The sequence below is a fragment of the Nilaparvata lugens genome, chromosome 4 (assembly GCF_014356525.2).
Source record: "Nilaparvata lugens isolate BPH chromosome 4, ASM1435652v1, whole genome shotgun sequence".
Lineage (NCBI taxonomy): Eukaryota > Metazoa > Arthropoda > Insecta > Hemiptera > Delphacidae > Nilaparvata > Nilaparvata lugens.
Window position 1 is genome coordinate 1,651,104 of NC_052507.1, and position 144,179 is coordinate 1,795,282.

Below are 144,179 nucleotides of genomic sequence, written 5' to 3' on the forward strand. Positions count from 1 at the left end.
CGGAATAAAAAGCAAAAAAATGTCTTCAAATTTGAATTGAAACATGTGTGTGATCATTAATGATCATTAATGATCTTCATCTGATCTAATGTAAATAAATTATAATGAGTTTACACCAGAGTTTAAAACAACACTTTTCAACATAAGTTAATAACATTTTCTTTTGGCTGTTAGTTTTGTTATCAAAAAAAGTTAATAACTTTGTCACGTGTTTTGGCTGCAGCTGTAGTTATTAGGGAACAGCTGTAGTTGTAGGGTAGGGATGCTGGGCGAGGGGGTTGCGGGGAAGATAGTAACCTGTTATTAACAAAAGTTACCGACTCTCGATGGATAACATAAATCTTGTTAATAACAAGGAATTTTCTGTTGAAAACACGAGTTATCAACTTTTTTCAAGAGAATTTTTTGTCGATTCAGTCAAGTTGACAACTTTTATAGCTCATGTTATATTATAACATGAGTTATTAATAAAAAGTATGTTATAATATAAAATGAGTTATAAAAGTTGTCAACTTGACTGAATCGACAAAAAATTATCAACTCCGGTGTAAATGCAACTCAACATGATGTTATTAACTTTTGTAATTAACATCAGTTGATAACAAGAATGTTAAAAACGCGTGTTATTAACTCCGGTGTAAACGCAGCTTAAGGCTGGTCACACACCGAATAGTCAAGACAAGACTAGTCACGTTTAGTCACAATACTTCACATTGCTGCATATGACGCAACACACACTGATTAGTCATTGCAATTAGACATGACTCCATAAGCAACTATGTGAAGTATTGTGACTAAACGTGACTAATCTTCTCTTGACTAATCGATGTGTGACCAGCCTAAGGATGGGCGTACACCGGATAGTCAAGACAAGACTAGTCACAAGTCAAGACAACGTTTAGTCACGTTTAGTCACAATCAGTGTGAGTTGCGTCATAAGCAACAATGTGAAGTATTGTGACTAAACGTGTCTGATCCAGTCTTTATTGACTAAATGATGTTCGCCTGGCCTTAGTGGATATGTTCATCATGGATGTCCTACCGTTAGCGACCAGCCTAAGGGTCAAGCCACATAAAGCGTTTTATCAGGCGTTCTCAGACTAGTTGGCAGGGCAGCAAGCTCTCTGATTGATTGATTAGGTTGGCGTTCGGAAATCAGCTGATAATCAGCCAATCGGACAGCTTCCTAATCTGCCGACTCGCCCGAAAAAAACGCTTTGTATGGCTTGACCCTAAGTATTGGTAATGAGCCTGATAATTTCTTCATAAATAATAATTTCTTACGTAAAATATTGAAAAAGCTTGATATTATATTAACTATTCAAAGATGGCCAATACATCACTACAATTTGATAGATACTTTTCTTACAATAAGGGCCGGTGTTTCCGAGCTCGGGATTTAGCTAAGTTCTAGACTTTAAACAGCTGGAGTCAGAAGATTGGCTTTCCAAAACGGGGCGTGGTCGCAGTATTCATGACAGTAGTCGCAGTTTTTATTGTCTCATTTCTATAATTGGAAATGTTTTATCTTGACAAAATTAAACATTCCTAAATAATTCAAAATAGCTGAAACTTTACACTATTTCCTCTATATTTAAATTTGTGTTCAATTTTCTAGTTTTTCGAAATTTAATTCAAACGTGACAATGACTACGACTACGCCCCGTTTCGGAAAGCCAATTTTCTGACTCCAGCTGTTTAAAGTCTAGAACTTGGCCAAATCCCGAGCTCGGAAACCGGCCCTATGTATGGCTTGACCCTAACTATTGGTAATGAGTTTGACAATTTCTTCATAAATAATAATTTCTTGCTTAACATCGTGTTAAAACTTGATACATTTTGATTAACTTTTGTAATTTATTTATTTGCCAAATAATTTTACAGACATAAATCTACAAGATTCACGAAATAATAAAGTTAACAAAAGTACAAAATTTTAGAAGTATACAGTACAATAATAAAATTAACAATATTATAAGTAAATAAATTTATATAAAAAGGCACTACTGGCATAAGTGGAACTTGTTCGCCAGCAGTGAGTGCGATTAAAAAATACAAATATTATAATATTAAAGATGTTATATATTAAGATGTTAGATATTATAATATTAAAGAACTAATTTAAAGATGGCCTATACATCACTACAATTTGATGGATACTTTTCTTACAATAAAACTTCAAAATAATACCAGAAAAAAAATAAAAATAAATTCGTATGGCTTTTGTTGGTGGGGAGTTCCCTTTCGGGAATGTTCCACCGCCTGAATATATAATTTAAGCCGTCAATGGGCCTTACGACTGTCATACTTCAGCCGGGACCGACAATTTAACGTGCCCATCCGATAATACCAGATATACTGTTATACCAGAAATACCAGAATACCAGAAATACCAATAATACCAGAAATGCTGTTGTATTGAGTGAGTTTTAATAGTATTGAGCCTTTTTGGACAATTATACTAGACTAGCCGGTATGCTAGTCTACAAAATGAAATCAAACATTTATATGTAAATTTCATTGTACATATAGTGGGTATTCTTATTAATTATGTAAATAATTCAGTATGGAGTTATTTGAAGCAATATTTATTCGAATTGAGCCTGTGAGGACGATTTTTTAGAAGTTTCTGAGGGAGTCGGAGACTTTTGTAAGTCGGTTAGTGAGACCGGTCCAGAGTCCAAGCTGGTTGACTCCAGCCGACGTCCTATGATGCCAAGATTCCCCGTTTCGTAGATCTGTCTTGTCAGTTCGTCCTCAGATACTGACACTGAGCTGTAAAATGATTTAACGAAAATTATCCATCAATATTCCTCTGAAAGTTAACTATAGTCCGAGGGATATTACTTTTCAGAAGAAGAGGAGAAACCAGTTTCTTCTTACACAGTTTGTAGGATGTACAGAGTGATTGTATAGTGGAGTAAGCATGCCTATAATTGCTGACACAAAAGTAGGCTGAATGCTGTTAGGTAGTGCCAGTCATTAGTCTATTAAAGAGCATCGGGCCTCTCTGTCTTAGAGAGAGAGTCCGTGTGAAAAGTAATATCTCTCGGACTATAATATATACTCGTACATTGGAGTACAATAGATGTATAGCAAGGTCTAACCAAAGGTACCTCTTAATTCATCTGTAGCAAATGATATTAATTTTCTAATAAATTTGCTACAGTAAGGTCCAAGTTATAATGGCTGTGGATAAACATAGGAGAACAGCGATGCCGATTATCTGCCTTGCCTGCCACTGTCCTCTATAAAGGAAAGCTGATACCGGTAGAGGAAAGTTAATTGACCGAGCAAAGTGAGGTCCAAGATTCAAGTCGACGGTTTGGCATTTCTCTTAATGTTTAAATGTTTTTATGTTGCGCATTTACGGCGAAACGTGGTAATAGATTTTCATGAAATTTGACAGGTATGTTCCTTTTTAAATTGCGCGTCGACGTATATACAAGGTTTTTGGAAATTTTGCATTTCAGGGATAATGTAAAAGGAAAAAGGAGCCTCCTTCATACGCCAATATTACCGTAAAAATCAGACTATAGAATTATTCTTCATAAATCAGCTGTCTAATGGACTATAATACTACCCGTTCAAAAACATCGAACATATTGAAGATGTATCTTTCCATCAACGTTAGTAGACAGTTGACTATTTATAATACTACCCGTTCAAAAACATCGAACATCTTGAAAATGTATCTTTCCATCAACGTTGTAGACAGTTGCAGCCAGACCTGATAAAAGCGCTCACACTCACATTCCGGGACGACACGTCACGGTACGATAGGACAGAAAGCTCTATATTTATTTAGAATTTTTTCTAGACATTTTAAATTGATAAATTATTTATTAATTTTTGAGAAAACATAACAAGTCAATGTAACTTACTGAGCGCGAGGTCTACTGTTCACAGAACTACTAGTTAATAAAGTGGAATTGACAATAAAATATGCGTTTCAATGATGAAGATGCAATAAGAGCGTATACCATTATTTTTCACATTAAATGAAAAATAATAATATTAGTACACCTCACTCCGGCTCATGCCTAAGGGTGCGTATTTTATTTTGCACTTTCCTATTATTTTTCAGTTGATGGCTATTTCATTTTTATCAAATGAAGTTATTTCTGTAATCATACATCAGGTTATTATGTAAACAAAAAATTATTTTATGTATTGATGTGCAAAATAAATAAATTTTGAATTGAATTGGATAATAAAAAAAAAAACAATTGAATGGTTTTATAGCCGAACCATGTTGTGAATAATGAAAAATATAGATGTATGTTGAGAAAGTGTACTTTGATCTTTAAATTTTCATTTATATACGACATAATATTCATCAGCTGTTCTTAGTGAGAATTTGAGTGTATTTTTGGCTTCAAAATTCATAAAATAACTTAATACAATGTGCAGTGATAATTAAGTGTAATATTTAAATATAATTTGGTGTTTTAATTTTTCTAAATTTAAAATTTGCATCTCATATTTATTTTTGGACGAAAGTTGAGCTTGAACTTCTCACAGAAGAAACATAACCTATTTTTTGGACATGTAATCAAAATTTGGGAATGGAATAGTTTTGGGCCAAGCCTGTTGTTCCTTCCCAATCATATTTATATGATTTGTTATTGTATCCATGAATAAATAAATAAAACATTATATTGAAGCATTAGAGTACCATAATTGTAAGGGTACTGAGATTTTTATTTTTATTTCTATTTTTATTACAAGTAGCCCTATACAGAAAAGAGATACCATAATTATTGTACTTACAAAATAGACGGTTCCATGCCAGAAAGACGGGCAGAGAAAGGCATGGCAGCTTTGTTGAACATGCCAAGCAAAGCGGACAACAGAGTCTGACGTTTACTAAGATTAAATGCCTCGTCATCTGTCGGTGATTGTTCAACCTACAAACATAGATCAAGATATTTGTTCAACCTAAAAACACATAGGTCAAGATATTTATTCAACCTAAAAACATATAGATCAAGATATTTGTTCAACTTGAAAACATATATTTAGAAATATATTATTGATATGATTATACAGGCATGAGCCTAAATTATGTTTGTTCAACCTAACGAAATTTATCAAGATATTTGTTTAACCTAAAGAAATTTATCAAGATATTTGTTCAACCTAAAAACATAGATTAAGAAATAGAAATATATTATTGATTTGGATAATATTATTGATTTGGATATACAGAGTGAGCATAGATTATTGAAACCATATCATAGGTTTTAGAAAACAACAAATAGTAGTATCACGCTTATTTTTGTGGCAAACATTGGTGTAGTTTCTATAATCTGTGATGACCTTCATAGAACACAGTCGGCTCATTGGTGTGGGGTGACAGGGCATCAGGAGGAAGCCATGTGCGTTCTGCGGTTCCACAAAAGCAGATAATCGGTTATTACCGTTCAAAGACGTTTCAGTTTATGGCCGTGAAAAATAAGTTGTGTGCAAGGATGTTATGTAATATTGATGAACTGAAACGAAGAATTGAAGCTGTGATTCAGGACTTCACTCCAGATCGACAATCTATGGCGTGGAATTGAATATCGTTTAGAAATTTTATGAGCAACCAACAGTGCTTATATAAATTTTTCGAGCTTGTCATGTGTTATAGATAAAACTTTTTACTTTCCTTGTCCTATTACCATAAGTAAGGAAAGTATTGCTTTCCGAAAAAAATTAAGGTACCCCAATTTGTAAATTTCTATACGTTTCAAGGCCTACTGAGTCCAAAAAAGTGGTTTTTGGGTATTGGTCTGTATGTGTGTGTGTGTGTATGAGTGTATAAGTGTGTCTGTGTACACGATATCTCATCTCCCAATTAACGGAATGACTGAAATTTGGAACTTAAGGTCCTTACAATATAAGGATCCGACACGAACAATTTCAATCAAATGCAATTCAAGATGGCGGCTAAAATGGCGAAAATGTTGTCAAAAACCGGAGTTTTCGCGATTTTCTCGAAAACGGCTCTAACGATTATGATCAAATTTATACCCGAAATAGTCATTGACTAGCTCTATCAACTGCCTAAAGTCCCATATCTGTAAAAATGTCAGGAGCTCCAATTTGCATCTATGCAAATTTTGATTTTAGATTCCCAATTATTAGGCTTCAGATAAAATTAAAACAAAAAATTCCAAGTGGAGAAGATTAAGCATGAAAATCTCTACAATTAATGTTCAGTAACATTATCACCTAAAATTTAAAATAAGCTCGAAATTCGAGAAAATGTTATTATTTCAATTGCAAACTGTTGGCAACTGTTGATTCTATTAAATCATTCACTATGAAGAGATAGCAGACCTCGTGTGTCTCCAGCGTTATTGTCCTGTCACCAGCTGGCTCAGATCTTTGAATAGTAGACTTGAGAAATGCGCGTGAACACTAGCGTCAGGTGATCAATTTTCATAACGGCAAGGAAAGTTGTGTGAGTGCGCCACACCAGATTTTTGGTAAATAAATTTGAATTGAAATGTGTCTTTGCAAGTATGGTCAGAAAACTATTATTATACACTTTATACAAAGATAATGTTATTATTCACTTAATAATGTTATTAAACACTTGAACACAAAGATTGTTTTATTCCATGGTACGGTACTTACAATAATAGCTTCCATGACAGCTTTAGAAGCCGACCTCAAGATACCGTGCAAGCGATCAGATTCCAATATGGCGTCCTCTAATTTCTTGTTATACGTCACTTGATCATTTTCTATCTCCCTCAGCTTCTCCGCTGTTTTATCTGACTTCTCTTTCTCTTCCTCCATCAATTGCTGGAAAAGTGAAGTTTTACAATTGGAAGTATTTGTAATATTCATTCAATTTTAAAATACCCATTATAATATAGAGTGAGTTGTATCACAGAATACAGCAGTAGTTTTATATTGTATTATAGTAGTTTTCTCTGGTCATATGTATGGGAACCCTTCAATAAGTTGGAGACTGTTGTAGATTTAAATACTTTAACTGAGGGTGTAATCACATACGTGCCAGTGCAAGCTTGGTCATCACCAATCATGCAGATGAGAAACAAAATGTGGAAAGAGCAATAGGAACACTCACACTGAACGCTTGCACTTGCTCGTTGCAGCTACAGACAAGTCAAAACGTGTTCAAATTTTGTTTTCCTACAGTTACGTTGAAAAGTGGCCATTGCTGCACTGATTACAGAACGCAAAGAATCACTTTTCCGCTCTAGTGCGGGAAAAATTTTTCTGCACTCCAGATTTGCAACATGGCAACGCAAAATACTTAGTAGGTTATATGGAGCAACAGTGCAGCAAAATCAAAATGAAGTTGGTAACAGTGACTGCTGTGGCTGCTATAGTGAGCAGAGGTGCAACGAAGCACAACGCGCTAATTATTAGTATTAGATATTATAACCAAGGACAACATTTTTATTCAATTTGACAATAAATTAAGGTTTTTATCAATAATAGAATTACACAGAAAAACATTTGATGCATTTCAGGCAATTTTACCCATAATTACCCACTTTTCATATTCAATGGTAACTGTAGGAAAAACTTAATGTGAAATACGTGCGCAAAGTTCCTCTGCTGCACTCAACAAACCATTCCGCCCTCGCCTACGGCTCGGGCGTAAACGTTTCTTTCGGTGCAGCAAACTGTCACTTTGCGCACTAGTTGCACAAATAACTATTTTCGGCTCATGCATTATCTGACGACTTGCACTTGCACATATTTACACGCATCCAATGTGATCACACTCCAAGTTCAGTTTAATTTTTGTCACACAACACTACAAAAATCAAGCAAAGCTTGGTAGTATATGACACGTCCAAAAAATTTAGTACAGTACTCAAATAGTATATTTCGCACCTAGAGCAGAAAATGAGATTTTTCCGGCTCGAAATCGGTTTTCAAGTTCGAGGCCATAGGCCAAGGACTAGAAAAGATTGAGAGCCGGAAAAACATTTTTGCCCATGGTGCGAACAATATTTTTCGCCACACTACAGGTATTGCTGACAAAATAAATAAAGAATACTCGTTATTGTACCTATCTCTAGATTTTAGTGGTAGAAGATTTGCAGTCAGGATTTCAGATTCTTTTACAATTTCACTTGGAATATCACGGGTGTCGTCATCTTCAAGCATTTTTGAAAATTCGGAATGTGCTAATCAACAATAAATAATTGAATAAAAACGGTTGCGAAGCAAATGCTGAATTAGTTTGATTCGAACTGAAATAATGGTGACTTCAGATGAAGAAAGTTGACACTCGCCCGATCTAGCGGATGACTTATTAACTATGGACTTCCATGTTAGCGGCTGGAAAGATTACTCTTTCCGGCCTAGGCCGGAAAGAAACCTGTTTCTTACGTCAGACGAGAGTCGTCTGCAAACAAGGTCTTTCAGATCTAGGGACTGGAAAACAGCTGCTTTCTGTGCAGTGTGGCGAAAAAGTAATTAGTTTACAAAGTTAATTTCTATTCTATTGTATAGCCTACTGTTGTGTGCAGAAATAAAACTTTATTTCATTCTATATTCTATTATAATATTACTTCAAAGTATACATATCATAAAAATATACTATTCACTGAAAAGCCTTATTGAGGCGGATTATAATACTAAAAATATGTTACATTTCATTACCTACCTATTATATTCAATAGGTATATATTGTATATAAATATTTAATAAAAAATATAATTCAATAATAGAATAGAATCTTATATAATAAAATTATTTTTATAAAATATACGGCAATCAATTTCATTTCATTAAATACAATAAATCTAAAGTACGTAGTGAATTTTTCCAAAATAAGGTTTAAGTTTACCTGTGTTTCTTGTAGCTGAGTTTCCAGTGACTCACACCTTTTTTGGAATTCCATCATTTTCTGGTGTTTTGATTCCAATTCTTCATATTGGTTAGTCATTTTCTCAATTACCTGTAAGGATATTTTCGAAAATCAAGATTTATTCCAAAAATAATAACCAATACACCAACTATACTTTAAAACGTTTCAATTTATTCATTCAAAATACAATTTCAATAGAACAATATAGACCAGAGCTTAATTTGTGCCGGAACGCACCGGAACGGCGTTCCGGTACCTCCCAGGGCGACCGGAACGTACCGTAACGTAGTTGCAGGTTCTGGCAATTTAAAGTATTTTTTTTCTTACCATTTAATTTGATCAAATCTGTATTTGTTTCACGTTAAACCTAATTAAAAATAAAAATAATTGAAAACAGACTTGAAACTAGGTTTTAAGGCTAAATTTAGAGAATTTTTCCGGGGGTGGACCCCCGGACCCCCTTCCACTGGGGGGGTATTCGGGCCCCGGTAGTCGGGCCAGCCAGAGCACCTCAAAATTTACAAATTAAGCACTGGTTAAGACATTTATTTTGAAATCTCTCTTTAGTGAGGTCCACGTTATAATGGCAGTGGAGAGAGATAGGAGAACATCGTTGCCGGTCATCTGTCTTGTCGATGCCTTCTATAGACGGTAGCTGATACAGGTTTATTGATGTAATATATTAACTGTTCATTCTCGTTTAGAATAATCAATTATATTTTTCAATAATTTCATAATGAATTTTCATAACTAAGATGAAATATTTTGTTGATTAATTATGAATTTTACATTGTTAGAAGACGATCTGGCAACAGAGCAAAGCGAGAAAGAGATAGCGCTATCCGCTTTCTTGAAAGATAGACAAGGATAGCTATACCATTGTCAATCAAACACTGCCATTATAACGTGGACCTCACTATAGCAATTAGCTATTCGCAGGATATTGAAAAAATAATACATTCTAATTTACTAGGCTGCAATTTATATTACTAAGAATATTTAGTGCAAAAAATGACTAAAAACGTCTAAATCATTTATCGTATCTTGAACATTATTCCAACTTCAACAACATAAATATTTTTAATTTTTCATCACTCACCTTTTCTTGTATTTTATTCTTCTTCAGGATTATTAGTTTCTCTTCTTTTTGCAATTCAATTTCCAGACGCATTATCTTGTCTTTGTCTTTCAATGCTGTGACATCATCAGTCAAATTACGCCATGATTCCATCAGAGCAGCTAACTGAAATCACATTTTATTTCAAGTTCGAAAATATTTCAAGTTTCAACACCAGAATGACGACTTGTAGACTTTATTGATTATTGTGAAAGATATGAAATATTTACTCACATGCGATTCGAATGCGTGGTCCAGTTATGAGTAAATATTTTATGTTTTTCATAATTAATATAGGGTATACACAGCTAGATGGAAATTCGATGAGCGCTTCTATACAAAAATTATCTGTTCACGGGCTGACAAATAATTTTTTCCTACAGTTACCTTGAGAAGTGGCCATTGCTGCACTGATTACAGAACGCAAAGAATCACTTTTCTGCTCTAGTGCGGGAATAGTTATTTGTGCAACTAGTGCGCAAAGTGACAGTTTGCTGCACCAAAAGAAACGTTTATGCCCGAGCCGTAGGCGAGGGTGGAATGGTTTCTTGAGTGCAGCAAACGATCTTTGCGCACGTATTTCACATCAAATTTCTCCTACAGTTACCATTGAATATGAAAAGTGGGTAATTATGGGTAAAATTCCCTGAAATCCATCAAATGTTTTTCTGTGTAATTTTATTATTAATAAAAACCTTAATTTATTTAAAATTGAATTATAATGATTAGTAATTCAATTGAAAATTTATGTGACTGCTTGAAGGCGGTTTATGTTATGTAAGCATTGAAATGACTATAATCAAGGCACATAATGGCAAGGCAACGCTGTTCTCCGCTGCCATTATAACGTGGGCCTCACTATGAGTGCAGTTACCAACTTAATTTTGATTTTGCTACACTGGTGCTCCATTAACCTACTAACTATTTTGCATTGTCATGCTGCAAATCTGGAGTACACAAAGTACTCACTTTGCGCACTAGTGCGGAAAAGTGATTCTTTGCGGCCTGCAATCAGTGCACAAATAGTCACTTTTCAAGGTATCTGTAGGAAAATAATTTTTCCCTACAGTTACCTTGAAAAGTGGCCATTGCTGCACTGATTATACAGAACGCAAAGAATCACTTTTCCGCTCTAGTGCGGAAAAAATTTTTCCTGCACTCCAGATTTGCAACATGGCAATGCAAAATAGTTAGTAGGTTATATGGAGCACCAGTACAGCAAAATCAAAATTAAGTTGGTAACAGTGACTGTGGGTCTAGCACGTTATAAGAGTCTTGAGGTGGAGGACTGTGGTGGATGACAGCAGTTGACAGCACACAGCCGCCATTCAAACACACATACTACATTCTATTTTATTTATTAATAATAAAATTACACAGATATACATTTGATGCATTTCAGGCAATTTTACCCATAATTACCCACTTTTCATATTCAATGGTAACTGTATGAAAAATTTAATGTGAAATACGTGCGCAAAGTTCGTTTGCTGCACTCAAGAAACCATCATTCCGCACTCGCCTACGGCTCGTGCGTAAACGTTTCTTTTGGTGCAGCAAACTGTCACTTTGCGCACTAGTTGCACAAATAACTATATTTACACTGTATGAAGTGCTGTCATAATAATAATAATAAAATGAAACAATATTATGATAATGTCATACTTTGAATTATCATAATATTATGATAAGTCAAATGGCTCTGTCAAAATGTAAAACATAGAAAAAAATAGTTATTGGGTTCAAGTACCCTACACAGAAAATCAATCTCCATATTTTCAAATGTCAACCTCCAGGTCACTCAGCCACTCTATAGCTTCTCTGGTAAGAGTGAGGAGGCCCACAACTCCTGTTGGAAATCTGTACATTGGACACTCAATGTACTGTTTCCCTGTTGCTGTTTCCCTGTTGTCAATATTTGCAGTAGCAAAAGTCTTTGGGGTGATTTACAGCATTTAATTAGGATTCTCGTTCAATAATAATTATTGATTGATCAGCATTTGGATAAATGCAATTTCCATCAACATTATTTGCTATGTGATACCTTTTTATGCTATATTTTCTCAATTTTTGCAACTAAATCTTGATTTTTTTTAAATTTTCACCTCATTATTAACAGCCACATTCTCTCGGATGACTCTTTGAGTTGTGGCCGCTATTCGCATCTGTGTGGCGTTCTGGAAGTCAAGAGAAAGTTGCAGTAGTTTGCTTTCCATGTCCTTCTTCAATCTGAAACACAAACAGAATATATATAATGAGGAATGTTCTTATGATTGAATTTTGTTAAGGAATGAAAAATTTGATTTGATTTGATTAAATTTTCTCCCTGGAGACTCTTTAAAGAGTATAGGAAATCGCCAAGGACTATTTGTCAAAAAAATAAAGGAATACATATAAACATATATTATATACATCACATTCCACAATGTACATTGCAATTTAATCCTCCCAAAAGCCTCATTCTCCATCCATAAATTCTTGAATACTGTAGTAAACCCCGTTTGCTAAATATTTTCTCAATAGCTTTTTGAAAATATCCTTATTCTCATTTTCTCTCAAAGCTGACGGCAGTTTACTCATAAATGTCATACCCATATAAGAAGGCTTATTTTCATACTGAGCTGTCCTGTGGTATTGTGCAGAAAATTTACTCTTATTTCTAGTGTCATAATTATGTATGTCACAGTTTCTTATAAATTTTTTATCTCTTATATACATGATCACTTCGAAAATGTACAGTGCAGGCACAGTGAGTAGTCCTAGATCTTTAAAATACTCTCTGCAGGACTCTAATGGCTTAAGACCTTTAATCGCTCTCACAGCTCTCTTTTGCATTCTAAAGATTCTATCTAAATTTTTGAGACTGGAGCCCCCCCAAACCAATATTGCATACCGAATATGTGACATTATGAGGGCATGATATACTGTACATGTTAAGATAGTGTTCCCAGTACTTAATCTTGAAATCTGCCTGAGTGCAAACACTCCAGATGATATTTTACAGCACAAATGATCAATATAGTTATCCCAAGACAAGTTCTGGTCCAGCAAGACACCTAGAAATTTCACAGACAGAGGTTGTTCAACATTCACTCCATTTATTTGAACGTTTATCTCTTCAAGATCTCTATAATTATTTCTATGTTTGAACTGCAAGAACTGCGTTTTAGTTTCGTTCACTTTGAGGTAAGCATCACATTAAGGAATCATTTTCAATTGATTAAACACCGTAATATTCATTTATACATTAATAATAATAATATCGAGTGACCTGGCTGGCTCAGGTCTGGTATCAGAATTTTCAGGTCGCAACTGATCAATTTCAGGGCCTCTGACATTACCTAACGACTGCTTTTTAGGCAGCCGGGACCGATGGCTTAACGTGTCCATTTGTACATTGATAGATACAATATCATTCTCAATTATGGATGATTGGGAAGGGAACAACAGCCTTAAAGCCTGTAATAATAATATATACTCACAATCTATGAAAACTTTGTATAGTGAGGTCCATGTTTTAATGACAGCAGTGGATATAGATAGGAGAACAGCGTTGCCTATTCTCTGCCTTGCCACTGCCTTCTGGAGAGGATAGCTGATACCGGTGTATCTGATATAATATCAACCTTTCATTCTTGTTTTAAATAACCAATTATATTTTATTCTTTAAGAGAATATATTGTTTTATGATCAAATAACTTCTACATTGTTAAAAACAATCGGGCAACGATGCGGATTTGGAAAATATGCCTACTACGGTAGTGCTATTTGCTTTTTCGAATGACATACAATTGTTTCCTACTGCATCAGTTAAAGGAATGATAATTATTCTCTACATTGGATATCTCCATTCTCAATTTTCATATAAATATTGGAAACTACTCACTCTATCACCATATTTGTCATATTTTTCTCAAAATTAGGGAACCAGTTTTAGGTTTATCCTGTTGATTCTCTCCGAACCATTATTAATTTGATTTTGTGATTGTGTAATGAAATAAATCAATACATAAGTTTTCAGTTTGTAGAGTTTAGAAGTTTACCCTTGCGAAGCATGGGTTACCTGGTAGTCAACACTTACTCATTTATAAAATAGCATCATATTAAGTTTCTAATATATCTTCCAATGAAGATGATGTGAAGCAGCGAAACAATTTAATTTTTGTTTTTAATCTGTTATATTAAAAACTTTTCAAAAAACAGGTACAATTATGTTATGTTATGAATAAAAAAATAAGTATCCCTGAATACATACATTTTAAGAAGATACTTACTCATCTTTGGCTATTATGAATTTGCGTTCCACTTCGTAGAGAGTCTGTTTGTGGCGTTTCTCTTGCTCTTCCATGGCTTCTTCCTGAGTGAGAAATTTGTTCATCAGTTCCTCTCTCTGACTCCGGAACTCTTCCAGCGAATTCAACTTGCCATCTGAAATTTAATTGTTTTATCAAGTATTTTCTGAAATTCCCCTCATATTATTCCCTGGTATTATCCTATACTATTAAACGAGCAATTTAATAGCGAGATTAAATAACGATATTCTCCTGCTACAAAAAAAAGCCGTGCGAATAATCACGGAATCACCTTATTTAGAACACTGTAGGCCTTTATTCATAAATAATAAAATTCTGACAGTAATAAATCAGTACATATATTCTGTTTTGTTATACACTAAGGAGAATCTGCATCGTTATCAATTAAGAAATACTGTTCACTCTGTTAATACCAGAAACAATATAGACAGATCTATATTCAATACCAAAGATTGTCTAAATCTTTAAACAGTTTTGAAGCAGTTGGGCAAAAGGTGTATAATAAGTTACCGCTACACCTCCAACAAACACCCCTAAAACTGTTCAAATTAAAGGTGCACGATTGGCTGGCAAAAAATCCTTTTTATAAATTAAGTGAATTTTACGAGAGCAGAATCAGTATACCTTAATTCTTATTGTTAGCACGTATGAACTAGCTGCCAAATTTTGTAATATTGTCTTTGTTATTTGTAATATTTGGAAAAGTAATCTAAATAGCAATGTAATAGTAACAATGTGTCTCTTAATGTGTGACTGTCTATATAATGTTCTATTTGTGTGACTTTGTCTTGTGCTTTTTTGGCTGGCTGACAATAAAATTGAATTTATTTATTTATGTTTATATGTTTGTATTTCACCGGATCTAGAAAACGGCTCTAATGATTTTCAAGAAATTCAGAACATAGTAGGTTTATAATATAAAAATTCGATTGCACTAGGTCTCATTCCTGGGGAAACTCGCTGAAGGACATTAAAAAGATAATTATTATTCATCCTTGGAAAATCAGCTGATAATAATTATTTCGTCGTATGTTGATGATGGAAGTGAGTGAGCGAGTTCATGTGTGTGGGACTGTGTCAAAATTATGACTCAGCTGTTGAACTTTTGTAATCATTCAATCAGGTACTTGATGCCGTTTGCAAAACAGCCGTGTTATTTTCAATCCTGATTAATTCCGGTAGAACCATCTTTTTGAAATGGTCTTCTCTGATTTGGTTCACGTGAAATTAATCAGGATTAAAATGTAACCGGCTTTTGTGGAACCGGGTCTTTGTGAGGGAATTTTTGCATTCCTCTGGGAATTAATCTCAATTTACTATTATTAGATAGAACATTTCTGTATGAACTATGAATATTATTATAATTTCTTCTTTCGTAATACATTTTTTATGCTTTTGTACTCCAGAGCGAAGATCGGTACCCCACAGTATTTAGAAGAAAACGGTAGAGGCCACAAAATGTGTGCGCAGTGGCCAGCCAGCTAGATTGCGTCATCGCCACCAACCGAGGTTTTTTTAACATCTATTGGCAATTTATGAAACTTATTTGTTAGTAACAAATGATTGGATATAAAATGACGTCAGCTACACCGGACATTCAGCACAAACATGCGCGTGACACCTACCGTCTTCTTCCATATACCGTGGGTACCCGATATTCGCAATAATTTGAACATTGTATTCAGATATATAAGTCAATAACGATGATAAATTTTCATCTTTATTATCTAATAATAAAGATATTACTTATATTTCTAGTAATTATTGTATGAATCAATAAATAATAATAGAATTATCATGACCAATCATCATGAAAAGTTATACATAATTATGTAGGATTAGAAAAGATATCATATTGATTCATTATTGATTCATTATTGATTCATACAACAAGTACCGTACATCATCAAAAAATGATAAAGAGAGAAAAAATAAGGTAACCTTGTGCTATTCCTCTCCTAAATTTAGATAAGGTTACACGTAGTCTGAAATAGGTTAAGTGCCGGTTGCACAAAAGCCGGTTAAATTTTAATCGTGATTAATTCCACGAGAACCAATTAGAGAAGCTGTCTTTTCGAAAAGCCTTTTCCGATTGGTTCTGGTGAAACTAATCACGGTTAAAATTTAACCGACTTTTGTGCAACCGGGCCTTAGTCTTGTAATTGTTCACTTCCCAAAATATATAAATTATACTGTGTTTTTAATTTATCGATGATAACTTATTACCGTGTTATTGAATTGTGGGGAGTATGCAGTACAAATCATTAGATTTTTTACTATTTTCATTGTGCATGAATATTTCAAAAATCAAGAATCAAATTGAAAAATATTTTCAAAGCTACACTCACTCAAAAGTTTGATTTCTGATGTCAACTGTTCATGCATTGTCTTGAAATCGTTCTCCATATTTCTGATTCTCTCCAGGAACATGGCTTTTTCAGTATCTCGGGCCTGAAATAAATTAGGAATCAATATTTTTAGGAATCAATATTGATCTATTTAAGACAAGATTTTAAACATCATAAGTTACAGGTCTTAATACCTACCTATAGTGGGGTCCACGTTATAATGGTATTGCTATCCTTGTCTATCATTCAACAAAGCAGATAGCGCTATCTCTTTCTCGCTTTGCTCTGTTGCCAGATCATCTTGCAATGATAGTCATTGATATTCATTAAATGTAGAATAAATGAAACAAAAATAAATAAATGAATAACATTTAATTGCCATGGTACAATCAAGTTATAAGCAACCTCAATAGTCAGTACATATCACAGAGTAGTCATAAAACAAACAATAAACATGCAGTAAATTAATTGACCGAGCGAAGTGAGACGTGAGAAGTCGACGGTTTGGCATTTCTCTTAATGTTTGAATGTTTATATGTTGCGCATTTACGGGGAAACGCGGTAATAGATTTTCATGAAATTTGACAGATATGTTCTTTTTTAATTACGCGTCGACGTATATACAAGGTTTTTGGAAAATTTGCATTTCAAGGATAATAATATAAAAGGAAAAAGGAGCCTCCTTCATACGCCAATATTAGAGTAATAATCATACTATAGAATTATTCATCATAAATCAGCTGACAAGTGATTACACAGATGTGTGGAGAAGCCAGTCTATTGCTATAAGGTCTACAGTTTAATCAGGTACTTGTGGATGAGAATACTGCGTGAGGTCTACTGTTCACAGAACTACTAGTACATGAATTAATAGGATCCAATATATTTTGGAGTTCAATTGTTGGTAAATACACTTGAGCAATAATATGGCCTTAAAACTATCCAGTCATGTAATTCTTTCTTAAACTTATTCGCATTTACATTATTTTCAATTTCCGCTGGCAGGTGCTGATTATAAAGTCTAAGCCCAAAAGTGAGATATACATTGATTTACATAGATAGCCTTTGATAGGGGATATCCAGATGTTCTCTACTTCTAGTGTTGTGCGTGTGAATATTACCTCGTTTCTTCCAATTATCCATATTTTGTCGGACATAGTGCCGGTTGCACAACAGCCGGTTAATTTTTAACCGTGATTAATTTCACGAGAACCAATCAGAGAAGGCCTTCTTGATAAGACGGCTTCTCTGATTGGTTCTCGTGGAACTAATCACGGTTAAAATTTAACCGGCTGTTGTGCAACCGGCACATAGAGTATGACCATAGAGAAACGATAGCGTAAGTAGATATCCCATGGTATAGGGAATTTATGTCGCAACTTTTACTGTTATCCCAAGCCGATAGTTCACGTTGTTCTTTCCTATGCAGCTGTATGATGCTGGTAGTCTCTCAAATTCTGCCGTTCATACACTATCATCCCAACAAAACAGTAAAAATTGACAATAATCGACAGTAATCGGCTTGAGATAACAGTAAAAGTGGCGACATGAACGCCCTATACCATGGGATACCTACTTACGCTATTGTTTCTCTATGGTATTAGTTTCTGTTTATCTGTCGACTCTTAACTCTAGTAGTTTCTTTTCTCTCATTTGTTAACATATTTAATTTTGCTATATAGTTTCTTTGGTTTTTCAAACCTCTTGTTCTTCTTCATTTGCTTAGCTGTTTTTCACTTTTTTGTAATTTCTTGTTTTACACGTTTAGTCAGCATTTGATTAACATTGGTAGTTATCCTTGTCTGTCATTAGGCAAACAAACAGCTCTATCCTTTTCTAGATTTCTCCAGATTATTTTTTGAAAATGTAGAAATATAATTATTTAATTATGAATATTCGTTATTAAATCATTGAAAAATATTCATTTCCTTGATTAATTAAATATAATTGATTAGTTTCATAAATCAGCTGACAAGTGATTACACAGATGTGTGGAGAAGCCAGTCTATTGCTATAAGGTCTACAGTTTAATCAGGTACTTGTGGATGAGAATACTGCGTGAGGTCTACTGTTCACAGAACTACTAGTACATGAATTAATAGGATCCAATATATTTTGGAGTTCAATTGTTGGTAAATACACTTGAGCAATAATATGGCCTTAAAACTATCCAGTCATGTAATTCTTTCTTAAACTTATTCGCATTTACATTATTTTCAATTTCCGCTGGCAGGTGCTGATTATAAAGTCTAAGCCCTAAAGTGAGATATACATCCATTGACTTAGATAGCCTTTGATAGGGGATATCCAGATGTTCTCTACTTCTAGTGTTGTGCGTGTGAATATTACCTCGTTTCTTCCAATTATCCATATTTTGTCGGACATAGTGCCGGTTGCACAACAGCCGGTTAATTTTTAACCGTGATTAATTTCACGAGAACCAATCAGAGAAGGCCTTCTTGATAAGACGGCTTCTCTGATTGGTTCTCGTGGAACTAATCACGGTTAAAATTTAACCGGCTGTTGTGCAACCGGCACATAGAGTATGACCATAGAGAAACGATAGCATAAGTAGATATCCCATGGTATAGGGAATTTATGTCGCAACTTTTACTGTTATCCCAAGCCGATAGTTCACGTTGTTCTTTCCTATGCAGCTGTATGATGCTGGTAGTCTCTCAAATTCTGCCGTTCATACACTATCATCCCAACAAAACAGTAAAAATTGACAATAATCGACAGTAATCGGCTTGAGATAACAGTAAAAATGGCGACATGAACGCCCTATACCATGGGATACCTACTTACGCTATTGTTTCTCTATGGTATTAGTTTCTGTTTATCTGTCGACTCTTAACTCTAGTAGTTTCTTTTCTCTCATTTGTTAACATATTTAATTTTGCTATATAGTTTCTTTGGTTTTTCAAACCTCTTGTTCTTCTTCATTTGCTTAGCTGTTTTCACTTTTTTGTAATTTCTTGTTTGTATTTTCCTTAGGCTCTATACCATGGGATATCTACTTATGCTATCGTTTCTCTATGATATTACCTCGTCTCTTCCAACTACCATATTTTGTCCGACATAGAGTATGGCATTGAATATGTTTAGATTTATATACGGTATATTATAGATTTAAAGATAGAATGAATGATTAGTTAAGAAAATTAATATTTCATCTTAATTATGAAATCATTGAAAAATATAATTTCTTGCCTAACAAAGTACAATTGATTATTTTAAGCGAGAATGAACAGTTAATATTACATCAATAAACGTCTATCAGCTACCGTCTATAGGAGGCGTTGACAAGACAAAGGATCGGCAACGTTGTTATCCTATCTTTCTCCACTGCCTCACTATCTTTCTTTCTCACTTTTTTCTATCTCTCTTAACGTGGACCTCACTATAGTATAGTCTCATACCCCCTAATAATGAGTATTTTCATAAAATGACGCCGCGCTTAATGAGTTTAAGTGGGCTATGACGTTTGGAGCTCCTCGTCAATTTGCAAGCTCTTATAACGTGGAACTCTCTATAGCAAGATCAATACAGTGCTTAGGTCAGCATTTGCTAAGGAGTTAGGTACAAAAATTATAACTCCTGACATTATAATTTGTAGGCATATTTAAAAAAAGGGGAAATTTTGAGACAAATTTTGTTGAAAAACTGACCTGTTGAAGAGCCGTAAGCCTCTCTTGTAGTTCACCGATTTCATCAGCTTTCTCTTGAAGTGTTCGTTTGAGATAGGCGATGATATCGGAGGAGTCCTCTTCAAGTTTCTGTAGCGCCCTCTTTGTCTCCTCATATTCCTCTTCCACTTCTGTACAATGTGCTTTTAGTCTAGAAATGTGGGAAAGCAGAGATATTTTAATTCAAAAAAAATCTATAATCTGAAAAACTGTATTTCTATTTTTAGATAGGCAATGATATTCTTTATTGATTGATACAATAAGTATATCATCAAAATGATAGGGAGAGAAAAAAATAAGGTAACCTTGTGCTATTCCTCTCCCAAATTCAGATAAGGTTATACATAGTCCGAAATAGGTTAAGTCTTGTAGTTGTTCACTACACAAAATTTTTAGTCCTTAATTATTTTCACAAAGTATCTGACCAATCTTCTTCAAGTTCTTCAGTGCCCTATTTGTATCTCCATATTCCTGTTTTCTTTTATTTCAGTTCAAATACCTGTATTTTAATACTTAATATGTTATTTCTTTTTCAGGAGTAAGTTTGAGTTTCTTTTCACGTTTTAAAATGTTCAATTATTATTAATAGAGTATTTTTCAGTTATTAGTGATGATTTAGTGAAGTATTCTTATTAAATTCGGTTTTCAACTTTTCTAAATTCTAAATTCCTAGTTTATAAATATTTTGGACTCAAAATTGGACAAAAATCGTGAAATGTAAACATAACCTATTTTTGGACAATTTCTATCCAAATTTGGGAAAGGATCAGTTTTGGGCTTTAAGCCTGTTGTTCCTTTCCCAATTATTCATAGTCGAGAATGATAGTGTATGTTTCAATGTATAAATAAATACATGTGCAGGCTTATTAGCATAGAGAAAATATAGCATAAGAAGATATCCTATGGTATAGGTTGTTCATATTCTAAATTTGAAGCCGAGTGTTTGTTAAATCAAGCCGATTACTGTCGTTTATTACTGGATGTTTTGTTGGGAGTGTAAGAGTGTAAGAACGGCACAGTAGGAGAGACTACCAGCGTCACATAGCTTCACCAGAAACAACTACTGGAACTATTGGCTTGAGTTAACATTAAAAATTGAAACATAAACGCCCTATACCATGGGATATCTTCTTATGCTTTAATCGGTTTTTCTATGGTATTTGTCCCAAGCCGTAGCCTATTAAAGCAAAAAATATATTGCTTCAATATTAAATTGTGAACTATTATCTTGATAGGCTACATAATGCGTATAAATTTCAATAAAAATGAATAATATTGTGAATAGTACTGTGTAGAATATTTTTTTAACAAATTTTGGATGAATTACCATACCTTTCTAATTTTTGTGTTAAATCACGATTTTGAGCTTCATAAAACTCTTTATCTACTTCCTCTATACGTAGTTTTTCTGTACCTCTTCTTTCACTATTTCGACTCATTTCTAAATATTATTAATATTTATCTACAAAATGTAGAATTATACAATAAAATCTGAAGCTTATACTGCAAATTTTTTAAACTTTGCTCTCAGATATGTCAACAACGTTCAATATGTTTACTTGACATGAATGTAGAAATTAGTATATAGCAAGGTACCTAGAATACTAGATAATCTAGTAACATTGGTATATAGTATGTTTTTCTATAAGAATAGAGTATTGATTATACTAAACATAAGTTCCCAGTTTTAGTAATAAAGAACTTTGAGATGTTTCACAAATATGTAAATTTAATTTTGAATCAATGCATCTGCTCAATGTCAAACTTTTTATTGCTTATTTCTTGTATGACCACATGTTTTCTACTGTGGTGAGAATATGATATTTTTCATTTGTGTGATATGCAATGCCATCTCGAAAGAAGTTTTTGTTCTTGTTTTATCGTGAATTCTTTGACTGTGGAGAATGAGCCGTTTGCACAGTATCAGTTTAAACTAAATTTCATTTTAAACTGAATTAAATCCATATCAAGTCTCGTTCGTTATAATGTGGTTCATTTTTAGTTCAAGCCACCAGCTGATTAAATTTAGTTTAAGCTTTGACTGTGCAAACAGCCCTAAGTATGAGGATGTGAGCTGCTTTTACGCCAAAGTTATTAACAAAATGTTTTTCCGTCGTTATAGATTCTATTAGATTGAATATAAATTATCATACACATGATGATCATATGTGTTTTTCAAGTTCCGTTCAATCTAATAGAATCTATAAGGACGGAAAAATAAACATTTTGTTGATAATTTTGCTAATAAATCAACTGAACTGGGAGTAAAATATAATACATATTATAGTAAACATACACAAGAAAAATGGAATAATATTGTTCATTTACAATAATAATACTTTATTAATAAAACAGAACTGCTGTATTGATATCAACCCTACCAAAACATAAAAAATCGTGTTGTATTTAAATGAACTTAATTTTTGAGAAAAAAACTATTTACTCAGTCTTTGAACAGTTTTCAACATCTGATGATACTGAAAAGATAGGTTTAAGCCGCATTTACACCAAATTTATTAACAAAATGTTAATAACTTAATCCTTATAGATTTTATTAGATTGAACATAGCTTACCATACACATGATGATCATAATGTGTTTGTCAAGTTTTGATCAATCTAATAAAATCTATAAGGATTAAGCTATTAACATTTTGTTGATAATTTTGCTAATAAATCAACTGAACTGGGAGTGAAATATAATACATATTATAGTAAACATACACAAGAAAAATGGAATAATATTGTTCATTTACAATAATAATACTTTATTAATAAAACAGAACTGCTGTATTGATATCAACCCTACCAAAACATAAAAAATCGTGTTGTATTTAAATGAACTTAATTTTTGAGAAAAAAACTATTTACTCAGTCTTTGAACAGTTTTCAACATCTGATGATACTGAAAAGATAGGTTTAAGCCGCATTTACACCAAATTTATTAACAAAATGTTTTTCCGTCGTTATAGATTCTATTAGATTGAACATAACTTATCATACACATGATGAACATATGTGTTTGTCAAGTTTTGGTCAATCTAATAGAATCTATAAGGATTAAGCTATTAACATTTTGTTGATAATTTTGCTAATAAATCAACTGAACTGGGAGTGAAATATAATACATATTATAGTAAACATACACAAGAAAAATGGAATAATATTGTTCATTTACAATAATAATACTTTATTAATAAAACAGAACTGCTGTATTGATATCAACCCTACCAAAACATAAAAAATCGTGTTGTATTTAAATGAACTTAATTTTTGAGAAAAAAACTATTTACTCAGTCTTTGAACAGTTTTCAACATCTGATGATACTGAAAAGATAGGTTTAAGCCGCATTTACACCAAATTTATTAACAAAATGTTTTTCCGTCGTTATAGATTCTATTAGATTGAACATAGCTTACCATACACATGATGATCATAATGTGTTTGTCAAGTTTTGGTCAATCTAATAGAATCTATAAGGATTAAGCTATTAACATTTTGTTGATAATTTTGCTAATAAATCAACTGAACTGGGAGTAAAATATAATACATATTATAGTAAACATACACAAGAAAAATGGAATAATATTGTTCATTTACAATAATAATACTTTATTAATAAAACAGAACTGCTGTATTGATATCAACCCTACCAAAACATAAAAAATCGTGTTGTATTTAAATGAACTTAATTTTTGAGAAAAAAACTATTTACTCAGTCTTTGAACAGTTTTCAACATCTAATGATACTGAAAAGATAGGTTTAAGCCGCATTTACACCAAATTTATTAACAAAATGTTAATAACTTAATCCTTATAGATTTTATTAGATTGAACATAGCTTACCATACACATGATGATCATAATGTGTTTGTCAAGTTTTGATCAATCTAATAGAATCTATAAGGATTAAGCTATTAACATTTTGTTGATAATTTTGCTAATAAATCAACTGAACTGGGAGTGAAATATAATACATATTATAGTAAACATACACAAGAAAAATGGAATAATATTGTTCATTTACAATAATAATACTTTATTAATAAAACAGAACTGCTGTATTGATATCAACCCTACCAAAACATAAAAAATCGTGTTGTATTTAAATGAACTTAATTTTTGAGAAAAAAACTATTTACTCAGTCTTTGAACAGTTTTCAACATCTGATGATACTGAAAAGATAGGTTTAAGCCGCATTTACACCAAATTTATTAACAAAATGTTACAGTAATAACTTCATCCTTATAGATTCTATTAGATCGAATATAAATTATCATACACATGATGATCATAATGTGTTTGTCAAGTTCCGTTCAATCTAATAGAATCTATAAGGATTAAGCTATTAACATTTTGTTGATAACTTTGGTGCAAAAGTAGCTTAATGATGTCCAAATATGGTTATGTAAACACTTTTCTGTGAATTGAGAGTATAAATTATTAAGATGAATACTTTAATGATATTTAATCATAATGCTAAAATTTCAACAAGAAACAGTTCATTGACAGATATTATTCGAAGAATGCACTCATTGGATAGTAATTAAAACAAGCTACTTTTAAATTGGCCTGAATAAATAATTATGCTCTCATTCCCTCATTTGAGTGATTAAATTGATAATATCTTTACTAAATGTAAACCCAAATTCTTGCTATTAAAATCACAGTATCTAATCAAATTATTATTATTAAATATCCATACTTTATCAGTTTTATTCTAGGCTCGAGTTGATGAAATTGATTACAATATTTTCCTATTAGGCTCAATGAGCCTTCAAATTGACTCACTAGAAGATAATCCTCTTATAAACATAGACGTATTTTATATTAGATGAGTAATTTTCAAGGAAAATTATACGACGGTATTGTAAAATGTACAATTTCTGAATTTAAATAAATTTGAATAATCAGGGTTTTATGATAATAACTGTAACCGTATGAACAACAATGATTAAGGTAAATGTTGATCTACAGATAAAACTACCTGCACGGTTGTTAGGGTGATAAAAGCTTTGTTTGTTTCCGTGGTAACACTTCAGTGAGATTGTTGCTGAGTATTGCCAAAAATACTCCATTATTACATTACTTTGTAATATTATAATACTATCAAATACATGCTCATACCTATTTAACTTATTTCATGAAAGGGAATATCTGTGATTTTTCCTCCAGGAAGATCTGTGGCTCTAAATTGGAGTTCTGCTAGAGTTGTCTGACTTTAATAAGATGCACAAGATCTGTCAACGATAAAATTCAGCTTATTCTCTTTTAATTCGTTTGAAACAGGTTTTTTCTATTTCTTACACAATTTTTGTAAATATAATTTGATATATCAATATTGATCAATCAATAACAAACAGAATTCATCTATTAAACTTATGTAGGCTATAGACTACATTATTCAATTATATTTATTATAATCTAATTAAGAAATCAATTGAGGTTTATTCAAAAGTATAAGGTTGCCGGTAAAATCCATAATAATCAATGAAAGATTGTACAAATTATTGCGCACGTTTTAAAATTTCCCGGCATGCAAGTAAAGGTTTCTAAAACTGCCGACATTCAGCGCTAGTAGATTCTATGGAGTCAGCTGTTGGGATTTTGCTTGTTTGATCAGCTGACTGCCAACGGCGTAATGTAAATAGAATTTTGTCAACAGAACAGCAAGATAATCCTTTTTTTTTGTGATATGACGAAAAAAGTAAAGTGTCTTCAATTGTGTGATATGTTTATGCTAATTATTATCAGTTCATTAGTGCGATTACGCTCAAAACAGAACAATTTTGAAGTGTTTTCTTTAGTTTCATAACTGAAAAGTTTGTTTGTTCTTGCCCGACTATGATGAGTATTTTCCAACGTATTTGTGGAACATGTGCTTTTAATTATTGTTTTCTATTACATAACTGAAATTTAAAGTGGTACTGCTATGGACAATATTTTAGATGCACATTACTTTTTATTGCCAAGTCAAGGGAATATTTACACACTCTCCAAGATAACACAAACAAATGGTGTAAATAAAGTACTGTTTTCGTCTCTCAAAAGAAAACTTTTCTTGCTGGAATATCATGATCATTTGGACGGTTGTCTAAAACCTGTCATAAAAGAAATTTTATTTACGTATATACCAAGTAAGTTGTCTGAACACATGGATTCATTTTTGAATGATAGATAAGTTATAAACGGTTTTTAACTATAATCTAAATGATGTAGCTTATCTGCAATTCAAATATATTCATCAATTTCTTGATAATTGATTTTCAAATGTATGGTATTGAAGAAATATATAATTTTAAAAATGGCTATCATTGTTGCTAATTAGTTGCCTGTTATTGCAATGAATGTAACAAATTTAGTGAATAAAGTTACAATTAATAATTTTGAATCAGATTTATAGTGATAAATTTCAACAACTCGTTTTGACCAACTGACCACAGATTTAAAAATAAAATAAATAAATCACATCAAGTTTTGGTACTAATTTAATTGTATGCGAGTTTGAGCTTGCTATAGTTGCCAATCCAGTTTGAAAGAGAAGATATTTACATATATTATGAATAAAAATATTTATGAATGTTGATTCAACCTTGAAATGCGTACGGTAACAGACAAGTTGATCCAAGGTAAAATATTCAAGTGAACTTTCAACAACAGGCAAAACTATTTAAAAGTACTGAAATTATTTTTAAAAGAAAATCCATCTTGTTTATTGCTATTTTACAAGTGTAATTTTTATTCAAAAAATATTATTATTCTGTTTCAGATGGTGCCGAGATAATATCTTTAGATGTCTTCAACAAATCTACTGTCTGTGATGATTTTTTTATAGGAATTACCATTATCAAGGTGAGAAACTAAGTGCCGGTTGCACAAAAGCCGGTTAAATCTTAACCGTGATTAATTATGCAAGAACCAATCAGAGAAGCCGTCTTATCAAAAAGGCCTTATCTGATTGGTTCTCGTGAAATTAATCACAGCTTTTGTAGAACCGGGCCTAATATTATTTTTGTAAAAATTTCAGAAGCTTCGCCTCATTTATGCAAAGTTTGATTTTAGATTCCCAATTATCAGGCTTGAGATACAATTCAAACAAAAAATTTCAAGTGGGAAAGATTGAGCGTGAAAATCTCTACAATTGATGATTAGTAACATTTTCACCTAAAATGAAAATAAGCTCGAAATTCGAGAAAATGTGATTATTTAATATTGCAAACTGTTGGCAACTGTTTATTCTATTAGATCACTAGCCGTCAGGCTCCGCCCCCTGGACCCCCGACTGGATCGTATTAGAATGAGATCAGCAGGCTCGCTTCGCTCGCCTGCATTTTTCATTTGAGCATTTTTATCATATGTTAGGACAATCCAGTCGGGGGTCCAGACTAAACGTCTGGCTAAACGGATATGGCGAGCGAAGCGAGCCTGACGGCTAGTAATATAATATTTCCAGGATTGAAGTAGCAGTGCCCAATCAATTTTTCCGCGATAAATGCATTTAAATCTTCAACTTGGTGCCAACCTAACAAAGTCAACTCAACTTAATGCCAACCTGACCAAATTATTAATTTAGTTGCCAGTTAATTACTTTTTCAGTTATATCTAATTTAGCCTATTATCATTCTTCGCATAAATCAAATTTGTATTCTCTATACTTTGTTCCAGCCAAACCCCGACCACAATAATGAAACATATTTGAATATATATTCGGAACAAGACTTGGATGTGAACCCAGAACTGAACATTGAAAGCATTGCACAAAATTGCCTTTCAATCGATTTAAACTTTGTACCATATCAACTTTACCATACACAAATTCTTCGACAGTTTGACGATGCGGAGCCCAGGAGAGAGGTGAGGAATTCTTTATTCTTTATTGATTGTTTCATACAACAAGTGCATCATCAAAATGATTGATTGATTGATTGAGTACTTTATTTATGTAGATTACAATATATACTGTCTTATACACTTATATACAATAGCTTACAATACAGCAAAATTATAGATGAATTTACATGATATAGACTAAGAATGATAGGGAGAGAAAAAATAAGGTAACCTTGTGCTATTCCTCTCCCAAATTTAGATAAGGTTACACATTGCCCGAATTAGGTTAAGTCTTGTTAAATTAAATCAAATGATTTTTTTTGGCCCTTCAAAATTATTTCTCAAATATGTAAATATTTCCTATTTTAGTGATAATAATGTGAAATTTATCTTCTATGTTTGGTTTTGAAGCATCTAAATTTAAAAATCTACTATGTGAAAATGATAAGAACCAAGAATTTTGTGAAGTAAACAAAATTCTTGGTTCTTATCATTTTCACATAGTAGATTTTTAAATTTAGATGCTTCAAAACCAAACATAGAAGATGAATATCACATTATTATAACTAAAATAGGAAATATTTACATATTTAAGAAATAATTTTGAAGGGCCAAAAAACATTTTGATTTAATTTTTTAGAACTGTTCCACGTTCATCGAAGGCTGGCCTTCACGTTATGATTATCTAAAGAGGTTCAGTGAACTCCTACAATGAGGCTCACCTTATAATGGCTGTGGAGAAAGATAGGAGAACACTGTTTCCGATACTCTGTCTTGTCAGTGCCTTCTATAGACGGTAGCTGATACCGGTATATCTGATGTAATGTTACCTATTCATATTCTTTATTGATTCATACAACAAGTGATTCAAAAATGATAGGAAGAGAAAAAATTAGGTAACCTTGTGCTATTCCTCTCCCAAATTTAGATAAGGTTACACATAGTCCGAATAAAATAGATACTCAGGAAGTGAAAGTGCAAATTTTTAGTGAGAAGACATGAAGAACCCAATACATAACCTATAAACTTGAGTGTTGATAGGATATGACATTGGGTAATACGGCAAGGCAGAACATCCGAAAGGATCTCTCTGCCAATAAAAGCCATATAAATAAATAAATGAATAAAATAGTCCGACATTGGTTGTCTTCGTTCTTGTTTAAAGTAATCAATTATATTTGTCAAGAGAATATGTTTTTCAATAATAAATTTTCGCCACACTGCACAGAAAGCAGCTGTTTTTCAGTCCCTACGTAGATCTGAAAGACATTGTTTGCAGACGACTCTCGTCTGACGTCATAACAGGTTTCTTTCCGGCCTAGGCCGGATAGAGTACCCTTACCAGCCGCTAACATGGAACTAAGAAAGGTGATCAAAAAACGTTTCATTATTTTTGTTCATTATTCAATAATTGAAACATTTATAATAATATCATCTTATTGTCATTTGAAAGAATAAAAAAGTATAAACTCAACCTCCCACATAATTGAACATCATATTTTAGGTTATTTAGACAAATCAGAATAAAAAATAAAAATGCTAGGACAATTTCCTGATATTCAGATTACCTCAGATTTGCTAGAGCTATCACCTTCCACTTCTGCTTTCGGAAGTGCTTAGTAAACAACTATTCTGATATAGCCTATATATTGTTTATTTTTGGGTGTGGCGAAAAATAGCGTTCGCACCATGGGAAAAATGTTTTTCCGGCTCTTAATCTTTTCTAAACTTTCTTTTGAAAACCGATTTCGAGCCGGAAAAATCTCATTTTCTGCTCTAGGTGCGAATTATACTATTCCTTTTGATATCAAATATGATGTTAATTATATTCCTTTATTGTTGAGAAACGATCTGGAAATGTTGTGGATCTAGAAAAGGATAGCGTCATCTGCTTTGTGGAATGATAGACAAGGATAGTAACATCAATCTTAATCAAATACTGCCATCATAACGTGGACCTCTTTATATCTGTGCTGATCTGAAAGGATGGATGTTTTTACAACTCACACTTACGCGACTCAAGTCGAGAAGAGACTGCGACTCCATTCTCTTATTTCAGACTGCGACTCTAGTCTCTTACTTCTCGACGCAGCATGTGTTTTCAAATGGTGACACTCAGACCAGTTGATTCTTAGTCTCCACGACCTCGCGACTGTGAGACTGAGTCGAGCGTCGACTTGAGTTGCGTAGTACTGTGCATTTATAATAGCTTAAACGTGAGGTTATGGTTTATGAAAGTGATGTTTTATCATTTTAGATAAGACAATAAGAATTAGATAGTGATGTTTTATCATTATAGATAAGATAATAAGAATTAGATTAGACAATATATATTCATAATAATTATTATAAAATTTGTTACATGAGCAGAAGTGACAAATTCTATTTCATAATTTTAATAATGTGAGGTTAGAAATGGAGTAGCATGGAACTGAAGTAGTGACAATCAGCAAGGAAGTCGTAAGGTCGAGAGACTGGAGTATCCTCGACTGGAGTCGTACGATTCGAGTCGAGGTAGTGTGAGTTGAGCCTTAAGCTGGGTACACATACTCGTGCTTCCAACCCGCACCGAGCACGCTCCTCCCTCGTACCGCCCGCGTACCACCATCGAACCACAGTCGCTCCTCCCACGCACCCATCATGAACGTTACGGAAGATGTTAGATCTTCTCGCGTTCCCCGGTCGAACCACTGTTGCTCCCGGTCGATCATCAATCGCTCTGCTGGAGTGACGTTCGGTTGCGGAGCAGAGCGAAAGTCTGTACGCACCTATACACATACAGATCTTTCGCTGGCACGACACTAAAGGACAGAAACTTTCTGATTGGCTGATCGAATTCAGCGTATCGACAATCAGTGAGAGAGCTTTCTGTAGATGAATAATTGACCGAACGTAGTGATGTCTATGTTCCAACTCGATTTGCTTTTGTCTGTCTGTATGTAACGCAATTGCGGCCAAACGCGTTGATAGAATTCTATGAGATTTGGCAGGAATATTCCTTTTTCAACTGTGCGTCGATGTATACACTAGGTTTTTGAAATTTTGCATTTTCAGAATAATATGAAATGAAAAGGAACTCCTCCATACTCTGATATCACTATATATATCATCTACTTTGAAGATAGGATCAATCAGACTATAGAATTATTCATAATCAATCAGCTGACAAGTGGATTATTCACTGCATGCATTACACAGCCGTGTCTATTTCTATAAGGTAGGGTTTCAATATTTTCTATGATGCGTGCCCATCAGTATCAATATTCTCCCTTTTGAATCACAAATGTAATAGGTGATTGAAAATAAAATGAAAATGATTAAATAAACTGAATAAAGCTTATTCAGAAATTATAATATTCTTGATTGAAAAAATTAATTTCCTATGGATACAAATATTCAAACCTGAACTGAGTTTATTAACATAAGTGAATTTTGATCTTGGAGAAAACAAATAACAGGTTTTAAGAGTAAATTATGATTCAACTGTGAATTGTTATTCAACTGAATCAACTAGAACAGGTGACATCAGATACTTGTGAGGTCTACTGTTCACAGAACTACTAGTTATTATTAAACGACTTTTTTTGTTTTTTAATTAATCAATTAAATGCTGTAAATCACCCCGAAGACTTCTGCTACTGCAAATATTGACAACAGGGTAACAGCTAGATGGAAGCTCGATGAGCGCTATTATACAAAAATTATTTGTCAGCCTGGGAATCGAACCCAGTACCTCCTAATTGCCGGTCAGGAATGCTTACCCTTACACCAAACTGACAATCGCTGGATAGCAGCGCTCATTTTATACAAAGCCTTAGCGGCCAGCCAGACTACAGATTGGCTTTTGAGGGATACTGGGTTCGGTTCCCGGGCTGACGAATAATTTTTACATAGTAGCGATCTTCGAGTTTTCATCTAGCTGTTTACCATGTTGTCAATATTTGCAGTAGCAGAAGTCTTCGGGGGTAATTCACAGCATTTAATTGGGATTTCGTTTAATAATAATTATGATAGTTATTATTCATCAGCTGGTGTATTCATGATCTTAGTAAACAAAGGCCGTGTGCAGATATGCTACTCTGTTTAAACGGAGAAATGTCAGCTGTTCGTTTAAACCCCGTATGAAACACATTATGATAAATGCAACCATATCTACAAGTAAACGAGGTTTATCGTTAAACCATAGAAAAAGATAGCATGAGAAGATATCCCATGGTATAGGGCGTTATGTTCCAAGTTTCACTGTCAACTCAATCCGACAGTCTTAGGCCCGGTTGCACAAAAGCCGGTTAAATTTAACTGTGATTAATTTCACGAGAACCAATCATAGAAGGCATTTTTGTAAAGACTACTTCTATTATTGGTCCTTGTGGTTTTAATCACAGTTACAATTTAACCGGCTTTTGTGCAACCGAATCTTAGTGACTACCCTGTGATTGTGAACAGTTACATGTCCAGAATCAAATCAAAATCAAATCAAATAATTTTTATTTTGCATCAAACAAATACAACATATTATTATAGTACAAGTCCTTCTCTTGAGTATAATAACATACTGTAATTTAAAACTAAAATATATATCTAATAAGAGAGAATCACTGATGGTGTGAGTGATTCGTGTCCCGACCCCACAGCACGGAGCATCTTTTCAGCTGCCCCTCGAAGCCGACACTATTGACAGCCGCCAGCCTCTGGACCGACCCCTGTGGGGTGGCCCACTTCCTGGGCCTTGAGACGGAGGAGTGAAACAACAGGGTTCTTCAAGTTGCTACAACAACAGTCTTAATGATGACTTTTTACTTGACAGACCTACGACTTTTTCGTGATGCTTTGTGACGCTGTCAGTCTCTCATTCTGTGCCGTTCTTACACTCTCACCCAGCCAAAACTACAATAATAGACAGTAGTCGGCAATAACCAGCTTGAGTTAACAAAAAACGGCTTTAAATTTGGAACATAAACGACCTATACCATGGGATATATTTTCTCTATGCTATATGATAATTAGAATTATTCAATTTTGTTGTTTAAGGTTGATTGATAGTGAAGACTATAATGACGTTTTTATAATGGCAGTGTTTGATTAGCAATGGTATTGCTATCCTTGTCTATCATTCAACAGAGCGGATAGCGCTATCCCTTTATCGCTTTGCTCTGTTGCCAGATCGTCTTTTAACAATGTAGAATTAATAATTAATCAATAAAATATGTCTCTTATTTATGAAAATTCATTATAAAATTATTTAAAAATATAATTCCTTGCTTGAGAAAATATAATTGATTATTTAAACTAGAATGAACAGTTAACATTACATTAATAAACCTGTATCAGCTACCGTCTATAAAAGGCATTGACAAGATAGAGGATCGGCAACGTTGATCTACTATCTTTTTTTCACTGCCATTATAACGTGGATCTCACTATAGTTGTCATGCATCACAACGTTTCTGCAATTCATTTCAACCGACGTCTTCAATTTTCCGACACCATTCACACACTACCTCATCTCTCTAACGTCGCCTGCACGACGGCACTTTGTTTTTGAAAATCTGGAAAAAATTAAATGTTTATGCATTTTAAACTCCTTTTTCACATTCAATGTTTGTTCTATAGACTTCAAATTCATAGCAACTTGTAGCGCTGTTCTTGATGAATAAAGTTGATGCTTAAACTTCTTTTATAGACACAATAATAGCCGCTGGTTTGTGTATCTTTAAAGCACGGTTTTACGCCTGCTATGTTCGGGCAGCAAGTGAATAGTACAGCTGGAGCGATCTAGCGGAATTAGTTTGTCCCTAAAGCTAAGCGCTCGACGTTAATCAGTTGAGTAGTTAAGACGTGATGATGCGTCATTCGTGAATTTCCTATCCCGTACGTGTATAAACCAATTCTTTCATTTATTATAATATAGATTATCAATTTTATTCCAGGAGAATCACAGCATTCGGCTGTGAATGTGGCCATATGCAGATAAGTGTGGTTGACACAGTTCAAAGCACAATACTTTCCTCCCACGTCACTCAGTTCGAAGGCTCAGTGTCCAGGGTTCAGCTGTTCAACCTCTGCAATTATGTCAACTTACCAGCGTTGGATTTGATCTCAGGTGAGACACCACATTAAACATACAGTAAGGGCCGTTTGTACAGTGAAAGCTTGAACTGAATTCAATCAGCTGTTGGCTTCAACTCAAAATGAATCACATTATAACAAATTATACTTGATATAGATTTAATCCAGTTTAATATGAAATTTAGTTTAAACTGGCACTTTGCAAACGGCACTTAGAGTCGGTTTCCGAGCTCGGGATCTATAAGTTCTGGACTTACAGAGTTCAGGACTGAAATAAGCTCTCGTGTTTAAATCAACTTTCTGAGTCACGGGTTTATGTTCTAAACTCCGGGGTCTATTGAGTTCTCGACTAATTTTTGAGTCCAGGACTTTAAGGCAGTAAACATGAGGGAAATTCTCAATATTTTGCTGTTGTATTGTAAGCATTAGGCCTATAGCAAAACAGCTGATTGCAGCGGGATAATTCAAATGCTCTCCAAACTGTTTTGTGACAATATTATTTTGTGAAAATACGTTTCGATTTCTTTGTATTGTGTTGATCTATAAATTCAAAGCAAAGCAAAACCTAACCTTTTGAATTATGAATAAAAAATAAGCATTTCATTTCACGTTATGCTATTATTTATCATTGATCCTTGCCATTGATTTTGGAATAAAAAATTTAGTATGTTTTGAAAAAAAACTGGAATAATAATTTATTATTGTTATATTATTATGTTGAATATGGCATTGGTTAATAATATTCACATTGGGAGATGTGATGATGGCCATTCCATGCAATCCTTGTATTATTTCCTTGAACATTTCTAGGTTATGTCATACAGTCGTAAAATAAGGTTAGTTTTTTACGCATAATATTATGAAGAACTTTATACGAAAATAAACTTGCAAACTATAAATTATGGATTTAGATGGACTAATTTAAATAATTTAGGTATTCCATGACATTTATTTGTCCTTTCATTTACTCCCAAAACAATAACTGAATTGTGTTTGGCAAGTTAAGTCTAGAACTTGAATTTAAGCCCTACCACAGTCGAGGGTTTAAAACCACGCTGTTTTAAGTTCTGGACTTGACGATTTTTGATAATCCCTCGACTGGGAAAGAAGCGAGAATCTAATTCAAGTCCTGGACTTATAAGCCCTTCACTCAGAAAGCAAAATTATAAACTCCAGGGTCTAACGTGATCTCTAAACTTCAGGGTCTATTTGAGTCCTCGACTACGTTAACGCTCTGACTCGGAAAGCCAATTTTCTGACGCCAGAGTTTAAAGCCGGTTAAAGTCTAGAACTTAGCTAAATCCCGAGCTCGGTAACTGACCCATAATCATCGCAAGCCGCCCATAAACTGCTCGTGCATTGCACATCCTGCCATTTTTACTTTCCTTGCCCTATTACCATAGGTAAGGTAAGTATTGATTTCCGAAAAAAACTAAGGTATGTAAATTTGTAAATTTCTATACGTTCCGAGGTCCCCTGAGTCCAAAATATTTGAGTATTTGTCTGTATGTGTGTGTGTGTGTGTGTGTGTGTGTGTGTGTGTGTGTGTGTGTGTGTGTGTGTGTGTGTGTGTGTATGTGTGTATGTCTGTGAACACGATAACTCCATTCCTAATTAACCGATTGACTTGAAATTTTAAACTTAAGGTCCTTATACCATGAGGACCCGACAATAAGAAATTCAATAAAATTCAATTTAAGATGGCGGAAAAAATGGCGGATAATTACTAAAAAACCATGTTTTTCACGTTTTTCTCGAAAATGGCTCTAACGATTTTCTTCAAATTTATACCATGGATAGCTATTTATGAGCCCTATCAACTGGCATAAGTCTCATTTCAGGGAAAATTTCAGGAGCTCCGTAATATTCTTAAGAAAAATGGCGGATAATGACTAAAAAACCATGTTTTTCACGGTTTTCTCGAAAACGGCTCTAACGATTTTCTTCAAATTTATACCATGGATAGCTATACATAAGCCCTATCAACTGGCATGAGTCTCATTTCTGGGAAAATTTCAGGAGCTCCGTAATATTCTTCAAAAAAATGGCGGATAATGACTAAAAAGCCATGTTTTTCACGGTTTTCTCGTAAACGGCTCTAACGATTTTCTTCAAATTTATACCATGGATAGCTATTTATAAGCCCTATCAACTGACATGAGTCTCATTTCTGAGAAAATTGCAGGAGCTCCGTAATATTCTTGAGAAAAATGACAGTTACTAAAAACCATGTTTTTCACGATTTTCTCAAAAACGGCTCTAACGATTTTTTTCAAATCCATACCCTGTATAGTTATTTATCAGCTCTATCAACTGACATGAGTCTTTTTCCTGGGGTACTAATGGGGGGTCCACCCAATCCTTGAGAAATGGACTTTGTAACCTCCTTCTCATGCATGAGATAGGTAGGTACACGGTTTTTACTTTTTCTTCTTCCATATACCGTGGGTAGGTAGAGCAGTTTATAAAAAGAACACAGTCATAGTCAAGATATTTCATCTGTAGAACAGCTGTTTTGACGAATTTCAAGAAAATCATCGAATTTCACAATTTACATAAAGGAAAAGGTACTCTGAAAACAATTGTATATACACATAATTATACAGTAGTCTGATCGTAGTTGCAAATATGTTGCCGTCAATCGTAATTATGTTATTCCCCTAAATTATTCTCGTTTGATAATGAGGCTTATAGTTCAATGAACAAGGAAAGTTGTGTGAGTGTACCACACCAGATTTTTTGTATTGGCACGACTAGCTTAGCATGGCACGCAGAGCGTCATACACTGCAAATTCAGTTGGCTCCGTGCCGTACTAGAAGTCGGTTGTGAAAGTGATATTTTTTTGGCCTGGCGTGACGGAAATCAAACCTTTCCGGATTGCCATCGTGCCGTGCAATGCAGGACGTGCTTAGCACGACATTCCTCACACATTGGCACGATCCTTCCTTCTTTGGCATGACATGCAATGCTGGACCAGTGTATAGCGGCCCTTAAACCTTCCTATAGATTCGATTTATAACATGAACTCATTACAGTCTCTTAGCCTGTTGTTTAATGCAATACTACAGTGATATCCACGTTATAATGGCAGTGGAGAAAGATAGCAGAGCGTTGCTGATTTTCTGCCTTGCTACTGCCTTCTATAGAGGATAACTGATACCGGTATATCTGATGTAATATTAACTGTTCATTCTCGCTTAAAATAATCAATTATATTTTTTTAGGCAAGAAATTATATTTTGAAATAATTTCATAATTAAGATGAAATATTTTCTTAATTCCATTTTCTTAATCTCCTCCATTCTATTTATAAATCTATAATATATAAATCTATACATCTTCAATGTCATACTCTATGTCGGACAAAATATGAAAGTTGGAAGAAACGAGGTAATATCATAGAGAAACGATAACATAAGTAGATATCCCATGGTATAGGGAATTTATATCGGTATATCTGATGTATTATTGACTGTTCATTGTTTTTTAAACTAACCAATTATATTTTATTTATCAAGGAAATGAATATTTTTCAATGATTTAATAACGAATATTCATAATTAAATAATTATATTTCTACATTTTCCAAAAATAATCTGGAGAAAGCTAGAAAAGGATAGAGCTGTTTGTTTGCCTAATGACAGACAAGGATAACTACCAATGTTAATCAAATAATGACTATAAGGAGGGCCTCACTATATGACAGGGTGATGGTTATCACCATCCTCACTAACATAGACAATAAATTAAATAAATGATGGATTCAATGGCATAAGTAATGGGCCCGTTATGTGTACTGTAAGCACGATATGGAACAGCGGGAGAAGCATCCACCAAATATGTAAGCACGATGTGCCTACACCAAATATGAAAGGGGAAAAAACTATGATAACAATAAAAGAACAGAATAACTAGAACTTTAATTGATGAATCTCTAACATATATACATTTGAACAAAACAAGATTAATTTGATTATAAAACAATATTTGATATGAATTAATGGGGGAAAACACTCGCTTGCTGCTAATGATGATTCAATGTTTGTGGCTATGAAAATTTAAGAACAAATGATTCAGTAGTCACCTACCTTTTTGAAATAGCTTCCCACTTTGGCATCCACTGGTATTTCGCGACTTTAGTATTTTAAAAAAAGAACAAATATTAACTGAACCAATGAATAGGCTCAGAAACTGTCTCCCTTAACAATACAATTATTTTTATACTGCCCGATCTGTGACAGAATAATTGTACTATTAAACGAACCGAAATCTAGCCTTTTTCACTGGATCAGCCGGACTTAACTTTCAGTCCTATCGAACGAGCTCACACACTGACTCTCACACTCACCAAAAGTAAAATTTTGGGTATTAAATATAACTCAGTCAATGCCAAACATGAAAGCCATTTCATATACATATTTTTATCAGTCGCACAAGCGGTACGTTTGTTATTAAAAACAAAAGAGAAGCTACATTAATTTTGACAACAAATGAAATAAACAATCTTTCTGTCGATGACAAAGATTGTTCAAAGACAAAAACACTGTTCATTAAACTTTTTCAATTTAAAACTCTAAAATCCTGATCAATATGAGATAAATATATTATCTATATATATAAAAGCGAAACGGCACTCACTCACTGACTGACTGACTGACTGACTGACTCACTCACTCACTCACTCACTCACTCACTCACTCACTCACTCACTCGCATAACTAAAAATCTACCGGACCAAAAACGTTCAAATTTGGTAGGTATGTTCAGTTGGCCCTTTAGAGGCGCACTAAGAAATCTTTTGGCAATATTTTAACTCTAAGGGTTGTTTTTAAGGGTTTAAAGTTCGTCCCATATGACCAGGTGACAGTACATAGAATGTGGTAAATTGTCCGATTCACAATTTACCAGGTAAAAAGTTCCGCGACCCATGGGAAGAATTTTGACAGATTCTGTACCAGAAACCAGTTCCAAGTTCCAAGTTCCTGCCCCACAGTCGAAGCGTGGTAAATTGTTCCAGTTCCAACTATCCGAGTGCTTCTCTGCAGCTGCGCATGCGCTGATAGCTTGTTTACCAATAGGATAGCCATAGAATACATAACCAACAAAATTATGTTAGATAACAATTCGTTAAATGAATTTTTCTCTATAGAAAATTTGGGAGTATACCTTCAGTAATGGAATGAAAGAAATGCACACTTTTCTAGACGGTAAGTTTGTAAACAGCCTTTCTCCATTCACGCAGCTAGTAAACGACTCATTTTGGTGTAGATCAACTTTATAAGTGCGCGCCAAAAGCTTGAACCAACGATTTTAAAATGGCGTTCCATGGGAACATTTTGCACTAGTCACGTGATGGAACAATTCACGATTGGAACAGGAACAATTTACGATTGGAACTGGAACAATTTACGATTGGAACTGGAACAATTTACGATTGGAACTGGAACAATTTACGATTGGAACAGGAACAATTTACGATTGGAACTGGAACAATTTACGATTGGAACTGGAACAATTTACGATTGGAACTGGAACAATTTACGATTGGAACTGGAACAATTTACGATTGGAACTGGGACAATTTACTTACACAGAACGTACACAATATAGAAAGCTTCTTACTTGTTAAGAAGAATACTTGTCAATACATTCTGGCTTTAGTCTTGACTTAGTCTTCTTATCAAATACTTCACGGGTCAAATTTTATAAATGATCTTGATTGTCTGAATGATGATGAATGATTGTTTGTTCAATTTTCAAATTTAGGTGTTATATTTTTTAAATGATATAAATTGTTTGAATTATTTTGAATATAATTTTTGTATTGCTTCAACGATTTTATATGTTACAGATAAACATAGAAAACAGGAGACCAAAGATGAAATGGCAATTAATGTAGTGGTTACCAGCACACTCCAGCTCTCTGCAGTGTTCATGTAATTATTTATTTGGAATTCAAATTTATTTATTGCTCGAAGAGAATTCATACTATTACTAATTATTTAATGTCAAGTCTTGGAATCTAAAAAGCTTTCCAACACACTGTCATCTCAGTGCTTTCTAAATAGTCTAATGTCTAGAGTAACAGCTAGAGTCTAGAAATATTGTCTTGAGAGGACTTCAGAATTATGCCGTTGAAGGTCTTGAAAATTATTCTTAAGACTGTGCAAAGGCTAAAAATAAACTATCTAACTTAATGGTGATATTTTTCAAAGTTTTTCGATTTGTATATCATCAAGCTATCAAAATTAAAAAGTTTTCTTGGGAAAACATTTTTTCCCCGATCATTACTTTTTGAGATATGTGCGCCTAAAGTTTAAAATTTTTGGACAGAACATTTCAAATTCGGTAAGAAATAAGGCCATGAGATTTAGAGGGTAGATTATTTATGGTATTGCTGATCTAGTAAAATAAAAATTTTCTGAAAATATCAATTTTTGATAAAGTTTTTCGATTTAACCATAAATAACTCATCTAAAAGTTATTTTTGGTGATTTTTAGTAAATCGAATAACTGTATTAAAAATTGATATTTTCAGAAAAATTTTCTTTTACTAGATCAACAATACCATAAAGAATCTACCCTCTAAATCTCATGGACTTATCTCTTACCGAATCTGAAATGTTCTGTCATGTAATGACCGGAAAAAAATGCTTTCCTGAGAAAACTTTTTAATTTTGATATCTTGATGATAAACGAATCGAAAAACTTTGAAAAATATCACTAGTAGAAAGTTTATTTTTAGCCTTTGCAGAGCCTTAAACCTAGCGCCGCAGTGCAGGATGGTTTCTCACAGCTTGGCGTTGTTGTCATTTGAGATGGGTGTCTGGCTTGGAAGTGTTTCGGCCGCATTGCAGGATGACTGTTAACGGTTGCCGGAAGATCAACAGCTGGATTTTTTCCGTTATTTTTCGTGATAGAGAAATTCTGATTGCAGATTCGTTCTCAGCGACCCCAAGTTTAGCCTAAAGGCTCAAAATGTCAACAATGTTTTTAAATAATTAAAAATCATCATGAAAAGTCATTAATATGGTAGTAAACCACGTTTCTGGGAACTTTTACTGGTGACTGGAGTTATTATTGACACACAAAAATCAAAATAATCGTGAGAAAGAAAACTGCTGATGAACGCGAATAAGACCGCCACTCCATTGTTCTATTGTCTCGGCTGCTTGGCTGAGCCTGGCTGGAGGGATCAAATAACCGACTGGTTTGATCTTTCGTCTGTCCGCTAGGCGGAACTACGCCGACATTGCTGGGTGGAAGATGTTACTGCGGCCGCTCGCATTCCCACCAACGCTGCTATTATTTGCTGTCTCAGCGCCTAGTCCGATTCAGCCAAGCAACCAGCCTGCACTGCGGAGCTAGGTTAAGATACGCTCAAAATCAGCGTTTTCTCAGCTTTATCAAGAGCAAATGAACAGAAAATGTTCAAATTTGGTACATGCAGGGTGCGACAACGAAACTTCCTTTTTTAAAAGTGAATAAAACTCTCTGTATGGATCAGAAAGTTTAGATTTAATTTATGTAATGTAGACACATATAAAAAGTTTTGTTTCAATTTGTTTTGAATATGAAATCAGGTAGGTGACGCCCCCATTCTCCATACACTGAATAAACCGATTTCTGGTGTTTGTCATGACTCCTTCCAGCATTACAGGCGTTATGTTGGCAATTTCTTCCCTGATAAAAAAGGAAGAAATACCTTATTATTCTTTTTTGAAACTTTTATTTGTAAAAATTTGGGAAAATACAGTTTTGGGCTATGCCTGTTGTCTTCTCCCAATCATAGTATATTCATTATAATTATGATTCGTAATTGTCAATGACATAAATAAAAAATAAAATAAATAAATAAAATATTGGTCTCCAAATCTTGCAGGGTCCTTGGAAGGTCATATGAACAAGGAATTTCAAAAAACCCCCATAGACAAAAATCACAAGGGTTAAAATCGGGCTACTCTAAATCGCTCCTAATTGAGATGAGGCGTCCTAGAAAGTGTTCCCTCAAATGAAGTCACGTTCAGAAAGCTCCTGCACAGTTGCCATCTTGTATGGATGGAAATGAAGATTATCATGAAGAATTCGTCTCGCAGAACGATCGGAAAGTCCAAGAGCAGACGCATGTTTGCGCGCTGAACGCTGTGGTGATCATAACATTGATACTCTCACTGCCTCAATGTTCTCAGGTGACCTAATGGGCCGAGGGACTCCAGTTCTTCGTCTTGTCGCACTTGCAGTTTGTCTAAACGTAGTGACCCATGTAACAATTGATTTCCGGTCTGGGACAATAGCCAAAGGGGCTAAATCAAAGCGATATTAAAATGCGCGCTGGGTTGGGATCTCAGAAAATCTACTCGAAAAGTGAGTCTCAACGGCAAATTCACGCTTCTCATTGTTCCAATACATGATGGCGACTGAACATGTCGGGAAGAAAACTTTATGATCTGAACTCTCTAACGAGACCAAATTTGCTCTACTACGACATCAGCTGACTGAATGGCGATCACTTTAAAAAAGGAAGTTTCGCTGCCGCACCCGGTATTTTCAGCTAGGTTCTAGAAATGTTATGTTAGAAGGGCTACAAAATTTTCCCGAAGATACGACCAAAATCGACGTTTTCCTGCGTGGTCTCAGTCAACTGGTGATTGAATCGATCTTGAAAAATTGTATTTGATGGGAGGAAGCAAGCTCAGATGAAGAATGCAGGCGAGCGAAGCGAGTCTGCTGTTCTCATCTGTGGATGATTCAGCCGGAGGTCCAGACGGATAAGGCGCGTGAAGCGAGTCTGCCGGCTAGTATACATATGATGACCTAGTTGGCCGAAACCGGTCGTGTAAAGTTCAAAAATGAAAGATAGTGAGGTTCACGTTATAATGGCAGTGGAGAAAGATAGGAGAAAAACGTTGCCGATCCTCTGTCTTGTCAATGCCTTCTATAGACGGTAGTTGGTACAGGATTATTGATGTAATATTAACTGCTCATTCTCATTTAAAATAATCAATTATATTTTCTCAAGCAAGAAATTATATTTTTCAAATATTAATATCCAATAATTAATAAATCAAATAAATAATAATCAAACATTAATAAATGTTTTATAATATTAAACATTCCATAAAATGTTTCTTTTTTCTTTATTATATTTTTTCTATTTTCGACTGAATCTCAAGCCACTAATTATAGCCGACTGATTACTCGTTGCCATCGCTCAAACTACTTAGTTTTGCTGGTAACGCCAATGATAATATTATAATCGATTTTTAAATGGAAAATATTTTAATTTTAAGTTTTTGTAATGTATTGTATATGAAAATTTTTATATTTTTCACATTTGTAAAGTTTGTTTAATGATTTTGGCAATAAATATTTCTTCTTCTTCTTCTTCTTCTTTAATGATTTCATAATTAAGATGAAATATTTTGTTAATTAATTACATTTCTACATTGTTTAAAAACGATCTGGCAACAGAGCTAAGCGAGAAAGAGATAGCGCTATCCGCTTTGTTTAATGATAGACAAGGATAGCATTACAATTGGTAATCAAACACTGCCATTATAACGTGGACCTCACTAAAGTAATTCGATCTATGAAAATACTCCCTATGTATTATTTTTCCTAATTCCTGATGAATGCGTTTGTTGGGCAAAAAAGTAAATCTCTCAGATTCACTTGATACTTGGGCTCCAAGCAGCCATGTAGAAATGAATAAAATATCAAATCATATATATTATATAGATATATTTGATTATGCATGAAACACAACAAATTTTTGGGAAATTTTCATATGAACATAAAACAAACAACAAATTTGTGGGAAATTTTCATATGAACATAAAACAAACAACAAATTTGTAGGAAATTTTCATATTCATAAAACAAACAACAAATTTGTAGGACATTTTTATATTCATAAAACAAACAATCACGGTGTCTACATTTGAATGCCTTGTTTCGCAGGGATATTGTGAACCAGGGACTGAATGTTCGATGCAATCTGGAAGGCAGTGATAAGTATGACTCAGTACTGTGCTCATGTCTGGCAGATGTGGATATGGACGGAGAGGTCGAAATCATTATTGGAACTTATGCTCAGGTAATTTGAACTTATCTCAGAGAACGATTTCAAATATAACATCTAATATCGGGGGACCGAGCGTAAAAGCATAGAAAATGTGTAGCGAAAGATTGGAATTGATACCTCCCTCGCGTTCGCTACCTTTCAGCCTGCCGCTCTGCTCTGCTCCCCACGCCACGCATCAACCAAATGAGTGGTTGACCCACCCGCCACCAGGGTGCGCCTCAGTCGCCGCCACCCGCTCCTGCGTTTCTATTGGCCGAGCACCGCCGGCCAATAGCAGCGCAGGTGAACTCGGGGACTGTGAATAAAAGGGGGCTACTCAGCTACCCTCGATAGCACTTGCTCACTAGCAGCCTTCCACTGAAGAGCCAGAAGAGACCACCAGCCGAGACCACTACCAGAGACCACTACCAGCCGAGACCACTACCGAGACCAGGAGCAGAGCAGCGAGCAGGCCAATGAGGGAACCACGGCGAGACTAACCGCAACATGAGGTGTCTTCCTTGTCTACTACCCAGCCGTTGCCTAGGAGGAACCGAGCCGGCCGCCGAATCCAGAAGAGGAGGGCCCTACGTCGGCTTCGCCAGGTGGAGGAGAGGCTGAGGCTGTACACCGCCGCGCCAGCTGCGCCCCAAGACCTAGCGCCCCAGCCTAAAGGTGCGTACAGACTTTCGTTCCACTCCGCAACCGAACGTCACTCCAACAGAGCGATTGATGATCGACCGGCGAGCAACAATGGTTCGACCGGGGAACGCGAGAAGATCTACCATCTTCCGTAACGTTCATGATCGGTGCGAGTAGAGAGCGGAGGCGGAGCGATTGCTGTGCGATGGTGGTACGTGGGCGGTACGAGGGAGGAGCGTGCTCGGTGCGGGTTGGAAGCACGAGTATGTGTACGCAGCTTAACAACTGGCGCGCGGTTCGGGATGCGCGGGTTGGGTGCCGAACCGACATCGGAGTGTGTGCAGCGGAAGCCTACGACCCTGCCTGCCCGGGGTTTGACCGAAGGCCCCTTCTAAACGAGGAAGTGGTCGAGGAGGTCCTCCCGGCGGAGACGACTACTAAGCATCTAGCCTGCCTTGGTCCCTTTTTAGGGCCACCAGCAACAATCTTGGTTCCTTTTCAGGGCCACCAGCAACAATCTTGGTCCCTTTTCAGGGCCACCAGCAACAAACTTGGTCCTTTTCAGGGCCACCAAAAGCCATTTCTTTAGACATTGGTAACAAACCCCTCGCTCGACCCGACTGACTAGCCCAATTGATGAACGAGCCACACCTTCCGCCATATCAAATTTATAGTTATTTATTCATTTTCTCAGTCGTACAATTATTTTACAGTTATATGAGGAGGCACAACAGGCTTAAGCCCAAAAATGTCCCTTTTCAAATTCATTCTAGATTCAAAATCAAAATCTATGTTAAGCTACTATCACTAATCAAAATAACAATTTATTCACACTTCAAAAAACAAACACGTCATCAATTACAAATATATATAATATGAATTCTATTTAGAATGGTATACTATGTTTGCTACAATATTTGTTAATAACAGCATCTAGTTACCATTTTGTACTTTCTGAAGTAAACAAGTTTTCTAAAAAAAGATAAATAAACGAAAATAAGTTTTTCTTGGTGAATTTTTCTTCTCGTTAGATCAGCTGAATGATCCCACACATGCACACCTCCATTACTGTATTGACAGACGACAAAGTTTCCAGCTGTTTAATGTCCTTCAGCAAGTTATCCCAGGGTTGAGACCTAGTGCAATCGATTTTTCATATCATAAATCTACTTTGTTCCAAATTTCGTGAGAATCGTTGAAGCCGTTTTCGAGATCTGGTCACATACAGATTTATATAAACATAAAAACATCTGAACATATAAACATCCAAACTTATAGACAGAAATTGCTCGTTTAATAATATAGGATTAGCTAATAAGAACAATATTAATTTATATAATGAAATCTCTGAAACACACTCTTACAATACAAGACAAAAGGACCACGTTGTGAGACCTAGGGTTAGACAGCACAAATCCATTAAAAGTCATAGGTAAAAGCAGATTCTTCTCTATAATAAATTACCAAGCAGTGTGAAAAAGTTACCACCGAAAAAATTCACTATAGTCTTAGATAACTGGCTGAAAGCAAAAGCGTTCCACTCAACAAAAGAGTTTTTGCAATGCGAGGTATCTGATATGGGCTGATGAGAAATTATTGCAATGTTGGTTTGGTACTGATTCACAATGACATATTTCAACAACTACCCCTATTACCCTAGAAGTATAATGAATTTGTAAATTTTATGATGAATCTAAATTTAAACTGTTTCAACTATGTAACTTACGACAGAGGTTGTATTATGAATAGTTTCATTGTTTGACGATGCTTATTGCTTTTTTGTAAAGTTTTACGGCAAATAAAATTCTTGATTCCAGCCTTCTTCACCAAATTTTGGTGATTTCGCACAAATAAATCAATAAAATAAAGGCACTGTAAAGCTGTCATTCAACTGTATTAGAATAAGTTCCTTACACATAATTTAAAAACAATGGCCGTTTTTTCACACTTACTGATTTCTCGACGACACGACACGGCACGACTGTTACTGATTTTTCGACGACACGACACGGCACGACAGGACAGGAAGCTCTCCGATTGGATACGAGCATCAGTCAATCTGAGAGCTTCCGATTGGCTGATTGCCTTTCAGGAAAGGAATCTCTCCGATTGGGTTGCCGTATCGCTATATCTGATATAATACTAAGGCCCGGTTGCACAAAAGCCGGTTAAATTTTAACCGTGATTATTTTCACGAGAACCAAACAGAGAAGGCTTTTTGATAAGACGGCTTCTCTCATTGGTTTTCGTGGAGTTAATCACGATCAAAATTTAACCGGCCTTTGTGCAACTGGCACTCAGGCTCAACTCACACTTACGTGACTCAGGTCGAGAAGAGACTTGACTATAGTCGAGAGCATGTGTTTCCAATGGTGACACTCAGACCAGTCGATTCTAGTCTCCGCGACTTTCATCATTTGTCGAGTCTCTTCTCGCGTAAGTGTGAGTTGAGCCTTAGTGTTCATTCTTGTTTAAAAAATGATTATATTTTATTCGTCAAGAGAATCTATTCTTCATGGGGATATTGAGAATGAAATAGGCTACATTTTTATTTGTTCAGTCTACTCCTTAATTAATCAATTCGAAGATTAATTCCATTTCATTCAAAAACGTTGTTAATGAATTTCAGGAATTATTAATGTACAAATACGAGGCCGATAAGTGGGAGCTAAAAAGCAGGAGAAGTCTGGAGCTTCCTATCCAGTCACTTCTGTATGTGGACGTGACAGGTGATGGCATGAGAGAGCTTATAGTGTTGACACTTGGAGGGCTCCATGTAATGCAGGTTAGTCATTATTCTATTCATTCAATAATACAAAAATCATATCGAATCGCAATGAAAGTTATCAAGTATCCTTTTTATTTTATCAAATCACAACTACTTATATATAGGTCCACGTTATAATGGCAGTGGAGAAAGATAGATTGATTGAGTACTTTATTTATGTAGATTACAATATATACTGACTTATACCATGGAGAAACAATAGCATAAGTAGATATCCCATGGTATAGGGAATTTATGTCGCAACTTTTACTGTTATCTCAAGCCGATTACTGTCAATTATTGTCGATTTTACTGTTTTGTTGGGGTGAGAGTGTATGAACGGCACAGTATGAGAGACTACGAGCGTCACACAGCTTCACGGGAAAGAATTGAATGAGCTATCGGCTTGAGATAACAGTAAAAGTTGCGACATAAACGCCCTATACCATGGGATATCTACTTATGCTATTGTTTCTCTATGCTTATACACTTATATACAATAGCTTACAATACAGCAAAATTATAGATGAATTTACATAATATAGACTAAGAAAATAATTATTGAACTGTAAAAGATATGAAAAAAGCATTCTGTAATAACTGTAGATAATTATATTGTTATGCATCTACATAAATTGGCGGAGCTTTGGACATATCAATGTCCATTCTTCGGGAAGAATATTAAAAATATCCTCCCCACTAACTCTCTACCAAAAGATATGAGAACAACGTTGCCGATCCTCTGTCTTGTCAATGCCTTCTATAGACGGTAGCTGATACAGGTTTATTGATGTAATATTAACGGTTCATTCTCGTTTAGAATAATCAATTATTATATTTTATTAAGCAAGAAATTATTTGTTTTAATATTTTGTTAATTATTAATTCTACATTGTTAAAAGACGATCTGGAAACAGAACAGAGCGAGAAAGAGATAGATAGCGCTATCCGCTTTGTTGAATGATAGACAAGGATAGCAATACCATTGCTAATCAAACACTGCCATTATAACGTGGACCTCACTATAGTCCACAAGTCGATATTATATTCAAATTTAAATCTGCTAATTTGTATATGAGCTATGTTCAAACAATAATTGTTTAGTTCTAATAGACACAATAAGCTGCGTACACATATTCGCGCTTCCAACCAGCACCGAGCACGCTCCTCCCTCGTACCGCCCTCGTACCACCATCGAACCACAGTCGCACCGCCCACGCACCCATCATGAACGTTATGGAAGATGTTAGATCTTCTCGCGTTCCCCGGTCGAACCATTGTTGCTTCCCCGGTCGATCATCAATCGCTCAGCCGGAGTGACGTTCGGTTGCGGAGCAGAGCGAAAGTCTGTACGCACCTATACAGTGGAAGCTCGTTATAGTATATCGCAAGGGACCGCTAAAAGGTACTACTGTATTATGAGGTTTGTACAAGATCGGGGTCTACTTTATCGAGGCTCCACTGCATATGGACGTTTCAAGGGACTGCAGAAAAATGCATTACTGTAACGGGGTGTACTATATCGGTCGGGTCTCACTGTATTTTGTCTCCATCTTTTTTACTTTCCTTGCCCTATTACCATAGGTAAGGAAAGTATTGCTTTCCGAAAAAAATTAAGGTACCCCAATTTCTAAATTTCTGTACGTTTCAAGGTCCCCTGAGCCCAAAAAAGTGGTTTTTGGGGTATTGGTCTGTATGTGTTTGTGTGTGTGTATGAGTGTATGTGCGTCTGTGTACACGATATCTCATCTCCCAATTTACGGAATGACTTGAAATTTGGAACCTAAGGTCCTTACAATATAAGATATAAGGATCCAACACGAACAATTTCGATCAAATGCAATTCTAGATGGCGGCTAAAATGCCGAAAATTTTGTCAAAACAGGGGTTTTTGCGATTTTGTCGTAAACGGCTTAAACGATTTTGATCAAACTCATACCTAAAATAGTCATTAGTCATTGATAAGCTCTATCAACTGCCACAAGTCTCATATCTGTAAAACTTTCCATCTATGCAAAGTTTGATTTTAGATTCCCAATTATCAGGCTTCAGATACAATTCAAACAAAAAATTACAAGTGGAAAAGATTGAGCATGAAAATCTCTACAATTAATGTTCAGTAACATTTTCACCTAAAATTTAAAATAAGTTCGAAATTCGAGAAAATGTGATTATTCAATTGCAAACTGTTGATTCTATTAGATCATTCACTATGAAGAGATAGCAGACATCATGTGTCTCCAGCGTTATTGTCCTGTCACCAGCTGGCTCAGATCTTTGAAGAGTAGACTTGAGATGCGCGTGAACACTGGCGTCAGGTGATCAATTTTCATAACGGCAAGGAAAGTTGTGTGAGTGCGCCTCACCAGATTTTTGTCTCAGCCTTTTCCCACTCAGATGGGGTTGTCGTCTCGGGACAGTCGCTTTTAGGAGTCTCGCTCATGGGCCTCGTTTGGTCTTGGTCTTTTCTCTACAAGATCTTGGGCGATACAATTTTCCCTTTTCTTCCTAGGTCTTTCCCTCTTCCTAGTGCCTCCACTAGTGCCACATAATCGTCCTCCCTTCTCTCCACATGTCCATACCACTGCAGTCTTTTTTCCTGTATTTTCTTTTAAATTTCTGTAACCTCCATTCTGTTTCTTATCATTTCATTGAGGATTCTATCAATTCTAGTTACGCCGTAACTCCACCTCAACATCTTAATTCTAGTGACCTTCAGTCTGTAGTCTGTGGCTTTTTTAACTGCTCATGTCTCTGCTCCGTATATCAACGCGGGCCGCACAACTGTTTTTATTATAAGTGAACGATTATTGTTTGAACTCAGCTCATAGAAAAACATAAGGATAGTTATAAATTTAATTGTTTTTCAACAAAAAGTTATATTTTTTTTTATTAAATCATTAATACACTTTCACTTACACTTTCATAGAAAAACATAAGGATAGTTATAAATTTAATTGTTTTTCAACAAGAAGTTATACTTTTTTATATTAAATCATTAATACACTATCACTTTTGTTCGCAGCATAATCAGGATCTAGTCTATGACAAGTTACAAAATCGGCTCAAACAACTATTCAAAAATGAGGAGCTGCCAACCGTTGAAAAAGAAAAAGACTTGATTGAGAAGACTGAGGATGAGCGAACCGATGAGAGTGAGACAGATGATGCAAATGTCTCAGAATACAATCATCCTATCTTCGTCACCGGAAATTAAAACTAACGCCTGAAATCCTAACAAAAGTCACGAGTCCCACTGTTTAATGTAAGGAAATATTTTATATTCCAAGAGATATTTAGTGTGTAGATCATATTTTATTATTTGTGTACTCATTAACTATTTTTATGCTGATCATTTGTTGAAAATAAAACTGTAACCGAATTGTATTGTTATAGATTATACCATAGAGAAAAGATTGCATAAGAAAAAATCCCATGGTATAGGTTGTTTATGTTCCAAGTTTCAAGCCGTTTTTTATTGTTAACGCAAGCTGATTACTGTCGACTACTAACTTCCACTTTTTGTGTAGTTGAGAAGTTGATATTGTGGTAATTATTCATATTGAATGAAAAAGACTAAGAAATTGTCAAAAAACCTCAGATTTATTGATACTTAGAAAGACTGGTTTAGGTTATTACACCATTGTCAATCTCTGATAAACTAAAACTAAATACAAGAGCAGCAGAATTTATACTAGTAGGCGAGTACTGTTATTGGTCAAGGGCATGAATGCCTGCCATTGGCCCAGCTAGACAGTCTCCTCCCACTCAACGGTGTGACAAAATGGCGGCTTAAGCAACAGAATCACCATGATAACAAAATTTAAAAAAATGTTGTTATCATGGCGATTCATGCCCTTGACCAATAACAGTACTCGCCTACTAGTATAAATTCTGCTGCTCTTGTATTTAGTTTTAGTTTATCAGAGATTGACAATGGTGTAATAACCGAAACCGGTCTTTCTAAGTATCAATAAATCTGTGGTTTTTTGACAATTTCTTAGTCTTTTTCATTCAAGACTACTAACTTCTTTGAAACAATTACATTTGTAAAGAATAAAACTGTCTATTATGACTGTTTTGGCTGGGTGAGAGTGTAAGAACTTAACAATATAAGAGACTGCCAGCGTCATATAGCTTCATACCTTTTACCTTCTTCTTCATCCATTATCCACACTTGTAGGATCGATGGCGTCATGTCAATGAATAAAATAAAATTACAAAAATCTGGTGTGGCGCACTCACACAAGTTTCCTTGCCGTCTTGAAAATTGATCACCTGACGCTAGTGTTCCCGCGCATCTCAAGTCTACTATTCAAAGATTTGAGCCAGCTGGTGACAGGGCAATAACGCTGGAGACACTCGAGGTCTGCTATCTCTTCTTAGTGAATGATTTAATAGAATCAACAGTTGCCAACATTTTGCAATTGAATAATCACATTTTCTCGAATTTCGAGCTTATTTTCAATTTTGGATGAAAATGTTACTGAACATTAATTGTAGAGATTTTCATGCTCTATCTTTTCCACTTGAAATTTTTTGATTAAATTGTATCCGAAGCCTGATAATTGGGAATCTAAAATCAAACTTTGCATAGCTCCTAAACTTTTTACAAATATGGGACTTGAGGCAGTTGATAGAGGTTATTAATGACTATTCTAGGTATTAATTTGATCAAAATCGTTGGAGCCGTTTTCGAGAAAATCGCGAAAAACCCTGTTTTTGACAACATTTTCTCCATTTTAGCCGCCATATTGAATTGTATTTGATCGAAATTGTTCGTGTCGGATCCTTATAGTGTAAGGACCTTAAGTTCCAAATTTCAAGTCATTCCGTTTATTGGGAGATGAAATATCGTGTACACAGACGCACATACACTCATACACATACAGACTGATACCCAAAAACCACTTTTTTGGACTCAGGGGACCTTGAAACACATAGAAATTGGGGTACCTACATTTTTTTCGGAAAGCAATACTCTCCTTACCTTTGGTAATAGGGCAAGGAAATTAAAAAACACTAATCGATCATGTTCAGATCGAAAATTGTTTATCGTACAAGGCCCTGCTCTTTAAGGCTAGGCGCACACCAGTTAGTCAAGACAAGACAAGACATGATCAGACACGTTTAGTCACAATACTTCTCAGAGATGCTTATGAAGACATGTCCAATTGCAATGACTAATCGGTGTGAGTTGCGTCATAAGCAACAATGTGAAGTATTGTGACTAAACGTGTCTTGTCTTGACTAACCGTTGTGCGCTTAGCCTTACATAATGGGCCCGTTCTGTGTACATAGAATGTGGTAAATTGTCCAATTCACAATTTACCAAGTGAAAAGTTCCACGTTCCATGGGAGGAATTTTGACAGATTCTGTTCCAGAAACCTGTTCCAGTTCCAAAATCCTGCCCCACAGTCGAAGTGTGGTAAATTGTCTGACCTGGTACAGTTCCAACTATCTGAGCTCTCATTGGTCGATTATTGTAGTCTGCTTGCTTCTCTGCGCATGCGCTGATAGTTTGTTCACCATAGCATAGCCATAGAATACATAACCAACAAATTTATGTTTGATAATCATTCGTTAAATGAATTTTTCTCGATAGAAAATTTGAGAGTAATGGAATAAAAGAAATTTACACTTTTCTAGACCGTAGGTTTGTAAAACAGCCTTTCTTTATTCACGCAGCTAGTAAACGACATATTTTAGTGTAAATCAACTTTCTATGTGAGCGCCAAAAGCTTGAACCAACGATTTTGAAATGGCGTTCCATGGGAACATTTTGCACTAGTCACGTGATGGAACAATTTACGATTGGCACTGGAACAATTTACTGTACACAACGTACACAATGGCACTTCAGCCTGATAAAATTTGAGACAGGTCATCATTCACATACTCCTGGACATCGTAATAAGCCCTGATTTTCCGGAAACCAGTCACAAGTCTGTAGAACACGCTGATGAAACGAACTCTTCGGCTCAACTCACACTTACGCGACTCAGGTCGAGGAGAGACTCGAGTCTAGTCGAGAAGAGCATGTGTTTTCAAATGGTGACACTCAGACCAGTCGATTCTATTTTATTCTCAATATCCCATGAAGAATAGATTCTCTTGATGAATAAAATATAATCATTTTTTAAACAAGAATGAACACTAAGGCTCAACTCACACTTACGCGAGAAGAGACTCGACAAATGATGAAAGTCGCGGAGACTAGAATCGACTGGTCTGAGTGTCACCATTTGGAAACACATGATCTCCACTAGAGTCGAGTCTCTTCTCGACCTGAGTCGCGTAAGTGTGAGTTGAGCCTTAGAACTATCGGCTTGAGTTAACAGTGAAATTTGGAACACAAACGCCCTATACCATGGCATACCTTCTTATGTTATATTTTCTCTATGATTGTACCCAATGATTCTTTTATATAGTTTTATAGAGAGAGTTTTCAAGAAGAGACACCTGAAGGAAAAGTGATTTGACTCAAAGCAGTCAAGATGGCGTCGACAAGTATTCTTTCAGGACCAAGCCACACGAGCCTTTTTTCAGTCGGCAGGGCAGGATGTTCTCTGATTGGCTGATTGGGTTGGCTTTTAGGAATCAGCTGATAATCAGTAAATGTATTTGATTAGGCTACTTATTTACTATCATAAAACTAGTAGTTCTGTGAACAGTAGACCTCACGCAGTATTCTCATCCACAAGTACCTGATTGAAACTGTAGACCTTATGGAAATACAGCAATAGACTGGCTTCTCCACACATCTGTGTATAATCACTTGTCAGCTGATTTATGATGAATAATTCTATAGTCTGATTTTTACTCCAATATTGGCGTATGAAGGAGGCTCCTTTTTTCCTTCTATATTATCCTTGAAATGCAAAATTTCCAAAAACGTTGTATATACGTCGACACGCAGTTAAAAAAGGAACATACCTGTCAAATTTCATGAAAATCTATTACCACGTTTCGCCGTAAATGCGCAACATTTAAACATTAAGAGAAATGCCAAACCGTCGACTTGAATCTTAGACTTCACTTCGCTCGGTCAATTATGTTTGAAGTAATTCTCCTCTCTGTGGAGCTCTGATTGGTTCGTTAAATAATCCGGTTCAGTGACAAAACTTGGGTGTATACCATCTGACCGACCTGCAAATTGACCGTCCTACAAACTGACCTGTCTCACTTCACTGTCACCACAGCATCAAGACGCTACTATGCATAGCAATAACATTTCATCAACCAGCTGAGTCTCTACCAGCTAAGTCAACAGTCCTAGCACGCCGTAATTTTTTAATATTGGGAATAAAATTGTCAGGCATATGCAGTTGTTGGCTTATTTCAACTTCCGCCTATCCCCGCACCGACTAGCTAGGGACCAAACTAAGACTGAAAACTAGGGATCATCTTATTAGACCACATCTGTAGAGACTACAGATTGTTAGAGAAGGTAGCTGAAAGTGTTGAGAAGTAATGTATCGAAATGTGTTGGCACACAATGAAGCGGCAAAGGTACGGTAGTTTGAAAGGTAGCAGAGACATTTACTTCAATTACCTGCACTTATAGATTCGCCAATCTATAGAGAAAATTGCAAATTGGCCCAATAGATAGTGAAGAGGTCCCCTTAATGACGACCATAGATATTGAAGATATCCCCTTAATGGCGACCATAGTTATTGAAGAGGTCTTCTCAATGGCGGAGCTTCAGACTTGTACGCATTACAACTGCTGCTATGACGTCGTAGTCAATCTGTGGTCGTCACCTTCAAAAGCAGCTGATCTGTTGTTGGCAGACGTCAGGCTTCAAAAGGGAAAGCGGGGGGGAACCCCAACTGTTCGATGGGAGAGCCGATCGACAGTAAACAGAGATGGCCTTGAAGTTCCTAGCGTTCCACAATTCCACTATGAATACTTTGAAGTAATGCGCATGCGCTGGATCGACCAATAGAATTTACACGCGCGACTAGCCATTACATTTCAAAATTGCTAATACTTTGAAGTAATGCGCGTGCGCTGGATCGACCAATAGAATTTACATGCGCGATTAGCTATTGAGCTATTGCTAGGGAAGTGTTTTCTCTGACTTCACGTGCGCAATCTCTGTAATTCCCTCTGCGTCGCGCACTCAAGAATTTTACTAGTAATTCAATTGTTCCAAAAAATAATAATGCTAATAGGTTTCAAATCAAATCATTTATTTGCCATACAACAAATACATATTCAAAACGAATAAAAGAGAATGCATAATTTTATAAACAAAAGTATAAAATAATAAAACAGAAAGTAAGCATAAATAATACCAAAATCATAATTAGATACTTTTCATTAACTGTTTTGATCAATTTTTCATAATTTTTACTTCAGTTCTTGAACTTGAATTTTTTCTAGGGGAGAGGAATAAACAATTTTCCCAAATATTCAGGGATGTATCTCCCCTGTTAACGATGGAAATTAGGCTACCCCCATTTATCATAACCGGGAAATTTTAAGGGTAGAAGAAGCTGCTGGTGCATTGTTTAAGGATATGAACTACTATAGGTGGCCATACTTGTCTTCTCAACCACATACTTGAAACTCAATAAACTATGATCAACTCTGAAAAAATATAAGCTACATTGAATTTCTTCAAAATAATAGATGGTGAAAAGTAACAAAATTGACTCACTTTAAAGTGCTATCTTTTTATTTTCATGCTATCTCAGTCCATATAATATATACTAGACCATTCACTGTCTAGCTTATAATTTCATAATTATCATTGTGCTATTCTCTCATCTCCTAGATATTTGTTCGACTCATACAATATAAAGAAAGCTAACTAAGTAGTTGCTGAATGGGCCACGAAATAAATGTAGGTCTCATTTCGCTGGGGGGGGATACATCCTCATATCCCCCCTGGATATGCCACTGACACAACAGCACAGGACAGAATTTACTCTGATGGACAGTATTAGAGGAGGCTGTGGTTTATAACTGCGCGAGGTCTACTATTCACAGAACAGTACCTCATAAAACAAATGTATTGAAAGCCTAAAATATTCCCTAAACTTGGTATCTTTATCAAACAGATGCCTGGTAATCACAATTATAGAAAACCCTTCTTATCCCCAGTCAATAAAAAGTTCAATGGTTTTCATTTACAAAATTCATTAATAGATCATTAGCTACAGCAACATGTTGGACATCTATGTTGCCTATGACTGAAAATATAATCGCGCGCTGCGAGGTTGCTGTCAGAGAAAACACCCGCTTTTTTATCACACACGCGTGATTTTCGCGTATCACGGTGACAGAACCCACAATAACGCTGCGTGGTTCAGAGAAACCTAAACTTAAAATAATTGCTAATACTTTGAAGCAATGCACATGCGCTGGATCGATCAATCGAATTTACAAAAATTGCTAATATTCTCAAGCATGAGCAACGATCAACAAGAACTTATTATGTTAACATATATTATGTTATGTTATTATATGTGTAGACTTGGTTTGACCGAAGTATAATACTAGTAGTTCTGTGAACAGTAGACCTCGCGCAGTTTTATAAACCACAGCCTCCTCATATACTGTCCATCAGAGTAAATTCCATCCTGTCGTGTCGTGTCGGCAAGATATCAGTGTGAAAACGGCTAATGGCTGTTCGGGTTGGTGTATCAAAAATGCTAACATCAAAAGCTAATCTCCTTGAAGACATACTGGCAACAGGACAGCCCGAGTTCAAAGCAGAGAAAATTTGAGAGCCAATACTATGGTATTTTAGTTATTAATTGCATGCGTTATTGCACGCAATCAATAGTTCATTTAATAGTGCATAAAAATTGCATTCAATGAGGCATGCAATCAATAGTCTACACAGCTGCTGATTTCTTTCCCAAGCTACATTGAGATATGCGTCATGGCATGCAATTTATTATAATCCACTCGACAGCTGATTTATGATGAATAATTCTATAGTCTGATATTTACTCTAATATATTGGCGTACGAAGGAGGCTCCTTTTTCCTTTTATATTATCCTTGAAATTTCCAAAAACCTTGTATATACATCGACGCGCAATTTGAAAAGGAATATCTGTCAAATTGCATGAAAATCTATTACCGCGTTTCACCGTTTAAACATAATTACATAACATTTAAACATAAAGAGAAATGCCAAACCGTCGACTTGAATCTTAGACCTCACTTTGCTCGGTCAATTGATAGACCTGCAGTTTTACTTATGCTAGGATCGAAATTTCAGTGGGTTCCCAACCACGGTGACGTGATTATGCAGCTCATAATTTTCTGAGCTGGCCTATGAGATCCTACGTTTATTCATTTATTCAACAAAGATTTAATCGATGATATTAATCGAACAACAGCTGTTTTTCTTCAATTTACATTGATATATTAAATTGCTTGCGTCATTGCATGCAATTTATAATCCTCTCGACAGCTGATCTATGATGAATAATATTCTAGTGTGATTTTTACTCTAATATTGGTGTATGAAGGATGCGCCTATTCCATTTATATTATCCTTGAAATGCAAAATTTCCAAAAGCCTTGTATATACGTTGACCCACAACTTAAAAAGGTACCTGTCAAATTTCATGAAAATCTTTTACCGCGTTTCGCCGTAAATGCGGAACATAATTATAAACATAAAGAGAAATGCAAAACCGTCGACTTAAATCTTAGACCTCACTTTGCTCGGTCAATTATGTTCCTATATATTGTTTATTATATATTATTTACTACATCTATATTGCTATATTTACTAGCCTATTGCTATACAGTTTATACAAGCACACCATATTCAAATTGCTATACAGTCGAGCCTCTCTATAACAAGCCACCACTTAATAAATTCTTCTAAGCAACAAATATTTTTACCTTGTCCCATGACATTTCAGAATTTTGGCTCCTTATTTTCTTCTATAACGAATTTTGGACCTCTCAACTACAAAGTTATCTCTCTTCACTTCAACATACAAAATGTAGTGTGAATAAGAAGCCAACAGTCAGAATTGTTTAGTTTCAGCAGAAAGGTCAATAAACTAAAAATAATGACAAGTTCAGGTAGGGAGAAGATAGGATGGTAAACAGTGAATAGAGTTTGAAACACATGTTGGAAATTGAATGCAAGTTACTGGAAATAGAATTTCAAAAACCTGTCATTCGTAGAACAGGCAGGTAGACAGGACTTTCCCATCCTTCTGCTTTTGTCACACATTTCAATTCTTAGAGCTGATGATGATGATGATGATGATGATGACTGTGACGAATCTGAAGAGAAGAATCCGTCAGATCAAGAAGTTCTACAAGCTTTCAAAATTATCAGGCGAGGATTACAACTAAAAATAGTGTAGACTACCAGACAACATTTTCAACTGTTTGAATAGAGATGTGAGTCATTTATTGAACGTGTTTTACTCAAATGCAAAATTTAACCGAAAATTACTCACTTTTCCAAGTAAAACGTTAGAAAATGGAAAAATTGAGTCATTATAGTAACTATTTATAGTAAAGTTATTGACAAAATTACTTCTTATTCTCTTATCCGATTTCCCATGGAATAATGTGTTCTATATCCTGTATACACTGTATAAAATATGAATAAGGAAGAGAGTTCCGTAGTTTAGTATAAGATATTTCAGAGAACTTTAAATTTAATTTTTTTCCTACTCACACTGGCGATCAAGAGTCATCTCACGCCAGTGGTTTTTTCCCTTACCATCTACTATCAAATTATTGAATTGTATTATCATGCTGAACTTTATTTGAATTCTGCATTATGTATTTATGTGTCTGTGTGAAGTATTTAATATCTTTTATAGATTCATAAATAAAGTGATATTGAATATTTTTCATATTGGTCTCATTCGATGGAGCCCATTCTTATACTATTCTCATAATTTGTCTCAAAAAATTCAACCGTGAGAGACTTTAAAAGTTTTCAAATTTGGCAGGCCAGCTCCACTACGTCCAGATTGGAAAAAAGTGTGAATCAATGAAAACAATTCTGGGCTTCAGTTCTATACCATTTTCATAGTTTGGGATCAAAAATCATGCTGTCAGCGGAGGAGAAGGATGTAGGTAATGAGGTCCTTTGCTGCCCCAGGTAAGAATTATTGAAGGAAACTGTGATGAGAATTTATGAATCAAGTCTTCAGCTATCACATTAAACTTTAAAAATTGGGGTCAACTAAGATGCTGCCAGAAGACGGAATGGTTGTAAGTAGCCAGGTCCTTTGCAGCCTCCAGAGAAGAACTATTTTTAAAATATGATGAATTCCAATAGGATAACGCATCATGCCATCATATTACGTTCATCCATCATATTACCTCATAATTTCCGCTCGACAAGTACATGATACGCTCTCAACAGAAGTTAGCACGTCTGCGAAGTTGGCCCGGATGATGTCAGCCCTCTCAATGAAAGTGTTATAAATCATTAGTTTAGCATTAGTTTAGGTTTGTTTTAACAAATTGACGTTTGTTTGGGTTTCTAAATACCAAATTTGAAAGTTTCAAATTTTCCGGGCCAACTTCACACTAGCCCGGAAATTTTCACAAAATTAGTTGAAAATAGTCTAGATCGTTGGTTTAAGTTTGTTTTGACAAATTTGACGTTTGTTTAGGTTTCTGAATACCAAATTTTTGGAAACTTCAAATTTTCCGGGCCAACTTCACACCAGCCTGGGAATTTTCATAAAATTAGTTGAAAATAGTCTAGATCGTTAGTTTAGCGTTAGTTTAGGTATGTTTTGACAAATTTGACATTTATTTAGGTTTCTAAATATCAAATTTGGAAGTTTCAAATTTTCGTCCGGGCCAACTTCACACCCTAGCCACAGACTACATTAATCAATGGAATTGGTTGAAAACTGTATAGATCGTTAGTTTAGCTTATAATAGATAAGATTTTAGCATATAATAAGGTTTAGACTAATAGATTGGAACCCACCAGTCATGTAAGTGGCTTCTTATACATTCATATCTCCTATTGTAACAGTCATGAAAGCGTTTCTATGTGTACTGCTGAGGTGAATAGGATTTTTATTAGAAGTTGGCAGTGCATTCTTTCAAAATCATTTTTTTCCATTATATCAATGGAACTATTGCTCATATCTATCAGGAACTATAGAACTATTGTGTCTGCATCCAGAACTATCGTTTTCTAATGTACTTCTGACAAATGTACTGCTAACTTCACACTGACCAATAGTGTCTGTAATCTTGTTATTCTTCAATAGGCTTAATTACAGCATTATAATATAGCATTATGACTATTCAACATTGAAGAATATTATCTACCTCTAAACAGAGTATTAAAATATGCTTATTATTACAATTATCTGTACTTCTATAAATGAGTGTGATGAAATATAATATTGACTGCAGAAAATTTTCTTCATAATAATATCGATTGAGAAATTCACCAGGAATGAGTTTTTTCACGTGGTTTAATAACCTGAATAGTTGAAACATAATATATATCGAAAGTGGGCTTTATAATATATATATATATATATATATATATATATATATATATATATAATATATATATATATATATATATATAGGCTGACGTGAGACCGGCTAGTCGATAGGTGAAGATGTCTAAAACAAATGCCATAATGGAGATACAAGTCACATGTCATGGTCTCGAATAAAGAGAAGCAGACATAGAGCGAATGGCGCCGAAATGAATACCCTACTCTTCAAACAAAAAAGTAGAAAGGGCACTCCGTGCTACGAGCATGGTCATGCTAATCAGTGTTGTCTTGTGGACAGTGTTGGGGAAGGCCAAGCAGGTTAATAAATTCGTCAGTGTCCACAACGATAAAGATGACTTTTGGCGCACTAATGCAACAATATGAGCACAGACGCTAATAAGGGGCATACGTCTGAAAGAATTCTGTCTCTGAATCCAACCAACCATATACTAATGTACCATAGCTAATATTTTTCTATTTGAAACAGTCTACATTATTTCAAAGATTCTCAATAGAAGGGTCCCAAGAATTTTGTAGAAAGAAAGCCGACAGTTGGTGACAATGTTGAGGAATGGAGAAAGAAGAAGGATGCACTTGTAAAAATCTCTGTATGTCCGCCACCAGCAGTACCTGCATTCAGATGAATTCAACATAAAATATAGCATTTATTCAGCATTTATAATAGTTGCGATTCAAAGTTCTATCAAAATTATATAAAAAACCGCGGTTTTCTCAAAAACCACTCCAACAATTTTGATCAAGCTCATAATATAAATTGACATTGGTAAGATCATCACCTGCCACAAGTGCCATATCTGTGAAGGTGCGTACATATATACGCGCCGCGAACATGAACAATTCACTTTTAATCAGCTGACTATATCTGTATTTTCACAGAAACAGATAGATACAGATATAAAAAGCTTGGCATCAGCTGTTTCGGATGGACACGTTAAGTCATCGGTCCAGGCTGCCTAAAAAGCAGTCGTTAGGTCATGTCAGAGGCCCTGAAATTGATCAGTTGCGACCTGAAAACTCTGTCACCAGACCTGAGCCAGCCAGGTAACTCGACATTATTATTATTATTAGCTGATTAAAAGTGAATTGCTCATGTTCGCTGCGCGTATATCTGTACGCACCTTAAGAATTGCAGGTGCTCCGCCTTATCCATGTAAATTTTTATTTTCCATTTCTAATTTCTGAGCGAGCCGAAGGTGAGCAAAGCTCTTATACATGAAATTGTTATTATTTGTTGGGATACTCCTCCTAGACCGTTCGACCAATGGTCATGAAATTTTGCAGTGATATTAAGTTGGACACGGTGACTGCTACTAGCAAATAATATTCTTTATCCGACTTCAGGACTTCTTATTGATTTTTAATAAATTCAGGAAGGTTATTGTGTTATCTTTATTTGAAAAAGTATGAAACATTTTGTCCAATATCCTTTTCCACTGAAACTTCGAGGTCAACATTTGAAGTCCAAGACTTAAAAACCAGAAAATCCTTTAAGCCACGTTACACAAAGTTGTTAACAAAATGCTAATAACTCAATCCTTATAGATTCTATTAGATTGAACGGACTTGACAAACTCATATGATCATCATGTGTAACTATGATAAGTTATGTTCAATCTGATGAAATCTATAAGGATTAAGTTATCAAGATATTGTTAATAACTTTGGTGTAAACGCAGCTTAAGAGCATTTAATTTATATATGGAATTCTAAATAATAATATTCATGCCAGATTTCAGCAATTTGAAAAATTGCCATGTTCCATGCAATAGAAAAAGACTTCTTGGTGAAAAAAATCTTGTGAAAAATTATGCTGCTCAATTGATGATTAAATTATTATTTTTGAGCTCTACCAACTCTTTCTTCTTTCAACTGTTTCTTATTTCTTTGTATAAACATATTTTTCATACCCCTTTTTATACCCCTTCACTAACTTACCTGAATCTAACTAAAATACTGTTCTCTTCTAATCTTATTAGTTATACTGAATCGTTGAGAATATTTAATTAAGTTCGTTATTATTTTCTTCTGTTTTCCTTTTTAATTGTAAAACTATAATTATTATATAACTACACGGACACGGACACGTAAGGACAGGACATAATTCACTCTGATGAACAGTATTACAAGAGGCTGTGGTTTTGAACTGCGCGAGGTCTACTGTTCATTGAACTACTAGTCAGCTGATCAATTTCAAAATAATAATACATCACAATGTGGTAGGTTGAATCCAAATTCATATCACATATGGATTTCAAATCATAGTCCTAAACCGAGGTTTATTGTGATAGTGGTTTATTACAATAAGGCTTTGAGCCAAGTTTGCTCAAACCTCTGTTCACACGACACCAACTTTAACACAAACCTTATTATAAACTAAACCATATATAAATATTCTATATTAAGTCTTTGAAGTGTTTATAAACTTGAGATGAATTATAGTAACTCAAGCCTCCTCCTCCTCCTCCTACTCCTTCTTGACCTCCTCCATCACCTCCTCAACCCTCCACCTACTCCTCCTCCTCCCCCAACTACTCCTCCTTCACCTCCTCATCAACCCCTCCTTCTCCCCCACCTACTCCTCCCCACCCTTCTCTTCCTCCTCCTCCGCACCCTACTCTTCCTCCTCCTCTAACTATTCCCCCTCCTCCTCAACTCCTCCTCTCACTCTTCTACCTTCTCCTTCGCCTCCTCCTCTTCTTGAAGTAGCTTTTAGACACATTGATTCTATATCGTGGACGTGCATTTTCAATTATTTGCTCCAGCTGCTTGCCAGCAGTAACATATTGCCATTTAAAAGCCAAAACATAAACTCCCACACATTTTCTTTTACCTTTGAACCAAATAAAATACAATTTATTAGGTCATGTTTATTTATGACTCGACTGCCTGTGTATCAGCCTGCAATGTAAACGCAATGCTGTGACAACGTCCCATGTTCATGAACATCACAAAGTCCTACTTTTGTTTCTGTTTGTCTGGTAGGAATATGCAGTCGAAGATGTGAGACACTCCCTAAAGTAGGAACTTTGAATAATTTTACCCATTGAATAGTCAATATTGTAAATAAGGATATTTATTTAAAAAAACTCTTATTTTTCTGAAATACAAAAGTTTTTCAAGTTGCCCGATTTGAAAAAAATGTCATAATTAGTTTGTGGTTTATTTCTGGTTCAAAATTTTTCTTAATAACTCAATATCTTCAAGTTTTGAGAGTTTATTGAATGTCATCATTCTATTATATTCGGTTTTTAATCAAATAAAAATTTTTAGTTTTATTTCTGGATTGAAAAAATAACTCAAATCAATTCAAGAGGATAGCATAACCTATCATTTTTATTCATTCATAACTCCACCTTCATTGTATTATCATTCATCTCATCATCATCACCTAGGCTTACAATACTTCTACAAAGTCGCCTTTGTAAAATAATAAATAATCAATATTATTGATTGATAAATTAACAGGATTGGCTCGTCAAGTGCTTCAAAGGCCTAGAAATCTTTCTAGTTTGATCACCGTATGACTTGTTTATCAATAATCAGTCTTCTAAAGCTGCGTTTATACCAAAGTTATTAACAAAATGTTTATTTTTCCGTCCTTATAGATTCTATTAGATTAAACGGATCTTGACAAACACATAGGCACATCATTTGTATGATAAGCTACAGTATGTTCAATCTAATAGAATCTATGAGGAAGGAAAAATAAACATTTTGTTAATAACTTTGGTGTAGACGCAGCTTTAGCTAGCCACTGAAAAGCCTTCCAACGGATACCACCAAATAGTAGCAAAACTGCCTTAAATATTACTAAGAATATTTCTGATATGAATTATGGAGTTGTCTGATACTTTCATTTAGGATGAAACTTTCATTACACATAGGATGTCTAATCTGGCAAGTCAAGCAGTTTATTCAGATCCAGTTATTGCAGATTCGGCTCATAGTTTCCAATACCGTACCTATGATTGACTCTTATTGGTAGAGATACGGTATATTTAACTTTGAATATCATATTTTTACCCTTTTGAAAATGAATATTTTTACAAATTTTGAATTTTATTTGGGAAGCTGTCAATTGTAATTAGGAATTGTGAATTGTAATTGAGAAATAGTAAGATGTAAGTTACTTGGGAAATTGTTAATTGAAGATTAGAAAATAATCCACTTGTCCAACGTCATATTCCATACTTGCATTCTTTGCATGAATTTTAATTCATGAACAAGATCAACTGGATTTTCAATCAGATTTCTTAATTAAAACAGAAACTTCTGACTAACAAATCTTATTACCGCATCTCAAATTGAATTCATACTTTCTCAAATACAATTTACTATTCTTAATATTACATGATGTGATAACTTCTAAAATACAAATGTCTATTCTCAATTATTACAATTGATACTTTCTTGAAATTTAAAAAGGTATAGATTATTACAAGTCTGGTATAGGTAATACCTACACATTTATAATCAATTCAACCAGATTTTAACTAATACTTAGCCGTGATAAAAAATAACCATTTAATAACAATAATAATGCTTTTATTAAATCAAGAGCTTTTACAAACACAATGTTGAATTAATACAATATAAAATACCTTTAAATAATAACTTATCCACTGAGTAAACTGAATTCCATTCAATCACAACAATACATGAAAAAGGATTGTCTGTTTCATTGTTAAATCATGACTAAGTGCCAAAAGCCAGTTAAATTTTAATCGTGATTAATTCCAGGAGAGCCTATCAGACAAACCGTCTTATAAAAAATGCCTTTTCTGATTGGTTCTCGTGAAATTAATCACGGTTAAAATTTAGCCGGCTTCTGTGCAACTAACGTTAATTAGAGATTATTAATATAAAATTTATCAAACAAATATGAGAAAAATAACATTGTAACAAATCATCTGTCTGTAATAATCATTTTAGTAAAAATAGAATATTGCTATTACCCGATTTCATTCTTTACCTATTCTTCCAGTTTTTTTTTAATAATGCAATGTTTCCAAATACCGGTAACATTGCCTATTAAAATTACGCCAAAGATAAGGCTAAAAACAGCGTTTTGAAGTGCATTATTGCATTTCAAAAATTACACAAAGTACATCTAATTGAGATTTTGTGAAGTTTATAACAAGATAAGCAATGCAATTATTACTGATAAGAATGTACTAGAATAATAATGTTTTAACAAAGTGAAACCGGTGATTAGGTTAGTGATTAGTTTCCATAATGGGCCTACATTTTTAATTCATAATAAATTATTTTAAGTTGCTGTACTACTAACAAAGAATCTACTTTATTATTGTAGCTACAATAAATACAGCCTATCTAAATAATCTTCTACATAATTTATTTTATACATTAATACAAATAAATGTGAAAATGATTCAAACTTTTCTTTTAGCTAGCTCTACGTAACGTATTAAATATATATTGTTTTAAATTATTTTCATATAAGTATGTTAAGTTTTAAATCAGTTAGCCTACCTTTGATTTGTAACTTGAAGTCAGTTCAAATAATAATAAATAAATAAAATGTGAACGTACTGTAAGCATGTAAGCAATAAACAGTGTTAACATAACCTTTAAACCGAGAAGTGTAAAGCTTTTACAGAGTGGAAACGTGGAACGATCCTATCGTTCCACTCAAGTTTATCTTTGTTTACATTTTTGACTGTCGACAAGCTCTCCAGTCGAACAGTTTATACCCACCCAGTGGGGGGGGAACCCCAACTGTTCGATTAGTTTAGTTTTTTAGTTTTATTAGTTTTATTAGTTTTAGCGGTTTTAGTTTTTGCTTTTGTTTTGTGGTTCTCAAAATATTAAAGCCATTATCTGGTTAAGCTGTATGACCTTGCTTACATTTCCTTGTTGTTTTTCACTACTTAATTTACTTCAGGTAAGTAAAATGTTTGACTAAATCCATAGTTTAACAAGTTTCTAACAAATTATCTCATGATTATTGTCTATTGAAGTGTTATCATATTGAGAGCAAGCTTCCGGCATTCCATAGGTTAGGTTTTATCTTCAATTTTTCAGTACTTATGGCCCACTTTAAAGTTTACTTTGTTCTGTTTTCACCTAGACTTATTTGCTTTGGTGTTCAGTATCAGTAGCCTACCAGATAGCCATGTGAGTTATATTGTTTGCCTTGAAAACACAATTGCTCACAAAAGTTAAGTCAAAGGATAAGTCTAACCTTAAAACGTTATATTTTTGGCTAAAAGTTGCCGGATGATGTATCAAAATCTTTTGTGCTATAGTGAGGTCTAAGTTATAATGGCTGTGTTTGATTAGCAATTGCTATCCTTGTCTATCATTCAACAAAACAAATAGCGCTATGTCTTTCTCGCTTTTCACTGTTGCCAAATCGTCTTTTAACAATGTAGAATCAATAATTAATTAACAAAATATCTAATCTTAATTATGAAAATTTATTACGAAATTATTACAAAATATAATTTCTTGCTTGATAAAATATAATTTATTATTTTAAACAAGAATGAATAGTAGGCCTATATATATTACATCAATAAAGCTGTATCAGCTACCGTCTATAGAAGACATTGACAAGACAGAGGATCGGCAACGTTGTTCTCGTATCTTCCTCCACTGCCATTAGAACGTGGATCTCACTATAGAATTACAACTTGATACCTTCTCCAATATATTATCTCCTATTGGATAAGTAAAATGTTGTATTACTATCAACAATATCAGATTAGAAAGCAGCTCTACAAACGAATTAGCTCTTCAATAAAAACATCTAGAAGATTTTTTATCATGATTGAGATTTTTCCCATCAAGAAGATTTCAAACCAAGATGGAGATATATTTTTACTTTCCTTGCTCCATTACCATAGGTAAGGAAAGTATTGATTTCCAAAAAAAATGAAGGTACCCCAATTCCCAATTTTTTATATGTTTCATGGTCCCCTTAGTTTAAAAAAGTGGGTTTTGGGTATTATTGGTCTGGTATGTATGTGTGTCTGTGTACACGATATCTCATCTCCCAATTAACGGAATGACTTAAAATTTGGAACTTAAGGTCCTTACACTATAAGGATCCGACACGAACTATTTCAATCAAATACAATTTAAGATGGCGAAAATGTTGTCAAAAACAGGGGTTCTCGCGATTTTCTCGAAAACGGCCCAACGATTTTGATCAAATTTATACCGAAAATAGTCATTGATAAGATCTATCAACTTCCACAGTCCCATATCCGTAAAAATTTCAGGAACTCCGCCCCATCTATGCAAAGTTTTATTTTAGATTACCAATTGTCAGGCTTCAGATACAATTCAAACAAAAATTTTCAAGAGGAAAAGATTGAGCATAAAAATCTCTACAATTAATGTTCAGTAACATTTTCACCTAAAATCGAAAATAAGCTTGGAATTCGAGAAAATGTGATTATTCAATTGCAAACTGTTGGCAACTGTTGATTCTATTAAATCATTCACTTTGTAGAGATAGCAGACCTCGTGTGTCTCCAGCGTTATTGTCCTGTCACCAGCTAGCTCAAATCTTTGAATAGTAGACTTGAGATGTGCGTGAACACTAGCGTCAGGTGATCAATTTTCATAACTGCAAGGAAAGTTGTGTGAGTGCGCCACACCAGATTTTTTCAATCGTTATAAGGTTACCTAAGGTGTAGTTTTTTTTCAACTGTCAGCTTTCCTATGAATAACACGAAATGCTTCTTATTCAACACAATGATGCCAGTTAAAATGAATACAACCATCAAGTATATTGAATTATTGTGAACATTAATAATCTTCAAAGCCAAGGTAAACGGCTATAATCTCAAGGTCATCATCTATAATAATCAGTTAACTAACAAAGCTAATGATCCTGTATTTTAATCGGTCTATTTTATTGACGTGATTCAATGCTTAAGCAAACATTACCTCTATAGGGAGACTCACATTGTAATGGCAGTGTTTGACGTTTATAACGATTACTAGCCGTCAGGCTCGCTTCGCTCGCCATATCCATCTAGCCAGGGGGCTCCGCCCCCTGGACCCCCGACTGGATCATCCAAGAATGAGATCAGCAGGCTCGCTTCGCACGCCTGTATTTTTCATTTGAGCATTTTTATCATATGTTAGAGCAATCCAGTCGGGGGTCCAGACTAAACGTCTGGCTAAATGGATATGGCGAGCGAAGCGAGCCTGACGGCTAGTAATATAATATTCCCAGGATTGAAGTAGCAATGCCCAATCAATTTTTCCGCGATAAATGCATTTAAATCTTCAACTTGGTGCCAACCTAACAAAATCAACTCAACTTAATGCCAACCTGACAAAATTATTAATTTAGTTGCCAGTTAACAACTGTTTCGAAGAGGTACTCTATCTAGATTATAGTTCTATAGTAACATATGATATGGAAATTTCAATTATAATTAAGAGATTGGGAGAAGAAGAATATACATGCTAAAAGACGAACTTTAAACCCTTAAAAACAACCCTTAGAGTTAAAATATTGCCAAAAGATTTCTTAGTGCGCCTCTAAAGGGCCAACTGAACATACCTACCAAATTTGAACGTTTTTGGTCCGGTAGATTTTCAGTTATGCGAGCTGAAATGCATCGAATGTTTTTCTGTGTAATTTTATTATTGATTTAATTTATTGACCTTAATTGATTGTCAAATTGAATAAAAATGTTGTCCTTGGTTATAATATATAATGAGTAATAATTAGCGCGTTGTGCTTGGTTGCACCTCTGCTCACTATAGCAGCCACAGCAGTCACTGTTACCAACTTCATTTTGATTTTGCTGCACTGTTGCTCCATATAACCTACTAAGTATTTTGCGTTGCCATGTTGCAAATCTGGAGTGCAGAAAAATTTTTCCCGCACTAGAGCGGAAAAGTGATTCTTTGCGTTCTGTAATCAGTGCAGCAATGGCCACTTTTCAACGTAACTGTAGGAAAAGATAATAGTTTAGGGGAATAACATAATGACGATTGGCGGCAACATATTTGAAACTACGATCAGACTTCTGTATATGTGTGGATATAGTTGTCTTCAGAGTACTTTTTCCTTTGTGTAAATTGTGAAATTCGATGATTTTTTTTTAAAGTCGTCAAAACAGATGTTCTACAGATGAAATATATCGACTATGTGTTCTTTTTATGAACTGCTCTACCTACCTACCTCATGCACGAGAAGGAGGTTACAAAGTCCATTTCTCAAGGATGGGGTGGATCCCCCATTAGGTTTCCAGAAAGGAGACTCTTGCCAGTTGATAGAGCTGATAAATAACTATGCAGGGTATAACTTTGAAAAAAAATCGGTGGTCATTTTTAAGAAAATCGTGAAAAACATGGTTTTTAGTAATTATTCGCCATTTTTCTCAAGAATATTACGGAGCTCCTGCAATTTTTCCAGAATTGAGACTCATGTCAGTTGATAGGGCTTATAAATAGCTAACCATGGTATAAATTTGAAGAAAATCGTTAGAGCCGTTTTCGAGAAAACCGTGAAAACATGGTTTGCTGGTGATTATCCGCCATGTTTTTCAAGAATATTACGGAGCTCCTGCAATTTTCCCAGAAATGAGACTCATGTCAGTTGATAGGGCTTATAAATAGCTATCCATGGTATAAATTTGAAGAAAATCGTTAGAGCCGTTTTCGAGAAAACCGTGAAAAACATGGTTCTTTAGTAATTATCCGCCATCTTTTCCGTCATTTTGAATTGAATTTTATTGAATTTCTTATTGTCGGATCCTCATGGTATAAGGACCTTAAGTTTAAAATGTCAAGTCAATCGGTTGAATGGAGTTATCGTGTTCACAGACATACACACACACACACAGACCAACACCCAAAAATCATGTTTTTGGACTCAGGGGACCTTGAAAAGTATTGGAAATTGGGGTACCATAATTTTTTTCGGAAAGCAATACTTTCCTTACCTATGGTAATAGGGCAAGGAAAGTAAAAAGCAGTAATAATAGACAGTAGTCGACACTAATCAACCTGAGTTATCAAGAAATCAGCTTGAAATCTGGAACATAAACGACCTATACCATGAGATATCTACTCATGCTATCTTTCCTCTATGGTTAAACAAATACGATTGAAATTTACACAAAGTTACAGAAATATTTCATTCATTTCTGTGGAAATTTAAAATTGTTATGGAATAGAATAGAAATGTTATTTATTTATTCAATAATTCAGAATTACACAAATTACAGAAAAATAACACAGGCTTATAAACCCAAAATGGTTCCAATTCTAATTTTATACAACAGTCCAAATGTAGCTAGGTTATGTGTCACAACATTCTTTAATTACACAATCAATTTACAATTCAAAACACACAAAAATCATTTTTTGATTAAAAAAATACTTTTAAATTAAATTAATCACAATTAATTAGAAAATTCCAAACTTTGAAAAAACTAAGATACAAGAAGAAACTTAACATGATAATCAATATTGATGATTACAGAATAGTTATTTGTGCAACTAGTGCGCAAAGTGACAGTTTGCTGCACCGAAAGAAACGTTTACTTGAGAGTTTACGGAATGGTTTCTTGAGTGCAGCAGAGGAACTTTGCGCACGTATTTCACATTAAGTTTTTCCTACAGTTACCATTGAATATGAAAAGTGGGTAATTATGGGTAAAATTGCCTGAAATGCATCGAATGTTTTTCTGTGTAATTTTATTATTGATTTAATTTATTGACCTTAATTTATTGTCAAATTGAATAAAAATGTTGTCCTTGGTTATAATATATAATGAATAATAATTAGCGCGTTGTGCTTGGTTGCACCTCTGCTCACTATAGCAGCCACAGCAGTCACTGTTACCAACTTCATTTTGATTTTGCTGCACTGTTGCTCCATATAACCTACTAAGTATTTTGCGTTGCCATGTTGTAAATCTGGAGTGCAGAAAAATTTTTCCCGCACTAGAGCGGAAAAGTGATTCTTTGCGTTCTGTAATCAGTGCAGCAATGGCCACTTTTCAACGTAACTGTAGGAAAAATATATAACTTACTTTGTCTCAGTACATCCTGCATTTCTTCCTACCATCTTATAATATTATTATAGACTAGCAGTAACCCAAGCTGCGCAAGGGTCTATTTGAAAACTTGACGTAATGAAATCTTGAAGAATTGAAAATAGGCCTGTAACTATCCTCGGTTAATTGACCGAGCGAAGTGAGGTCTAAGATTCAAGTCGACGGTTTGGCATTTCTCTTAATGTTTAAATGTTTATATGTTGCGCATTTACGACGAAACGCGGTAATAGATTTTCATGAAATTTGACAGGTATGTTCCTTTTAAAATTGCCCGTCGACGTATATACAAGGTTTTTTTTGGGAATTTTGCATTTCAAGGATAACATAAAAGGAAAAAGGAGCCTCCTTCATACGCCAATATTAGAGTAAAAATCAGACTATAGAATAATTATTCATCATAAATCAGCTGTCTAGTGGACTATAATACTACCTGTTCAAAAACATCGAACATCTTGAAAATGTATCTTTCCATCAACGTTAGTAGACAGTTGACTATAATACTAACCGTTCAAAAACATCGAACATCTTGAAAATTTATCTTTCCATCAACGTTGTAGACAATTGCAGCCAGACCTGATAACAGCGCTTACACACACATTCCGGGACGACACGTCACGGTACGATAGAACAAAAAGCTCTATGTTTATTTAGGATTTTTTCTAGACATTTTGAATTGATAAATTATTTATTAATTTTTGAGAAAAAATAACAACAGGTCAATGTAACTAACTGTCAATTTCAATTTCAATTTATTGGAAAAAAAGATACATTGTAGTGAATGTAGTTAATCAGTATGGATGCGACAGGCACACTGCCCAAAACCGCACTCCACACAAAATAATAAAGAAGAATAAGAAAACAAAAACAACTTATACAGAAATAAAACAAACTTCAGAATTACATACTGTGCGCGAGGTCTACTGTTCACAGAACTACTAGTTAAGAATTTATATGAAAAATTTCAAGTTAATCAGTCCAGTGCTTCAGACGTGATGATGCGTCAAGCATAATTTTTCCTATACCGTACGTGTATAAGCCAGTTCTTACTTTATTATATTATAGATAATATTTCACATTTTTATTCTCTTTCCAGGTCTAAAACTTGGTGAAGATGGCTCAAAGTGCACCTCTGTTCATTCGTATGGTAGCCTCATCCATAGCAGCTGCCAATAAAGCTGGTCAGATTGTACGTGATGTCATGAAAAAAGGGGATTTAGGAATCATTGATAAGGTGAATAAATTATCACTGCTATTTTTAATGGTTGTTTGAGGTATTTTTATGAAATATGTGGGATCTGGTCCACTTTGTAGTAACTACCTTAGTGAGGTTCACGTTACAATGGCAGTGGAGAAAGATAGGTGAACGGCGTTGCGGATTCTCTGCCTTGTCTCTGCCTTCGATAGAGAATAGCTGATACCGGCATATCTAATGTAATATTAACTGTACATTACAGATGGAAATTACTGAGATATTGCAAATGCTAATGAATTAATTATTATTATTAAACGAAAATCCAAATTAAATGCTGTAAATCACCCCAAAGACTTCTGCTACAGTACTGCAAATATTGACAACAGGGTAAACAGCTAGATGGAAATTCGATGAGTGCTACTATTCAAAAATTGTTTGTCAGCCCGGGAATAAGAACCCAGTACCTCCTAATTGCCGATCAGGAATGCTTACCCTTACACCAAACTGACAATCTCTGGATAGCAGAGGTACTGGGTTCAATTCCCGGGCTGACAAATAATTTTTGAATAGTAGCGCTCATCGAATTTTCATCTAGCTGTTTACCCTGTTGTCAATATTTGCAGTAGCTAATGTCTTCGAGGTGATTTAATTGAGATTTAAGTTTAATAATAACTATTCATTAATTAGCAACGAATACAATTTCCAATTTATTTCCATCTGTAGAATAATTATCATCATATAGTTACCTATCCTGTCCATGTGTATAGACAATGTCCATCCAGAGAACAATGCTGGGTAGAGAGTTCAACTCAGGAAAATAGTCCTCTACCTCCAGTTCTGTGTAGGAGTGATTGTTGCGGTCCTCTTGGAAGATGTGCACTTTCACATCACTTCCCGATAACAGCCAGACTGTCTTCAACCGAAAAACAAAAATATTTTAGAAATCTACATCGAAGCTAAAGCATTTTCAATATAATAAGCTATAGTGAGGTCCACGTTATAACGGCAGTGTTTGATTGGCAATGGTATTACTATCCTTGTCTATCATCCAACAAAGCGGATAGCGCTAAATCCATATTGATAACAAATATTGTGTTTCTTTATACGGAAATGTTGTGTAGCTAGAAAAGGATAGCGTCATCTGCTTTGTGGAATGATAGACAAGTATAGCGACAGCATGTTAATCAAATACTACTATCATAACGTGGACCTTTTCATATCTGTACAGAAGGATGGCTGTTTTTACACATACCGATCTTTCACAACCGATGGCTGTTTACCCTTTTGTCAATATTTGCAGTAGCAGAAGTCTTCGGGGTGAATTACAGCATTTAATTTGGATTTTCGTTTAATAATAATAATAATTAACTGTACATTCTTGTTGAAAACAATGTATTATATTTTATAATATTTGTCAAGAAAAAATATTTTTCAATGATTTAATAATGCATTTTTCTTATTGAAATTAAATATTTTGTTGAATATATTTCTACATTGTTAAAGAATAATCTGGCAACGTTGTAGAGCTAGAAAAGGGTAGGGCTATCTGCTTTATGGAAAGCTAGACAAGGATAGCAACACCAATGTTAATCAAATACTGTCATTATAACGTGGACAAGTTTCAATAATATCATTTTTTACTGTGGATGATCCCCATATAAGCTTTCAGCTTGTGCGTGGGTGAGTTGATGAGATAAACAAACGTCCATGCTTAACGGCAGGATTCGAACCCGTGACCAGGTAGCGCTGAAGGGTGCAACGCCTTAGTCGTCTCGGATATCCTGGCTGACAATTATACATTTGAAGAAATTGTGAACAAATAGATATTAAATACACCGTGATTCAAAAACAATACCACAACTTTGAAAATTGATAACTCTGCAAAGAATAAACGGAGAGTGGAGCACTATCTGTCATCGATTTGAGGAAGCTCTGAAGTTTTTTTTAGTTCCTTATTTAGTCCCATTGGCACTCATCTGTCCGTGCCTACTTGAATGAAAACTATCCGAGGCATGAAGAATCCATTCTCTGAATCTCATGAATTAATCTCTTACCGGATTTGAAATGTTCTGCCCCAAAAATTCAAACTTCAGGCGCTCATATCTCAAAAAGTAATGATCGGAAAAAAATGTTTTCCTGAGAAAACTTTTTCATTTTGATAGCTTGATGATATGCAAATCGAAAAACTTTGAAAAATATCATGAGTAGAAAGTTTATTTTTAGCCTTTGCACAGCCTTAATTGAGAAAATTTATTATTTGATCATTGTAGAATATATTTTTTGACGAATAGAATATAATATTGATTATTATAAAAAAGAATTAAGAGTTGATATTACATCAGATATACCGGTATCAGGTATCCTCTACAGAAGTGAGTGACAAGGCAGAGAATCGGCAACGTTCTTCCTCTATCTTTCTCCACTTTCATTATAACGTGGACTTCATTATAGCAATTAGCAAGTTACGTACACCTAACTATATATCTATGTGACAGAGCTGAACTACTCTTAATATTCTAATAATAGGAAATATATGAAATCACTCCAGTTATATGGGCTACTTTGTTCAAATTAATAGAAACAATATAAAAACTTGTAGTGCCCTTTATTATGAAAAATCTATCTTTGTTATTCAGTAGATTTTTCAAAATTTCTAATAGATAGAACTCTGATAGCCTTCTGAATAGAATTATGATATTCTTCATATTCTGATATAAGGAGATTCATCCATGTTCTACAGTATAATATCGAGGCACCGAGTTATTTATTTATTTATTGACTTTTGATAAACCGAACACAATTCTTTAAAATGATTGAGGAAGTACTAACAGGCACAGCCCAAAACTGTTTCTTTCCTGAATTTCGATTTATACACTATAAATAGTCCAGAAAGTAGGTTATGTTCCATAAAAGATAAAATTTCTGGCTGATTGATTATGATTACACAGCTGGAAATAATTCTGTCTCTCTCCCACACAGGCACACGCATCTTCTGTTATCGAGAGACGACGAAATTATCATCTGTTTTCCAAGGATGAATAATTATCCTTTTAAAGTCGTTCAGCGAGTTTTCCAAAGAATGAGACCTAGTGCAATCGAATCTTTATATCATAAACCTACTATGTTCCGAATTTCGTAAAAATCGTTAGAGCCGTTTTCGAGATCCGTAAAACATAAATAACAAGATATAAACATAGCCAGATATAAAAATAACCAGATATAAAAATAACCAGTTATAAAAATAACCAGTTATAACAATAACCAGATATAAAAATAACCAGATATATAAATACAGAAATTGCTCGCTTAATATAATAGGATTTGTGACAGAGCTGAACTACTCTTTATATTCTGATAATATGAAATTTGTCTTTGTTACACAGTAGATTTTTCAAAATTTCTAATAGATAGAATTCTGATTTTCTTTTTATTCTGATATTAGGAAATTTATCTATGTTATTCAGTAGATGTTTTTAAATTTCTAATAGATAGAATAGATACTCTGATATTAGGAAATTTATCTATGTTATTCAGTAGATTTTTTTGAATTTCTAATCGATAGAATTCTGATATTCTTTATTTTCTGATATACTCTGAAAGACTAGAACTGTGATAGACTTCTGAATAGAATTATGATATTCTTTATATTCTGATATTAGGAAATTCATCTATGTTATTCAGTAGATTTTTTAAAATTTCTAATAAATAGAATTCTGATTTTCTTTATATTCTGGTATTAGGAAATTTATCTATGTTATTCAGTAGATTTTTCAAATATTCTAATAGATTGTAACTTCTTTCATATTGGTAATTGCCGAAGTATTCGAACTCCCCTCCAAGCTATCTGAGACTAATGCTGTTGAGAATCGGCTCACAATTGAATTTCCCTTTCCAGGTGAGCGATCATCAGTGTATTGTGTGCCGTAAGGGAATTTTTAGACATTTTTGGTTTGCTATGTTGGTAAAATAAAAGGGTACGTCATAACTCTTTTTTATTGTTCAATATTTTCGGTATCCCTAAAAGAAGAATGATTATATGAGGAGATATATACTCTAATAGCCGTCAGGCTCGCTTCGCTCGCCATATCCGTCTAGCCACGGGGCTCCGCCCCCTGGACCCCCAACTGGATCGTCCAAAAATGAGATCAGCGGGTTCGCTTCACTCGCCAGCATTTTTCATTTGAGCATGCTTCATTCCATCAGAAAGTCAAAGTACTGAGAAAACACAGAAAAACTGAGAAAATCGTTAATTTTGGGCTTATCTTTGGCGTTATTTCAAATTCATTCTAACATAACATTATTACACCCCAGCTGAGCTTCTGTACTAAATTTGAACAATTTCTGTTCATTTGTTCTCGATAAATCTGAGAAAAAGCAAAAAAACGCTAATTTTGGGTGTATCTTTGACGTTATTGCAAATGCCTTCTAACATAACACTATTACACCCCAGCTGAGCTTCTGTACTAAATTTGAACATTTTCTGTTCATTTGTTCTCGATAAAGCTGAGAAAACGCTAAAAAACGCAGATTTTGGGCGTATCTTTGGATTTTTTTCCAAATCCGTTCTTAGTGCGCCTCTAAAGGGCTAACTGAACATACCTACCAAATTTGAACGTTTTTGGTCCGATAGATGTTTGGTTCTGCGAGTGAGTGAGTCAGTGATTGAGTGCCATTTCGCTTTTATATATATATATATATATATATATATATATATATATATATATATATATATATATATATATAAGAGTAAGACTTGTTAAATGAGTAACTTGCATGTGTGTGTATTGCCAGTGGAAAGTATAGGACTAATACAGGGTTGCCACCTTATCTTCACCATATTCTTCCTATAGTAGATAGCATGATTCAAGTCACCCCGGTATATCTGACTTGTTTATTCTTCTTAATAATGATTTATCATATTTTATTCTACAACTAGTAGTTCGGTGAACAGTAGACCTCACGCAGTTTTCTCATCCACAAGTATCCGATGTCACCAGTTCTAGTTGATTCAGTTGAATCACACTTCACAGTTGAATCATAATTTACTCTTAAAAACTGTTATTTGCTTTCTCCAAGATCAAGATAAGATAAGATAAGATCTTTATTCGTCACATTTGTTTGCATAAATACAATATTTATTAAGCCATGACATGTCAATAATAAGAATACAATAAAACAATTACAAACATTACAATCATAACACATAGAAACACGTCAAAAACTATGAAAAGTTTCATAATAGGAATAATCAAAAACTCACCTAGTTAATAAACTCAGTTCATTTGTATTTGTATCCCATATGATGATTTATCCAGTTTTGTGATAATCTTTCCATCTGATACAAATATTTCTCAACTATTTTAAAATTAATTTTTCCAATCAAGAATATTATAATTTCTTTGGCATTATTCAGTTCATTTAATCATTTTTTATTTCATTTTCAATCACCTATTAAATTTGTTTTTCAAATGTGAGAATATTGATACTGATGGGCACACATCATAAAAAATATTGTAACCCTACCTTATAAAAATGCACACGGCCAGACATCTGTGTAATGCATGCAATGAATAGTCCTCTTATCAGCTGATTGATTATAAATAATTATATAGTGTGATTATCCTATATTCAAAGTAGATGATATAGGTTGACTGGGGTAATTGTGAATTCGGGGTAATTGTAAACGCTAGGGAAATTTCATGTTCTAAAGCAGTAAGGTTGGCAACACTAGCATCAAACCATGCTTTCATCTTCCCTCCATAACCTCTGTCTTTCTCTGGACTCCAGACCTGTCTTTTAGGTTATAGTTTGCAGCTCAACTTTTCATCTTACAAAAATTGTGAATACCAGTTTTGCAGACGTCTGAAGTCAGTCTAACTTCTTTCAGAAAGGTAAGATTTTTTCAAGTGTCTACAATATTAGAGAAATACTAGTGCAATTAAGTTGTAGATTCACTTCATTCTCGTGTGAATACTCAAAAGGGTGGATGAGCTCAAGGCCATTCACAATTACCCCACAAAAATATCACTTAGGGGTAATTGTGAATCCAGTTTTGGGGTAATTGTGAACGATTTAAATAAGTATTTTTTAACAATTTAATTTATTTATCATTGAGAGTAGCAGATTACAAACCCTACTAAAACTATTTTTTTTTTAGTTTTCCATAGCCCTGCTGAAATGTACTAGCCTAGTTATGCCATTCAGGTATTTTTTTATTCCTATGTATTGTTTGTGGCAATCGTTTTAGTAATAAATTATTAAAATCAGTTGCCTACAGCTTCTCTTTTTTTGGTTCATAACTGATCAGTGATATTATTTTTTCACAGATAGGCTACTAGCTACATTTTTCCAAAGTAAATTCTAAACAAATATTTTAATTTTCAGATGCCGAGAACTTATGTAAAGAAAAAACCTGGGCCAAGCTACACTGCAGAAGATGTCTTGAGAGCTGTTCGAGACGTGGAAAATAAAAACTGCACCTACAATGAAGCACAGGAAAGATATGGTGTTCCCAAAAGTGTCATATTCAACAGAATTAAAGGTAGGAGGAATTCCCTGGATAAAATAGGAGCAGGTCGGCCAACCGTTCTTTCTGCACAAGAAGAACATGATCTGGTAAACTGCATCAAGGCAAGAGCCCGTATGGCTGTGATAAACAGGATATTGTAAACATAGTGGCACAATATATTAAAGTAAATGACATTAAATCACCTTTCAAAGACGGAGTACCAGGAAATGATTGGTACTATGGGTTTTTACATCGCCACCCAAGTTTGTCTTTTAAAAAACCGGAACTCTTGCAGAAAAATAGGAAAGATGCTAGAAAACCTGATGTAATTTATGATTTCTACTCAGAATTGAATGAAACTGTTAATAAGTGTGGAATTACCACACAAGAACAGTCATGTTTCATTTTTAATTGTGATGAGAGTGGTTTCAACACCGATCCAATGAGAGTAAGAGCCATTGGGGAAAGAGGCACTCCTCTTACAAGGGTTGTAGGTGGATCAGGGAGAGAGTCTATCACGGTATTAGCTACAGTGTCAGCTGATGGGGGATATTTGCCCCCATTCATCGTGTACAAAGGTGTCTCTGTCCAGGCTAGGTGGGTTTCCCCCAATCCATATCCTGGAACTTTATACTCAGCCTCAAGCAATGGGTGGATGGAGGAACCTCAGTTCTTTGAATGGTTTTGCAATGGGTTTGTGCACCATGTTACAAGCCTGAGGGTCAGTAAAAACTGCCCTGATCAGAAAGCCATTTTGCTGTATGATGGTCATGCAAGTCATATTAGTTATAGAATAATCAAAACGGCAATGGAAAACAAAATCGAACTCATAAAGATGCCAAGTCATCTTACAGATAAAATACAGCCACTGGATAAATGTGTTTTTGGGCCGGTAAAAAACTGTTGGGAAAAAAATTAATTAGTTTTGGGAAAAAACAGATTGAGAAGCAAGGGAACTGTCGAATTTCTAAGTCAGAATTTGCCACCCTTATTGGTGAAGTGTGGAAAGAAGCAATGATAAGTAAAAACATTGTTTCAGGCTTTACCTCTACTGGATTATTTCCAGTCAATGCTTGTAAATTCCCTTTAACCCCCAGGATCTTGCAAATTACAAAAGAAGCAGAGCCTTAGTTCCCATGCAGCCCAATCAGAGTATTTAACCAACCCCTACCAATCAGGATTTAACTCCTGTCCAAGAACATATTGTGGACAGGCCTACTGAAACAAATATACCTAATGTGTTGGAAACCCCGAAAAAGACACCACAACAAAATAAAAGAGTTACTCCTAACACACCTACAGGCATAATAGAAATATTTACAACATCTATGATCAAAACCAAATCGGATTGCTGAACAAACTCATGCAAATCCTTTAGTAAAAAAAGATCGTAAAATCCCAAGGTTGAAACCTGAACGTTATGGGGAAGTTCTGACGACAGAGGAGGTACTTGCTAAAGTTAAAGAAACCGAAGATAAAAAGGAACTTGAGAATAAAATCAAGGAAGAAAAGAAGCTCCAAAAAATTAAAAATAAAGGTGAAACGAAAAAACAAAATTTGAAAAGAAAACTTGATTTTGATAGCAAAAATCAGAAGTCAAAGAAAAAGGAAGATGAAATAATTAAAGATTTCAGACGATGACCTTGAGGCTCTAAAAATATCAGTTATGAGAGAGAACACTATTGAAGTGGAATATGAAGAGCCAAGTTGGATAAAATTGACACCGGGAACATTTATTTTGGTAGATTTTATTGGAGGTTCCAGGAATACAACCCACTACAAGTATGTATGCTGTATTCAAGATAAAGATGATGATGATGGAGAGATACGCGTTGCAGGGTACAGGAGGTTTGATGAAATATCTACTCAGTTTATTGTCAAGGACAATGATGTCAGTATCAATAATTTTGATCAAATTTTAGCTATTCTACCTGAACCTGTCTTTAAAGAGGTTGATAGAAAAGTTGTCTTTGAATTTAAGGGGTGTGTATCAGTTTATGAAAAGTAAAAGACTCTGTAACTGAAATTAATAGTAATGTGTAAGGGTTTAAGTCACTGATAATATTATGTTCAACTTTGAATTTAAATTTAGGCTAAGGGGTGTGTATCAGTTCATGAAAAGTAAAAGACTGTAACTGAAATAAATAGTAACTTAATGTGTAATGGTTTAAATTATTTTTTAAGTCTTAGATTCTTTGTGACAATGTGAATAGTCACTGATGATTATGTTTAACTTTGAATTTGAATTTAGGCTAAAGGAGTGTGTATCAGTTTATGAAAAGTAAAAGACTGTAACTGAAATAAATAGGTAGTAATGTGTAAGGGTTTAAAGGATTTTTTAAGTCTTAGTTTCTTTGTAACAATGTGAATAGTCACTGATAATATATATGTTTAACTTTGAGCAACTTCCTCATGATGGTGTGAACTCTTTTTATATGGCTTAATAAAATTAATTTAACTCATATTGTAGTTTTAATCAATTTTCCAACCATTTAATGGTTTTGGGGTAATTGTGAACACCTGCTTTGGGGTAATTGTGAACATTGTTTCAGCTGATAAATGTTTATGACTATCAATAGAAAGTGGTTTGAGATGTATTTCCTCAAAATCTGGATTGTGGGTCAAAATTAAAAAAAAGATATTTGTTCACAATTACCCTAACGGTGTTGGGGTAATTGGAAATGCATGGGGTAATTGTAAATTGCATTTATTTACCTCTAAAAAATATAGATTTTAGTTTGTTTTGCATGTAAAATGATGATTAGGGGTTAAATATTACCTAAACAATCATTCAAGTTTGCCCCATTACAAAACACAGTCAACACAAATATTTATACCTGAAACTTACGAAAAGCGTTCACAATTACCCCAGTCAACCCTAGTATATATAGTGATATCAGAGTATGGAGGAATTCCTTTTCTTTCCATATTATCCTTAAAATGCAAAATTTCAAATAACCGTGTGTATATACATCGACGCGCAGTTGAAAAATGAATATTCCTGCCAAATCTCATCGAATTCTATCAACGCGTTTGGCCGTAATCGCGTTTTATACAGACAGACAAAAGCAAATCGAGTTGAAACATAGACCTCACTATGTTCGGTCAATTATATATTTTTTCTTTTATCATCTCATTGATTTTCACTCATCCTTTTCCCCTGACACACGCACAAGCCTTGATATTTTGTTTCGAATCACATTTCTCAACAACGAATTCATGTTCTCAACGATATATTATTTACTTGAATATTTGAAGAGACTTGAGATATTGTCAAAAAATTCGCTTTATTAAGTAAAGTAAAATATTTAAGTGGAAAAAGTGGATTTTTTGACAATATCTCAACTTTCTTCAATTATGGAAAAGTTCCACAACATAAATATTCACTCTACAAACTTCATCAAATAATATATTCTACAAATGGAAATAAATTAAAAGTTGCATTTTTGTTCAAATGCTAATTAATAAATAATTTTCCCGGGCTGACAAATAATTGTTGTATAGAAGCGCTCATCGAATTCCCATCTAGCTGTTTACCCTGTTGTCAATATTTGCAGTAGCAAAAGTCTTCGGGGTTTAATTGGGATTATTAAATAATATATTGTTTTTCATTTAAGATAATATCACTGTTGACAATGAATCCCATAATGTGATCGAAAGCACGCTCCAGTCAGTATATTGTATATTTACTGTATAATATTGTATATTTTTCACAATTAATATAGTCATCTTAGTGTGAAATCTTGATGGGAAATTATTTGCTGACAGGGAAAAAACGACCTGCAAACCGAAGGTGACCGGTCGGCACAGCGCTGCATCATTGCGTCTCTCTCGCACCAGTTTCCCGGCGTCACCATAATCGGAGAGGAGGAGGACACCTCCTCATGTCCTGTGCCGGCTGACTGGGTGGTCACCACCTCTGATGAGGAGGTGCTCGGCATTGAGTGTCCCAAGGAGTACCAGGATGCTACCGTCAAAGATGTGAGTAACTGCAGATGGAAATTTCTGAGATATTGGGCCATATGAATAAAGTTGAGCATTGGCTTATACTTCTAAAATATGGAGCATATGCTTCATAAACGTGAGCAAAACCTTTTGCTCATGCTCATCAAAAAAATAGTTTGATCATTTGCTCAAAAGTGAAAGCTTTTGCTCAAAATTGTATGAATAAAATAGAGCATTTGCTCAACTTTTGAAGCAAATGCTTCAGAAAAGGTGAGTCTACTCTAGAGCAGCTTTTCACCTTCTGCTCATAGTAAAATGGCTCAACTAATTCGTGTGAATAAGAGGAAACTATACCAGATACGATCACAACCAATAGTTGAAAACTATAAAACTCTTTTTAGATTCAACCATGATATATATATCACCATTATTCCTACAAAAGAATAAATACAAAAGATAGTCATCACGAAATAGTAAATAGGCATTTGAGAAGATGAGAGTGCAGACGATTATAAGAAGGCTTTTGAGATTATAAGATTATGCTGAAGATTATTATAGAGATGACGGCACAGTATATGAAGGACTATCAAAGTCACATAGCTTCATGTTGCCTAGTTATAGCATACAGAAATACTCCTTGTTCATTGCAACTGAAGAGAAAAGATAGCATAAGAAGATATCCTATGATATAGTTCTTTATGTTCCAAATTTCTAGCCGGACCGTCATCTGTTCGTTGTCTGTTGCGCTGTCATAAAGTCGTCCGACTTTACGCTGCATAACAGGGGTGTCCCAACCTCAAATCAATAGTGAGGTCCACGTTATAATGGTGAATTTGATCAACATTGGTGTTGATATCCTTGTCTATTATTAGACAAAGCAGATGGCGTTATCTCACTATGACTATAGAAAAAAGATAGACTGAAAAGGTATTCCTTTGTATTGCACAAATTGGATATTCATTCAAGATCAATATAGAATTATAAAATTGTAAATTTGAAATTAGTAGAATGATAAAAATTATTTTTATTTCAGATTGTAGTTTGGGTGGATCCTTTGGACGGCACAGCTGAATACACACAAGGTTGGTGAAATGTTTTACATTACATATTATTACTTTAGGGTAACCGTCCACTGGAACCGTATTCAACCGATCCGTTCGGCCGTTGGATCGGACGAATATGGTCGTCCATTGGAACCGTTTACGTCAGTCTAGTTGCCATTTATTGAATTAACTACTATCATAGCCACCAAAATTTTTCATAAACAATGGTTATATTGAGATTTTGAAAATTGAAAAAACAAATATCCACTAATTTAGTTATTCATTACAATAATCATACCTTCACATACTATTTGTTCAGCAATCTTTGTCCACAGATTCCTTTGAACATCACGACGATGATATCTTTTGTCTCGCATATCCCACAATAGAACATGCTCTTGTACCAAACCTATCATCTTTTCATTGTCCACAGTTACAACTGTGTAAAACAGTACAACTTCAAAAAACAAAAACATAGAAGACTGTGAAACAATTTCAGGTCAGGAACACTTTTGTTGTCTCTGCTTGACTAGTTAGTTCAGCCGGATAGAGCCGGAAAATCCCATTCAATTCGGATCCAAAAATTGATCGGCCGAAGACGGAACCTGTTGAACCTGTTGAAATGGACGAGCACCTATTCCTTTCTTTGTTGGGGGATCGTTCGGACGAAATCGGCGATAGTTTTCGGCCGATGCTAGTGCGGACGAAATCGGTTCCAGTGGACGGCCCACCTTATGGTAACTGGCAAGGCTCGGATGAATAATATATTGCAAAACACAAGTACCAACTCACTAATACTATAAACCCTTAGTAATCTCCTTTTACATCAGCATCAACACAATTGCCCATATGAATAAAACCAGAGCAAATGCTCATGAGCAAGAGCATGGAGCATAAGGTTTTGCTCATGAGAAAAGGTATAAGCAAAAGCATTTGCTCATTTTTATATGAATAAGCTTTACCTTATACTCTTACCTTATGATCCTGAACTCTGGAGCAAATGTTCACGTATTTTAAAGATTTTTCATCAGCTGATTCGCTTTTGTAGCCTTACTGTGTTTTTATAGCTCACGGAAGCGCTAAATATGCAAACAGGGAGCACCGCTTGTGTTTGCGTCGTCTGCTCTGTTTTCTATTAATTTATGAATAGAGTTTTAGGTTAGTTGAGTTTAGAATTTTGAAATAATAGCGTAAAATATTTCATCTCTATAATAAACTGCAGCATAATTCTTATAATATCAATAGCCTTCTTATAATCGTCTACACTCTCATCTTCTTAAATGCCTATTTCCTATTTTGTGAGAGCTATCTTTATATCAGGTAGCTCAGGTGATATATATCATGGTTGAATCTAAAAAGAGCTCTATAGTTCTCAACTATTGGTTGTGATCGTATCTGGTATATTTTCCTCTTCTTCATACGAATTAGTTGAGCCATTTTACTATGAGCAAAAGGTGATAAGCTGCTCTAGACTAGATTCACCTGTTTTGAAGCATTTGCTTCAAAAGTTGAGCAAATGCTCTAGTTTATTCATACAGTTTTGAGTATAAGCTTTTACTCTTGAGCAAATGCTCAAACTATTTTTTTGATGAGCATGAGCAAAAGGTTTTGCTCACGTTTATTCATAGAAAATGAAGCAAATTCTCCATATTTTAGAAGTATAAGCAAATGCTCAACTTTATTCATATGGCCCATTAGTTGAGCAACTGATTTGTAAAGCATTAGTAGCATGTAATTTCACATGTAGCACTAATTTCACCAGATACATTCGCCGAGACAAGAGGTTTTGGTATTGTTTTGTTGATTCTTTTTAATACAATGATCAATTCTATCTCAAGCTTCGGGGTTCCAGTATGCCATTCTTTGGTTCAGAGCCAAGCTGTGGCATAAGCAAAACAACAGCCTTCCATACAATAAGTAAATGGTCCAGCGACTTACATCACCAGCAATGGCAAGGTCACCCTGGCCAAGAACTTGGCAAAAGGCTGCTAGCAGACGCAAGCTCTTACTTCACCAGCTGGCTGGTGAGTCTGAGTAGAGACACTACCTCCGTAAACAAAACCGTAGTGCATTCGTGTGACGTCAGCACAGGTAGGGCTCCTACACCAATAAAAACACTAGCTGATATAGATCAGCTGAAATCAACGAATTTTTATTGGTGTAGGAGCCCTACCTGTGCTGACGTCACATGAATGTACTACAGCTTTGTTCACGGAGGTAGTGGTAGAGGTCAGGTCAGGTCAGTTGGTTGTCCTGATAACTGGATACGGTCACTTCAGAAAACATCTCCACATAATTGTACTCAGAAATGAAAGTCAGATGTGTAGGCTTTGTAATCAGTCTGAAGAGACTGCCAAGTATATCATACTGGATTGCGAAAGTCTTGGAGCTAGAAGAAGGACTCTGTTTGGCTGCAAGCAACCAGGTGATGAATGGGATGTTAGTATAGGGAAAACTCCTGGTTCCTGTAAAGGACACAGGGATTGGTTTGCCTAACTAACATACTTTGGGGCACACAATAAGCTTCGGTTGACGTGTGAGGTTCTTTGAACCTTTGGATCCTTGAATCCGTCCCTTCAAAAACATAAGCATAAGAGCTAGTTTTACTTTTTCTGGTGGAAATTTTCATTTTCATTATTAAATGGTTCATACTGTGTATTAGAATAGTTCATTCTTACTATACTATGGAAATAAATTTGATTTGATTTTTTTTTTAAGAGAATCTAAGCTTTCTTACTAGTAGTTCTGTGAACAGTAGACCTCGAGCAGTTAGAAACTACAGCCTCAATCAGAGTGAATTATGTCCTGTCCTGACGTTTCGGCGAGATATATCGGTGTGTAAACAACTTATGGCTGTTTCAAATGTTGTATAAAATGTTTCAAAATAAAATTATTATTGTATCAATAATATTTTTTTTGTAAACAACTATGCTTCTACAGTATCATCAAAAGCTTACCAAGTTGAAAGCAGTATGCTACTTCAAGTTATCAATTGCATGCCTCACTGCATGCAATTAATAGTCCACACAACAGCTGTTTTTTTCACTAAGTTACATTGAGATATTGATTGAATGCGTCATTGCATGCAATTTATAATCCACTCGACAGCTTTATGATGAATAAAATTCTATAGTCTGATTTTTACTCTAATATTGACGTATGAAGGAGGCTCCTTTCTTCTTTTATACTAGTAGTTCTGTGAACAGTAGACCTCGCGCTCAGTGAGTTACATTGACCTGTTGTTATGTTTTCTCAAAAATTAATAAATAATTTATCAATTAAAAATGTCTAGAAAAAATCCTAAATAAACATAGAGCTTTCTGTCCTATATCGTACCGTGACGTGTCGTCCCGGAATGTGAGTGTGAGCGCTGTTAACAGGTCTGGCTGCAACTGTCTACAACGTTGATGGAAAGATAAAATTTTCAAGATGTTCGATGTTTTTGAACGGGTAGTATTATAGTCCACTAGACAGCTGATTTATGATGAATAATTCTATAGTCTGATTTTTTACGGTAATATTGGCGTATGAAGGAGTCTCCTTTTTCTTTTCATATTATCCTTGAAATGCAAAATTTCCAAAAACCTTGTATATACGTCGACGCGCAATTTAAAAAGGAACATACCTGTTAAATTTCATGAAAATCTATTACCACGTTTCGCCGTAAATGCGCAACATAAAAACATATAAATATTTAAACAGAGTAAATTTCAGTCGTATTCGTTTGACCATAGAGAAAAGATAGCATGAGTAGATATATCATGGTATAGGTCGTTTATGTTCCAGATTTCAAGCTGATTTCTTGTTAACTCAGGTTGATTAGTGTCGACTACTGTCTATTACTGCTTTTTACTTTCCTTGCCCTATTACCATAGGTAAGGAAAGTATTGCTTTCCGAAAAAAATTATGGTACCCGAATTTCCAAATTTCTATACTTTTCAAGGTCCCGTGAGTCCAAGAAAGTGGTTTTTGGGTATTGGTCTGTATGTGTGTGTGTGTGTGTGTGTATGAGTGTATGAGCGTCTGTGTGCACGATATCTCATCTCCCAATTAACGGAATGACTTGAAATTTTAAAACATTAAGAGAAATGCCAAACCGTCGACTTGAATCTTAGACCTCACTTCGCTCGGTCAATTATCCTTGAAATGCAAAATTTCCAAAATCCTTGTATATACGTCGACGCGCAATTTAAAAAGAAATATACCTGTCAAATTCCATGAAAATCTATTACTGCGTTTCGCTGTAAAAGCGCAACATATAAACATAAAGATAAATGCAAAACCGTCGACTTGAATCTTAAGGTGCGTACAGACTGTCGCTCTGCTCCGCAACCGAACGTCACTCGAGCAGAGCGATTGATGATCGACCGGCGAGCATTAGTGGTTCGACCGGGGAACGCGAGAAGATCTAACATCTTCTGTAACGTTCATGATGGGTGCGTGGGCGGTGCGACTGTGGTTCGATGGTGGTACGAGGGCGGTACGAGGGAGGAGCGTGCTCGGTGCGGGTTGGAAGCACGAATATGTGTACGCAGCTTTAGACCTCACTTCGCTTGGTCAATAATAGAGATTCACAGATTTAGTTTTCACAGATTATAGGATGAAAATTTTAATCTGTATGTAACCAATCTTTTTAAGATCCTAACCCTAATCCTAATTTTTCAGGTTTCCTAGACCACGTGACCATTCTGATCGGCATTGCCGTTCGCAACCGAGCCGTTGGCGGGGTGATACACCAGCCGTTCTACAGCAGTGGGACACAGAGTGGGACAGATAGTGGGACACTGGGCAGGACACTGTGGGGCATAGTGGGAGCGGGTGTGGGTGGCTTTCAGCCGGCATACGTGGAGGGGGACCGACGGGTGATCACTACGACCAGGTCGCACCTCACCCCGACCGTGCAGGCGGCTGTTGATGCTATGAAGCCGGATGAGGTGTTGAAAGTGGGTGGCGCGGGGCATAAGGTCAGTTCACTAAATAATTAATTGTAAATTTATTTATTTATATATATTCAATTATTCAGAATTACACAACTTTCAGAAAAGTAAGGAAATATATCTTCTCACTTATGCCCCTATTGCAGAGTCGTCACATAAAGTTAAAAATAAAATCAGGCATTTAACTTATTTATGAAGCCATAACTCGACTTTTCGTTGCACAGATGTCAAAGTAAACTATAGCTCTCATAAAACTAAAAATCTGGTGTGGTACACTCACACAACTTTCCTTGCTCATATTTGAAACTACGATCAGGCTTTTGTATATGTGTATATATAATTGTTTTCAGAGTAGTTTTTCTTTTGTGTAAACTGTGAAATTCGATGATTTTCATTTTTTTTAAGTCGTCAAAACAGCTGTTCTACTGATGAAATATCTCGACTATGTGTTATTTTTATGAACTGCGCTACCTACTTCATGCAGGAGAAGGAGGTTACTAAGTTTATTTCTCAAGGATGGGGAGGACCCCCCATTAGTTTCCCAGGAAGAAGACTCATGCCAGTTGATAGAGCTGATAAATAACTATACAGAGTATGAATTTGAAAAAAAACGGTCAAGTTATTTTGAGAAAATCGTGAAAAACATGGTTTTTTAGTAATTATCCGCCATTTTTCTCAAGTATATTACGGAGCTCCTGCAATTTTCTCAGAAATGAGACTCATGTCAGTTGATAGGGCTTATAAATAGCTATCCATGGTATAAATTTGAAGAGAATCTTTAGAGCCGTTTTCGAGAAAACCAAGAATAACATGGCTTTTTAGTCATTATCCTCCATTTTTCTCAAGAATATTAGGGAGCTCCTGAAATTTTCTAGAAATGAGACTCATTTCTGTTGATAGGGCTTATAAATAGCTATTCATGGTATAAATTTGAAGAAAATCGTTAGAGCCGTTTTCGAGAAAACCGTGAAAAACATGGTTTTTTTTAGTAATTATGGGCCATTTTTTCCGCCATTTTGAATTGAATTTTATTGAATTTCTTATTGTCGGATCCTCATGGTATAAGGACCTTAAGTTTAAAATTTCAAGTCAATGGTTAATTAGGAATGGAGTTATCGTGTTCACAGACATACACACACACACAGACCAACACCCAAAAATCATGTTTTTGGACTCAGGGAACCTTGAAACGTATAGAAAACTAGAAATTAGGGTACCTTAATTTTTTTGGGGAAGCAATACTTTCCTTATCTATGGTAATAGGGCAAGGAAAGTAAAAACGCCCAATTAAACACATGATTTAGTTGCAGAGTCGTCAAAAAGAGCTTATTTATGTCACCAATAGCTAAAAAAGGTCATTTAAGTTGTGGGCCCGAAGTCGTGCTGTTAAATCCAATATCTACTCCTGCCAAATGCATTTTAGAGGTTGTGATAGCTTTTTTTGAAAGATGTTTATTAAAAATCATCTGTAATATTATCGCTAAATATGGTGAGAAATCTCGCCAAAAGCCAAGATTCGCCATATATGGTTTGTCAATTTTATGTGAGGACTTTTAGGTCTGTTCACAGTGATGTCAATTGAAACTTTCTCCGATGCCAAGACATTGGTTGGATAGAAGCATGTACGGAAAAAAGTGAATAGAGCTACAGTGCGACTTATGTGTGATGCTAATTCGAGATATAGCTAAATGGGCTTTGGCAAACGACTGTACAACGACCAACCATTCATGTCAGTGATTTTAAACTGTCTAACATAGCTATGTTTGATTTTATGTAACGACTCTGCAACGGATCATGAATCTATATATATAAAAGCGAAATGGCACTCACTCACTGACTGACTCACTCACTCACTCACTCACTCACTCACTCACTCACTCGCATAACTAAAAATCTACCGGACCAAAAACGTTCAAATTTGGTAGGTATGTTCAGTTGGCCCTTTAGAGGCGCACTAAGAAATCTTTTGGCAATATTTCAACTCTAAGGGTTGTTTTTAAGGGTTTAAAGTTCGTCTTTTAGCATGTATATTCTTCTTCTCCCAATCTCTTAATTATAATTGAAATTTCCATATCATATGTTACTATAGAACTATAATCTAGATAGAGTACCTCTTCGAAACAGTTGTTAACTGGCAACTAAATTAATAATTTTGTCAGCTTGGCATTAAGTTGAGTTGACTTTGTTAGGTTGGCACCAAGTTGGAGATTTAAATGCATTTATCGCGGAAAAATTGATTGAGCACTGCTACTTCAATCCTGGGAATATTATATTTCTAGCCGTCAGGCTCGCTTCGCTCGCCATATCCGTTTAGCCAGACGTTTAGTCTGGACCCCCGACTGGATTGTCCTAACATATGATAAAAATGCTCAAATGAAAAATGCAGGCGAGCGAAGCGAGCCTGCTGATCTCATTTTTGGCCGATCCAGTCGGGGGTCCAGGGGGCGGAGCCCCCTGGCTAGACGGATATGGCGAGCGAAGCGAGCCTGACGGCTAGTCTGTTAATAAAGTATAAATAATATTAATTTTAAAGGGACAATAGTAAGTAGCAAATAGGTTACTAGTATAGATTTAACAGGTGATTCAGATTTCATTTATTTCTCTTTTTACTTTCCTTGCCCTACTACCATAGGTAAGGAAAGTATTGCTTTCCAAAAAAAAATCAAGGTACCCCAATTTCAAGTTTTCTATACGTTTCAAGGTCCCCTGAGTCCAAAAACATGATTTTTGGGTGTTGGTCTGTGTGTGTGTGTGTGTGTGTGTGTGTGTGTGTGTGTATGTGTGTATGTCTGTGAACACGATAACTCCATTCCTAATTAACCGATTGACTTGAAATTTTAAACTTAAGGTCCTTATACCATGAGGACCCGACAATAAGAAATTCAATAAAATTCAATTCAAGATGGCGGAAAAAATGGCGGATAATTACTAAAAAACCATGTTTTTCACGATTTTCTCAAAAACGGCTCTAACGATTTTCTTCAAATTTATACCATGGATAGCTATTTATAAGCCCTATCAACTGACATGAGTCTCATTTCTGGGAAAATTGCAGGAGCTGCGTAATATTCTTGAGAAAAATGGCGGATAATTACTGAAAAACCAAGTTTTTCACGATTTTCTCGAAAACGGCTCTAACGATTTTCTTCAAATTTATACCATGAATAGCTATTTATAAGCCCTATCAACTGACATGAGTCTCATTTCTGGGAAAATTGCAGGAGCTGCGTAATATTCTTGAGAAAAATGGCGGATAATTACTAAAAAACCATGTTTTTCACGATTTTCTCGAAAACGGCTCTAACGATTTTCTTCAAATTTATACCATGAATAGATATTCATAAGCCCTATCAACTGACATGAGTCTCATTTCTGGGAAAAATGCAGGAGCTGCGTAATATTCTCGAGAAAAATGGCGGATAATTACTAAAAAACCATGTTTTCACGGTTTTCTCGAAAAAGGCTCTAACGATTTTCTTCAAATTTATACCATGGATAGCTATTCATAAGCCCTATCAACTGACATGAGTCTCATTTCTGGGAAAAATGCAGGAGCTGCGTAATATTCTCGAGAAAAATGGCGGATAATTACTAAAAAACCATGTTTTTCACGGTTTTCTCGAAAACGGCTCTAACGATTTTCTTCAAATTTATACCATGGATAGCCCTATCAACTGACATGAGTCTCAATTCTAGGAAAATTGCAGGAGCTGCGTAATATTCTCGAGAAAAATGGCGGATACTTACTGAAAAACCAAGTTTTTCACGATTTTCTCAAAAATTACTCGACTGATTTATTTTAAATTCATACTCTGTATAGTTATTTATCAGCTCCATCAACTGACATGAGTCTCCTTTCTGGGAAATTAATGGGGGGTTCACCCCGTCCTTGAGAAATGGACTGTAACCTCCTTCTCGTGCATGAGGTAGGTAGGTAGAGCAGTCTATATCTGTGGAACAGCTGTTTTGACGACTTTTAAAAAATCATCGGATTTCACAATTTACACAAAGGAAAAAGTACTCTGAAAACAATTATATACACACATATACAGAAGTCTGATCGTAGTTTCAAATAATTATGTTGCCGCCAATCGTCATTATGTTATTTCTCTAAATTATTGTCGTTTAAGTCTCCCAGTTCAATGAGCAAGGAAAGTTGTGTGAGTGTACCACACCAGATTTTTATAACAGCTACTCATTCTCAAGTTTCATTTCAGCTATTCATCATCTCTCTAATGATCCATTCATGAAATCATCACAAATAGAAACGTTTGTACTGAATTATCATTCATCCCCTCATCATAACCTGGGCTTAAAACGCTTGTAGAGAGTTACGTCTGTAAAATCATCACAAATAGAATCGTGGATGTAACCTACTTTATTAGCATTCAACACCTCATCATTACCTGGGCTTGAAATACTTGTGAAGAGTTGCCTTTGTAAATAAATGAATATAGTTATTTGTGCAACTAGTGCGCAAAGTGACAGTTTGCTGCACCGAAAGAAACGTTTACGCCCGAGCCGTAGACGAGGGCGGAATGGTTTGTTGAGTGCAGCAGAGGAACTTTGCGCACGTATTTCACATTAAGTTTTTCCTACAGTTACCATTGAATATGAAAAGTGGGTAATTATGGGTAAAATTGCCTGAAATGCATCAAATGTTTTTCTGTGTAATTTTATTATTGATAAAAACCTTAATTTATTGTCAAATTGAATAAAAATGTTGTCCTTGGTTATAATATATAATACTAATAATTAGCGCGTTGTGCTTGGTTGCACCTCTGCTCACTATAGCAGCCACAGCAGTCACTGTTACCAACTTCATTTTGATTTTGCTGCACTGTTGCTCCATATAACCTACTAAGTATTTTGCGTTGCCATGTTGCAAATCTGGAGTGCAGAAAAATTTTTCCCGCACTAGAGCGGAAAAGTGATTCTTTGCGTTCTGTAATCAGTGCAGCAATGGCAACTTTTCAACGTAACTGTAGGAAAAATCATAAATGAATAAATAAATATGCATTCCGAAGCGTGCAGATGAGAAACAAAATCTGGTAAGAGCAATAGGAACTCTCATACTGAACGCGTGCACTTGCTGGTTGCGTTCAGTGTGAGCAGCTGCATGCAAACCACTACGTGTTTCAATGACTCTTTCCAGATTTTGTTTTTTTTTTTGGCGCATGCATTCTCTGATGTGCACTTTCTCATATACGAATTCAAAAGCTGCGTTTACACCAAAGTTATTAACAAAGAGTTAATAGCTTAATCCTTATAGATACTATTAGATTGAACATAACTTATCATACACATGATGAACATGTGTTTGTCAAGTTCCGTTCAATCTAATAGAATTTATATAAGGACGGAAATATAAACATGTTGTTGATAACTTTGATGTAAAGCCAGCTTAAGAATATCACATTTGTAATCTATTCAATTTTCAATTCAATCCAAATTCATTTTATTTTCAGAAACAAGGTCTATAAATACAGGTCATGACACTCGTGTTCCTTATGGAGCGGCCATTATGTGAGGTCTTTATGGGCGGTTATATATTCCTTGAACAATATAACAAAATAACACATCATGCTGTTCAATTTATTTTTCCTACAGTTACGTTGAAAAGTGGCCATTGCTGCACTGATTACAGAACGCAAAGAATCACTTTTCCGCTCTAGTGCGGGAAAAATTTTTCTGCACTCCAGATTTGCAACATGGCAACGCAAAATACTTAGTAAGTTATATGGAGCAACAGTGCAGCAAAATCAAAATGAAGTTGGTAACAGTGACTGCTGTGGCTGCTATAGTGAGCAGAGGTGCAACCAAGCACAACGCGCTAATTATTACTATTATATATTATAACCAAGGACAACATTTTTATTCAATTTGACAATAAATAATTAAGGTTTTTATCAATAATAAAATTACACAGAAAAACATTTGATGCATTTCAGGCAATTTTACCCATAATTACCCACTTTTCATATTCAATGGTAACTGTAGGAAAAACTTAATGTGAAATACGTGCGCAAAGTTCCTCTGCTGCACTCAAGAAACCATTCCGCCCTCGCCTACGGCTCGGGCGTAAACGTTTCTTTCGGTGCAGCAAACTGTCACTTTGCGCACTAGTTGCACAAATAACTAATGAATATCGGGGCACCGAGCTTTGCTCGTTATTTTTATTTATTGTTAAACAGAACACAATTCTCTAAAATGATCGTGTTTGTATTTCACAGCTGGCTACATGTCATCTTATGAATTTCGAGGATGCGATATTTTGATTTTCTACATACTCGCTCACTCACTTTTTTACTATCCACAGCTGTTTCAACCCAGGATGAATTATCCTTTTAATGTCGTTCAGCGAGTTTTTCCAAGGATGAGACCTAGTCCAATCGAATTTTCATATCATAAACCTACTACGTTCCAAATTTCGTGAAAATCGTTAGAGCCGTTTTCGAGATCCGTTGAACATAAAAAATATATAGAAATACAGAAATTGCTCGCTTAATATAGTAGGATAACAGCTGAAAATTGGTGAACTAGAACCCCATAAAATGGCGATTTTGCAATGGATCACGGGATTGTGTCATGATCTGTATTTATAGGCCTTGTTCAGAAAGTGTACATTTTACAATACATTCCCCTGAAAATTACTCCTCTAATATGGAACAAGTCCGTGTTTAGAGGAGTATTTGAATTGAAATTTAAGGCTAAATTTGATGTGTTGAGAGAATAATACAATTTTCGAAATTGTTTCAGGTAATGCTGTTACTGGAAGGCAAAGCCAACGCCTACATGTATCCGACAAAGGGCACTAAACGGTGGGACACCTGTGCGCCCGAGGCAGTGTTGCACGCCATGGGTGGCAAGCTGACCGACATGTATGGCAACTACTACAGTTATGCCGGTGACACCAATGTGGCCAACCTAGATGGAGTGCTGGCCACAGCCAAGGCTCAAGACCACCACTTCTATCTCAAGGTCATATCGGATGTTGTCAAACCTGCTTCATAGCTGGTCAAGTGGTTGATGACGATCTTCAACAAGTGAATATATGAGGATCGTTCCAGACGATTTTCAACTAATGAGTTCTAGTCCAGTCAATATAGACATAAAAAGGGGGTGTGCTTGCAATTTATATTGTAGTTCTGATTTTTTAATATATTATTTGGGTACCTAAGAGAAGTCCAGAACCAATTTCTTTGTGCTAGAAACAGAGTGGCCCAAAAACCTCGTATTTTCGGCTCATTTTCCAGTTGACAGCTATTTCTGCCAAATCTCGTAATCGGACAGAAAAATTTGCTCTCGTCTTTTATTTAGATTATAAAATGCTGAATGAAGTGAGATCATTCGAAACTTTCTATCTCCAATGCGTACTGAGTTATGATTTTTCAAAAATTAGTGAAATTTGAAGAAAAAAATCAATTTTGATGAATTTAAGGGCCGGTTTCCGAGCTCGGGATTTGGCTAAGTTCTAGACTTCAACCAGCTGGAGAAAGAAAATTGGCTTTCCGAAACGGGGCGTAGTCGTAGTCATTGTCAAAGTCACGTTTGAATTAAATTTCAAAAAAACTGGAAAATTAAACAGAAAATAAAATAAAGAGGAAATAGTGTAAAGTTTCAGATATTTTGAATTATTTAGATATGTTTAATTTCTTCAAGGAAAAACGTTTCCAATTATAGAAATGAGAAAATAAAAACTGCGACGACTGTTATAAAAACTGCAAATACGCCCCGTTTTGGAAAGCTAATTTTTTGTCTCCAGCTGTTTAAAGTCTAGAACTTAGCTAAATCCCGAGCTCGGAAACCGGCCCTTATCTACAATATCTCCCGATTGCATTTAAATGTATAATTCAAAATCCCTCTGGGCGTATTTTTGTGCTCTACAATCTGAGATCAGGTAGAGCGCTCTATCTCATATAGGTTTCCAGGTACACCTGACAACAATGCTCCTTGTATTGTGGAAAACACCCAATTCTCAGCTTAACCATCTTCATCAACTACATTGTCGTCACATTGATATTGTGCACAATGATATAAGTTCATGAGATTATTTTTTATGAGAATCACCCGTTACATGCACTTCATTTCAGTATCTCCTAGTGGAGAGGCGCGCTTAAGGACACCTCAAGGATCAAAATTTCAAACACTTTTAAACATTTGACCCAATCCTTAGATTTCATTGTACTTCATTTTTCTCGGCTCGTCAAGGCGGTCCAAAATCATGCATCATAAGTAAAATTCGGTCGAAAAATGGAAAGTTTATTGTACCTTATGTTCCCAAAAATAGTATATTAAAAATCAGAACTACAATATAAATTGCAAGCACCAATGTATATAGTGACTGGACTATTCTATTTCTATTCCATTTCAATTCTCAAGCTCAAATTCCTAAGGCCGGGTTTCACCAGCATTAAACGCGCCGCTAAACCTCAGTTAGCCCTTGACTGACTAAATCGGGTTCCACCACACGACTAACTTGGCCAGTTTAACCTCTGTAAATCTTTCGTTAAGGAAGCATATGACAATATGGCGGAGGATGACAGTTGGCGGAAACTACGTCTGTAGTCTATTTTACTGTAGTAATATATTATTGTAGTTTATATTTGTCGACTACTGTAATAAACTACGGCCGGTAATACAGCTTTCTCAAGAGGCGTTTATATTAGTCTCGCTTGATGTCCAAGTGATTCGCGGAGGTTTAAAACTGAAATTCTAATCTCTAAAATATTTACTGTTATGATAGCACATTCCATCTTTTTTATACGTGTAAAATAGTATGAAAGATCATTAGAACATTATAAAATATGTAAAAATATACAATGATAGTGTATATTACAGGGAGTAGAATGAAAGGGAGATATCCTGTATTCTTCCATGTTTTCATAAATAAATAAATATTTTAATTGCACATTTTACATACCATGAGTGATGATTGTAAATAATGATGTTAATTATTGAAATCATTTTACAGTATCAAACTTTTCAGTTTGTCCTTTTTAATTCATAAAATTTCATGCCTCAGTGAAATTACATCCTTGTATTTGTATGAATGAACTGGACAGAATACACATTGTACCTATTTATACTTCAATCTAAACATGAGCTCAGTTTATATTGGTATCCATGTTCAATTAACTGTATACAAAAGCTACTTAAATTTTAATCGTGATTCACTGTCACGAGAACTAATCAGAGAAGCTCTCATTTAAAAAGGTATTCTCTGATTGGCTCATGTGGCATTTCATCATGATTAAAATTTAACAAGCTTCTGTGCAACCCAGCCTCAATGTTTTAAATATTTCACATTATTTAGCCAATATTTTTCATAAGCCGTGTCCACACTGAACAAATGTTCGGCAAAAATGTTTGTTGAGGAGATCAGGGACAAACATTTTAAAAAGTTTGGACAATCATTGTTTGTCAAACAAAAAATACTGTTTTTCCAAACATTTTCAGAGTTAACAGCTGTAAAACATAAAACCTGTTCTTCCCACTTACAAATATTTTGTTTGGTGACGCGTCTACACTGGCCACGGGCAAACGTTGTTTGTTAACTATAGTAAAATTTGCCCAAACTTTTTCAACAAGCATGCTCGTCGAACATTTGTGTAGACACAGCTTGATATGTACAAGTGCCAAATTTATTGAAATGTTGAAAATGTATTGCTATTCCATGTTCTGTTGCAATCCTGTATCATTATTTTGCAAGTTTGTTAGCCTTATAAAATATTATTGTTGTTAAATTAAAATATTCTCTATCGAATAATATTGTGATGTGAACTATGGTTTGTGTCATTTAATGTTGAAAGATATTAAGAAATTTTCGCACTCGATTTTGAATCGAAAATAATGTTATTTTTTATAGAATAATAAAATTAGTTGTCTACAAAATGTGTTTGAGTTCTTGTTCTATAAACAGAACCCTTTAATCTGCTACTCTATAGTTTTTACAAGTTTACAAGAATTAATGATAATTGGATGTATCTTAGAACAAAATGATATAATAAATGAAACATAACCTATTTTTATTGACATGTAACATTATCAAAATTTGGGAATGGAATAGTTTTGGGCCAAGCCTGTTGTTCCTACCCAATCATATTATTTTATATGATTTGTGATATTGTATCCACGAATAAATAAATAAAATGGATAATCCAATGAAACATAAATGAGTTACAAAGTATAAATGTGTATTTATTGGAGCAACAAATAACATTCTCCACTCTCCATGCAATTCATGATCTAGGCTTGAATAGTCCAGCATTCAGAAACACCCCACTGTCTGCTCAATTGTATTCCAAGATACTTCATAACTCATTGTGGAACTGAAAAAGAAAGTGGATGATCAGTTGAATTTGGATCATTATGAGTCTGAATAAATTACATCATCAATATTAATTCGAATTAAATAAATATACTAAGAAATTGTCACAGATTTAAATCTGTGTTTTTGACAATATCTCAAATACTAAAAAAATTGACAATAATTTCTTGTCACAGAAAATCAGTGTTTTTTGACAATTTCTTAGTATTTTTATTTAATATGAATAATTACTTCAACATCAACTTCTCAATACACAAAAAGTCAATTCGAATTAATATTATGACTATTATTAGCATCATTAATATAAAATTGATATGAGACGTTTCGCTACAATACAGAGTTAGTTATTCACTGAAACATGAACTCTTTTCCTCCACTCACAGATCAGAGAAATCACTCATCTTCAAATGCTTATAACTCAAGAATGGGAGTGAATATCGCCAATGTGATGACATATTATTGTTCCTCTCGTCAATTACTAAGTTATAACCATCGTGCGTTTTGAAACAGTGAAACAAAAAGTATCTCAGATTTGGCTGATATTTGCACCATAGATAGAGCTTGACCTGAGAAATGTCAAAGCCAAATTTGGCACCCCCAGCTACTATACAGAGTGAGCTATGCAGCTTCAAACATTAAATTTGCAAAATTTAAACGGCCATATCTGATGAACGGTATTTCTTACCTTGAGCGATTTTTATTTTTCACAAATAATAGATAAAAATCATGGACCTAACCCATCTTGAAACACACTGAAACAAAAAGTATCTCAGATTTGGCTGAAATTGTCATCATAGATGAAGCTCTGCCTGAGAAATGTCGGAGCCAAATTTGGCACCCCCAGCTACTATACAGAGTGAGTTATGAAGCTGAAAAAATGAATTTTCAAATAGTCATATCTACTGAACGGTAAGGAATTTTGCAAATCTGATTCCAGATTCGAGTTTCTCGCATCAAAGACCATATATGATCACAAAGTTTGAGCGATTTTTATTTTTTACAAATCAATGACAAAATCCATGGACAAACAACCATCGTGCAAACAGCGAGAGAAAGAAGTATTTCAGATTCGACTGAAATTTGTACCATAAATGAAGCTTTAACTGAGAAATTTCGGAGCCAAATTTGTCATTCCCAGCTACTATACAGGATGTTATGCGGCTTCAAACATGAAATTTGCAAATTTTCAAACGGCCATATCTAATGAACAGTAAGGAATTTCGCCAATGTGATGACATTATATTGTTTCTCTCATCAAATATTAATTATATTGATTAATATTAATCATAATATAATATTGCTGAGAGTTTTAGCAATTTTAATTAATTTTTGGATTCATGAAAAATGAATCCGTTATCTGTTGCTTTTTTCTGCTGTGCTGTTCTAATTCTCATCCAATACAAATGAGCTCAGTAGTCACAAAAATCTTGAGAAATTTGAATTTCCCGCTCAAATCAGTCAGTACCTACCTCTTGCATGTTTCTGTTGCCCTGGTAGTATTTCAGTTGGTTTCAATTCTGTACCAGGGATTCAGAACACTTGAAGAGGTAGCAGGGTTTTTCAACGCCTTCCAATGCAAGCATAGGCAACCCGCAACACTGATCTAGTTTGTGTACCTCTTGCATGTTTCTGATGCCCTGGTAGAAATCTGGTCATTTCTAATATGCAAATGAGCTACTATTTGAGCGGGAAATTCAAATTTCTTACGATTAGCGGGAAATTCAAATTTCTCATGATTTATACTATTTGAGCGGGAAATTCAAATTTCACATGATTTATAACATTTGAGCGGGAAATTCAAATTTCTCATGATTTATACTATTTGAGCGGGAAATTCAAATTTCTCATGATTATACTATTTGAGCGGGAAATTCAAATTTCTCATGATTTATGTGACTACTGAGCCACTACCTCCGTAAACAAAGCCGTAGTACATTCGTGTGACGTCAGCACAGGTAGGGCTGCTACACCAATAAAAACACTAGCTGATATAGATCAGCTGAAATCAACGAATTTTTATTGGTGTAGGAGCCCTACATGTGCTGACGTCCACGAATGCACTACGGCTTTGTTTGCGGAGGTAGTGACTGAGCTCATTTGTATTTTAGAATTAATGTAACAGGAAGTTAAAACATAGCAAGTGGTAACTGAGGCATTACCGATTAATGCTTACACACATTAAATACTATATGTGTTTAGTTCAGTTGATAATGTGTCTTTCATCAAATGTAAGACTTTAATTTGGTACCAAAATCAAACAAATCCGACCATCCTTTCGGAGTTTCCAAGATAATTTACATAATTTGAATTCTGGAAACAGACGAAAAAAATTACAATTACAATATTGAATATATTTAAAATATAAAATTACAATATTGATTGTAATCATGGTCTAATCTAAACCATCGTGAAACACTGAAACAAAAAGTATCTCAGATTTGGCTGAAATTTGGTCATATCTCCTGAACGATAATGAATTTTGCAAATATGATTCCAGATTCATGTTTTTCGCATCAAAGACCAAGAGATCACGGAGTTTGATCGATTTTTATTTCTCACAAAAAATTGATGAAAATCATAGACTAACCATCGTGAACCACACTGAGACAAAAAGTATCTCAGATTTGGCTGAAATTTGGTCATATCTTCTGAACGGTAAGGAATTTTGCTAATATGATTCCAGATTTGTGTTTCTCACATCAAAGTCCATAAGATAACGAATTTTAAGCTTTCTTTATTTTTCACAAAAAATTGATGAAAACCATGGACTTATGGACATCAAAGAGCATAAGATCACGAAGTTGGAGCGATTTTTATTCTTCACAAAAAATTGATGAAAATCATGGACTTCGTGGATCAAAAAGCATCTCAGATTTGGCTGAAATTTGCACCATATATGAAGCTTGACCTGGGAAATGTTGGAGTCAAATTTGGTACCCACAGCTACTATACAGAGTGAGTTATGCAGCTTCAAACATAAAATTTGCAAATTTTGAAACGCCCATACCGTGAACAGTAAGGAATTTTGCAAATCTGATTCCAGATTCGTGCTCCTCGCATCAAAGTGCATAAGGTCACGAAGTTTTAGCAATTTTTCAATTTTTAGTATTTCTCAAAAAAAAAATGAGAAAAACCATGGCTTACCCTGGGGTTTTGTGCGCATAAGTTTTATTAAAATAAGTTCAGCCTTGATTAAAATATAGTAGAATTCAATTTCAGGAGAAAAAAACAAAACTTCATATTAAATGTTTTTTTTGCACTAACAAAATAATACTCATAATATATCTGTTCACTACATAGATTATTATTTCAAACAGATTTATTTGGAATAAAATTACAGTAGGTTCATCATTTTTAACATTAAATCTCACCTCCTCTCACAGATCAGAGAAATCACTCATCTTCAAATTATTACTTATAATTTTTTGGAAAAATTTGGGATAGAGACAGTTTTGGGCTCAGCCTGTTGTCCTCTCCCAGTCGAATTGTATTTTATGATTTGTGGCTCTGTTAATGAATGAATAAATAAAATAAATAAAATAAAATAAATAAATAAATAAATAACTCAAGAATATGAGTGATTTTCGCCAATGATGACATAAAATTATTGTTCCTCTCTTCAAGTACTATATCATTCCTGAGAGTTTTAGCGATTTTTATTTTTGATTATTTTTGCAAAAATCCATTAATGTTTTTATTCATGAATTTGATGAATAATTCTATAGTCTGATTTTACGGTAATATTGGTGTTCGAAGGAAACTCCTTCTCCTTTTGTATTATTCTTAAAATGCAAAATTTCAAAAAGCCTTATTATATGTATGCGTCGACGCGAAATTCAAAAAGGAACATACCTGTCAAATTTCATGAAAATCTATTGCTGCGTTTCACTGTAAATGTGCAACATATAAACATTTAAACATGAAGAGAAGTGCAAAAACCGTCGACTTGAATCTTAGACCTCACTCCGCTCGGTCAATGATATTTCTAGATGACATCCCAGTGTTACATTATGAGAATAAATGGCTGTATAATGGGTTTTATCACCTTATATCGTTCCATGTAGTGCAGCAAAGTTGTAGCATGCTCTAAACGGTCATCAGCCCATCTCTTCACCCTCCCCCCTCCACCCGCCTGTGCCGCCTGCATCTGGACCGAGTTGGCGGCCGCAGCTCCCTGGAGGCCCTGGATGAATTGCTGGCAACAGATTTAAACATTTTCAAAATTCATCGAAGTCGCTCACTCTTTGAGTAATTGTGAAGGTGATATTGGTTATTTAGTTATACATACTGAATAAAAGGAATATATATTATTCAACCACAGACTTATAGATTAATAAATCTTGATTTTTAATCAATCAGTGGTTTAACAATATCTAGTCTTTTTATTCAGTTACTAGCTGGCCTAGCGAACTTCGTACCGCCGAAAAGTTAATGCATCTCATGACAAACTTTAGCTGGATGCACACCTGAGGGGGCGCGATGCGGCATTTTATTCATATAGATAATTTTCCAACTGCAAAATAAATAATTTACTAAAAATCAATTAATTTCAAGTACAATTATTCGAAACAAAGTAATGTCTTTAGAGCATGTAAGTCTTTAACTTGAGGCCGCACTGCTGGATGGTTACACACAGAACAGTCATTATTATGCTTTTAGTAGGGGCGTTTAGAATAAAATACATGGGCGGTTATGGAGCAGCACACACTCTTGTCTACTTTCTACCAAAGGCTGTTGGACGATGCAATGATTATAACAGCTGATTTTTAATTCTGTGTGTGGCCAGCACACAAATCTTCTCCCATAAGGATTACCATGTAAACTATGAAGTTCGTAGGGAAGAGTCCTGAAGTCGGATTATAAATTTGATAGGCCATAAGCCCGGTCCTGAACATAACAGACACATCCAAAAAAAAATCGAATTCGGTGCTCACATAAAGAAGTTATTGAATGTCACAATTTGAGGCTCGATTTTTATTTATATAGAAAGTATTATATTGATATCTCCAATTCAATAAATTAATAGCCAACAAAATCTACTCATTTCGTGCGCGGTAGCAATCGGCCTTATTGAATTATGTCCAAATGTAATTTTTTGGGACACAGTGCCCTCATTTTTCACAGAAATTCGCGGTCTATAATATGTTATTGGATATGAAATTAAGTATAAAACTCAAGGAGTATTCAATATCATAGTATCTGTACTCCCTACAAGAGTTTACAGATCACACTGTAGGTTTATGATTGTTGTTTATTACTTTTGCGATTTCTATAGGAGGTTTAAGACTGTTTTCTACCACTTTTTATGTTATGTTTGTTTGTATTATATTGACGCTGTTACTGATGTACCTGTACATTACTATGAGTGAAGACTTTTCCAATTCAATTCAATATGTTAACAACTACCTATTGATTTCAACAAACATGATACAAAGGCTTCTCCAGTCATCTGCTCCAGAGAGATAAATGCGACTTGAAGAGTTGGTTTCTTCATTGTTAGTTCAACCTTTAAACCCGTTTAATCATTTCATGGTTGCATTTATAATAATTTTTTTGATAGAGTCAGCTGACGGTTTAAACTAGAGTTTGAGTTCAACTTTTTTCGAGAAATAGACGAATGAAGAAAAAAATTGACTACCTAGGTAAAAAAAACATTCCAACATGAAACATTTGTAATTAAACATTCGTGTACGGAATAAAACTGTGTAGAATTTGACCACATATTTGTGTTTTTATTCAATTAATAATAATAATAATAATAATAATAATAATAATATTTTATTCTCAACAAAAGTATAACAAAAACAATGTAATACAGTTGAAAAACGTCACAGATAAATAACATAAAATATCAATCTTAAAATAAAACTCTAATAACATTTAACAATTCATTAAATTTGCAAAATTTAGATATATTTTCACTATAACAAGAATTCGTCAACCTCATAGAAAGCCTCCTCACTGAGAAAAGAATATAGTTTTGTTTTGAATTGTTTTTCTTCAACAATACTTCTCAAATCAGCCGGAAGTTTTGCAAAAAACTTTTGTCCCCTATAAGTAGGTGTTTTCTCATACACTCAGCCTATGTCTCTCAACTGAAATGTTATTACTTCCTCTAATGTTATAGCCATGAATATCTGAGTTAACTTGGAATGAATTCAACCTATCCTTCACATCTAATATTGATTTGAAAATGTACAATGATGGAACAGTTAAAATACTTAGGCTACTGAAAGACTCCCGACATGTCTGTGGAAATTTGAGCCCCTCCAGGTATCTTATTGCGGACTTTTGCAAAACAAAAATTCTTTGAATGTTTTGCTTCGAGGTACTCCCCCATAATTCAATGCCATAAGCAATGTGAGATTCAATCAGTGCATAGTAGACACTTTCTGCTGTTGTTTTAGGCACCCGTTTAACAATATTTCTAAATTCAAAAAGTGACCTACTCAATTTCAATGGTATCTTGTTCACATGATCCCCCCAATTAAGCTTGGAATCCATCGACCAACCTAAGACGTTCACAACAGTACAACTTTCAATGTTCGTTTCACCAAGTGTTATGGTGGGGTGAAAAGGACGATACTTATAATCAAAGCTGATGACATGACTTTTGTTTGAATTTATAGTGAGATCTGAATCATTAAAAAACTGCACAACCTCAAAATTACCAAAAATTGGGTAATTAAACCTTGATGTCTATAACTACGTTTTTTTCAATATTGAAAAGAGATTACCTGTACGATCTTAATCAGGAAAACAGCAAACGTCAATAGAGCTATGGTGATTAAGGGTCCTTCACCTCCACCCGACGGAAAGTAGCTCATAGAGCGAGCATCACTCCGGTCTATTGAATTCCCACGCCACAAAATTCTACTTCGTTCCCCTGTCAAACAATATTCAGAAAAAAAATTATTTAATCAATTTTTCAACATCTATATATATATATAAAAGCGAAATGGCACTCACTCACTGACTGACTGACTGACTGACTCACTCACTCACATAACTAAAAATCTACCGGACCAAAAACGTTCAAATTTGGTAGGTATGTTCAGTTGGCCCTTTAGAGGCGCACTAAGAAATCTTTTGGCAATATTTCAACTATAAGGGTTGTTTTTAAGGGTTTAAAGTTCGTCTTTTAGCATGTATATTCTTCTTCTCCCAATCTCTTAATTATAATAAATTGAAATTTCCATATCATATGTTACTATAGAACTATAATCTAGATAGAGTACCTCTTCAAAACAGTTGTTAACTGGCAACTAAATTAATAATTTTGTCAGGTTGGCATTAAGTTGAGTTGACTTTGTTAGGTTGGCACCAAGTTGAAGATTTAAATGCATTTATCGCGGAAAAATTGATTGGGCACTGCTACTTCAATCCTGGGAATATTATATTACTAGCCGTCAGGCTCGCCATATCCGTTTAGCCAGACGTTTAGTCTGGACCCCCGACTGGATCGTCCTAACATATGATAAAAATGCTCAAATGAAAAATGCAGGCGAGCGGAGCGAGCCTGCTGATCTCATTCTTGAACGATCCAGTCGGGGGTCCAGGGGGCGGAGCCCCCTGGCTAGACGGATATGGCGAGCGAAGCGAGCCTGACGGCTAGTACTATAATAATCTTACAAGCCTCCAACAATATTTGAATTGAATCAGTTGATACATATTGAGGTAAAATGTAATTCATTGATAAACATTATAAAATTAAGGAATTAAAGAGGATGACTAGCAAATCCTATAGTGAGGTCCACGTTATAATGGCAGTGTTTGATTAGCAATGGTATTTGCTATCCTTGTCTATCATTCAACAAAGCGGATAGCTCTATCTCATTCTCGCTTTTGCTCTGTTGCCAGATCGTCTTTTAACAATGTAGAATTAATAATTAATCAACAAAATATTCCATTAAACTTGAATATTAAAAAACTTTTGAAGTGAAAATGCACTTACTTTTTGTATAGTGACGATCGTTTCGACCTGTTGTTGGTCATCATCAGACTGTGGGAATTCACTCAGATGACAAACCTGATTGTCATCTGAGTGAATTCCCACAGTCTGATGATGACCAACAACAGGTCGAAACGATCGTCACTATACAAAAAGTAAGTGCATTTTCACTTCAAAAGTTTTTTAATATTCAAGTTTAATTTTAATAGTGAAAAAGTATGGATATACAACAGAGAAATATTCCATCATAATTATGAAAAATCATTATGAAAGATATAATTTCTTGCTTGTTAAAATATACAGTAATTGATTATTTTAAACAAGAATGAACCAACTATAGACCGTTTTTCGTTGTTTTTTTAGTGAAAATGGACTAAATTTTAGAAAAGTGAAACCATAACCCTATCTCGGACTTCTAAATTTGGGAGAAAAATGGTACAAGGAGTATCCTTAGTTTTTCATTCCCAATCAGTGCTACTTTGTGAAAAATTATAAATAAATAAAATAAAATAGAAGGCAAGAATTTTCCAATCTTCAGTGAATTTTCCTTCACTGCCATTATAACGTGGACCTTACTATAGTAAATCCTAGAAGTCCCCTAGTTTATTGTTCCTAATATTTTTTCAAAGCCTTCTGCAATATTTTGATAAGATCAATTGGTACATATTTTGTAGTAGAATTAGATTTATCAATTAACATCATAAAATTAATGAATTGAAGATGATGACTAGCATCCTATAAGACTTTAGTTTATTGTTCTTCATATTTCTTCAAAGTATTTTTAATTTCAGTTCTATAAAGGCATAGTGCTTCAAGTAATGTGTGTTTTAAATAAAGAATAATTGAAAAAATAAGACTTTGATGTTATCATTGCTACTTTTGTTCAAAATAAATTTGAATTACAGTTGATTTTGAACAAATATAGTGGTATTGACAGCATCAACGTTTCATTCTCCCAATTATGGAGAAATGCCACACTATCTCTTACCATAAAAATAAAATAAAATCATATGAATAATGAATAGTTCAATAGTAGGAAGAATAGTAAAAAACTCTAGTTCATTTTAGTCAAAAGGCTTCATCAATATTTGAGCTTAATAAATATAAGTTAATACATATAATGACATCCATAGAATACTATTGGGCATAAATGAAGGCTGACTAATCATGGTAGTCCAATAAATTAATAGAATTCTTACAAATATTCTTTAAAGAAGTTTAGGCTCTATTTTCTTTTCCTGGTATTTCATTCCAGTTTCATAAGTTTTATAAGGCTAGAGCAATATTTTAATAGAATAGAATAGATATTGTAGAGACATTAAAAATAGTTGAGACCAATTAGGCTACACACATACATAATTACATTAAATCGTGGTAAAGAATTAGTAAAAGGTTTACTCACATATATTCTTCAGCAAATTGTTCTTTATTTCTTCCAAATACTTCAGCTTTCCTCTTATAGTCTGGCTTGGTTGTCTACTAAGGGTATTATGTACTCCCATTATAATATCTTTCATTCTTGTGGTGAACAGTAAGCCTGGGAGTCCTTGAAAACTCAAATTTGAGCTCTCTTTTACTCTATTTTTCTCCGTTTTTCCTGAAGGGGGTGGTGATGGAGTAGAGGATATTATTTTCGGTGGTAAAGGGGTAGTAGATGATATTTTTGAAGTAGGAGTCGTTGTAAATTGTGGTGAAGTTTTCAAAGTTTGTTCTAGAGTTGATAACATTTTTTGTGGTGGTACAGTGGATGATAAAACTTTTGGAGGTTTTAAAACTCCCGAAGAATCTTCAGTCATATAATGATTCATTTCCAACAAATCTTCATTTTTGTAGAAATTATTTCTAATCGATAATCTTGACGGTGGATCTGTTGTGAGTTTAATCGTGGGTTCCGTTTCTCTTGTAGGAGATTGTCTCAGTACTACCCTTTCAAAAACATAGGTCTTGTTGTACCCGGGTCTGTAGCTACTTGAGTAGGATGTTTTTGAATTATTCTCGTCAAAGTTGGATGTAGATATGGCGGGTATTTCAACCCATTCCCCCGGAACAATTGTTAAGAAACATGTGATCAATAGAGGTGTAACACTGGGAAGATGCATCTTTCTAATACATCAGAGATATCTAAAAAAAACGTCATGAGAAAATTCAAAAGGAAATTGAAAAAAAATCAAGAATTAGCTAAGCACGTTTTGAATGGCTTATTGCAATAAAGCCAGTTACACACACCACATCGATTTTAACCTTTGCTTTGAGCTTTGATCTGCAAACATTGTTTTATTTATCACTGTTATGTCTCATCTTTTATTTTTCATTTTTTCCCTCTCTTGTCATGAATCATGTTGAAAAAAAAATTATACTGGTGATTCTTCCTCCCATTTTTTTTCGCAGTTTGAACTACATTTCATTATATAAGTATATTCAAAGAGAGGAAATGCTACAATCAATTAATAAAATTACTTGATGATGGTGATTGAATGTGTGTGCGTGTAGGCTTTCTTCTCCTCCTATATCCGATTAAACCTCAACTCCTGCTCACGGACAAGTGCTTCATGAAGCACTTTGTGAGCAGTTATTGTTCACATGAATATTATATTATATATTATTATATTATATACTATTACTTACAATCTATTATTAAATTTTAGATGGATTATTGTTGTATTTGTCAAGCTAGACTCTATTTGGTTTCTGTATATGTATTTATGAGTGTGAATAAATTTGAATTTGAAATTTGATTTTTGGACGCACGATTTTTTGCCGTCCTTATATAAATTCTATCAGTTTAAACAGAACTTGACAAACATCATCTGTTTAATCTTATAGAATTTATAAGCAAGGCAAAATCGTACGTCCAAATGTTTGTGTTTGTAGTTAGCCTAAGATGAGCCATTCAGAATCGTAGAACTATCTTTTAGAATTGTTCTGATTGGTTCATGAAAGCGTGCGCTTGGCTAAGACAGTTCTTAATCGTTCATAAATATGACTCTAAATCATTGTTCTCCGTACCTTTTCCATAAAAGCATAAGATTGATTAGTTTGATTAAAACAATGAAGAATAGTTTTATATTAATATAAAACAACATTTCTGTTGTCTTACTTTCAGAATTAACTAATGATTATTTTGTTCAATTATCTCTGCTACGGTAGTATACAAAAAATCAAGCTTTATTGAATTATTACCTGAAACATCCAACTAACAATCTATTACTCACAAAAATCATTGATTATGTCCTATAATCAAAGAGTAAGATGGTACCATACATCTCAATGAAGGTCTCAATGAAACATCTGACAATCTATTACAAAAAATCATTGATTTTGTCCTATAATCAAAGAGTGAGATGGTACCATATAATCTCAATGATGGTATCACAATGAATTACAATGTAGCTATATTTTATGAAAATATAATAAAGTATGATTTACTTTCAGTTGAAAGAAGATGGTTTAAGAAATTACAATGAACTAAAAAGTCTAACTATCCAACACTAATTTCATGAAATATGTGGGCTTGAGACTAGGTTTTGAAAACTATGTTGTAGCCATATATTTAAGCTCTCATGAATAAACACTACTCAGATTTTGAGAAATGAGATACCTGTACTTTAAATTGTTTAATAAATAAACTATAGTGAGGTCCACTTTATAATGGCAGTGTTTGATTAGCAATGGTATTGTTATCCTTGTCTATCATTGAACAAAGCGGATAGCGCTATCTCTTTCTCTCTTTGCTCTGTTGTCAAATCGTCTTTTAACAATGTAGAATTAATAATTAATTAACAAAATATTTTATCTTAATTATGAAATGATTGAAAAATATAATTTCTTGCTCAATAAAATATAATTGGTTATTAAAAACGAGAATAAACAGATAATATATTACATCAATAAACCGGTATCAGCTACTGTCATTGAAGGCATTGACAAGAAAGATGATCGGCACCGTTGTTCTCCTATCTTTCTCCACTGCCATTATAACGTGAACTTCACTACAGATTTTGAAACTATGTTGTAGCCATATATCTAAGCTCTTCATGAATAAACACTACTCAGATTTTGAGAAATGAGATACTGTACTTTAAATTGTTTAATAAATAAACTAGTAGTCTACCCCTTCACTCATTCACAAAAGATCAAGTAACCCATGAAAAATACATCAGATACTACATTATTTTGTCCTTTCACTCCAGATATTAAATTCTTATTTCACTCGAGATATATATTAAAATTGATAGAATTCAGGTACGGTACTTGATGGTATATCACTGTTCACATGATTCACTAGTGTGACAATGAACTCAACACCTTGAGATGGAGAAGGAGGAGGAGGAGGAGGAGGAGGAGGAGGAGAAGGTGATGGAGAAGGAGGAGGTGATGGAGAAGGAGATGGTGATGGAGGAGGAGGATATGGAGAAGGAGGAGGAGAAGGAGATGGTGATGGAGGAGGAGGATATGGAGAAGGAGGAGGAGAAGGAGATGGTGAAGGAGGAGGAGAAGGAGAAGGAGATGGAGAAGAAGAAGGAGATGGAGATGGAGAAGGAGATGGAGAAGGAGATGGTGATGGAGATGGAGGAGGATATGGAGGAGGAGGATATGGAGAAGGAGGAGGAGAAGGAGATGGAGAAGGAGAAGGAGATGGAGATGGAGGTGGAGAAGGAGATGAAGAAGGAGAAAGAGAGAGAGAGAGATGGAGATGGAGAAGGAGAAAGAGAGAGAGAGAGATGGAGATGGAGAAGGAGAAGGAGATGGAGATGGAGATGGAGAAGAAGATGGAGAAGGAGATGGAAAAGGAGATGGAGAAGGAGAAGAGAAGGAGATGGATAAGGAGGTAAGGAGGTGGAGAAGGAGAAAGAGAGAGAGATGGAGATTGAGATGGAGAAAGAGACGAAGATGAAGATGGAGAAGGAGAAGGAGGAGGTGATGGAGAAGGAGATGGATAAGGAGGTAAGGAGGTGGAGAAGGAGAAAGAGAGAGAGATGGAGATTGAGATGGAGAAAGAGACGAAGATGGAGAAGGAGAAAAAGGAGGTGATGGAGAATGAGATGGATAAGGAGGTAAGGAGGTGGAGAAGGAGAAAGAGAGAGAGATGGAGATTGAGATGGAGAAAGAGACGAAGATAAAGATGGAGAAGGAGATGAGAAGGAGAAGGAGATGGATAAGGAGGTGAGGAGGTGGAGAAGGAGAAAGAAAGAGAGTGATGGAGATTGAGATGGAGAAAGAGACGAAGATGAAGATGGAGAAAGAGAAGGAGGAGGTGATGGAGAAGGTGATGGAGAAGGAGATGAAGAAGGAGATGGAGAAGGAGGTGGAGAAGGAGATGAAGAAGGAGAAAGAGAGAGTGAGATGGAGATGGAGAAGGAGAAAAAGGAGGAGATGGAGAAGGAGAAGGATATGGTGATAGAGAATGAGAAGAAGAAGAAAAAGAAGAATAAGAAGCAGAAAAAAAGGAGATAAAGATGGAAGAAAGACGGTCTGTCATTCTTAGTTGAATATTTTCAGGTGTGCTCTGACCCATGATGAGTTGAACAATTATCTTGCGCACACAATTACAATTCCAGTTTCCTGTCTTTTGGCATAATAATTGAATATGATTTGTCATTGCTTGTTGCAACGGAGAGTAATTAGTGCAGTAAAAAATCTGGTGTGGTGCACTCACACAACTTTCCTTGCCGTTATGAAAATTGATCACCTGACGCTAGTATTCCCGCGCATCTCAAGTCTACTTTTCTAAGATCTGAGCCAGCTGGTGACATGACAATAGCGCTGCAGACACACGAAGTCTGCTATCTCTTCATAGTGAATGATTTAATAGAATCAACAGTTGCCAACAGTTTGCAATTGAATAATCTTATTTTCTCAAATTTTGAGCTTATTTTAATTTTAGGTGAAAATGTTACAAAACATTAATTGTAGAGATTTTTACGCTCAATCTTTTCCACTTGAAATTTTTTGTTTGAATTGTATCTGAAGCCTGATAATTAGGAATCTAAAATCAAACTTTGCATAGATGGTGCAGTGCACCTGAAATTTTTACAGATATTAGGCTTGTGGCAGTTGATAGAGCTTATCAATGACTTTTCTAGGTATGAATTTGATCAAAATCGTTGGAGCCGTTTTCGAGAAAATCGCGAAAACCCCTGTTTTTGACAACATTTTTGCCATTTTAGCCGCCATCTTGAATTGCATTTGATAGAAAATGTTTGTGTCGGATCCTTATAGTGTAAGGACCTTAAGTTCCAAATTTCAAGTCATTCCGTTGATTGGGAGATAAGATATCATGTACACAGACACACATACACTCATACACACATACACACACACACACACACACACACACACACACACATACAGACCAATACCCAAAAACCACTTTTTTGGACTCAGGGGACCTTGAAACGTATAGAAATTCAGAAATTGGGGTACCTTAATTTTTTTCGGAAAGCAATACTTTCCTTACCTATGGTAATAGGGCAAGGAAAGTAAAAACGCGTTGAAGAGAGGTTTATTGACTTTGATATACAGTATGGGTACATACTCCTAGAAAGCCTACTAGAACTTGATAGATATAGGCTACTCTGAGAAAGAGCAAAGGAGTTGGAAGAATTCATTAAATCTCTAGGCCCATATAAATAGAAGAATATTTTCATTTCCATATCCATAGTGAGGTCCACGTTATAATGATAGTGGAGAAAGATAGCAGAACAACGTTGCCGATCCTCTTGGCAATGCCTTCTATAGACGCTAGCTGATACAGGTTTATGGATGTAATATTAACGGTTTATTCTCGTTCAAAATAATCAATTATATTTTATTAAGCAAGACATTATATTTTTCAATAATCTATATATATAAAAGCGAAATGGCACTCACTCACTGACTGACTGACTCACTCACTCACTCACTCGCATAACTAAAAATCTACCGGACCAAAACCGTTCAAATTTGGGTAGGTATGTTCAGTTGGCCCTTTAGAGGCGAACTAAGAAATCTTTTGGCAATATTTTAACTCTAAGGGTTGTTTTTAAGGGTTTAAAGTTCGTCTTTTAGCATGTATATTCTTCTTCTCCCAATCTCTTAATTATAATTGAAATTTCCATATCATATGTTACAATAGAACTATAATCTAGATGGAGTACCTCTTCAAAACCAGTTGTTAACTGGCAACTAAATTAATAATTTTGTCAGGTTGGCATTAAGTTGAGTTGACTTTGTTAGGTTAGCACCAAGTTAAAGATTTAAATGCATTTATCGCGGAAAAATTGATTGGGCACTGCTACTTCAATCCTGGGTATTACTAGCCGTCAGGCTCGCTTCGCTCGCCATATCCGTTTAGCCAGACGTTTAGTCTGGACCCCCGACTGGATTGTTCTAACATATGATAAAAATGCTCAAATGAAAAATGAAAGCGAGCGAAGCGAGCCTGCTGATCTCATTCTTGGACGATCCAGTCGGGGGGCTAGACGGATATGGCGAGCGAAGCGAGCCTGACGGCTAGTTTTATAATAAATGAATGTACTCCCATTCTTGAGTACCAGAGGTTATGTAAGTTTTATTTGACAGTTGTAATATTTTCAATATCATTATTACAGTACATGGCTTGGTTATGAACATAGAAACTTATTAAATGCATATCAGTATAAAGCATATTTTCATTAAAAAAAGGTTCAGGTAGCATAAATATGTTATACGAATTTAAGATCTGTTAACTAATTTTATTAAAACAATTTAAAAATGATTGAAAGTAACTATAGTATTATAGTTAAAAAGACACACATCAAGTGCCGTTAGCACACTGACAATTCAAATTTAATTAAATTTTAAACTGAATTAAATTCAAGTATCAATCGTTTAAAGTGGTTAATTTTTAGTGTAAGGCTCAAGCAGATTAAATTCAGTTCAAGCCAACTGAATACATTGTATTCTAGGTACCTTGGTTCAAGCTTTGACTGTGCAAACAACCTCAAGTTTATATACCGTATATCTTTATTGATTAATATTGATTGATACAATAAGTACATCATCAAATGATAGGGAGAGAAAAAATAAGGTAACCTTGTTCTATTCCTCTCCCAAATTTAGATAAGGTTACACATAGTCCGAAATAGGTTAAATTCATTCTTCTAGAAATAAGACATTAACTGCTTTTAAGACACTTTTCAAACTTACATGTTTATACAATAACTCATATGACAACAAATATTGATTTACAATAATTATTTTTCCTACAATTACACGTAAAATCGCACTGAATTGCATGCCTAAAACGGTCTATTCCTAAACTTAATTCAGGCTCCACAATTTATGAATTTTAGGCTGCCTCTTTCGAATATAGTTCCCACTTTATCTCAAACTTCTTAATGGGAAATTCTGTAGAAATTTGTACTGAAAGTTTTCATTCCTAAGAATGTCCATTTGTACCGTTACTAACTCTTGACCCTGAACGGAGAAGCTCTGGTTTTCCATCTTTGTTGGAGGATAGCAGTTCCACAATTGGCGAGAGCTGCATGTGCTTGGCTAAGTCTATTGCAGAGAATCCTAGTTTGTCTTTAACTGTAGTATCCACGCCGGACAGAATAAGGTAATTCACAGCCTCTGTCTGATTACACATTATCGCCTGGAAAAGATAAATTATAATCTATACTATAATAAAGGAAAGGACTGACTTATACACGTACGGGATAGAGGAATTATGTTTGACGCATCATCACGTCTGAACTACTTAACTGATTAACTTGAAATTTTGCATATAGATTCTTAATTAACCCGGGATGGTTATAGGCCTATTATCAATTCTTCAAGTTTTCAGTCTCTCAAGTTTTAAAATAGACCCTTGCGGAGCACAGGTTAACTGCTAGTAAATTATAAATTTATAAAGTTATAACATTGATTTATTTTAATTATACATTATAATGTTTACTTTCTTGTTTAGGGTTATAGCATTTATAAAGTTATAACATTGATTTATTTTAATTATACATTATAATGTTTACTTTCTTGTTAAGGGTTATAGCGAGGTCCATGTTATAATGATAGTGGAGAAAGATAGGGGAATGGCGTTGTCGATTCTGCCTTGCCACTGCCCTCTATAGAGGATATCTGATACCAATAAATCTGATGTACTATAGACTGTTCATTTTTGTTTGAATTAATCATCAATATTTCATTCGTCAAGAATATTCATCGATCTAGAGTAGAATGTATCCTCATCATTTCAATCCAGACTTCAATTTCAATTTGCATTTCAATCTCTCAATACATTACAATACAACATCATTCAATTTAAGGTTGAGTGGTAGAGAGAGGACACTTAGTCCCAAGTTCGCCTGTTGAAGGATATTTTTAATTTGTGACTTTAAACTTTTACTTTGACTTGTAATTGTATTACTATGTCTTTGTCAATTACCTATATTGGTCTATGACAATAAAATCTATTTATTCATTTATTATTCATTGATTCATTTTCAGTGTTTGGTCTATGACAATAAAATCTATTTATTCATTTATTATTCATTGATTCATTTTCAGTGTTTGATATGCTATTTGTAGTGTAAGTGTAGATTAGACAAAACCCATCAAGAGTAAAATCATTTCATGAACAGTAGAAATAAAAGAACTCAGCCAAAAAGAATCTTAAAAATCTGGTGTGGCGCACTCACACAACTTTCCTTGCCGTTATGAAAATTGATCACCTGACGCTAGTGTTCCCGCGCATCTCAATTCTACTATTCAAAGATTTGAGCCAGCTGGTGACAGGGCAATAACGCTGGAGACACACATGAGGTCTGCTATCTCTTCATAGTGGATGATTTAATAGAATCAACAATAATTTGCAATTGAATAATCACATTTTCTCGAATTTAAAGCCTATTTTCAATTTTAGGTGAAAATGTTACTGAACATTAATTGTAGAGATTTTCATGCTCAATCTACTCCACTTGAATTTTTTTCGTTTCAATTGTATCTGAAGCCTGATAATTGGGAATCTATCTGCATTGATGGGGCGAAGCTCCTGAAATTTTTACAGATATGGGACTTGTGGCAGTTGATAGAGCTTATCAATGACTTTTTTAAGTATAAATTTGATCAAAATCGTTGGAGCCGTTTTCGAGAAAATTGCAAAAAACCCTGTTTTTGACAACATTTTCGCCATTTTAGCCGTCATTTTAATTGCATCAGATCGAAATTGTTCGTGTCGGATACTTATATCGTAAGGACCCTAAGTTCCAAATTTCAAGTCATTCCGATAATTGGGAGATGAGATATCGTGTACACAGACGCACATACACTCATACACACACACACACACACACACACACACACACACACACACACACACACACACACACACACACACACACACACACACACACACATACAGACCAATACCCAAAAACCACTTTTTCGGACTCAGGGGACCTATAAACGTATAGAAATTTAGAAATTGGGGTACCTTAATTTTTTTCGGAAATCAATACTTTCCTTACCTATGGTAATAGGGCAAGGAAAGTAATTTATTACCATGTGTAAAGCAGTTCTTCCCAAAACATCGACTTGTGATAGGTTTGCACCAGCTAGTTTGTACGATTTCAGCCTTTTCACTTGTCCATACATTGCAGCACTGAAAATGTAAAATTTTCAATAATTTATTAGTTCTTCAAAGTTGTTTTCCATCCCGAACTGCTTATTATTAAATCAATTTTTGCTATCAAAAAGAACGATTAGCAGTCAGATTTTTTCCAATATAATGAATTTAATCATTCACTGTGACAACCAGGAAGATGGCGGACCTGCCGAAAGATCTCGTTGTCACAGAGAGTGATTAATTCATTATATTGGAAAAAATCTGACTAGTCGTTCTTTTTAATAGCAAAAAGTAATATTCATTAGTGTAATAGTTTTAATTCACCCTATAATTATTATCAGTAGAAATATTATAATAATTTAATTGGTGTTTTATTTTTGAGTACCTAGATAATCATTGGTGGCTATTTTCTGGTGTCTTTCAAAGAATTTCAACAAAGACAATATTTGTACTAAAAAGTATTTCATACTTTTATGAATAACACAATGGTGTGTCAACTGTAGAATTATTTATAGAATTATTTCAACTGTAGAATTATTTATAGAAAATAGAGTACTCAGCGTTAGGCAATTGTATATATTGTTGTTATTAGGGTATATGAAAAAACATCAAAATAGGAACCATATCATAAATCATAGCCATAATACTAGAATAAGAGAACGTTACAATCAAGAAGTACCAAGAATGAATACAGCGTTTGGGCAAAGATCACTAGGATATTTAGGGCCTACAATATCTAATAGAATACCATTAGAAATCAAAGGAGAGGAAAATTTCAACAGGTTCAAAAGAAAAATTAGACATTGGTATTCAGTATTGGGATACAAAGTAGTGAGGAACTAATAGTAAGTAGGATTTAGATTTAAGCAGTATTCTTTTTAAATAAGGTAATTTATATGTAGAAAATAGTACCTCGTTTAGTATCTTTGTACTAGGTGATGCTTAGGGTAATAGATATAGTTTTAGATTTTTGGAATTTTTGTATTATCTGTTGTAGCATAAATTAGTATTAATTTGATGATAACCTCGACACATATATTATATAGTGAGGTATCATTTTTGTAAACACTGAATATTGTTATATTATTGAAAATATATGAAAAAAATATGTAATGTATGAATTTATGAATAAACTCCTCTGGATGTGTCGTCCAACATCCAGAGAAATTATTATTATTATTAATGATAATAACTACCAATCAAATAATGTATTCAATTAAAAAAAAAACAAATATGCACTATAGTGAGGTCCACGTTATTATGGCAGTGGAGAAAGATAGGAGGACAACGTTCCCGATCCTCTGTCTTGTCAATGCCTTTCATAGACGAAAGCTAATACAGGTTTATTAATGTAATATAAACTGTTCATTCTCGTTTAAAGTAATCAATTTCATTGTATTAAGCAAGAAATTATATTTGCAATAATTTCATTACGAATTTTCTTAATTAAGATGAAATATTTTGTTAATTATTAATTCTTTATTAATTCATTGTTAAAAGACGATCTGACAACAGAGCAAAGCGAGAAAGAGATAGCGCTCTCCGCTTTGGTGAATGATAGACAAGGATAGCAATACCATTGCTAATCAAACACTGCCATTATAACGTGGACTTCACTACCGTATAGTAATTTTCTACAATAGAACATTAAAGTAGACCTATTGAAATACATTATCAGCAAATAATAATTATTCAAATTTCATTCACAATATTTCATTTTAACAGGAATTTTTAATAACATATATACCGAATGTTTACAGAATATTTTTTTGAAAATATCCTTATTCTGAAAATAGTATCCTTAGATATTATCTAAATAGATATATAGATAAATGGATATCCTTATCCTTGAACTGAAATCTATGATCATTGGAGTACAATAACAAGGAAAGTATTGAAGATACTATGAAAGATATTTTTCAAGAAAATAATTACCTGCATAGTTTTTCTCCTATCTCTTTTGGACTGAGAGTGAGATGGGCTCCACACTGCTTCAGTACCTTTATCACCTCTTCATGTTCACCGTTAATGGCATCTAACAGAGGAGTTATCTCATTTCTGCAAGAATCAAATAAAATAATCTTTATTTACAAAATAAGTAAATACTTTTATTGTCACTGCCGCCTGCCTCAACGATAAAAACTTGTGTAAACAATTTTTCCCTTTTCATTATTATTTCATTCCTTTCTAATAAATTTTCATTTTTCCCTTTTTTTATTTATTCGGTATCAAAATCTGATGTATATTTCTCATTTTATTTTCGCATTTTGTATTAGTTTTCTTTCATTTTTTATTACTATTAAATTTGGAAAACTTTAAAGTGAAAAAACACTCACATTCTTTGATGCCACTCTTTGATGCCATTCGTTTTTGCCACATCATTTTTTACTTAAAATCTTTGAAGTGTAATATTTATTTTGTCTAAGTTTATTTATCTTTTGTAACTCTTTGATGCCATTCTTTTTTGCCACATCAAAGAATGTGAGTGTTTTTCCACTTCAAAGTTTTACAAAATTTAATAGTAATAATAATAGTGGAAACAAGATGGATAACCAACAACAGATTTCATTTTTTACTTAAAATCTTTGAAGTGTAATATTTATTTTGTCTAAGTTTATTTATCTTTTGTAACTCATTTTTTCCTGTAACTGGGCACCCACCGAAAAACCTTTGGGTTTGGTAGGACCCTCAACTGTTTGTATTGTGAATAAAAAATTTTGATTTGATTTGATACAGCAGAGACAAAATATACATTGTGAATATTTCCCACAAAGACAACATGTCTGGGTGTGGGGAATGAGTACTTGGAACAGCATTATAGCAGCAATAAATATTGAATATTGGGGTAAATATTTTGAATATTTTCACAATAAATAATAAAATAATAATAGAAGAAGTATAAGGTAGAGTAAATAAAATAGAAAAGCGTCTTTAAGGGATACGAAGAGTATTCAATTCTATTGACCTTAAATTTCTGTAGTACTGTACCTATTGAAAAAAAAACTTAAAAGTCTGGTGTGGCGCACTCACACAACTTTCCTTGAAGTTATGAAAATTGATCACCTGACGCTAGAGTTCACGCGCATCTCAAGTCTACTATTCAAAGATCTGAGCCAGCTGGTGACAGAACAATAACGCTGGAGACATACGAGTTCTGCTATCTCTTCATTGTGAATGATTTAATAGAATCAACAGTTGCCAACAGTTTGCAATTGAATAACCACGTTTTTTCGAATTTCGAGCTTATTTTAAATTCTAGGTGAAAATGTCACTGAACATTAATTGTAGAGATTTTCATGCTCAATCTTTTCCACTTAAAATTTTTTGTTCAAATTTAATCTGAAGCCTGATAATTGGGAATCTAAAATCAAACTTTGTATAGATGGGGCGGAGCTCCTGAAATTTTTACAGATATGAGACTTGTGGCAGTTGATAGAGCTTATCAATGACTATTCTAGGTATAAATTTGATCAAAATCGTTGGAGCCGTTTTCGAGAAAATCGCTAAAAACCCTGTTTTGACGCCATTTTAGGCGCCATCTTGAATTGCATTTGATCGAAATTGTTTGTGTCCGATCCTTATATTGTCATTCCGTTAATTGGGAGATGAGATATCTTGTACACAGACACACATACAGACCAATACCCAAAAACCACTTTTTTGGACTCAGGGGACCTCGAAACGTAAAAAAATTTACAAATTGGGGTACCTTAATTTTTTTTGGAAAGCAATACTTTCCTTAGGCTACCTATGGTAATAGGGCAAGGAAAGTAAAAACATACAAACCTATCACGCATGTGTATACTCGCTCCATTCACTAGTAAATATCTGACGATCTCTAGATTGCCCATGGCGCTTGCTATATGTAGCGGAGTTCTAAGGTCGGAATTTGTTGAAGACATGTTAGCACCCTAAAAATAATTGAATAAAAAAATATATTAAATTCATTAATAAAATAAAAAGGTGGAATTACAATAAGTAATGACAATAGAAATTGAGAAAAGTGGATGAATGAGAACTATAATATATCAATATCAATTTTGGATAGTCAGAATGATTTCCTATTTTCTAAAATTGAAAATTTGTTTCCTTTGACTGTAAATCTTTGAAAATGTGACGCATAGTGCTGGTTGCACAAAGGCCGGTTAATAGTAAATTATGATTAATTTTACGAGATGGTATCAGAGAAGGCTTTTTCAAGAAAAGGCTTCACTGATTGGTTCTCGTGGAATTAATAACGATTAAAATTTAACCGACCTTTTGCAACCGGGCCATAGTACATAACCTTCAACTCTTCTCTCCATTCATTAAAGTATCATAAATGAAAACATTTTTGTATTATTATTCATCCCCAATCCCATAATCATCATCATCATCATCATCATCATCATCATCATCATCATCATCATAATCAACTAGAATTGAAATACTTCTATAGTGAGAAGAATAGCGATGCCAATTCTCTGAATTAATTAATTATATTTCTACACTGTCAAAAACATAATTGGCATCGTTGTGGACCTAGAAAAGGATAGTACCACCGGCTTTGTCGAATGATAGACAAGGATAGCAAAACCAAAGTTGATCAAATACTGTCATTATAACGTGGACCTCACTATAGGAAGTTCCCTTTGTAAATGAATATAGAAATAAATAGATATTGAATTATAAATCTATTGACAGAGCATCCTCTAAACTCAATGTTTGAATTTTTTCAATCTCTGAATTGAATTTGAATCTCTGAATTTTTCAATATAAGTACAGAAACGATATGCAGTTACTTCTGATTATATTTTCACTTATGTTAAAAATCTGGTGTGGCGCACTCACACAACTTTCCTTGCCGTTATGAAAATTGATCACCTGACGCTAGTGTTCACGCGCATCTCAAGTCTACTATTCAAAGATCTGAGCCAGCTGATGACAGGATAATAACGCTGGAGACACATGAGGTCTGCTATCTCTTCATAGTGAATGATTTAATAGGATCAACAGTTGCCAGGTAATGACAAGTTGAATTGAAGGAATTTATTTTATTGACCATTATATTTATGTAGATGTTCCATTGTATTATATTATGTTGTAAACCAAAAGGAATCAAATCTATTATTATTTTCAAAATAATTATCAAATTATTCTTATAGGACTATTATTAATAGTTTTTGTCACACTCACATATCCTTTCACTTCAGTAAACGACCTATACCTATGACCTATAATAGTGAGGTCCACGTTATAATGGCAGTGGAGAAAGATAGGAGATCAATGTTGCCGATCCTTTGTCTTGACAATGCCTTCTATAGACGGTAGCTGATAGAGGTTGATTGATGTAATATTAACGGTTTATTATCGATTAAAATAATCAATTATATTTTATTAAGCAAGAAATTATAATTTTCAATCATTTCATAACTAAGATGGATTAATTCTACATCGTTAGAAGACGATCTGGCAACAGAGCAAAGCGAGAAAGAGATAGCGATATCTGCTTTGTTGGATGATAGACAAAGGATAGCAATACCATTGCTAATTAAACACTCCCATTATAACGTGGACCTTACTGTAGGCTTAATATACTCCTAGAAAGTTACCTTTTGTGAATAAATAAAAAAATAAATAGATGTCAAATTATAAAAATCAGTCTTATAGGACTATTATTAATAGTTTTTGACACACTCACATATCCTTTGAGTTCAGTCAACTTGGTGATGTCTGAATTCTGGACGGCAGAACACAACATGGCTGGAAACAAAATGGAGTCCAGCTGCTCGACATCATGTGATGAAAGATGCAGCGACCGAGCCACCGAGTCTATCAGATCCCACTCCTGGAGTTGAGGTGGCTTCTCACCTGTCAGTTCTCCTCTGATGTTGCTTTTCATCATCTGAAAATTATTGTCAATTTCTATGTATTTTTGGAAATTAAAATTTCTGGAGTTCAGACGGTTCTATGCCTGTCAACACTCCTCTAATGTTGCTTTTCATCTTCTGTAAATTGCCAATTTCTATAAAATTTCCAGTTCATATTGGCTTGAAAATCTAACTGATTACAATAAATCGAAGAGAACGAGTATTGAAATTGCTGTAGATACTTATTTTAACAAATTTCTTATCTATATTGGCTTGAATGTCTTGACTGATCACAATAAATTTAATAAAACTGGTTGAAATTGTCATAGCTACTACTTATTTATAAGAAGATATTTGTGAAATTATATATTGAGACCCACGTTCTAATTGATTTTTTTCAAATAAAATGTTATAATCGAGCTAGTTTTTTAACAATGTGGAAATATAATTGAGTACAATAAATATTTGAACTTGATCATGAAAATGTCTTATTAAAACGATGAAACATTTGACTAATAACAACAGTTAATATTACTTCAGTATCAGCTATCATGTATTGGTATCAGCTATCCTCTATAGAAGGCAGTGGCAAGATAAAGAATCGACAACGCTGTTCTCCTATCTTTTTCCACTGCCATTACAACGTGGACCTCACTATACAGGCAGTGCTGACAGGCTAGAGTTTGTAGCGCTGATCATACTAGTTCTTTGAAGAATATTGAGTAAAATAAATCCACAAAGTTAGATTTAGAAAGTTAGTATGTAGAATAAATCTACAAACAATACATGTTCTGAAGAAAATGATTGAATAATCAACTTACAACACGCTTTGTTTCTACATCCCATTCAGTTTTGGATAGAACATAGGCGAGCTTCGTTAGGGCTGCTTCAGGAGTCATATCACAGCCGGGTGTCACATTTGCGTCGTAGAGAGTCTGAAAATCAGAAGTAACAGATTAAATTTACACTTTAATACTTGAAAAATACCTCTCTCCATCTCTTACATGAAAAATGTCTTTTCTTGAAGGAAAAATAACAATAAAAAATACAACACTTGATTTCATGGGGAGATATATGGATGGAAAAACATTATGGAGAGAAAAAAGGGAGACTGAAAAGTTTTTACCTAATAATGAATATTCAGATGAAATCTCAATTATGGAAATTGATTATGAAATACGTAGAAAGTATGAGTGACTCAAGAGCAGTAAAGAAGGTCTTCAGAGGAAATCCAGGAGGAAGGAGACTACAAGGACGCCCACGAAAACGCTGGCTAGAAGATGTGGAACAAGATTTGAGGAGGCTGGGTGTCCGAGGTTGGAGAAGAAGAACTGGCGACAGAGAGGAATGGAGAGGCATCATAGAGGAGGTCAAGGCCCTAAACGGGCTGTAGCACCACGGAGTAAGTAAGTAGATTATGAAATAAATTTATTTCCCATAATGTTACATACTGTAAGCAATATATGGACGGCGGGAGAAGCCTCCACCAAATTATGTAAGCAAGATATGCCTTCACCAAATATGTAAGGGTGGGTAAATGAAAAAAAAACACAAGAAAAGATCGTAGGTATTTGATATTTAAAACAAAACAATAAATTATTTATTACAAAAATTAGAATTATAATTAGAAATTACGAAATAATAATAATCAGATGAATATTTCAGGGGCTACTCGTTTTGTTGCTAGTGAGGATTCAATTGTTGTGGCTATGAAAAATTTAAGAACAATGACTCAGTAGTCACCTACCTTTATGAAAATGGCTTCCCACTTTGGCATCCACTGGTATTTCGCGGCGTTAATTATTAATTAAAAAAAATCAAAATAACTGATCCAATGAAATGGGTTCAGATCCCGTCCTATTCAATAATAGCCTACAATTCTCTTTAAACTGCCCTAACTGCGACAGGAAAACTGTATTATAAAACAAGAGCAAAATCTATCCCCTTCACCAGAACAGCCGGACTTACTCACAGTCCTAACGAACGAGCTCACACACACGAGAAGAAAAATTTTGGGTATTAAATATAACTCAGTCAATGCCAAACATGAAAGCCATTTCAGTACATATTTTTATCTGTCGCACAAGCGGCACGTTTGTTATTAAAAACAGAAGAGAAGCTACATTAGTTTTGACAACAAATGAAATAAACAATCTTTCTGTCGATGACAAAAATTGTTCAAAGACAAAAACAACTGTTCATTAAACTTTTCCAAATTAAAACTCTAAAATCCTGATCAATATGAGATTATATGATTCATATATATGTCCCATATGACCAGGTGACACAAGGTGACAATACAAAAATGAGATTTACAATACAATAAGATATAAAGGAAACCCCCTATACAAGACTACGGGTCTGTGGGTAGAGTATAGGAGGGATTATTATTTTATCATTGAAAAATATTTTTCTTCAAAAATTACAGTGATAAATTGATGAATACTATGACAGATCTTACATGCAACACTAGATAGGTACTAGAAAGATAGGAAAAAGTGGAAGGTCACAGTTCACTCTTAGGGTACGGTAGCCAACACAATACAGTTATTTATTATTTAATCAATAATGAACAATTAATATTACATCAGATATACCGGTATCAGCTAGAATCTATAGAAGGTAAAGAATCGGCAACACTGTTCTCCTATCTTTCTCCACCGTCATTATAACGTGGACCCCACAATATTTCATTAAACTTAATAATTGAAATATATATTGATTTAAAGAGATGGGAGCTGAATTCTGAATAAATGAAATTTTGTCATTTGCAGAAATTCCATCAATACTAATCATGATTGAATAATTATAAGCTTTTTCCCAGTGGATGATGAAGCCCACATGTGCTCCAGGCTTGTGCATGAGTGACGAGACTCTCTTCTTTCTTTCTTCACTGAGGCTAATTCCCAAACGAGCTCCAGGCTTGTGCGTGGGTAATGAACCTGATGATAATGATTCAGATTCAGATTCAGATTCCTTTATTCATGTGTTTAACAAAACATAATTCAACTTACATTCTAGCGTTAAAAATAAAATACCAGTAGCGGTAAAATGACATGGTGAATCATATTAAACTAATGAGTTCTACAATAATATTGAGCAGAAAAAATGATGAAAAATGCAAAAGTTAAGGTACTACTGTAATGTTTTCACATGAAACGGTGAAGTTTGGACCTTAAGAAGTCCATTCTCAGAGAGGGTATCAAGGATACCCTCCCCTTCAGCACTTAACCGTAAAAAAATAAAATTAAAAATTCAAACGAAATATTATGTCTAAGCGAAAAAAAAATTAAGACTGAAATAATATCAATAAGTAAAAACCAAAACATAAAGTTCTCCTTTATGAGAGATTAGTGGACAGTTTTAAATGGGTTCCGAACTCACTTTTCCAGTTTCATAGATATCAGACATTGATGTCTAACTGGAACTGATGATTATGAGAGACGCCGGATACTTTTATGTGGGTTCCGAACTTACTTTTCCGGTTTCATAGATGTCAGACACGGCCCCCTTGGAGCACTGGGTACAGTTGATAATGATGACTCCTCTGTCGGTGGCTTCTCGGAATACTTCAATCAGATCCGACCGGTTGCTGGGGACGTTACCCGCACCATACGTTTGCAACACTGCTCCCTCTAACGGCGGTTGAAGGAACGATTTCACCTAAAAAATTCGAGAAAATTAACAAATAGATCTCCAATATAATAAAGGAAGAATTGGCTTGTACATGTACGGGATAGGAAATTCACGAATGACGGACGCATCATCATGTCTGAACTACTGGATATCATAGGTTAAAATTTTCAGATAAGAGTCCGATTGTTTATGGCTTGCAACTTTTCAGCAAGCTGACTAAAAATTTGTCAAAGTCGAGTAGGCCTAATTGACCGAGCGAAGTGAGGTCTAAGATTCAAGTCGACGGTTTGGCATTTCTCTTAATGTTTAAATGTTTATATGTTGCGCATTTGCGGTGAAACGCGGTAATAGATTTCCATGAAATTTGACAGGTATGTTCCTTTTTAAATTGCGCGTCGACGTATATACAGGGTTTTTGGAAATTTTGCATCTCAAGGATAATATAAAATGAAAAAGGAGCCTCCTTCATACGCCAATATTAGAGTAAAATCAGACTATAGAATTATTCATAAAAAATCAGCTGACAAGTGATTACACAGATGTATGGAGAAGCCAGTCTATTGCTGTATTTCCGTAAGGTCTTTAGTTTCAATCAGGTACTTGGGGATGAGAATACTGCGTGAGGTCTACTGTTCACAGAACTACTAGTTTTAAGAGAGATTTGTATACATTTCTGGTTGACAAGGCATATTATAGTATTGAAGAGTTTCTAAATGATAGGGTGTTATAATTTGTTCAACTGTAAAATTACAGTTATTTGTTGTATGTAAAGTGTAGAAGAATTTTATAATTTATGTGACGTGCTATATTTTTGTAAGCTTCTGTTATTCTATTTATTTATTTAATATATTTTTCAATACCTGTTGACATGGCCAGTTGTAAAGTGGTTTGGCTCAATAAAATTGAATTTGGACTGATAAACTTGAAATTGTGCATATACAAAGTGTGCCAGAGAACCTTACTTATTTGAAAAAAAATCCCGTAAGTTGAATTAGTCGTGTAGAGGAGGGGGCGCATCTGTAGGGGGGTTAGTTCTCAAGTTTATTTTCCCTCAAGTAAATTAGCCATCATGCTCTGGTCTAGAGAGCAGCGGGCCTTCGCAGTTGAGAGAGTCTTTTCTAATGGTCGATCACCTTCCACGCTCGATTTGAAATTCCTCCCCACAGACTCGTTCCTGGTCATAATTCTATTCTCTCGTGGGTTAACTCATTTCAAGAGTGTGGAAGTGTCGCTAAACCCAGAAATGGACTTCAACAAACCATCAGAACTCCAGAAAATATCAAAAGAGTGAGGCAGTCAGTTGTGCGTACTCCCAGGCGTTCGGTTCGCAAACACGCAACTGCTATGGCAATTTCTGACTTCACTGTTCGACGAATGAAGACCTTCAACTTCATCCCTATAAATTGGCTGTTGCTCAAGAATTGGCTAAACGCGATTTTGTTGCCCGTCAAAATTCATGTGATATGCTGATTGACAACCTGCCTGAAGAAGCGGTCATTTTTTTACTGACAAGGATCATTGCCATATGCGATTTATTAAGGTTTTTTTTAAATCACTGGTTTATGTCGATCGACCACGGACCATAGCACACCTCAAGAACAACATTCACGACACCATTGCCAACATACCGATTGATAAAAATCGACTTCATCAGTGAATGCGCAATGGGGGTCGCCACAGTCTGATTTCATTTTCAAGACTGCCTGGAAAAAAATGAAATATTGTATTCTCATATAAAAAATTTAAAAAATATCTGAAGTGAAAACAAAAATTTTGAAATAGTCAACCACTTTTTATATCTGAAGTACTTCTGTTTTTAATGACCTTTCAAATAAGTAAGTTTCTCAGGCGCACCTTGTAGATTCTTAATCTGCCGAGGATGGTTAGGGAACGCGCCACCTCAGTCCTCCGACACACCCAGAACCTGACAGGAGTGGACAGCGACTATCTCATCCATCGACACCGTACGCCAGCGACAGGGAAAGACTGTTTTGAAAGAGTCTCGAATTGGCGTGTGCGTTAGGCGCCAAAACCGGACACTTTTACATTCGTACAGACACGACAAAGTCAGACACATCGAATCTCTGACACTTCCAAAATGTATACTTCTTGGACGGACTGTACTACGCAGAGCTGTCTAGGTTTTCAAACAATGGTTATTGTTCTGATGGATCCCCACATGTAGGCTATTCTTAACAAGACCATTGACAATTCATTTCTGAAACCTATCACTCTTTTCTATCCCTCTTCGTAGTAATATCAGGCGATGACTTATCTTGTAACTGGATAATTCGTTATATATCATTCCTATTTTGTGCAGTTGTCTCTCTTTTCTGCATTTATTTGGAGCTTGAATAATATAATTATTAGTAAATTTCTTGACACAAAACAAAAATAACTTCACTTAATAGTTCAATTGTCAAGATTAGTGAGTACACTGAAACTTCTCGATAACTCTATAATTCGTAGTTTTGCCATCAAAAACACTGTAACTAGTATTCCTATAACGATAAATACACTAGTATGCCATAGTAACTGATAACTCCGCTGAATTCAGCTGATTAATATACGAAACTTACACCAACTCGCTTTCTTTAATGTCTGTCTGCCTGTCTAGGTATTGTATGTTTGCAACACTGCTCCCTCTAACGGCGGTTGAAGGAACGATTTCACCTAAAAAATTCGAGAAAATTAACAAATAGATCTATAATATAATTAAGGAAGAATTGTCTTGTACATGTACGGGATAGGAAATTCACGAATGACTCATCATCACGTCTGAACTACTGGATATCATAGGTTAAAATTTTCAGATAAGAGTCCGATTGTTTATGGCTTGCAACTTTTCAGCAAGCTGCCTAAAAATTTGTCAAAGTCAAGTAGACCTAATTGACCGAGCGAAGTGAGGTCTAAGATTCAAGTCGACGGTTTGGCATTTCTCTTAATGTTTAAATGTTTGAATGTTTAAATGTTTATATGTTGCGCATTTACGGTGAAACGCGGTAATAGATTTTCATGAAATTTGACAGGTATGTTCCTTTTTTAATTGCGCGTCGACGTATATACAAGGTTTTTGGAAATTTTGCATTTCAAGGATAATATGAAAGGAAAAAGGAGCCTCCTTCATACGCCAATATTAGAGTAAAATCAGACTATGAAATTATTCATCATAAATCAGCTGACAAGTGATTACACAGATGTATGGAGAAGCCAGTCTATTGCTGTATTTCCATAAGGTCTTTAGTTTCAATCAGGTACTTGTGGATGAGAATACTGCGTGAGGTCTACTGTTCACAGAACTACTAGTTTTAAGAGAGATTTGTATGCATTTCTGGTTGACGAGGCATATTATAGTATTGAAGAGTTTTTAAATGATAGGGTGTTATAATTTGTTCAACAGTAGAATTACAGTTATTTGTTGTATGTAAAGTGTAGAAGAATGTTATAATATTTATGTGACGTGCAATATTTTTGTAAGCTTCTGTTATTGTATTTATTTATTTAATCTATTTTTCAATACCTGTTGACATGGCCAGTTGTGAAGTGTTTTTTTTTTTTGCTTAATAAAATTGAATTTGAATTTGGACTGATAAACTGAAATTGTGCATATACAAAGTGTGCCAGAGAACCTTACTTATTTGAAAAAAATCCCGTAAATTAGTCGTGTAGAGGAGGGGGCGCATCTGTAGGGGGGTTAGTTCTCAAGTTTATCCTCCCTCAAGTAAATTAGCCATCATGCTCTGGTCTAGAGAGCAGCGGGCCTTCGCAGTTGAGAGAGTCTTTTCTAATGGTCGATCACCTTCCACGCTCGATTTGAAATTCCTCCCCACATACTCGTTCCTGGTCATAATTCGATTCTCTCGTGGGTTAACTCATTTCAAGAGTGTGGAAGTGTCGCTAAACCCAGAAATTGACTTCAACGAACCATCAGAACTCCAGAAAATATCGAAAGAGTGAGGCAGTCAGTTGTGCGTTCTCCCAGGCGTTCAGTTCGCAAACACGCAGCTGCTATGGCAATTTCTGACTCCACTGTTCGACGAATTTTCCATGAAGACCTTCAACTTCATCCCTATAAATTGGCTGTTGTTAAAGAATTGACTAAACGCGATTTTGTTGCCCGTCAAAATGCATGTGATATGCTGATTGACAACCTGCCTGAAGACTCGGTCATTTTTTAGTGACAAGGATCATTGGCATATGCAATTTTTCAAGGGTTTTTTTGAAATCTCTGGTTTATGTCGATCGACCACGGTCCATAGCACACCTCAAGAACAACATTCGCGACACCATTGCCAACATACCTATTGATATACTGCAACGAAATTTCAAAAATTGACTACATCAGTGTATGCGCAATGGAGGTCGCCATTGATCTGATTTCATTTTCAAGGCTGCCTGGAAGAAAAATGAAATATTGTATTCTCATATAAAAAAAATTGAAACAATATCTGAAGTACTTCTGTTTTTAATGACCTTTCAAATAAGTAAGTTTCTCAGGCGCACCTTGTAGATTCTTAATATACCGAGGGTGGTTGTAGGCCTATTTTAAATTCTTCAAGATTTCAGTAGGTTGAGTTTACAGTTTTTCAAGTAATTAATCAGACCTTGCGGAGCACGGGTTACCTGCTAGTCTTTGATAAAGGAAGTTTTGAGATTGTCAAGTTTCGAATTGGACACTTGCGAAGCATGGGCCACCTGCTACTAAAAAATGATTATTGGAAACTTGGATACACCTAACTAGCAATTGGGAGGTACCGGGTTCGATTCCCGGGATGGCAAATTATTTTTGGATGGTATTTCTCATCAAATTTCCTTCTAGCTGTTTATCCTGTATTATGTAAGTGTATGTTTATCAATTTATTTATTATATTCATATTATATACTATGAACTCACAGTTTGTGTAGGAATACTTGGAAATATCCTGAGAAGACCAACATGGCTGTTCAGATTAGATTGTACTCTGAATTTTTCTATAGTACAAGGCCTGTAGATTTCTCTGTAATCAACTGAAAAGAAATCAAGGCATTAGTACAACATTAATTCAATGAAAATATATACATATAAATATGGGAAAATCCAAAATATATTCAATAGCATAATAATAAATTCTAGAAAGCTATAGAATTGATTGATATAAATTTAATCAGCTCATAATAATTCTCTCTGGGAACTATAGAACCCTATATTTTTTGTGGAGGCATAGATTTTTTTGTAGTTGTGCCTTGAAGAAATAATTAATTACAAGCGTAGGCCTACTACTGACAGTGAGGTCCACGTTTTAATGACTGTGTTCAATTAGCAATAGTATTGCTATCCTTGTCTATCATTTAACAAAGCGGATAGCGCAATCTCTTTCTTGATTTGCTCTGTTACCAGATCGTCTTTTAACAATTTAGGATTAATAATTAATTTAAAAATATAATATCACAATATAATAATATAACAATATAATTAATATAACTATATAATTATATAATTAATATAACAATATAAAAATATGTTCATCTTAATTATGAAATTATCGAAAAATATAATTCATTGCTTAATAAAATAGGCTATAATTTACTAGCCGTCAGGCTCGCTTCGCTCGCCATATCCGTCTAGCCAGGGGGCTCCGCCACCTGGACCCCCGACTGGATCGTCCAGAAATGAGATCATCGGGCTCGCTACGCTCGCCTGCATTTTTCATTCGAGCATGCTTCATTCCATCAGAAAGTCAAAGTACTGAGAAAACGCAGAAAAGCTGAGAAAAACGCTGATTTTGGGCGTATCTATCTTTAATGAAATATTAAAGTCACCTCATCACAACATTTTCAGACCCTACCTAAACATCTGTCTAAAATTTGGACATTTTCTGTCTATTACTTGATGAAAGAACTGAGAAAAGGCAAAAAACGCTAATTTTTGGCGTATCTTTGACGTTATTGCAAATCATTATTACCCCCTAGCTGAGCTTCTGTACTAAATTTGAACATTTTCTGTTCATTTGTTCTCGATAAAGCTGAGTAAGTGCTAAAAATCGCTGAAAAATGCAGATTTTGGGCGTATCTTTGAAAATTTTTCCAAATCCTTTCTTAGTGCGCCTCTAAAGGGCCAACTGAACATACCTACCAAATTTGAACGTTTTTGGTCCGGAAGATTTTTAGTTCTGCGAGTGAGTGAGTCAGTCAGTGAGTGAGTGCCATTAACTGTTCATTCTCATTTAAAATAATCTAATAATAATAATTATTATTATTTTAAATGAGAATGAACAGTTAATATAGGTACATCTATATATATATATATATATATATATATAAAAGCGAAATGGCACTCACTCACTGACTGACTCACTCACTCGCAGAACTAAAAATCTTCCGGACCAAAAACGTTCAAATTTGGTAGGTATGTTCAGTTGGCCTTCTATATGTCAATGCCTTCTATAGACGGTAGATGATACAGGTTTATTGATGTACCTATATTAACTGTTCATTCTCATTTAAAATAATCTATATATATATATATATATATTATATATATATATATAATATATATATATATATATATATATATATTATATATATATATATATATATATATATATATATCTACCGTCTATAGAAGGCATTGACAAGACTAAGGATCGGCAACGTTGTTCTCCTATCTTTCTTCACAGCCTTTATAACGTGGACTCCACTATAGATATAAAAGTCAAGATTTATTTATTCATTTATAATATTATAAAGAAGAATCGGCTTATACACGTAGGGGATAGGAGTTTCAGGTTTGAACTACTGGATTGATTAACTTCTTCAACATTTCAGTAGCTCTAGTTACAAGTTTTTAATTTTTTAAAAATGTTTTTGAAATTCGCCGATGATATTGTTATTATAGGAAATAGCACCGAAGATGTATGTAGAATGATGAAGGAAATGATTGAAGTAACAAAAAAGGTTGGATTGAAAGTAAATTTTGATAAATCAAAAGTAATGATTTATAACAGTGAAAGTAACGAGAGAGTATTAGAGACCGAAGACGGAAGGATAGAAGCAGTTGAACACTTCATCTACTTAGGACAGAGAATAGGGAGAGATGGGCAATGGGGAGAGATTACTAGAAGAGTGGCAATAGGTTGGTCAATGTTCAAGAAATACAGCTATCTCTTCAGATCTAATATTCCCATGGAAAGCAAGAGACGCCTACTTCAAACATGTATTCTACCAGTAATTCTATACGGCTGCGAAACGTGGACTCTCACTCTCAATGAGAAAATAATCAAGAAACTCAGAACAAGTGTGAGATCGATGAAAAGAATAATGATAGGAGTGAAAAGAATAGATAGGAAAACCAAAATATGGATCAGAAATGAAACAAGAATTGAAGATGTAGGTAGAATGATAATGGAGAGAAAATGGAATTGGGCAGGCCATATCGCAAGGACAACGGATGGAAGATGGACCAAAACAATACTCGACTGGCACCCATGCACGCTGAGCAGAAGCCGAGGAAGGCCTCCGTACAGATGGGACGAAGAATTCAGGAGAGTATGCGGCGGAGCGACGTGGCAGAGAGTAGCAAGAGAAAGGACGGAATGGGAGAGAATGAAAAACGTATTCAAACAAGTCTGGCTCAACAAGGATTGAAATGAAGAAGATGAGAGAAATCTTTACTAAACGCACTCGTACAACACTTTATCCTTCTATGGGAAAAGAATAATTATACCCCAGCATCTGCTGATTATTGCCTTTTGAATTGTATATAGCTTTTGATTTTGATTTTTTTTTGTAATTGTTTAAGAAAACAATAAACGGGTTATTTATTTATTTATTTATAATATAATAAAGAAGAATCGGCTTATAGACGTAGGGGATAGGAGTTCCAGGTTTGAACTACTGGACTGATTAACTTGCAATTTCGCATTATAGATTTTAAAATTTTTCGAGGATGGTTATAGGACTATTTCTAATTCTTCAACATTTCAGTAGCTCTAGTTACAAGTTTTTAATTTTTTTAAATGTTTTTTCTAGTTCAAGTTTTTGATTACACCCTTGTCTAATTAAAGTAGTGTCTTGAATAAAGGCCTATTTCTAATTCTTCAACATTTCAGTAGCTGTAGTTACAAGTTTTTAATTTTTTCAAATGTTTTTTCTAGTTCAAGTTTTTGATTAGACCCTTGGCTAATTTAAGTAGTGTCTTGAATAAATGAGAAGGATAGGCCTACTAATCTGTCACATTGAAAAACTTTTGTGTATGCCCATCTTTAGAGACGAGCACCCTTTGATCTTTTTACGATTATTCTGTACTACATACAGATGAATAGTCTATAGTGAGATCCCCGTTATAATGGTAGTGTTTGATTGGTAATGATTTCGCTATCCTTGTCTATCATTCAACAAAGCGAATAGCGCTATCTCTTAATATTACATCAATAAACCTGTACCAGCTACCGTCTATAGAAGGCATTGACAAGACTGAGGATCGGCAACGTTGTTTCCTATCTTTCTCCACTGCCATTAAAGACCTTACTATAGTCTAGCACATTGGATAACTTTCGAATAGGCCCATCCCAAGAGGATGAGATTCTGTCATATGCGGACAAGCTCTTTGAGCTATGCATATATGTATTATTTTCAGTCTGAATTTACTGTGTTTGTTTATCCATGAGTTATTTATTGACCGAGCGAAGTAAGGTCTAAGATTCAAGTCGACGGTTTGGCATTTCTCTTAATGTTTATATGTTGCGCATTTACGGTGAAACGCGCTAATAGATTTTCATGAAATTTGACAGGTATGTTCCTTTTTTAATTGCGCGTCGGCGTACATACAAGGTTTTTAGAGATTTTGCATTTCAAGGATAATATAAAAGGAAAAAGGAGCCTCCTTCATACGCCAATATTGGAGTAAAAATCAGACTATAGAATTATTCATCGTAAATCAGCTGACAAGTGATTACACAGATGTGTGGAGAAGCCAGTCTATTGCTGTATTTCCATAAGGTCTATAGTTTCAATCAGGTACTTGTGGATGAGAATACTGCGTGAGGTCACGAGCGGGACGGTTTCATGCGTTGTACAGGACTCTCGATTTTGAGCTGAGTGACAAGAAATACATTGGAAAGGACACCCAAATGTGGGTTATGAGGTGGATTTTCAAGGCAAGGGGTGAGCTGATCCATTTGAACTATAAACCTTGGGTAGCTAATGGGAACTATATTTGCTCGATGTGCAATCTGAAGGAGGCTGAGGATGTATTCCATTTCATTGTTCGATGCCCTTGTTTGAAGGAATGGAGGAAGAAATGGTTTGGTGTTGTTGAACAATCAAGGGAAGAGTTTACTATGTACATGAACGGCAAAGATTGGAAGAAACTAGCCTCTTACTGTAGAGAAGCCTGGAATTACAGACATGTTCTCACCCAGAAATTTAATTGGTAGAGCTATCATTGGCTATGTAAAATCTGACAAAGCATTTATTGGAACGGTTCCACTTGTTACTCGTTCCGCTACTACGTAGACATCATGTCGTCATTTTGTCCGTCCGCGCTGACCAGTGACGTCACAGTCGCGGTTCTTTGCCACTGCTCTAGTCAAGTTGGTTTCCTATATTATTTGTATTTTTCGTCGGATTATTTGCCGTTGCAATTTTAATATTTGTACTATTCGATTTTTTGGAATTTAATCTTGTCTTTAGGCATCTTACTTTCTAGATATTTGCCACTTTTTCACCAAACGTTTGTAGACGTTTCACATACGTGGCTGACATTTCCGCCTTCCCTTTTTGTTGCTAGCGCCTTTAGTTTGCTGCTTGTCTTTCAATGGAGGATAGTCGGGTGTGCATATCGCGCCCGGTCTAAACTTTTCATCTGAATTCATCGGACCTACGAAACGTTTTTAAAAGTGAATTATTCATCGTAAATCAGCTGACAAGTGATTACACAGATTTGTGAAGAAGCCAGTCTATTGCTGTATTTCCATAAGGTCTATAGTTTCAATCAGGTACTTGTGGATGAGAATACTGCGTGAGGTCTACTGTTCACAGAACTACTAGTATTTTGTATTTTCAGTTATTATATTATCTTCAGTCTGAATTTACTAGATTCAATATTCAAGATTTCTTCATTGCAGAAAACATTTATACAAATGCATAGCATCGTCATAGATTAAACATGGTAAATAAAAGTATTTACATTCAAAGAAATAATATTAAAAACACAAGCATACAAACATCAAACAAAATACCCTCAAATTAGAAACTCCTCTTTTCTATATGGACATATTTCTATTAACATCTTTTTTATGGCTCTTTTAAAATTACCCACTTCTAGCTCTTTTAAATTAATGTGCAGGAAGCTTATTATAAGCTCTTATACCGAACTCCTTAAAACAGTTCAATGTATTTGCATAATTGCACTGGTTCACTCTAAGCGATTCAGAATTTCTAGTGTAATGGTTGTGAACGTTGCTATTTACAGAAATACTTGCTAAATTAATTTTTACATACATACGACATTCAAGAATGTAAATAGCCGGTACTGTCAAAATCTTGATTTTTTAAAATAAATCTACACAGTGAAAACGACTATTCACATTAGCAATGACCCTTACTGCTCGTTTCTGTAACACAAATAGTTTATTTAGATTCGTATCATTACCCTAGGCAACAACACCATAATAAAAATGAGAATGAAGATAAGCAAAATACACTGAAATTAAATCACTCTTATCAACAATGAACTTCAATCTATTTAACATAAAAATTCCCTTCGGCAGTTCGCCACATAATATTTTGATGTGTAAGCCCCATTTTAAATTGCTTTGAACTGTAATACCGAGAAACTTTGCATTGTCAGGTTGAAATCTAAATCCAAATTCTAAAGTTTTGTCCTTATTGAGACACAATGAATTAGAAGCTGTCCAATCTTCAATTATTTACTGTGTTTGTGTATCTATAATATTGTATATTTTGTATGACTGACAATAAATAAATCATTCATCATCATTAGAATCCTTTGATCCTTTTTTGTTTATTATAAAAATCCTTTGGTCCTTTTATTTTATAATATCATGAGAATTCTTTCAATAGTTGAGTATCCTTGAAGATGAATTAAATTTAGAAATAAATCGACAATAATTCGAAATTCACCTTCAATTTTGTGACCAACAGTGGCAAGAGGTGGGAAGTTTGGCGAGTCAAAGGCGTCGAATCTATTTGAGCTGACCTTGACTGTACGGTTACCTCGGTACAGTCTGTAGTTGAAATACACCGACACCTCTGGGATGATGTAGTTTCCCCGCCAAAATAAGGGCCGACAAGAAGTTGTCTATTCCGTCACTTCTCACATCGAAAATGGGGATCTGGAAAAGAGAAACAAAAACTAATTCACTTCTCAAATCTTAAATTATGACAATAGCAGTCTGATTTTTATGATTAAAAATATTATAGCTTCTACCGCCATAGAGGTCAAATCAAATGTTTTTATTGTCGTTTACAATATAATACATGTATTGACAAAATCATGAAAACGGAGCATAGTTCTTAGCCCATAGAGAGAGGATAGCATAATAAGATATCCCATGGTATAGGTCATTTATGTTCCAAATTTCAAGTCGATTACTGTACTGTCGACTACTGTCTATTATTACTGTTTTGTTGGGAGTGTAAGAGCGGCACAGTATGAGAGACTACCAGCGTCACATATAGCTTCACCAAAAACAACTACTATAGTCAGGTCCACGTTATAATGGCAGTGGAGAAAGATAGGAGAACAACGTTGCCGAACCCCTCATCAATCAAAAATCGGTGTCTTTTCAACAAATCAACAATTCAATATTCATGCAATTATTGATATAGTGGAGTCCACGTTATAATGGCAGTGGAGAAAGATATGAGAAAAACGTTGCCGTTCCTCTGTCTTGTCAATGCCTTCTATAGACGGTAGATGATACAGGTTTATGGTGTAATATTAACTGTTCATTCTCGTTTAAAATAATCTATTATATTTTATCAAGCAAGAAATTATATTTTTCAATAATTTCCTAATGAATTTCCATAATTAAGGTGAAAAATTTTGTTAATTAATCATTAATTCTTGACAGAATCCAAGGGCAGGGCAGTGGACTGTGGATGATAGTTGGGTATAAATACCTACAAATAAATCTTTGAATTCTGTGCATAAAAATACTGATAGCTTGAAGTGTGGTAAGTACGCCAATAAAAGACTAAATGAATCAACAAGATAAGATTTAATAATAATAAGATAATAATAGGCAGATGGCCACATACAAAAACAATGAGTCAAATATCTTGGGAAAATTACAACATGTGAAATAATGTAGAGAAATACAAAATTTAAATGAAATTAGGTCAATGACATTAATGACCATTGAAGTCTGACAATAATTGAAAAGATAGTATTAATGATACCTGAAATGAATATAAATTGAGTGCTATAATGAAGGTTATTGCTGTAAGATATAATATTGATGATTAAACAATGACAATAAGCTGTAAAAAATGCTCAGCAAGTAACATACATAAATAATATATGCGGCATAGGCCTTCAGTGATTTGAATGTCAAGATAGACTTCGACCAAACAATTAATAGGCGTCACTGGCCTTAAAATAACACTTAACAGCTAAGGGTAGCTAATAAATATAATGAAGATTGTCCAGGTAAATATAGGCGACATGGGCCTTCAATGAATTGAATGTCAAGACAGACATCAATTAGAACGAGTAATAGGCGACAGTGGCCTCAGAAAATCACTTGTAAAGCCAAGGGTAGCTGTCAAATCCAATAAATTAATAGTTGCTACTATTGAATACAATATTATAGGCGTCAGTGGCCTCAGAAAATCACTTGTAAAGCCAAGGGTAGCTGTCAAATCCAATAAATTATAGTTGCTACTATTGAATACAATTATATAGGCGTCAGTGGCCTCAGAAAATCACTTGTAAAGCCAAGGGTAGCTGTCAAATCCAATAAATTAATAGGCGTCGGTGGCCTCAGTGAATTGAATGTCAAGATAGACATTAACTAAATAATAAGTAGGCGTCGGTAGCCTCAGTGAATTGAATGTCAAGATAGACATTAATAAATCAATTAGTGGGCGTCAGTGGCCTCAGAAAATCACTTGTAAAGCCAAGGGTAGCTGTCAACTCCAAAGAATAATTGCTACTATTGAATACAATTATATAGGCGTCAGTGGCCTCAGAAAATCACTTGTAAAGCCAAGGGTAGCTGTCAAATCCAATAAATTAATAGTTGCTACTATTGAATACAATTATATAGGCGTCAGTGGCCTCAGAAAATCACTTGTAAAGCCAAGGGTAGCTGTCAAATCCAAAGAATTAATAGGCGTCGGTGGCCTTAGTGAATTGAATGTCAAGATAGACATTAATAAAACAATAATGATGCATATGTAAATGAAAATTGAAAAGAACGATTTACATAACCTGAATAAAATTTTGAAGAGGAGATGCGGCCAGGCAGACAGGCAATGACTCCGCAATACCAACAGGAACAGGACATCAGCAAGCGATGAAGTGATCTGGCCATGTGATGACAAGCATGGAAACGTCCACTACAGCAGGCGAATCCCCCAGTGGAAATGTAGGCTGGAGCAAGTAGAATTTCAAACGAATAATCCGATCTTCAAGTTGTGGAATTTTTGGATTGATTTCCAAACGGTAGAGATGATGCACTTGAAAGTTTGAGTTTCACGAGGTGAAGCCAATTGTAGAAAAATGGCAACTGAAGCCTACACGAGGTTGTAATTTTTGACAAAGTTTATCAAAGCAATATGCAAGCAATCGATGAATAATTTAATCACAATTGAAGAATAGAATAAATGAATTAATTTGCAGAAGTAATTCACACTTTAAAAACGTTCTGTAGATCAAATAAGTAGCGATGAATGCTCACACGAGGTTGCAATTCTTGACAAAGTTTATCAAAGTTTAACAGAGTAACTGAGTGAAGAACTCGATGAATAATTGAATCACACTTGAAGAATAGAACAAATGAATTAATTTGAAGAATAATTCACACTTTAAAAATGTTCTGTAGGTCCGATGAATTCAGATGAAAAGTTTAGACCGGGCGCAGGATGCACGCCCGACAACCTCCATTGAAAGACAACAAGCAAGCTAAAGGCGCCAGCAACAAAAAGGGAAGGCGGAAATGTCAGCAACGTATGTGAAACGTCTGCAAACGTTTGGTGAAAAAGTAACAAATATCTAGAAAGTAAGATGCCTAAAGACAAAATTAAATTCCAAAAAATCGAATAGTATAAATATTAAAATTGCAACGGCAAACAATCCGACGAAAAAATACGAATAAAAGTATAGAAAACCAGCTTGACTGAAGCAGTGTCGAAGAACCGACTGTGACGTCACTGGTCAGCGCAGACGCACAAAAGACACAGCGCGCAGACAGACAGACATGATGTCTACGTAGTAGCGGAACGAGTAACAAGTGGAACCGTTCCAATAGATGCTTTGTCAGATTTTACATAAACTGGGCCCCTTGTGTCATACGGGGGTATGGCACAATAAGAAAAAGTAAGAAATATGTAAAATCTGGCAAGGCAATTGGAAATTGAAAACTGGGCCCCATGTGAGAACCAGGGGAAAAAACAATGAAACCTGAAAATACAATATGAACCATAAGAGCAAGGGGATTAACTAGAATCCTCATCAATGGGAAGAGGTACTAAACTCGAAATAGCTCTCTTAAAAGTGCCAGAGGGAGTGAGAACAGTGACAACTCGAACCTTGTCGTCCTTACCGGGATGAACTTCAGTAATGCGCGCCAGCTTCCAAGTGGACTGCGCGGAACCAGGATCCTTCAAGATGACAACTGTACCGACCTTCAAATTTTCATAATTGCTTAACCATTTGCCTTTTTTCTGAAGAGTGGTTAAATATTCACGAGACCATCTATCCCAAAGCTCCTGGATAGAAACAGCAAGTTGATACCAACGTGAACGATGATCAATGTGTTTGGTGTTAGGCGGCAAGAAGGGTAATGACGTAAGTGGACGTCCAATCAAAAAATGACCTGGAGATAAGTAGGCAAGATCATGTGGATCTTCCAACAAGGGAACAAGAGGGCACGAATTCAAGATGGCCTCGACCTGAGCAGCAAGAGTACAGGTTTCTTCAAAGTTAAATACCTTGTTGAATGTAACTACAAGGAATATGCGTTTGAAATTTTTTACCGCATTCTCCCAGAGTCCACCGAAGTGCGGAGCCCGAGAGGGAATGAAGTGCCATTGGATGTTGAGTACAGACATAGTGTCATGAATATCTGATTTGAGACGATCAGAGGACAAAAATTCGTGGAGCTCACGTAGTTCATTGTTGGCACCAACGAAAGTTGTGGCGTTGTCCGAAAAAATAGAATGCGGGATGCCACGACGAGCAGAAAAACGAATCAGAGCGGCAATAAATGCCTTGGAAGTAAGTTCCGAGACAGTTTCAATATGAACGGCACGAGTTACCATACACACAAACAGCGACAAGTATGCTTTAGAAAAAGTACGAGATTTGGGGCCGCCTACACGGATGGAAATAGGACCGGCGTAATCCAAACCACAATTATAAAAGGGAAAATTAGCCTGTACGCGGGCCGCTGGTAAACTACCCATGATTTGCTCAGAGCAAAGAGCCGAAAAGCGAAAACACAATATGCAATGCCGCAATACACTTTTGATGGTGCGACGGGTGGAGGGAAACCAAAATCGTTGTCTTACACTGGCCATGGTGGCCTGCACCCCAGCATGACTTAGACGACGATGGTGAGCAACAATCAATGCACGAGTGAATTTGTGATTGCTAGGCAACAATATTTGATGTTTATAATCAAAAGAAGCATTTGCATTTTGCAAACGTCCACCAACTCTGAGCAGAGAATCTGAATGAACGAATGGTGACAAGGCTTTAATAGAACTATTAGGCAATAGCTCCTGATTTTGACGC

At 34.7% G+C, this 144,179-nt stretch overlaps 5 protein-coding genes across 11 annotated transcripts in view; 2 read left to right on the top strand and 3 right to left on the bottom strand.

Annotated features, from left to right (window-relative positions):
* Positions 1-2,405: 2,405 nt before the first annotated feature.
* Positions 2,406-22,076, bottom strand: LOC111046167 (cilia- and flagella-associated protein 157). 2 transcript variants are annotated; one of them, XM_022331664.2, is made up of 10 exons: positions 21,648-22,076; positions 20,298-20,466; positions 16,627-16,729; positions 14,240-14,393; positions 12,071-12,194; positions 9,948-10,091; positions 8,828-8,938; positions 6,628-6,798; positions 4,774-4,910; positions 2,406-2,775 (listed from the first exon to the last, which is right to left on the bottom strand). In XM_022331664.2, exons 1-10 carry the CDS (start codon positions 21,752-21,754, stop codon positions 2,589-2,591), a joined length of 1,407 nt encoding a protein of 468 aa, XP_022187356.2. In that variant the 5' UTR covers positions 21,755-22,076; the 3' UTR covers positions 2,406-2,588. The 2 variants fall into 2 exon arrangements, with proteins under 2 accessions (XP_022187356.2, XP_039281434.1); XM_039425500.1 differs by lacking the exon at positions 21,648-22,076 and adding an exon at positions 21,169-21,203.
* Positions 22,077-25,946: 3,870 nt separating this feature from the next.
* On the top strand, positions 25,947-51,070 carry LOC111061165 (KICSTOR complex protein kaptin-like). Its single transcript, XM_039425644.1, has 8 exons — positions 25,947-26,453; positions 27,086-27,168; positions 27,982-28,170; positions 34,030-34,249; positions 40,068-40,152; positions 44,177-44,312; positions 47,551-47,706; positions 50,714-51,070. Exons 1-8 carry the CDS (start codon positions 26,249-26,251, stop codon positions 50,903-50,905), a joined length of 1,266 nt encoding a protein of 421 aa, XP_039281578.1. The 5' UTR covers positions 25,947-26,248; the 3' UTR covers positions 50,906-51,070.
* Positions 51,071-66,977: 15,907 nt separating this feature from the next.
* Positions 66,978-97,369, top strand: LOC111061166 (3'(2'),5'-bisphosphate nucleotidase 1). Of its 3 annotated transcripts, none has more exons than XM_039425506.1 (7): positions 66,978-67,096; positions 73,339-73,476; positions 77,258-77,332; positions 83,714-83,926; positions 84,924-84,972; positions 89,599-89,897; positions 96,630-97,369. In XM_039425506.1, the coding sequence occupies exons 2-7, from the start codon at positions 73,357-73,359 to the stop codon at positions 96,882-96,884; spliced, it is 1,011 nt and encodes a 336-aa protein (XP_039281440.1). In that variant the 5' UTR covers positions 66,978-67,096; positions 73,339-73,356; the 3' UTR covers positions 96,885-97,369. The 3 variants fall into 3 exon arrangements, with proteins under 3 accessions (XP_039281440.1, XP_039281442.1, XP_039281441.1); XM_039425507.1 differs by lacking the exon at positions 66,978-67,096 and adding an exon at positions 67,192-67,210; XM_039425508.1 differs by lacking the exon at positions 77,258-77,332.
* Positions 97,370-100,046: 2,677 nt separating this feature from the next.
* On the bottom strand, positions 100,047-112,418 carry LOC120350761. 4 transcript variants are annotated; one of them, XM_039425504.1, is made up of 5 exons: positions 112,229-112,412; positions 109,554-110,272; positions 106,938-107,086; positions 104,246-104,395; positions 100,047-100,201 (listed from the first exon to the last, which is right to left on the bottom strand). In XM_039425504.1, exons 2-5 carry the CDS (start codon positions 110,248-110,250, stop codon positions 100,184-100,186), a joined length of 1,014 nt encoding a protein of 337 aa, XP_039281438.1. In that variant the 5' UTR covers positions 110,251-110,272; positions 112,229-112,412; the 3' UTR covers positions 100,047-100,183. The 4 variants fall into 4 exon arrangements, with proteins under 4 accessions (XP_039281438.1, XP_039281437.1, XP_039281439.1 ...); XM_039425503.1 differs by lacking the exon at positions 100,047-100,201 and having other exon boundaries at positions 104,131-104,395; positions 112,403-112,418; XM_039425505.1 differs by lacking the exon at positions 100,047-100,201 and having other exon boundaries at positions 104,131-104,395; positions 109,554-109,748.
* Positions 112,419-115,843: 3,425 nt separating this feature from the next.
* LOC111051752 (L-asparaginase) overlaps positions 115,844-144,179 on the bottom strand; it is a 47,290-nt gene continuing 18,954 nt past the window's right edge. The window contains 10 exon segments of the mRNA XM_039425509.1: positions 115,844-116,765; positions 118,670-118,769; positions 120,669-120,791; positions 122,520-122,644; positions 124,414-124,617; positions 125,404-125,517; positions 128,060-128,245; positions 133,113-133,225; positions 139,340-139,487; positions 139,489-139,551. Of these exon segments, the coding sequence (XP_039281443.1) occupies positions 116,550-116,765; positions 118,670-118,769; positions 120,669-120,791; positions 122,520-122,644; positions 124,414-124,617; positions 125,404-125,517; positions 128,060-128,245; positions 133,113-133,225; positions 139,340-139,487; positions 139,489-139,551 (1,392 nt within the window). The 3' untranslated portion in view covers positions 115,844-116,549.

What these genes read in the sequence shown, in the direction of transcription:
- LOC111061166 (XM_039425506.1), top strand. Translation starts at nt 73,357, where the DNA reads ATGGCTCAAAGTGCACCTCTGTTCATTCGTATGGTAGCCTCATCCATA. An exon ending in ATTTAGGAATCATTGATAAG is followed by an intron (nt 73,477 to 77,257) that starts GTGAATAAATTA and finishes TAATTGCCGAAG; the next exon opens with TATTCGAACTCCCCTCCAAG. An exon ending in CACAGCTGAATACACACAAG is followed by an intron (nt 84,973 to 89,598) that starts GTTGGTGAAATG and finishes CTAATTTTTCAG; the next exon opens with GTTTCCTAGACCACGTGACC.
- LOC111046167 (XM_022331664.2), bottom strand. Translation starts at nt 21,754, where the DNA reads ATGAGTCGAAATAGTGAAAGAAGAGGTACAGAAAAACTACGTATAGAG. An exon ending in TTCATAATAGCCAAAGATGA is followed by an intron (nt 12,195 to 14,239) that starts GTAAGTATCTTC and finishes TTTGTGTTTCAG; the next exon opens with ATTGAAGAAGGACATGGAAA. An exon ending in GGCATGGAACCGTCTATTTT is followed by an intron (nt 2,776 to 4,773) that starts GTAAGTACAATA and finishes ATCATTTTACAG; the next exon opens with CTCAGTGTCAGTATCTGAGG.
- LOC111061165 (XM_039425644.1), top strand. Translation starts at nt 26,249, where the DNA reads ATGGACAATATTTTAGATGCACATTACTTTTTATTGCCAAGTCAAGGG. An exon ending in TTTATTTACGTATATACCAA is followed by an intron (nt 26,454 to 27,085) that starts GTAAGTTGTCTG and finishes ATTCTGTTTCAG; the next exon opens with ATGGTGCCGAGATAATATCT. An exon ending in ATGCGGAGCCCAGGAGAGAG is followed by an intron (nt 28,171 to 34,029) that starts GTGAGGAATTCT and finishes GTACGTGTATAA; the next exon opens with ACCAATTCTTTCATTTATTA.
- LOC120350761 (XM_039425503.1), bottom strand. Translation starts at nt 110,250, where the DNA reads ATGCATCTTCCCAGTGTTACACCTCTATTGATCACATGTTTCTTAACA. An exon ending in CAATTTGCTGAAGAATATAT is followed by an intron (nt 107,087 to 109,553) that starts GTGAGTAAACCT and finishes ATTGTTTGACAG; the next exon opens with GGGAACGAAGTAGAATTTTG. An exon ending in TCCTGATTAAGATCGTACAG is followed by an intron (nt 104,396 to 106,937) that starts GTAATCTCTTTT and finishes ATCTGTTGCCAG; the next exon opens with CAATTCATCCAGGGCCTCCA.